At 40.0% G+C, this 144,179-nt stretch overlaps 2 protein-coding genes across 5 annotated transcripts; one reads left to right on the top strand and one right to left on the bottom strand.

Annotated features, from left to right (window-relative positions):
• Window positions 1–30,353: 30,353 nt before the first annotated feature.
• On the bottom strand, window positions 30,354–69,882 carry RBM27 (RNA binding motif protein 27). Its single transcript, XM_089531281.1, has 21 exons — window positions 69,621–69,882; window positions 61,538–61,656; window positions 59,549–59,673; window positions 55,720–55,811; window positions 55,251–55,462; window positions 54,245–54,505; window positions 52,915–53,145; window positions 48,863–48,997; window positions 47,324–47,473; window positions 45,166–45,313; window positions 43,216–43,369; window positions 42,092–42,352; window positions 41,747–41,887; window positions 40,210–40,332; window positions 39,873–39,947; window positions 39,592–39,756; window positions 37,321–37,425; window positions 37,039–37,230; window positions 35,701–35,787; window positions 34,972–35,082; window positions 30,354–33,557 (listed from the first exon to the last, which is right to left on the bottom strand). Exons 1-21 carry the CDS (start codon window positions 69,677–69,679, stop codon window positions 33,471–33,473), a joined length of 3,033 nt encoding a protein of 1,010 aa, XP_089387407.1. The 5' UTR covers window positions 69,680–69,882; the 3' UTR covers window positions 30,354–33,470.
• A 5,482-nt stretch (window positions 69,883–75,364) lies between these two features.
• Window positions 75,365–142,955, top strand: LARS1 (leucyl-tRNA synthetase 1). 4 transcript variants are annotated; one of them, XM_089531257.1, is made up of 32 exons: window positions 75,365–75,448; window positions 81,578–81,696; window positions 83,991–84,075; window positions 88,543–88,623; window positions 90,258–90,398; window positions 91,076–91,237; window positions 91,957–92,069; window positions 92,997–93,060; window positions 94,507–94,574; window positions 96,502–96,727; window positions 97,074–97,161; window positions 99,255–99,331; window positions 100,830–100,883; window positions 102,175–102,315; window positions 104,017–104,094; window positions 108,192–108,277; window positions 108,357–108,422; window positions 108,878–108,960; window positions 109,444–109,582; window positions 112,792–113,004; window positions 114,416–114,473; window positions 115,182–115,245; window positions 115,854–116,037; window positions 116,217–116,307; window positions 119,696–119,836; window positions 119,968–120,135; window positions 120,222–120,332; window positions 122,146–122,256; window positions 128,159–128,263; window positions 130,010–130,105; window positions 133,187–133,319; window positions 142,562–142,955. In XM_089531257.1, the coding sequence occupies exons 1-32, from the start codon at window positions 75,443–75,445 to the stop codon at window positions 142,765–142,767; spliced, it is 3,558 nt and encodes a 1,185-aa protein (XP_089387383.1). In that variant the 5' UTR covers window positions 75,365–75,442; the 3' UTR covers window positions 142,768–142,955. The 4 variants fall into 4 exon arrangements, with proteins under 4 accessions (XP_089387383.1, XP_089387390.1, XP_089387377.1 ...); XM_089531264.1 differs by having other exon boundaries at window positions 83,988–84,075; window positions 119,995–120,135; XM_089531251.1 differs by having other exon boundaries at window positions 83,988–84,075.
• The last annotated feature ends 1,224 nt before the right edge of the window (window positions 142,956–144,179 follow it).

Here is a 144,179-nt window from a genome sequence, read left to right as displayed (position 1 = left end):
GTCACTCTCTCTCAGCCTCAGTGGAAGGCAATGGCAAAGCTCCTCTAGCAGGAGGAAAAGGGTCAATTCAGGTCAGGTCAGAGGCAGGGCACCAATGGAGCTCCCATCAAGCACCTTCCCCCCCTTTTTTATTTTTTTTTTAAATTATTTTTGACAAAATATGTGCATGTTTTTTTCCTTGAGGCAGATTAGATAGATAGATAGATAGATAGATAGATAGATAGATAGATAGAACATGGCTGGCTGCTTGTTCACTTTCCCTTCTATTTGCTGGCAAAAAGGAAATGTTGCAAATGGGCTAGACTTTTTTTCCTTTGCAAATCAATCCTACAATTCGAATGTTACATTTATTGCTCTTGTAAATTAGGCAATTGGCAAAATGATACATGCTTTTGCTACTGTCACTTCAGGGGTAGCCCTGAATTGCTTTTAAAAGCAAAAAAGAATGCATGACAATCGCATCCTTTTCTGGCATTTCCAAGGTGAGGAAATTATTATTATTATTATTATTATTATTATTATTATTATTACATGTGTAAGAGGCATTCTGGGGTGGCAAGGAGTGGGGGATACAGGATGCATTAACTTGCATTTTGGGGGCCAAGGGCAGATCATAACCTGCACTGACCCAAATGCCCACAACACACACACACACACAGACACAGACACAGACACACACACACACACACACACACACACACGAGGTTTATTTGACAAAATGTGCACATTTTGGTGCATTTTGTGCCTGGCTCTTTAAAAAAAAGGAGGGGGAAACATGCTCCAATGAGTACTGCAAACGTCACCTATGACAATCACTTGATTGACAGCAGGCGCCTTCAAGTTAAACCCAATAAGGCATTTGGGTTAAAATACCCCTCAAATCTAGTGGGCACTTGCTAATGGAGAGATTCGGGGGAGGGGCATCCGGATCTACCCAGTTCTGCCCACGTTAAATGGGCCAGTGGGAATGGGGCCCTTGTCAAAGGCCTTACTGAAATCAAGAGAGGAAGGCAGAAAGCCCACAGGTGGCCCAAATGGCTCCCTCCCAAATGGGGCAAGTGACCCCAGCCTCTTTTGTCCCTGCGTCTCCCCCAGCCAACTCTAGGAGGTGCTTCCGAAAGGCTCTCCCTGGGGGCTTTCCTTCCCATAGGCAGGTAAGGCAAGGAGAGGTGCCCATCAATAATGGATGTGCCACAGCCAGGGAGGGCTGCCAGCCATCTGCTCAAAGCCAAGGCCCTCGTAGCCCCAGGGAGGGAGGGATGGGGGGCCAGTGCCCAGCACAGGGAAGCCAAGGGAGGCAGTGGAAAGCCCTGCCTTTGGCTGCATCCGATTCCTCCCTGCAGAGGCAACAAAACCAGGTAGCAGCTTGTGGAACAGGTTTGTGTTGTATCTACTGTAAATGCCAAGAGAAAACAACTGATTTCACTCAACCTAGTCATGGATCTCTCTGCAAAATTACTGTATTGCCCAAATTCCTAAATGGCACATTTCTGTCTTTAGGAAGGGGTCTCATCCCAAAATACAGTCAGCCTTCCTTATCCACGATTCATTATCCACAGATTCAAGCATTCACAGCTTGAATACACACACACACACACACACACATATATTCCAAATTAGCAAAGCTTGATTTTCCATTTTAGCTAAGGGCTCATACCCACTACCTAAAGCCTTGAATCCAAAATCGAGTTAAAAGGCCCAGTTCCCACTGAAAATCGATTCAGATCCTCATCTGATCGATTCCAGTGGGGGGAAAACGGGGTAAACACAAAAAAGCCGGGGTATTTTGTTAGCAGTTATTTTGCTGTCCTTTTGGTAAGAATCGATCCCAAGCCGCATCCAACATGTGGGAACGTCAGACTGGGATTGATTATTTTCAGAATGGCAGAGGGAGGTGTGTGTGTGTGATCCATCCAGAGATGTCACACCCCCCCCCCTAGTGCTGCCATTTTGGGTCCTTTTTTTGTAAATTAAAGTTAATTGCATAAGCAATAGATCAACTTAGCAGCTAATTGCAAAGGCAAGTACCTGCTAGGCCTATCTATTGCTTATGCGATGGCAGATGTTGACCATAGAGCTGCATTGGAGGGTCTAGAGATTCCTAGAGAGGTGTTCTCTCAGGTAAAAAGAATACTGTTTTTTTATTTGCAATTTTTCCACATTCATGCGGGTCCTTCACCCCTAACCCCAGCAAATGTGGAGGGACTACTGTACTATCAGCAACAATATATAGCACAAATCTATGCATCAGTGAGGTATTTCCAATAAGGTGTGTGATCCTTTTGCTAATCTAATTTCGTACATTATACCCTTGTATACCCTTGATAAACTACACCAATAAGAGCCAACATGGTTTAATGGTTGGTATGTTGAATTGAGACTTCTGAAGACCCAGATTCAAGTCCAAAGAAAGCCATGACATTCATTGGGTGGCTTTGGGCTAGTTTCTCTCAGCCTGACCTTGATAAAAGGTGGAGGGGAGACTTATGTACGTATGATACCTTGAAATGGAAAAAAAAAGTAAGAAATACATTTTGAAGCTAACAAATCAAATAGATTAATAAATATTACCACTGGGCTTCTAAAAGTAGCCGCTTTTATGCAGTTCCAGAATGCAGTAAACTACTTTGCTGGAGGTTTTGGTTTTTCAGAACCAAAGTGTCCCAGATCCATCTGGAAGGTTCTGCAGCATAATCCAGAACTCTTAAAGACTGCACTATCTGCTTAATGGGAAATTGAAGTAGGGCTGGTGGTAGCCTAAGAAGAGATGTTTGCTGCTGAAAAGACCTGGGTCAGCATTTCTGATACTTCTCTAAAATGCCTCAATAGTGTTACAAGCTTCCTGTTCCAAAATGTCTAGAGCAGTGGTTTGTACATTTGTGTCCCCAAATGTTGTTCTTGTGTTGTCTGGAGATTGTGGGAGTTGTAGTACAGCAGCATCTAGTTTTGGGATCCCACTAATCTAGAATCATGAGCAGGAGCACTTTTTGCTTTCCACGTGTCAAATTGATTCTCTTTGTCTTTCTGGCAGCAGCAACAATAGTATTTTCTTTTGCTGAGGGTGGAGGAAGACAGAAGACCCAGGTAAACTTATTTTTTAAAAATTCTAACTAACCTGAGTCTCTAGTGCAATCCATCTTTTCAACATGCCTCTTCTCCTCTCTCCTCTTCCCTCTCTTCTTCTCTTCCACTCCTTCCCTTCCTCCCTTGTTGCTGGCTCCTCTACTTCTTTCCAAATGTGCAATACCTTTGAAAGAAGGGTCACATGGGGAGACATCCAGGTAGTGGACAAATGACTTCATGATGTTACGCCGAATTTTGGATGTTATTGTACTTTGCTATCTGGTCAACACAACTAACCCTGGGTACTATTCCAGATGGTTGTGGACAAAAGTAATAAGTTACTTCTACAAGTATCCCATTATTTCCAAAATGAGATAACCACTGAGTGGTGAAAATGGAGATAGCTCTGTATGTGTGTGTGTCTTCAAGTTGCCTGCCAACTTATGGTAACCCCACAAATTTCATAGGGTTTTCTCAAGTTGATATAAAAGTTTTCCTTATCAGCCCTTTCTGTCTTAAAAAGGACCTGCAAGGTGATTGTGATGATGTCCTGGCAAAAAAAAAAAAAAACAACCCAAAACAAAAATGTCTAAATCAGTCATGAACAACTGGCCCATCCATAATTTTAGACCTACCACTTCCCCAGTGGTGAAGGTTTATGGGACTTGTAGTGGTCACAGCTGCCCATCCCTCATCTAATTCCTGACCAAAAGGACTGCTAGTCAATTCCAGGCTGTCCTCCCATGGATTAGGAGGGTGCTTGGGCATTCCTTTTGCTTTCACTTCCTGAGAGCTGCTGGCAAAATGACAAGGCAGCCTAGAGAGCAGAAGGCCTGTTGACAAGCTTGTTGCGTGCCATCATAATTTCCCATCAAGGCCAAGAGGTGGGCAAATGGAAGTGGGACACAAACTGGTCTTTGAAAGGTAGAAAAACAGAGACAGAGCGAAGCCGCTTCCTGCCATCAGGGGGGAAATCGGTGTGTAGTCGCATAGCTCCATGCTTTGATTTATGATAAAAAATTTAAAGGAAATCATTTATATTTCAAAGGGCCTAAATAGCTGCATGAAAGTTTTATCTGAAGCAGCACTGTATTTACAAATGGCCCCACCATGCTTGAGGTAATTAATAGATGGATAAATTTCAGGCTTTTGTCTTTTCTTCTCCTTCTTCTCCTCCTCCTTCTTCAAAACACCCTCCTGTCATTTTGGGACTTGTGAGTTACTGTAAATAAATAAAAGGGGAAATGTTGAATATGAATGCAAGAACCCTTTCTGGTGTATAATACTTGGCTTTGCTGCTCTAGTATTGAAAGTGACACCTGATCTGCTCAGTTTCATACACCAGAACTTAAAATATCTCTTTCACAAAGCTTCTTGGGTCAGTGATAAAACAAAGCAGGGCACATATTTCTTTGGGACATCAAAAGTAAGGCAGTGTTTTAAGGACATTTTCCAAATAAGCACTGCAAGCACAAAACATGATATATGATGGAAATATTAGGTCCATTCAGGCATCCTTTATTTTCCAGCAGAAAATTTCAACCAAGTGTCTTATCTCTTTCTCTGAATAAATTTTATTTTGTGTTTATAAAAAAAACCCAAGCTGCTTTAGTTTAACTGAATGGATTCTTCATTACACATGTAAAATATGAATGTTTCGGGCCCTGACTGTTCTGTCTACACCTTACAAGCCCAGGAGTCCAAAGGATAAACAGGAACATGTTCTGAGCGCAGATGGTTTGTCATGTAGACATGATATTCACACAAATAAAGGGGACACTGCCATTGATTTGAGAGATCCTTCACCTTCCAGTAAATTATTGATGTTATTACAGAAGAGAGAGAGAGAGAAAAATAGCACACTGATGAGGCTCCAGTAGTGGCTTGTTGTGACCAGAAAGTAGATGAAACTAGATGGATTTCTCCACTTGCCTTTTTTGAAAAAAGAATCTCTGGCCCAGTTCAGAGATTAGGAAAAGAAATGCAGCAGTGTCACAGAACATTCCTCATATGGTTACAGCCTCAGAAAAGATGGAAAGAGATCCAGGGTTTTCATGGTTTCAGAGCTCAGTGTATAAAAATTTGACACAAACATCTGAAGTTGGAAAACACTGACTATTCCATGTCTAAATCTCTCATTATATCTCGTGTTGCATTGTTCCCATGTGCTAATAGCATACATCTTTACCTGACTCTATGTGTGTTGTGTGTCTTCAAGTTGTTTCTGACTTATGGCTGCTCTAAGGCAAACCTATCATGGGACTTCCTTGGCAAGATTTGTTTAGATGAGGTTTTCCATTGCTTTCCCCTGAGGCTTTGTGAATTGCAAAACGTTGCCCAGTGGGTTTCATGGCCAAACAGAAATCAGACCCTGGTCTCCACAGTTGTAGTCCAACACTCAAACCACTATGCCACGCTGGCTCCCCCGATCCTATACCCCTAGCTTTTAGCATACTGTAGGGCTGTTGAGTCTTAAAATGGATACTTGGGCATGTTACAGACCACCCCTTTGGGGCGGCCTGTAACTGCCCCTTTCCCCGCTGTATCAGGGCCTCAGCTGCCACAACGGCAGCCTCTGAGGCCCCGATCCACCGCTTTCCAGGCCGCGGGGAAGTGGCAAAAGGCCACTTCCCCGCGGCCTGGAAAGGGGTGTCCTTGGGGCTTCATGCCCCAAGGACACCCAATGGCGGCGGGGGAGGAGGAGAAAGGGGCCGCTCGGCCTCTTTCTCCCTTGCGTCCCTGGCGCAGCCTTTAGACGGCTGCGCCAGCGAAGCAAACCGCAGAAGGAGCTCCATTTCGGAGCTCCTTCTTGCAATGCGGAAAGGGTGCTCTAGGTGCTCTCACGTGGCGTGACGACATCACAACTGCGCTGCCTCGTTTGGAGGTGGCGCGGTGGTGACGTAGTCATGGCGGCGCCCATCTGTATAGGGTGCCGCCATTTTGTATGGACTGGGTCCGTACTAGGGTTAGGGGCGTCAAGAAGTGACGCCCCTTTCTAACCCTAGTACATGCTCGTCACTTACTAGGGTGCCCGTTTGTAATGGGCCATGGACTCTTGCAGATCATCAAATGCATGCGCATACACTTATGCACCTATGCCTCTTGCCTTCAAGTTGTCTGTCGACTTATGGCAGCCCCATTAATTTCCTAGAATTTTATTTGGCAAAGAACACTGAGGCCTTGTTTGCATGGACCAAATAAAAGTCCTTCCCCGGCCTGGTCCTCTTGGCAAGGAGTCCTCATGATACATAGCCCAAATCCTGACGCTGGTGCAAAAAATCTGGATGATGTCTTTGATTTCACCATCTGGATGATGTCTTGCTCTTTCAGCACCAAACCCAAGGTATACTCCTCCTTATAACGAATTTTTAAAAACTCACCTGACTGGTATTTTAACTGTGTTTTGTGGTTTATTGTGTAAGCCACTTTGGGCACATAGTGACAGGCAGGAGAAGGAATTTTTTTGGTGAATATAGTTGTGTTTCATGTCTGGAGTCATGGACATCTTATTATCTGTTTTGATATGATATTGCATTTTATTGCCATCATTCATGCAGTAAAACCAGTAATAAATATGAATAATACTTATGGAAATTTCATCCTCTTTCTAGTTCCACTAATTACATGGGACTGTGATTTAAAAACTTATTTTCAATATTGTAGCTGTTTTTAATGTATTTTTTGGGTGCTGGGTTTAAAAAAATCCACACAATAAAAATGTCTTACCACACATAGTTCTTTCACAAAATTGATATTTTTTTAAAAATCATTTCAGTTGTTTGTTATTCAGCTGCAACACTGATGTTCCAGTGCAATTTCTTTTAGTACTTTTGAATGGATTTTTGTTTTTCATATCAGCAAATTAACGGGTTTTGAAGGTCTGTTAGAAGACTTTAAACCCTTTCTTACTCTTTGCTGGATAATTATTTCTAGGATCATTTCATTCAGTCACATATATTACAATATAGAAATATCAAAGCAAGTTGGGATAAAACTGTACATCATGGAGCAAACCTGAGGTGATTTTTGGATTTAGAATGTCAAATTCCTATAAACCAGCATACATTTTTTAAAAAAGCTTTTATGACCCTCAGTTTTGCAGGCCTGTGCTATTAACTGTCCAATATTCCATTGATTAAGTATCGTTTCTCTCAGTATAAAAAGCAGCATTAAAAACATCCTCTTGCCTCCTGCTTAAAATATGTTGCATATTTCTGTATGTACCTCTCTCTGAAAAGAAGAGAGGGCAATATTCAAAATGTAAGACAGTAGCATAAAATGAAATCACATGTTAATAGCCTTCAAATGCAACTTATATTTCCATTTCCCCACCATTTTGAATTGTGTGAGAGCTTTCTTAATCTAAAGAATTTGATCAGCTGCAGCAAATATTCTGTATCTTGGCAGGTAGATTATTTGTTTGTCATTTCTGTTTGAGAAAGGTGAGAGGAAAATCAGGATTTTCAGTGAAATTAATATTATATTTGTGGCATGGTTTCAGAATACATTTCTCTACTTGTGCAGTTTAGTACCATGCAGTTTCATCTGGAAGTTAAACTTTAGACTTAAGTAAAGCTTACCTCTAAATAACTAAAGCATAATATTGCAGCATCTTAGCCATAGAGATAAATTCTAAGAAATACAATGTGTTTCATGTTATTGCAACTTCTCTTCTACCACGTGACTTAAAAAGCAGATTTTCTTGACGTTAGAAAATGGAGAGCAGCTCTGCACAAGAGATGACAAGTCTATTGCATTGTGCAATCTGATTGAAGAAATGTCTAATGTTACCCAGAGTATCAATTATTTACCAGCTAAATAGCCAAGCATCAATTACCTGGCTTGATTCTCTTATTCATTAAGGAGATTGAACAGCCTAATTTAACAAAAGCAAAAGGAAAGTTGCTAAGTTACAGGGGCTACAGTTGCCTGCACCTGGTGAAACTTACTAGTTCTGGAGAGGGAGAAAAATTAGGCAAACAACAGGACATGGAATTCAAGGAAAATTCATGATAGCTACTAGTTCAGACAAAATATCATGTAGCCAGATTAATTTTCCTAAAATAAATAAATGAATAAAATAAGGCAGGGAAAATCAGAGGGGAAACCCCTCCTCCCAAGAATGCAGTTATTAGATATATCAAATGTTATTTGGTGCATGAAACAGATACTAAATGGATACTAAAGGGATGCCCATTAATTATTTAACAACATTGCAGGTGCTTTTTTGGGCTCTACCCTCACATGATCGGGATGATACACCATAAGTAAGAGAGTCCAATGCCGAGGCAAGATAACCCATGACTAAAGTGACCTTCTGGCAGGTGTCCATCTGGAATATGCAGGGAGGTTTCCTGGAAAGGAGATTCAGCCATCTTCACAGGTGGCTTGATCTACTTCCAAAGAACGTAGATCAAGTGGGTACCTCTTGAGGAATTGACCAAATAGCTAATTTTGATGGGAGAGTCAAATTCCAGACCAAATATCACAGCTTTGTGTCTGTGTGTGTTTTCAATAGCAAAATGCAAATGATAAAACCTGAAATTGGCAAAATATGGATTATAGAATTTGAAGCTGGCATACAACCCCTCCTTCCAATATTAACTTTTTCTTATATGGAAAGTCTTTCTGTGCCTTTCCTAGTTGTTGTTACTGTTGCTGCGTGCCTTCAAGTTGTTTCCAACTTATGATGACCCTAAGGCAAACCTATCATGGGCAAGATTTCTTCAGACGAGGTTTGACATTGCCTTCCTGTAAGGCTGAGAGCATATGACTTGCCCAAAGTTACCCAGTGGCTTTATTAGCCAAGCTGGGAATTGAACTCTGGTCTCCAGATTTATAATCCAACACTTAAACCACTACACCACATGTTACACTCTCTTTATTCCACAAGTACATCTGGGAGAGCTGGAGGTGGTAAAAGGTGGTAAAGGTTTGAATTTGGTCCAGCTGTCAGGGACGTAGCCAAGGGGGGGGGGTTCTTGGGGTCCGGATCCCCCCTTCCATTACAAAAATGAATGGTGTGTGCTGCTGCGCCGCCGCACCCAAGCCCCATTATAAAGGTGGTACTTAGTCTGGACCCCCTCCCCCCTTCCTAAAATCCTAGCTACGTCCCTGCAGCTGTGAACCTCCATGAGAACACCATCTCTTCATGTATTTACCTGTTAGGAATTACAGAGGATAAAGCTCAGGCTATGAACAAACTTTTAACACTGCTCGAAGAACTATAGACATACCTCAGTTAAAAAGGTCTCTGACAAAGAAACTCCTTTCAACAAAACATTTTATTGCTCATGCCATCCCCTTTTCTCTTAATCCTCTGTCTAGCTGGAAGATTTTTAGCAGCATTGGGACCATGGTGAAGCCTGGAGTAACACAAACTTTCAGATTCAATGCTAATTTGGGATTCTATGCTGGTTAATCCTATTCTAGCTGTGTGTGCCTGCCTACAGCAAGCGGGATAAACAGCAACTGCCTCCAGAATCCATTACTAAGTATGTGGGAACAGCAAAACAGAGGGAAAAGGAGAGGACAAACAACTTTATCAGCGACCCCCATCATGTTCACAAAGCATAGATCTGTAAGCTTGGCCACCAAAACAGGAATCAGAAGAAAAGTGGAGGCTGGTGAAAGGAGAAGCCATTCCTGATGTATTCTGGAATAAGTCTTGAACTCATCTCTAGAAGATTCAAATGGTCTTGTTTACTCATGAAACAGTTATCTGACCTGGCTCTTTCACTTCACACGTGCATATTATTAGTTTTGAATAAAAAGGAACATGTTGCCGAAAAATGTTGTCCTGTCCTCCGCCTCATACCTTGGAATGCCTAGGAACATAACTACTTCGTTAAGGGCTTTATCACACAAGGCTCTTCTGCTAAAATAGGATTGTTTGTAAAAAGTCTATGCAATTGGGATTGCATTCTTTCCTATTGTACCACTGGAACCATTTCAGGATTACAAACTTAATTTGCTCTAAAATCTTATCACACACAGTATTTGGGACTGCACACCCAGTACCACCTGGTACCTCTTTCAAGACATTATACCCAGCCCTTTTCTAAGTTTAATGTCCATGTGCATGTGCATACACACCCACACCCATCCTCAGAGAAATAGTCTTATATTTAAAAGGACTTTTTTTGGTGAGGGGGCTTCCTGATCAGGATAGATCAGACTTCTGAATGTAACAACCTAAAAGAAAACTATTATAAATTTTTCTTTAGGTGATATATAACACCTACTAAATTAGCAAAGATCCAGAAGACAAACAATAAAAATTGCTGGAAGTTTAAGAAGAAACTGGGTACACTATACCATATGTGGTAGCAGTGTAATTGAGATTTACCTGCCGATGTGATAAAGCCCTAAATGAAGTAAACACCCGTATTGGCATGTATATCTTAAGGAGGAAAGGCAGAACTGTCCAGCAATTACCCAATTTCTCAGCACAGTCAGTGTGTTCTGTCAACAGATATTCATGCGTTGTAGAACTCAGGTGTTGTTGCTGAAACAGATTAGAGATTCAAAACAGAAGCAATACTAGTCTATATTCTTTTTTATAAAATATTTTATTTATTTCAGTTGCACAAAGAGTACTAAATCAACAACAATAACAAAACATTCAAACAGGCTTAGGATACAAATTAACAGAAAAACATATATAAGGGATGCTTAATAGGCAATACCAGTAGGGTAGTTATCCCCATGGCATTGTATGATCAGGATGAACACAAATGTTGACTGAGGGAGCTTTGCATGATGGCATCGGGTTCAAGCATAAAGTGTCTCTCCATATGTCAGCAGTTCCTGACAGTGGTCTGGCCAAATGTGAGGTAGTCATAACAGTCAATAAAAACTGACCAGTCCTCTTAAAAGGAGTGTATTTTCTTTTGTATATTACAAGAGTTGATGGTGTAGATAAGTTTTTCAAGTAATCATGTATTCCAAACTCTTGCCCACATTTTTTCACTTTAATCTCCTGTTTTCCAGCAGGCAGTTATTTCAGCTCCTGCAGCAGCCAGAAGGAAAGCAATAAGGTTTCAATGGGGCAAAGCAGACAGCCCCATAGGAGTGGCCTCTGGCCGCTCTGATCGCAATTGCACCAGGACTGTGGCAGCCACATGGCCCACTTCCAAAGCGGGCTGCTGCTGCAGGTCCCAAGCCAGCATTGCCAGGAGCAGATTATTTGTGCTTCTTTTTGGGCCAGCTTTTAGCTCCCGAGTGTAGCCTCTTTCCCATACTAATTGGCAATTGGATCTTGAGGTGAACATCACTGACTAATATGGGCTCCATATTTATCCCTCTCCTCCTTCTAGGTCCAAACCAACTAATACAAGAAAAAGAATACTGCTGGGGGGATTGCAAACAGACTGTCTCCTATCTCCATATTTGGATAGAATGTTCTAAAGTTAAAACTTTTTTGGATGGTGGCCATAAACTAGATCTCATTTATCACCATATTAGCTTTATAATGAACTATCCCTTTATTCCCCTTTGCTCTACTTGATATAGCATGGACATAACTCAATTCAGTGTTTTGCTTCCAGATTAATTTGTGCAATTGATTGTCAGGACTTATTTTCAACACTGGCTTGTGTTTAAACATTTTACTCTCAATTATTTATTATTGGTAATGTTGAAAAAATTAATCTGTTCACAGTAAGTCCCACTGTATACAATAGTGAGGTACAATGGTGTTCGGGAGGAAAATTGAAATATTTTCAAGCTGTAGATGGTGGAATCTGTGAATGCAGAATCCATGGATAAGGAGGACCAACTCTATTGTCTTTTCTGAGCCATGTCATCACATGACTGGTCAAGAATACAATAGCTTCTTCTCTTACTAGCCTTTTTCTAAAACTAAAAATCATGAAATGTTTTAATCTTTCCTCTTAAGGGACTGTTGCAAGTGGTGGTGGTGGTGGTACCTACCTCCTTTTTCCACAGGTTCTGATAAAAGAAGAACATATCAAATCAAATACAAAATATATAATCAAATACAAAACCAGCACAATTACTGACCAGTCATTCAAACCCAAGAATGTGGAAAAAGTGTTTCACAAGATAACTATTTATCTGATGGTCTTTATAGTAAATAGATCAATAATATAACATTCCAAAAGCTGGTATGAAGAGGTGTAGGTATTCATGTATCTTTATTATGGTTACCATAACCAATAACTGGAAACCACTCAGTTCAGAAAATATCTCCATAGCGTTCATTTTTATAGTGTCATTTTATCAGCAAGTTTCTCCATAAGGGGAAGTGATCACATTTTCTCTTTCCAGGGATCTAATGCTAAATTATGTACATATATGTACAACAATCATAGCCTTGCTGCTAAACAAAAAAACAATATTAGTTTGTTGCCTTTTTTTGCATCAGTTTCATCCCACTAGTATCTTTTATGGGGTATGCCATCTAGAACTAAACATAGAATTCCAGGTATAGTCACACTACAGACATGTATAAAGGCTTTATAATATTGCTATTATTACTTTTGACCCTTTCCCCAATGAAACATAACACAAAATTTGCCTCCCTCCTCCAGGCCTGCCATAGGTGAACATTTTAATATAACCCTTCGATTTCTTTTCTGGTCATTCACAGCTGCCAACTCAATTCTTATCAGTGTCTATTTGAAGCCCAGATTTTTTGTGCCATGTAAAGGACTTTACACTTATTTACAGTGGAAACATTTGCCATTACAATGACTTCACATGGCAATTGTGAATATGGAACAATTACCAAGATTTAATGATCCGTCTATATGATTTATGATTATAAATCATAAAACTGTTCTGTATGATTAGTCATGATTATGACACTATTGCCACCATCATAAAACCTTCCTGCAACCTTCTGAGGATCTAAGTAGCTGACATAGAATTTGTAGTTTTGCTTCTGACTCATGGAGACCCTAAGGCAACCCTACCATGGGTTTTTCTGGGGATGAGAATGTGTGATTCACCCAAGATAACCCACTGGGTTTCCACGGCCAAGCAGGGAATCAAACCCTGATCTCCAGAGTCCAAGTTCTACACTCCAACCATTACACCATGCTGCCTCTTTGATACAGAATACTGGCCATTATCTTCCAGGGGTGGTCAGGCTGGCTGGAGACTTATGGGACCTATAATCCAGAAAAGTAACATTTCCAAGCTTCAACAAAGTTGTAGCATAATTTAGACAGCTCCTTTGCCCTCAAAGTGTGGTAAATCTGAACATTTAAAAAAATGGACACAGAACAAGTGGAGTTATGAGCTGAATCTGCCCCCCCCCCCCAGCTATTGTCCCACATGCACCAGGGACAAGACGAAACATCCCTGTGTTGGCCTCTAGCTGTTATATAAATGTGCATAACATTAACACTGGATCTGCATAAGCTTTTTACATTAATCCTCACTGAAACCTTCATTAAAATTTGAAATTAAAATGTAACAATCAAAGTGGGAGGAAAAGAAATCCTTGTCACCTGAAATTAAAATCATCCATCCCCACATTTGCATTCTTTTAATTAATTTTTTGAAAAATCAAATAGAGCATGTGGTGGTGCTGGTGCTGGAGTTTGAAGGAGAACAAGTAGCTGCTTCTCACTGACCAAACAAAGGTGTACCTTGTTTGCCGTATGCTTGCTGGAATCCCATGTATGGGGTCAGTGCTGACAATTTCAAGCTTCCTGTACCTTTTTGTTATATTTTATTTAGGGCCAGGGCCTGTGGGGCCTTGTCGCTAGCATTGTTTCCTTCTCATACACCTGCCGTTTTCTCTCACACTCTGGTTGGCTGTATTTTGCACAGTATTTTTAAAAGCTCTGTGTGCCATCTCCTATCAAACATCTCTCAGGAGTTTACACTGTTTTTCTTCTGACAAACATATCCTATTTATATTCATGGATACGTCTGCATTTGGTGGAAGGAAATAGCTAGGTCTCGGACCAGCCTTTCCCAACCTGGCATTTTCCAGATATTTTGAAATACACCTTCAAGAATCCATCACAGTTAGCTATGTTAGCTGGGTCTGATGGGAGCTGAAGTCCAAAACATCTGGAATATTCCAGACTGGGGGAGATTACCTTTAATCATTTTGCATTATTGTGTGACTATGGCAGCTAAATTATATGTTTACAAGTTCCATGTGTTGTGGGAGAAAATAACCTATCAGGAAATTTTCAGAAAATGTTCAATAGACTCAACTCTACAGGACATATGATGGGGTCATCTAAGCCTGTACAATGGACATTTCCATTGGAGGTGGCTCAGGTCCACAGACAAGGATCCAGGCTGCATCTGGACTGCAGAAATAATCCACTTTGATACCACTTTAACTGCCAGGGCTATGGAATTATGGAAACTGTGGTTTTGTGAGACACTTAGCCTTCTCTGTCAGAGAGCTATGGTGCCACAACAAATGACAATTCCCAGAATTCCATAGCACTGAGCCATGACAGTTAAAGTGGTGTCAAACTGGATTGTTTCTGCAGTGCAGGTGCAGCTTAATATTCAGTGGGAAAGGGGAAAATGAGTATAAATAATTCTTAAAGAGGACTCTTTCAGGGTAGAATTGTGGTGGTTTCCTCGTCATCCGTCACTGTTAACATGAATGGCAGAGAGATAGACAGAAATGGGATGGCATGTTTTAGGAACCCGCACTTAAAAACAGTTTGTGGCTTTGTAGTATCTAGTTTATCCTTGTTTTCTTTCAAGGTTCATGGTATGTAAAATCAAGCAGAATAATTTCTATAGCATAAATGTTCAGTTGTAATTATTTTTAAATTATTATTTGAAGATTTGTTATAATGCTTTGCTATACACATGGACAATCAAATGCATGCACACACTTATTCATTTTGCAGTCTGAAACATTTGGTAGATCTTTCAATATATGTTGACCCAGAAAAAGATCTTACATATCTTGCATTGCTTAACTTCTAAACTGTTTTAAATGTAAAGTTTAAAACACAGAATATTCTTATTCTTAAATTCAGCTGAATTGTCAGTGATTTTGATGCATTTTGAATATTCTTTTGGACAAAATACCATCTAAAATTTTAACATTTGGGGGTGTTTAGGGGCTTTAAGGAGGCCTCTTGGGGGCTTCAAGGGCCACAAATTGGAGTCCCAAGGGCCACTTGCAACCTGTGGGCTACATGTTGCCCATCCTTGGTCTACTAAGGCATGGCACCATGAAAAGGCATTGAAAAGAGGAAAGGTGATTGGATTATTTCAAGTTCCTAATAATTTCATAGAATCATAGAATCATAGAGTTGGAAGAGACCGCAAGGGCCATCCAGTCCAACCCCCTGCCATGCAGGAAATCCAAATCTGTTCCAATTTCTTGGAACAGATTAAACAGACTTTGATTCCCTGCTTGACCATGAAAGCCACTAGGTGACTTGGGGAAGTTACACTCTCTGAGTCTCAGGGAAAGGTAAAAGCAAATCCCCTCTGAAAATCCCATGCTAGGTTCACATTAGGGTCACTGTAAGTTGGAAATGTCTTGAAGGCACACAAGGAGGAGGAGGAGTTGGACATTTTAATTAAAGCTATCACCATCCCCACCAGAAGAATTGTGGATATCAGCTGCAAGTCACTGGGAATGTGGAAAAAAGAAAGCAAAATACAACCAGTCAGCATAGATTTTCCAGTAAAGCACCTGCCTCTGAAAACTGTTAAGGTTTCCCTCTGTCCTCTAAAAGGATGCCTGTTTCCTCTTCCCCTTTCAGTCATTCCAATGCCTTTGAATGTCCTCACCTCCTATTTCTGATCAATCAGTTCCTCAGGTATCAGTTGAGGTGCTTCCAGTCTAGTAGCACTCATTAGTTGGCTTTACGGACTCACCTGCATGCTTGCTTACACATTTCCTAGAAAAGTGACTCAGCCAGTATCTGCTTCAATCCAGACTACCAGCCCTGAAACAGTGAATATAAGACAGAAAGGCAAGATTGGTGTGATATTGCTAGTGCTTATTTTGAGCTCTGGTGGGGAGTTGTGGGTGGAGTGTCAGCCTTGAAATGATGCATCTAGATTCCCAGAGCATTTGGGCCTTGAAACCCATGGTGAGGCCTTGACTGCATCTGTATTGCAGAAATAATGCAGTTTGTCATCACTTTAACTGCCAAGACTCAATGCTGTGGAGTTCAGTGATTTGTAGTTGTTTGACATATGTAGCCTTTGCTGTCAGCAAGCTCTGGTGGCACAACAAACTACAAATCCTAAGATTACATAGGATGGAGCCATGGCAGCTAAAGCAGTGTTGAACTGCATTATTTCTGCAGGGCAGGTGTAGCCCTTGAAACCAGTTATTGTTTCTGGGTAAACAATGGGCAGATCACTGTGGCTGTAGAGAGCCCACAGTTCTTCCCATTCTTAGTAAGTACAGCCATTGGTGGTGTGTTATGGGTGCAGTTGTGGTGGCTGCCATCCTTGGGCTATTGGGCTGAGGAATCCACTCCGATGTTAGTCTGCATTTTAATGGCGCTATCCATGGTGATTAATCTATTTTGGGGAAAGGTTCTGGCACCTTGGATAGTTCCTTTAAAATTCAGCATAAAACACAAAGAGAGTCACTCCCACCTCCCAGTTGCCTTGAAACAATCAACAGACCTCATCTTATGGGAATTATAGTTTTACAACATCTGGTGGGTCAAAGTTGTCCACCCAGTGTAAATCTCTCTTACATAATACTGAACTTGTGTAAAATATCAGTGTTTTTCAGTGGATAATCTGTATAAATTGTCATGATTTCTTTAAGGGAAGAATGGGATTCATGCGTATACATACAGTGGACCAGCGGTATCTGCTGTGGTTGGTTCCAGGACACCTCCCCATCCCCATGGATACCAAAATCCTTTAATGCTCAAGTCCTTGTATATACAAAGGCATAGTAAAATGGTGTCCCTTATATAACATGGCAAAATCATAATTTGCTTTTTGATATCTATCTATCTATGGATAGTGGAATCCATGGATGCAGAATCCATGGATACTACCTATAAACTATACATACAGATAAGGAAATCCAGATTGGTGTAGTGCAGGGGTAGGCAACCTTTTTGAGCCAGGGGCCGGGTTGCTGTCCCTCAGACAACTGGGGGGGGGGCAAAGCCAATAAATAAATAATTAAATAATTTTTTAAAAAATTAAATATATAAATAAACCAGGACAAATGTAGGACAAAATTTTCAAATGGAAGACACTTTTTTTAAAAAAATGGAGGACACACAAAAAAAATTGCTGATTTTTAAAAAAATGTTAATATAAATGCATCTTTCTGAGGCTTCTATAGACAATTGCCCCCCAAAGGCCCCGGCGGCAATCGGCGGCAGGACCGGGCAGGGGCCGGTCCCAAGGCCTTGCCGGGCCGCATCCGGCCCGCGGGCCGCAGGTTGCCTACCCCTGGTGTAGTGGTTCGGTGTTGGACTAGCATTTAGGAAACCAGTGTTCAAATCCCTCTCATCCATAGAAACCACTAGGTAGCCTTGGACAAGTCACACTCTCTCAGCCTCCTAAGAGGAATGGCAAATCTGAATAAATTCTGTCAAGAAAACGTTTGATCAGTTTCCATAAATCAGAGCCAACTTGAAAGCCAAGGAGCTAAATAGCTAAGGAAGGAAGCAGATTAATAAATAAGGTATTTCCCTAAATGTGGAGAAAAATAGCCTGAGAGACACTATCCATAAAAGGTGTTGTAATTCTGAACACAAAAATAGCATACGTACAGAATGATGCAAAGGGTAAAAGCTAACTCTCACTTCAGATGTTCAAGGCCTGCTGTGTTAAAAGTGTTTCTTATCTCTCTCTGACCTGTACATAACCCACAGCAACTCTCTAAAATGTGAGTCCCAGAAAGTGGATGGAGTTGTCATTTGACATAGTTTTGGCCACAAGAGACCATAGAGGGAATACATTATACTGAGTTGACTCCAAATAATTTTCACATGAATTACTAAAGTGCCAGAAATGTATAATTCATTAGCATTTAAATAAATGACAGAGACTAGAAGTGCTTTTAAGGTTCTCATTATGAGGATGCACAGAATATCAAATTATAAATACTTTTCCCTTTTTTTAAAAAAAGGTCATCCAGTTTGATAGCCGTATGTATTCCATATTGCATTATCAAAAGAAGACAAATGGATTTAAACAGCAAAATGATAAAAATGTTCATTTTCCAGACTGTGTTTCCAGGGAACCCTCCAATAATCTTATCAAGAGTGCCTCCTCAATGAGAGCCATGGTAAACCATGTCCTGCAATTTGCAGCTGCCATCAAAAGTGTTTTGAGATGTCATCTACAGCAATGGTCTTCCAAACGTTTTGGACTTATTGCCTAGATTCAAACATATCTGCATCACCAGCTCCATCTATATTCACAGTGCTGACATGTGTGAGCAACAGAAGTTGCAGAGATGCAGTCTCAATAAAAAAAAATAGTGTGAATAACAAATAGGGAATGTGTGGGTGAGATTATTTGCATGGTCACATTGCAAAACAAAATGTCTAGATGTCCCCTTGTTATTCATTTCTGGTTGATATTAAAGCAGATCTCCAGAATAGTCTTGACATCCCCCTCATTTTATCAGGCCTAGCAGGATCCTAATTGTGAATTATTTGCTGGTGGCTGGTGTTTGGTTTGTTGGGTTATAGCTTTGAGAGATTTGACTTTCAGTAAGAGAAAATACAGGCGTATGACCATTACCTGTTTTTTACACAGCTAACGAGCGGAAACTAGAAGTTTTATCATATCGAGTGCCTTTGCAGGTGATGGGTTGGATTTTATAGACTATGTAGGTTGTCCTGAAAAATGCTATGCTGCTGGGTTCTAATAATGTATTACTAGACCTTGGGCAAGTCACACTGTCTCAGCCTCAGAGGATGGTAATGGCAAACCCTCTGATAAACTTGCCAAGAAAACCTCAAGATAAATTTTCCTTAGGGTCACCGTAAGTCAGAAGTGACTTGAAGACACACAACAACAAGTTCCTTTCTGGTTGTAGCAATTTGAAACTGGCCCTTTAAAAACTGTTTCAGTGTGTTGTGATTCCACCAGTGAGGCCTAGATGCAGGCATACTGTAATGTTTCAATTTATTTTATTTTATATCATTTTACATTTTTTTGCACACATGACCACAAATACAGTATATGATGCACTTTCTTAATGCCCTGTTGGTGACACATTTTTTTCCCATCAATGCTCAAGTGGCTTATGGCCAGAAGCCTTTTCCTTAAAGTATAGTATCAGAGCCTAGTTTGTTAGTTTTAATAAGGAATAAGTCACAATTACTAATTAGTCACCAAATTATTGTTTAAAAATTACATGTTGTTCTTTTGGTATTCAAAGTAATTAAAATAGTTATTTTTGGTGCTTTACAGACCGCCCAAAAGGGCAGTCTGCTGGCGCTGGTGTTTGCTGCGTGAAGGAGCTGCAGTGGACAAACCATGCGACTTCTCCGAGCAGCAAAAAGAAGCCGCAAAAAGCGGCTTCTTTTTGCGTCGCCATTATGACACCGCAAAGCGCCATTGGCGTTCGCTATGTCAAGATGATGGCGCCCATGTAGAATGGGCACTGCCATTTTGTATGTGCTCGGCGCATACTAGGGTTAGGGGCGTCCGGAAAGGACGCCCCTTCCTAACCCTAGTACGTGCCAAGCACATACTTTTGGGCAGTCTGGAATGCACCCAAGTTATCCCCCCCCCCCCCAAAAAAAAACTCTTCATAATGCTACCCAGTAGTGGGAAACAGACATAAATAGTGAGGCCAGCCTTTTTAAACTATTAAAAACTAAAACAGTTACATTATAAATAGACTGAACTATGATGTAATTTAGTTATTTCTTAGTTTTAAAAAAGGAATTAGCTACAAGTTTCCTGTTATTTATAAAATGCTACTTTCAATCCCTATAACTAGTACAGGGATGCACCTACTAGTGCTAAGAGAACACAAACATCATTAGGAAGAAAATCATTTTTATGCAGACTCTGTCAAGGTAGTGCAATTGAATTTAATACATCAGCCTTTTTTCAGCCACCCTAACATTACCAACCAAAATTGAAATCCTCAATAATTGAAATGAATGCATGAATTTTTGTTGTATAGTATGGTTAAAAGAAAAGACCAGGTGAAGAAATAACGTAAACTTGCATAGGCAATGGCTAAAAAAACTGAAAGATCATCATAATCTGTCTTGCTACTGCAAAGGTGCATTGAAGTTTATATTAAAAATGAAATAAAAACACCCAAACATTATGAGGTGCATCACATTTCATGGGTGAACATTGCCAGGGTCACAAGAAATATTGCTTTTAAATGTGTTTTATCTGCAGATTAACACAAATACTTTTCTGTATGGTTTCAAATAAAAAAGGAATTTATCTTGGGCTTCACCCACTTCCCAAGAGACTAGAGGTTAGATTCTGCTTGCAAATGAAGATGGATGAAGTTCAGCTTGACAGATGTAGATGAAGTAGTCAGTGGTCTGCTGGAAAAAACAGCCTAGGATGTGTAGGCACACTGGTTTGGAAAGAAGGATTCAAGCAAACAAGGAGATGGAGGTACTGGTGATACATTTATAGCTTTTCCCACATAGTCCTTTAGCTAAGTATCTTATTCTCTGTAACAGTGTGCTATCAGCTTAAGTTAGTATTATTGCTCCCATGTTACAGGTATACAGGCATATTATAGGCATAGAGGTGGCACAGTTAATATAGGGAAAATGGTTCAGTAGTGCACCAAACCATCTGACACTATATCTTTTCTTTTTCAGGCCTTCTTTCCAGCACATTTAGGTGTTGTGCTTGAGGGAAGAAGATTTTCAGAGACAGGCCCAGAGAGTTAGCAACCACACAGTGCCAACGAAAGATGTTTTACTGCAGTGTCCAAATGCTGCCTGTCATCACAAAGGCTATCAATTTTTTTCTTATTGTTTTATATTTTTACATTGCACAAACTCAAATATGGTAGAAAAGAAACCTAAATCTATATACAGAAAACTGCAGATTTATAAAGTATACTTTAACATAGTCATTACAATTTGACTTTATAACTTAATTTGTTTGCATCCAAATTGAATTTACTTTACATCTAATCAAAGTTCTCCAAAGGAAGCCATTCTTTTTCTACTTTGTTTGTAGATCTGTTATTAATCAAAATTGTCAGTATATCAAATTCTCTTATGTCCATGACTTTCAGTTTCCATCTTCTATTTTGGGTACTTCTTCAAGTTTCCAATTTTTTACTATAGCTAACCTCACAGCCATGACTAAATAAATCATGATTCTCCGGAGAAATCTTTCGTCTTCTTTTTTTAGTCTCGACGTCATATTTAATAAGTATAACTCTGGAGAAAATTGGTATTGAATATTTAGTTTAGTTTGTATTACTATATGAATTTTAGACCAGAATTTTTGGATGTGTGGACATGACCACCACATATAAAACAGCATACCAGCTTCTTTATGGCATTTCCAACATCTTTCCTTTCCTGTTTTATGGATTTTATTTAATCTAACCGGAGTATAATACCATTCTCTGAAGATGCCAGCCACAGATGCTGGCGAAACATCAGGAAGAAACTCTTCTAGAACATGGCCACATAGCCTGAAAAACACACAAAAAACTATAATACCATCGACTGGATATTTTGATGAAATTTTCTTTAAGGTCTTGCGAGGTGGAAAAGAGTTGTGTTTTATGCCATGCAGATCCCCACCTTTCAAGGGGGATGTTATGTCCCACATCCTTGGCCCATTTAATCACAGAATTTTTAATCAGCTCCTGCTCGGTATCTCTTTCTAAGAACAAGAAATACAATGTGGATATTTTCCCTTTGTCTCCAGTCCATAGCATTTTGTCAATTTGATTGGAGGTCATTTCAAATCCTTCTTTGGTTAGATCCTCCTTAAATCTCTTTTCCATTTGAAAATAATTAAACCAGTCCAATTTCAATCTTTCATATTTTTCTAAATCTGATCTTTGTCATAATAGAAGATTTCCTTGAGCATCTTTTGTTATCAGATCTTTGTATTTTATCCAACCTTGTCTTCTCCAGCTACCATAGAAATCCAAGTTGGTATCTTTCCATAATAATTGACTTTAATATTTTTCCATATATTAATAAGTGTATTTCTGATGTTATGGCTGTTGAAATATTTACTGACAAAGCATTTGTTATATCAAAGGTATGCATGCTAACCAAATCTCAACTGGGTTCCTTCTAGGTCTAATAATTTTTGATCATCCAATTTTAATCATTATTATTATTATTATTATTAAACTTTATTTCTAAAGCGCTGTAATTATACACAGCGCTGCACAAAGTCAGTAAAATTAAGGAATATATAAAAGCCTGCCCGAGTCGTACACTCTAAAAGTAATAACAATTGGATAGAGGAATAGATAAAATTACAATATAGGAAAGAAAAAACAAGTTAAAAAACATCAGATATAAAAGCAAATCACATCAAACATTATCAGACAGCCAGATGACAATCACAAATCATTCCTGTATACATATGAGGGATGCAGCTTGTTGATACAGTTTTAGGTTGGGAAGTGCACAACTTCTCCTAAATTCCCCATCTTGTAGGATTTTCCATTTTAGTCTAGGCCTCCCTCCTTTCCATACAATTTGTCTCAGTTCTTTGTCCCAGTCCAGAAACGTTCTATTCTTGGCGATTATTGGTAAGTTCAAAAATAAAAAAGTAGCTGAGGCAACATGTACCTCTTTATAACTGCAATTCTCTCTAAAAGGGATATTTTTTTACTCCAGCATTGGAGATCCATCTGAATGTCTTTCCAAATTTGTTTGTGGTTGTTATCATACAAATCAGCATTTTTGTTTGTTAACCATATTCCAAGATATCTTATTTTCTTTGCTATACAGCATCCAGATATTTCTTTTAATTTTTCTTTCTTTTTTTAAAAAATCTCTTTATTGACAATAAAATATGACATTTACATTCTAAATTATACAATTCCTGTTTTTCAAAATATATCTCCTAGATAACCTAGCTTAGCTCTGGAGAAACGTAAATATATAGAGCATCTCTCTCCACCTGTATGGGCTACTCTTGTTTGTTTTCTGCTATCGTGTAGATATTACGTTTTCTTGTGATCATATATATTGTTATTTTTCCCTCCCCCCCCCCCTTTATTTTTCTCTATTTTGGTTTACTCTGTCCACTTTGGTTTAATACTGCTTAATCTTACTCTACTTGTTTTTCTAGTAATTTTCTTCCCCAGTATTTCCATACAATATCCCAGTTGTCCTTTGTATTTGTACTATCTTCTTCCTTTATTTTTCTTGATACTCTATCTACTTCTCTTAATTCTAGTAATTTCTGTATCCATTCCTCTGTCGTGGGCACTATCTGTGACTTCCCTTTTGGGCATAAATTATTCTTGCCGCTGTTACCGTATAAAGAATCAACCTTAAATATTTATTTTCTATAAATCTATCTAATACTGATGTAATATTTAATAAATACATTTCTGGTTTCATTGGGAATTGTGTTGGTATTATTTCACTGATCGTTGAATGTATATCTTTCCAGAATGTCTTTGCTCTTTTACACTGCCACCATGAATGGAAATAGGTGCCATCTTTACATTCACATTTCCAGCATTTTTTGTTAACATTTTTGTATATCTTTGCCATTCTTACAGGTGTCAAGTGCCACATATAAAACTTTTTGAAGTAGTTTTCTTTCAAGTTTTGAGCTTGTGTAAATTTATTTGTATTATACCATGATTTTTCCCATTTTTCTTTTCGTTAGAATCTGGGTTTTTTTTTCTTTATTTTGAAATCAGAATATTCACCAACTGTTTGGATTTCTTGAAGGAGTTCTTCCATGTTGTTTATGGAGTCTTCCAATATTATTGCTAGGTCATCAACGAAAGCCTTTATTTTAAATTCATGCCCTTTAATTCTTGTGCCTTTAATCTTGTTATTTTCTTTAAGTCTGCTGTTTAAGATTTTCAGTGTGATGATAATTAATAATGGAGAAATAAGACATTTATTTCTCCCTGTCTTGTCCCTTCATTTTGTTTGAATTCCGTAGACAGTTTGCCATTTATTATCAACTGAGCAGACTGGTTTTGGTATATCTGTTGAAGGCCTTTGAGAAAGTTTCCATTCATTCAGGTTGACTTCAAACATTGAAACATAAAGTCCCATCTCACATTGTCAAAGGCCTTCTTGGCATCTACAAATACCATAACCACCACCATTCCCTTCTCCTTTTGTGTTGTGTCTTTTTAGATTGTAAGCCTGAGGGCAGGGAACCGTCTAATTAAAAAGATTGTATGTACAGCGCTGTGTAAATTTACAGTGCTTTATAAATAAAGGTTAATAATAATAATAATAATAATAATAATAATAATAATAATAATACTGTATTTGTCTTTTGTCGTGAACATGATAATATTCAATTAGATCCAGCAGAGTTCTTGTATTGTTCTTTGCATTGGATAATCCCAAAACTATCATTTTGAGTAGTCCTGCTCCATGCAGTTTCCACCTTCACCTGTGACACCTGTGGCACATGAAGTGAGTTGCTCCACCCTGTTGCATGGGATGGGATGGTCCAGTTGAATCAGAATCAGCATTCACCTTGCCCTTAAAAAACATTTCCTCTACAAGACCTTCACAATGCATGCCACCCTGGTGTTTTGTTTCTCTATGTCCTCCAACTGGGGCCATTTTTAACAATACATACATACATGAACATTCATGTGCAAGTGTGGATAGGGTTTGATGTCTTTTGTAAACACACTGAGAACGTCTTGAAATGGTATCTTTTGCAAGGAAAATACAAATTGGGAACTAACTTGGCATCACACTTGGCCTAAAGTTGAAATTTTCTTCTGAGGGAGGCTAGGACAATACCTTCCCTGATGTCTTTCTGCCCACAGGTAAGGACTGTTTTGTTCAAGTAGTCTTTTGGCAACAGAACAGCTGCTGCAGAAGGGGTTTGTAATTCCTTGTGTGGTGAAATTTTCTTCTTGATGTTAACATAAAATCAACTTCAACTTAATGTCAGTCCTATGAAAGAGAGACTTTCAGGAGCTCTAGTCATCAACTTTTCTGCTCATATCTTGCACACTTGGGGCTGTGGCTTCCTTGATCAAGTCAGTCTATCTGTAATGTGTTCTTTCTCTTATCCTACCTTCTATCTTACCAAGCATGATAGTATTCTCTAGTGAATCCTGTCATCTCATGATATGACCAAAGTCCTTTCAGCCTTCTTCACTGTCCAGTTTTCACAACCATACAGAAAGATAAGAAACGCTGTGATATGGATGATTTCGTCTTCAGCTACGAACCTTTCTTAGGAACACACTTTTAATTGATGCTTTTAAAGTTTTGTAGCAGACTTCATATTCTGCTGTCTTTTTTGTATTGTTTCATTTAATATTACTTTGAATTCAAACATTTAATATAATATATTCATTGTATATGAATATTTAATATAGACGTTGATTGATAACATTATGCTTTATCAAGATGTTTGTATGAAATGATGGTTGTTTTAAGATGTTTAGTTGATTTAGAATATCAGAGAGGATTCTCTCTTTAAGGTAGGAACTTTGAACTCACATTCTAATAGTGGCCTCCTGCTAGATGGATACTAGCATGGAAAACCATGCCCTCCACAGGGTAAATATGGTAACTGCAAAGCAATTTCCTTTCAGTTTTAGCAAAGTTTATCAAATAGTTTCCAGCAAAACAAACTGCAGGCTACAAACATCCAGAATTTTGAAACTAATATTCAGGTCTGTTTTCCAAACTGGTCACTAATCAGTGAAATGGCTGGATGGACAAAAATCAAAGTGAGAGTCCAGAAAACAAAACTTCACATATATGTGCTGAAAGGAACCTATGGGCATCATGTAATGGATGGTATATAGAAATATTAAAATGTCATAGAAGTCTCATATATGACTTTATTTTTCATAAAATCCAAGTATTTGAAGTCATGCAGTGCAATCCTTTGTGCTTTATTCAGATGTAAAGCTATCTGAATGCAATGAGTCTTGCATTCTAAGTGGGCATGCGTATAGTCACATACATTCTTCTATAGGGGAATTATGGAATGAACATATAAACACACACACAGTTGTAAACTGGACAGGTGACTTGAAGGCGCGCGCGCACACACACACACACACACAAACTGGTGTGAGGAATATGCAACCTCCCTCCCCCCCCCCCGATGTTTAAGTGCCACCATCCCTAGCCCATATAGTGAGAGTTGATTGGAACTGCAATCCAGTGTTGTCTGGAGGATCACACATTTCCTCATTCCTGTAACAAACAATTGTAATACATAGAAGCTGATTTAATAACCACAAAGAAATATGTTATGAGGGCCACAAGTGATCAGTAATTCAAGCTGCACACCAAAAGTGCCTACTTACCAAAATAAATGGCCAGAGTTTGATTTGTATGTAAAGTGGACTTTTGGTATCTTCTGGGATTTGGTTCCAGGATCCACCATGGATACCAAATCCACAGATGCTCAAGTCCTATTAAATACAATGGCATAGCAAAATGGTGTCTTTTATATAAAATGGCAAATCAAGGCTTGCTTTGGGGAATTTATGTATTCTTAAAATATTGTCAACCGGTGGGTACTTGAATAAAGAATCTGTGGATATTTTTTTATTTACGGTATTTATACCCCGCCCTTCAGCCCTAAAGGCTCTCACAGCAGCTTACAATTATTATTATTTTTAATAAGATGGATATGGAAGGCTGACAGTACATTTGGGAAACTGGAGGGATAAACGTTAAAATATTCTCATTCCACCCACTGGTTTGCAAGACCTGCAGCACGCAATGTTTGGACAAAGCCCAGGTAAGAGTTTACAACTGAATAAATTTTGCTTCTGCTATGAAGGACTTGATTGTCCTCTGAAAATGTGTATGTATGTTGTGGAAGTTGGGAATAGTGGCATGCCAGAAAGGTCAGGACAGAAAAATCAGAATGGAAACATGCATGGCTATGTTTTTGCCGGATGTGCCACAACAGCCTGGGTTGGCTGTCCCTTTCTAGAGTCTGCTGTAGGAAAGGGACAAGCAGGGAGCAAATCTGGGTGAAAAAAATGCCATAATTCCCTTTTCTTCCTTGCTTTAAAAATGGAAATGGGTCCGTTTATCGTCACCTGAGAACATTTTATCCAAGCCCCAATCCACCCACCTATCAATCCTCAAGTGGATGGTTGAAATAGGCAGGAATCACTCCCTGGTGTTCAGATGACTAATTGGGGTTCAAAACTGAATTCTGATCTGAAAGATTCAGGAACAGATCAGGGCAAGTATTGAGACAACTGAGAAACCATGTGTGAGTGGCTTCTTGGGGACTTTGGGAAGCAAAAATCCACTTAGGCGTTGAGTCACAACCGCCCCCGTCCTCCAGGGAGTAGCGATGGCTTATCACTGACCAGTTCTGATCTCTGCTCTACAGATTTCTCCCCAAACTGTCCTTTTAGCCAGCTGGGTTGGATGCTGCCATTGTTAATAAGTCCCTGCCCAAACTGGCTTATTTGAGTGAGTAACCTTTTTCAGTCTGAGTCTTGAATTTGATTTTGGACACATTCTTGGGGGACTGCATTCCAATAAGGGGTAGGTGAAAAGGGTGGGAGCAAACCCAACAACATACATAAAAGCTCTTCCTTCCAGTAACTAGGGGATTGGGAACTTGATTTTTTTCTGAATGGTGATAAATTGTGACAAAAGCTGGGAAACTACAAAATGATTGTATCATTGGGAAGGGGACATGGTCAACTGGGGAATCCCAGTGGGCTGGATTTGGCCCCAGGGCCTGAGGTTCCCTGCTATTAGCCTAATTTCTTGGATGTTACAAATAAAAATAAAATAGTAACAGTTCTGCCTAGAATAGTGCCCTGTGCCTTTATGCTTTCATGCTTGTACTCTTCACTCTGAATAAAAATTTGTGGCACCAATATTAAAAAAACAACCCAGCAGTTGCAATAATTAAAAAGATGTGAAATTGTAATCAGATGTGCCATGTCAAACAGAAAACTAAAGTTGTTTTTCAGTCATGGAAGTCTTTTAAAAAGAACACTTTAATGGAGAACACATAAATGTGTGCAGACGGGTAAGTACTTTCTATTGTTTGAGGATCTCAAGTGGGGATGTAATCTGTGGAACGTAAGTGGCCCACCAGACCTCAGTTAAAACAAGCAACAGTTCTCTTAAGTTTCTGCCTAGACTACAATACTAATCCATGCACGTGGGAGAAATGTCATCCTTCACATTCAAAGGAGGCATATTCAGTGGGTGGGATAATCATGAATCTTCTTCAGGAAGTATTAATTTGATGTGTATAGAAATAAAATGAATAGGTATGAAGAAACTCTCTCCTCATCCATAAACTGAAACTACAGCCAAACAACATGTACATTACGTAGTTTCTGCTTCTTCAGCTTAGCTCCAACACCATACAAAGCTGGAAGGTTCTACAGTACCTGAATCCTCAGTAGTCAAAAATATCTTCCCCTCCACCCCCATGTAAAAGTAAAAATAATACATTTAATCCTAATAGAGCATACAGGTCTGACAAGTCCAAATGGATCATTACTAGCCCAACTTCTGAAGCATTCACACTTGTGGAACACATCCTGGCAGGTTTATTCATGTATTACTATATTTTTGTATCTTACAGCCATCAGAAGGCAGGTTAACCAAGAGTTCTTGAACCTGTATTAACCTTTCATTTTTTTCACAATGCAACCATCCTAACCCAATAAGGTAAAGGGAAAGCACTGAAATATGCTTCTTCGATCTGAAGTATTGTTACAGAAACCACTGTATTACTATTTTGCATCGCCCTCCCTGCAACCATCATCCAAACAGGACCTTGACTAATTGTCTCCTGGGCGCAGAATGTACAAATCCTGCAAGAGACAATCCCAATTTTAGTTTGCATTGCTGTTAAATAAAAGGTTTGTCCTAGCATAGCACCTCACAACTGGTTACAGACTCTCTATTCGAGAATCAGCAAGCCTAAGCTGCATTTTCAGTATTGCTAAATTCTGCAGCATGCAGAGTTCTATGTACTTTCCTGACTTTCCATGAACAGTTCCATTCTAGAGGGCTGGCACTCAGAAAGCAGTTGGAATGAAGAAAGTCCCTACAATGTTCTTTAGTCTGTTTCAGAAAATATGCTGAGACATATGGTTAGAGCTGCAGATGATCCAGTCAGAAATCAGTGAGTTTCTTTTTTTCTAAAATGTTATGTCAGTTTATGAACAATATTCTTTCATTACTTTCAAGTCGTTTCTGATTTATGGCACCCCTATCATACATTTTATGGGGCTGAGGGAGTGCGACTTACCCACAGTTATCCAGTGGGCCTCCATGGCCAAGCAGGGATTTGAACCTTGGTCTCCAGTCACAGCAACACTCAAACCACTACACCACACTGGCTCTCCTTCTCAAAAGATTCAGCTTCTTATTCTCTCTCCCCTTCCCCACAGCTATTTGCTGTTTAGGAAAGGACAGTGTTAGCGTTTTCAATGTAACTGTCCTTGAGCGTATAGTATCACTAAGTAACTAGTAAGTAGCTACTACAAGCTTGGTCTCCCTTATCCAAAATCCTCCAAAATCCAAAACTGCCCACATTGGTGGCTGAGATAGTGACACCTTTGCTTTCTGATAGTTCAGTCAACACAATGTTGTTTCATGTACAATATAGTCATCCCTCCTTATCCACAGGTTTTTAATGCACAATTTCAAGCATCCATAGGTCAAAAATACTAATATATAAATTCCTATAGGCAAACCTTGATTTTGCCCTTTTATATAAGGGACACTATTTACTATGCCATTATATTTAATGGGACTTGAGCAGCCATGGATTTTGGTATCTATAGGGGCTCCTGGAACTAAGCCCCAGAGAATACAAAGGGCCCACTGTATTATTAAAAATACTGTGTATACAACTACCTTCAAGCTATGTGTATAAGACGTACACAAAACATAAATGAATTTAGACTTGGGTCTTACCACCTACATATCTTATTATGTATATACATATATTCTAAATTTTAAAAAAAACAAACCATATTTGTGGCCCCAAGGATTTTGGATAAAGGAGACTCAATCCGCAATAGCTTCTACGCATACTTTTCGGAAATTACACACATTGCAGCACCAGTATTCACAAGTACACACCCAAGAAGAAACCAAGCAATACATCTCTTTTTATGATTATAGTTTTTTTGGAATGGCTATTCTTTCCAAATTTCAGTTCAAATTGTTTTGTACTCTTTTTTTTTTTTGCTTATAATTTTAAACCATTCCATATTGTCTCTTTATTGCAAAAAGTCAACATGCATCTTAGAAATTCAGAGTGTAATCAATAAAACAAACATTACATGTATGAATTTAAATGTATAAACAGTTAGAAATCCAACAATATCTCCTAATATACTATTACACAAGTTCACAATCTTGTAAAAACTATAATACAAGTTTACTATACACTGAGAGGAATTTAATATTCCTTTTCACATGATTTTGCTAAAAACTGTTGAAGCATCTCCACTGTTACGTGGGCATACATTTTTCAAATCAGTTTTTAGATGCTGTGTGTTTTTATGCTCAAGGATTAAAAAACAAAACAAAAAAAGATTTTACACCACAGTTAAACTGACAGTTTATATACTAGTAGCATTTGCATTTGTAAAGCTTTAGGGTAGTGATTCACTGACCATTTATGTTGCAGCATTTTTCTGCATTTCAATGGGATTACACACTGCTAAGTGGTCAGTGAGGTATACTCCACATGTGGTAACATTTTATTTTAGGTCAACTTACAGTTCTGAAGTCACTTGGCATGTATATTTATGAAATATTCTGTTGGTTATGGATTATGAATGTGAAAGCGACAATTTCACAACTATTAGAAATAAAGTGTTACCAGAAATTATCTACCTAGTAACACAAATGGTGTCCTACTAACTTCTAATACACACAACACAGGAGATACACAGTCCTGTCAAAATGAAGGTCACTTTGAACTAGTTTCCCCTTCTCCTTTGTATTAAACAAGTTACCACTATGCTGCCCATTACTTATATTCTCAGTAACACAATAGTATGCTTTCATTACATGAGTTCAGGGCCACCAACTTGGTTTTGTGCTTCTGAGCTGAGAAATCACATTTAAGATGTCACTAGAGGATTTATGTAAGTCAACTTAATTTTTTAAAAAATGGGGGGAAATATTAAATAAAGCCTCTGCTTGCTGGCTCCCTTCTCTTTCCATGAAAAAAAAAATCCTAACCCTTTGAGCAAGGACATTCATCCTGTTCTGAAGAGTGTGCTAACAAAATGTTATTTAAAACCATATGAAAAGGAATCCCATCCAGTCTAACTAAGCCAAAGGCTGTGGAAATCTCTCTTACAGCTTCACTCAACCACTGTAATCTTCCAGATACAAAAATACAAGAATTCTTATGGAAATCTAGATGCTGGTAGTTTTAGTACACAAAAAAAGCAAAAATATTTACAAAATTATACAGCTTTAAGAAAAACCCTGTACAATATATATACACACATATATAAATCCTTTGTTCCCTCTATCATTTGATTAAACTGTCCAGATTCAAGCATTTTTCTGTGGATGGGTCAATATATGTGATGGCCACATAACTGAGCCATAAGCATTCCAAACATTACAGGCAATGGGAGAAGAGCAAGGCTTTGCCCTGTTAGGGTGTGCAATATTCGTGCTTCTTTTTTCTTTTATAACTGAATTCACTGAGATTCAAAATTAACAGGAATGTAGCAATCATCTAGAAAACAAAGGCCTTCATGTAATGGGCAAAAACACACTGAAAAATCACACCCCTCTCCAAGTGTGAGTGGGACCTAAACTGATAGTGGTTGGGAATTCAGACACCACAATGCCCATTATACCCAAAAGGAAAGGAGAAATAGAAAGAGCGCTTCTTTTCATGTAGCAAGTTGAGATTTAGAACCTCTGATACACAGAGTGAATCTAGTATCAGTTGTGGCAATATGTTCGGATAAAAGATGTCTTAATTTTTCTATTTGCTTGCATTAGTGTTTTTCTATCACAGGAGGTGATACAGCAATGTTTCCTTACTTATTTGATCTTAACAATCAGAATACAATAATATAATAAACCTCCTTCTATAACATGATGCTACAGTATGGGGTACATATAGAGGCACTAAGAATGAAGCAAATGATCTACAGGATAATGTGTTTAGGATTAACAGCAGGAAAAGATGAAGATCTGTTGCCATAGTAAGTTAAAACACAACAATGTAGTTTCTGCTACAATCTACACCAGTTGTTTGCTGCCTTAAGAAAAGCTGAAAAAAATCAAACCACATGCAGATCAAAGGCATCTAAGTAAACCAGTGTCTTACATGTCTCTCTTCAACTTAAACAGTCATTTTATGAAGTTATTTTGCGTAGAGTTAAGCACAATACCACTGCATGCGCTGCTTTAGTTATTATTTTAAATTGGAAATATTTTAGACTTGGGACCTTCTGGGCCAAAGAGAACATTAATTACTTGAAATACTGCACTGACCTAAGAAATTAAAAATAGTGAATTTAGTCATGGAGGACAGAGACTCCATTCTAATGACTGAACTAACAACACACATTCATCAAGGCTGGCTGTTCAAGAAGTGCTATTCTGTGTTCATTTTAAAGAAGGTATGTGCAGGAGGCCCACATATGTTTCTGTGAAATAAACATGGCGTTTACAGCAGCAGTGATTGGTCAACTGCACCAATCAAAAGATTATGACAGGACTGGTTCCCATCAATGCTGCCAGGGACTAATAGTCTTGCACTATAAATCTGTTAAGTATCACGTCTCAGATCAGATGAAGGAAAATAAAATTCTTCAATAACCATAATATGTGAAATTTTTGATAGAGACTGAGAAGTTAAAGTTACTTCAGCAAAGAAACTTATTTCTGATCACTTAATAAATGGACTTTTGAATTATCAAATTTCAGACAATGCTGATGTACAAATGAATTTCACAAATAGCTACAATCTCAGAATCCACGTTACTAAATAAAGCCTGTAAAGTAATTGTTAGATGAATAACAACCCATATTATAAAAACAGAACTGATATGAGCCTTGAAAGATTTATACATTTTATCTTTAGAGGGTAATAACCATCTTTACAACTCTGCATAAGCTCTGGGCCTTTGGCTGATCAGGGGGACTCATCTGCTTCTATATCAAACACACACTTACTCTCTTGTGTATATGAAAAGAAAAAGAAAAACAGTGTTGTTTTTTTGGCTCATTGACTTCCTTTAAATAAAATTTTAAAAGCTGTAGCTCAAACAATTCTAAAACTATATGATTCTATTTCAAGTTTCATCTTCTCCAAGAACGCGATTCATCTTCATCTTCATCATCGTCATCGTCATCTTCGGGCAAAAATAAATCTGAAGTTTCTGTCTCCTGAACAAAAGACAAAATGTATTATTGTTGTTAGAAAAGTGACACCATTACAAGGATAACTGCCAAAGAAACAGTTAGCTAAATAAATGATTCTAGTGTGGCTCAAACTGTTCTTAGATGATCCTTAAATAGACTATACACTATAGTCAAATTATACAGAGGAAACATAACCAAAAAAGGAAAGGGAACCAAAAAAGATAAGTGGGATTAGATGTAAAATGCAGGCAAAACTGAACACTGTAAAGTGACTGTGAATTCTCTTCATCACTAGATACATGTTATGAAATTACTTTAATTAATTGTAATTCTACCAAGTTTAGATCAGAAATATTTAGTCACAAAAATAAGAGAATACAAACAATCTGCAGGTTACAAAGTGATTTTGCAATACTTTTGAGACTGAAAGAAAGAAATTTGTTTTTGCGATTGTCCGCACTGACAAAATAAAGTGGCTTCAAACTGACCTGAAGCCCGCCTGTTCAGAAGACATACCAAACCGGGTGGAAACCACAACATTCCAGGGCTAAAAGCTGGAGTGAAAAGAAGCTCTGATACTCCGCTTTAATGCGGTAAAATTTGCATCATTACAACCGCATATAAACTGTGCAGTGTGAGTGTGGGAATACCCAGGCAAGCATATGGAAACAGTCTGGAGCATGCATCCTGGGACCAGTGAGACACAATTGCGGGAGCCATTGTTTATCATAAAGTTTTTTTGTTTGAGCATAAAAGTGCATGAGCGGCTAGCTGCACCACTGACTGCACCATCCACCTGTCACACACCTCATTATGCAAAATGACAAACACAGCAGGTTGCTAATAATCCAATAGATGTAATTAAAATATATACAAACCAGACAGTCCAACGGAAGTGAAAAAATGGAGTGAAAAAATGAAAAAAGGTGGCTTGAAGAGGGAGGGGCTCCATGACTGTGCTTTGCTAATATGTCACTGGGTGCATCAATGCACTGTATGGGTGGTTTATTACTTCTGCAACTGTGTGGCCAGTCACACAGGACATCTAATGGGGTGGAGCAAGACAGGGAGAGGAAAGTAATTTTGATCTCAGAATTTATTTTGGTGTGTTCGTGCAATGGTGCACATGTATGGAGGGGAGGCAAAACGAAACAAAACTCCAAGAGATGCAGCTTGACACTGCACAGTGTGGACTGCCCACAGGGGTTCAGCCTGCCTTGGGAATTGACTGGGCGGACAGCAGGGTTTCCAAACACTTTGGGGAAAACCGGATCAGATATGTTTTTGCTGTCAGTCTGCTCAGCCCCTTCGAATATGACGAACAGTTTGTTTGTCCAAAGAGGCTTTTAAAATTGCTGTCACCAACACATAATGTACAAATGAAGAGGGTGTTCCAGAAGCTTTGAAGGGCAATATACTCAAACTCTGGTATTAATACCTCTTCCTTAGTCTCCTCTTCCTCAGTTTCTGTGGACACAGAAGGTACCTTAGGTTTATGCCATGAAATCTGAAGTCGTCTGTCTTTGAACTTTAGCCCTTGGTTGGCAGCCTAAAATGGGTGAATGGGGAGAGGAACAGGAATGCTAAGATTATTCTTGGGTATATAACATCTGTTGGCAAGCCACAAAGATCTCCATTAAATCTAGCACTTGAGATTTTATAGTGTAATCACTTCTTATAGAAGAGTTGGGGAACCTATGGCCCTATAAAAAAGGCCTAAAGAAGTGAAAATGAAATACAAAAGATAATACTATGCATTTGGATACTCAAATACTATTTTTGCTTTGACTATTAAATAATACTGTTGTGCACAAACATGAAAAACCAGGTGCCCATAAAAGTGTATGCTAAGGAACACTAGCCAGATGCAGATTGCCAAATATAGGGCAAAGAACCTTTAATTTCCTACAAAGAAATTGTAGGTTGAAGGACCATGTCTGCTTGACTGGTTTATACTCTCTAATCTATTTTTTCCTGAAAATTTTAGCTTCCAATGATCAGCCTAGAAACAGCAGCAGCATTAAATAGGAAAAATGGTTTGTGTTAACTATGTAAAACCCACTATATACTGATAGTAGAGTAAATCTTTGAATTTAATGCAATATATGTTAGAGAACCAGCAAGTAGTTCACTTTAAAGTGTCAACTATTTGTATCACCTAACTTACATTTTCAGCTTCAGAGCGGGATTTAAATGTCAGAACAACACTTAAAGGAGAATCCTCTTCCTGAAGGCCTTCAATATCTCCAAATTTCTGTAAGACACACAATGTAAGAAAGGATCACTCATGCTTCTCTAACATGCTCCTTGTCACACCATAAGGCACTGAGGGACAATGTGGCATAGTTGTTCAGCCTGTCTGAATAAGTTGAGGGAGATGCATGTTTAAATTCCTGCTCAGTCAACAACACCAACAAAAAACCCTCAATAGGTGACCATGAGCCACACTGTCATAGTGTTAGTTAACTTCCTTTGAGAATGGAACTGGTTCATTGAAGTAAAAAGCAAAAGTGAATTATCATTATCTATGATATGGGTTTCAAGTTTTTTTTTAAAAAAATATTTTCTATGAAAATATATTCAAAATCTTTTATCAGAAATATCACACTCCTGTTAAGATTTGAAAACTGGCTATCACACAAGGAAACATGGCAACTATCTTTCATGCTCCATAAAATGGGATTACTGCTGAACATCAGGTCAAAGTATGAAAAAATATATAATTAATATGATTTTAGCTACTTCAATGTTTATAGCATATTTCCAGACTGTGTCTATAAATCTGATTTGCAAAAGAATTGCTCCATAAGGTATGATATGTACCAATAAATTATTATTTCTTGCAAATTAAAATAATGGTATTGACTGCACTTGTATTTTTATAATCTTTTTAAATATATATATATATTTGTCAATTTGTGTTCAACTTCCTTAATCTTACATGTACTTATCTTGAGCTTGCTCTTTTTGGTGGCAAGTTATACCCTTATCCATAAGAGAAAAGAAAGTGTTGAGTTTAATAGGAATCCTGTTAACTCTATCCAATTATCGGTAAAGAAAGCTGATACGATGGCAGTTGCTTCGTGTTGAGATCTAGCATTAAATCAGGTCTCACTTCAAAGTGTAACCTCACCACAGAGTGCATTCAAAGCAGGAAAATATACAGCATAATTGGACTCAGCATAATAAGAAAGTTTCACTGAAAAGTACTAAAATGTATCTGAGAATGCTGGATATGTCTGGGTAAGACATGTCCCGGAAATCAGAGATTTTAGAGGCATGACAAAGTGGAAATGCCACACAGATATTGACTGAGTACATTAATTTGATCCAAAAATACATTAAGTACATGGAAACATATGATACAATTCCATATCAATTAAGCAGGAAATTAGATTAACTATAAAAACAACCAATGCTGGACTTTTAAGGGAATACTTTTATATTATTCTTGACTGTACAACAGAAACTTGACGAACTTTTCTATTACAAACTGATGACTTACTGAAAAATGCTGAAGCAATTCATCTTTCTCCTCTTCCACAAATCCTCCGATTGTCAGAGCTTTGGGACGGTGGTCCACTACCATGTGATTCACTATACCTCTCCCTCTTCCTCCACGTCCTCGGCCTCGGCCTCTGCTCTGAGAAGACATTACTTTTCCACGACCAACAGGCAAGATACCTAAACGGGCAGCCTAAATACAAAAGAAGAACACTTAACCTTTCACAGGCATTGTGCTATACAACATATGCAACACTCACAATAAATAACATTCAAAACTCACCTCCACTTGTAACTGGGTCAACTTTTTCCTTAATTCTGTTGTATCCTCCCCTGAAGACAGTCTTTTATGAAAGTCTAGTTCTGCATCCAAAAGCTCCTTTTGTGCCTTTAAAAGTAAGGTGAGAGAGAGAAAGAAAGGAAATTTAGTTACATTTTATTATACTTCCCTCTATACTAACAAGGGTTGAGATGCTTCTTCTTGTTTCAGTCCTCCACCACTATAACACTTAGATGGTTTCTGGGAAAACAGTGAAAAAAATTGAAGTTTTGGAACTGCAAATATAGGAGATTCAGTGTCAAATATTATAAAAAAGGGATACAACTCTGACAGAACAATCTTACAGTGCTGATACTAGGGATAAACTAGGCAAACTGAAACTGCATGTAAAAGGAGCATCTTGTGCAATTTGGAGATTTATTAGACATCTGAAAATTCCAATCTTTTAAAAAAAAATCAGAAAAAAGTACAGAAACAAAGAGGCAATGTTTTTCTAGAACTAAATTAATCATGTCTTAACTCTTTCCTGATACTTTAGACCAGTGCTCCTCAAACTGTGCTCTTTAAGGGATTTCGGACATCAGCTTCCAGAACCCTAGACTACTGACCAACATGGCTGGGGCTTCTGGGAGCTGAAGTCCAAAATCTCTTAAAGGGCACAGTTTGGGGACGACAGCTTTAGACGAATGGCTCTTAAACAGTGGGGCACACCCCATGGTGTGTATGTGTGTGAGGATGCTCAAGGGCCTAACTTCTTCAGATGCATTTGATGGAGTGGATCTGAAAAAATAAACTTTAGTCTTCAGAAGCTCACGCTAACAACTTTTACCTTTCAGTTAGTCTCAAAGATGCTGCAATATTCCTTTGCATAGTGATTTTCCAGACTAACATGGCTATATCTATCAATTTGGGAGTGTTACTAAAAATGGGGTTAATAATAAACTGTTTATTTTTATACCGCTTTTCCTCGAGATCCATTATTGTTGCCAGTTTTATTAGCATCTGTAGCTTTCCTGTGTGAAACCTTGTCCAGGGAGATATTTGCAAACCTTGGATATCTGCTTGAATGCATTAATGCCACAGTTGCAAAATGTTGTCTATTTCCTTTATTATATTATGCTTCCACTTGTTGTAGACATACACAAAGCCTAACTTTGTATTTATCTGAGTTCCCAAATGAGTTATATTCTTTGTGGGATCCAGTTGTCTTTTCACCACGTTTACTAGAAATCTGTGCTCCTGTAAACACATCAATGTCTCCTCTAAATCCTTTTTGTCTTTATCCCTGCACCTCAGCTTCAGTAAAATGTCCTCTATGGGAAAAACTGGATACTCTTCTGTTTTACATTCATTATCAGTGCCACTAGCACTTTTTGTGAATACTCTGGGTGAAGAAGACAGTCCAAAAAGGAAGAGCTCTAAACTCATAATGCTTTTGCAGTAATGAATCTGTAGATATTTCCTGCATTCCTTTTTCATTTGAATGTGCAAGCGGGCTTCCTGAAAATTGATCAAGGCCATATATTTGTTTACTTGTTAATCCTTCAAGATAGTTTCTAAAGTTTCCATCTTGAAATGTTTGCCCTTCACAAATCCATTCAGGTACTTTAAAATCTAGCACTGGCTTGTAAGAGTCGTTGTGCTTGGGTACCGGAAAGAATATTGAATACACTCTTTTGAATCTCTGATTTACTGGTACCTTCTCTATGCCTGAGATTTGTAGGAGATGTTGCACTTCCCTGTCAACTATTTCCCCCTTCTCTCTGTTTTTTGATACTTGTGAGGGGAGTATTTGTACTTTGGGTTCTTGGAAAATATGATTTAGTATCCCATCATAACTGTTTTTAAGACTCACTGATCCATTGTTATTAAATTCCACTGAAAGTCAGAGTGTATCAACCTTCACTACTACCAAAATTTCGCTGAAGTTGGAGTTGCTGGAAGTCAACCCTCGCGACCTGAAATCCCCAATCCCCAAATAGAAGGCCTCCTCTAAATGGACTACACTCGCCCCTCCACATTTGCAGCTTTAATTATTCATGAATTTTATTAATATGTTATCTCTAGGAATATCTAGGTCCTCCAGCACAACTCTGCGGTCAACTTTAACCAAAAGTCGCACTGAAGGAACTAGAGATTCCTAGAGAGAACATTCCACTGAGCATTTGTAGCCCCTATGGTGGTCTAATAATTTACAGAGTTAATGCTCTACAGCCAGTAGACCAATAGCAGATTGGAAAGTGGGAACCCAGCTTGAGTTTCAAGACCACTTACCTCTGTTTTGGACTTTAACTTTGATGTTGCAGAAACAGCAGATGAGGTTTTTAATTCATCTTTCAACTGAGATATTTTTCCTGTTAATTCTTTCAGTGTCTTCATGAGCTCTGCTCTTTCCTCTGGTTTCATGCTTTTATTCTTTTCTAATTTTGATATTAACATCTATAAAATTAAGATAACCACATTAGACAGAAAAGACCTAAAATCTACCTAAAATGCTTACATTATGTATTTATCCCTCACATCCCAACTTAATGTTTACATTTTTAAAAACCAACCTTTTGACATTCTATTTGTTTCTCTAGCATTTCTTGCTTTTTCTTCCTCATGTCTTGTTGCAATTTCATTGCCTCCTAAACAAGGGAAGAAAAGTTTGTAGTGTTTTAAATGTCACAGCCAAATGACTATGGTCAGGAAAGCAGATTCAAATCTCATCAAGCCCAAGCCTGAAGGAAGAGCAACTTAAGAACGCCTAAAGAAAAGCATTCTCTACCTGCTGAATGTAGGTAGAGAATGTAATAAATGGGGCAGTCAACACTAGCAGGAAAACATGCTACATATTGTATTCCATTTAACAATGCTCACAGTTAACAGAGTGCAAAAATATGCAGTTACCTGCTTCTTTTTAAGAACTTCTTGGACATCGTGAGATTTGTTCCCTGTACCAGATTTTATAGAGGTCTTCATATTGGAGGAACTGTAAACCATCTTTGTGTGGCCAGCTGAAGTGGGAAATACCTGAAAATAACAATATCACTTATAACAACTCCTCTACTATGCCCTGAAGGTCTCTGTAAACAACTGAGTTCAACTGCTTTGACATAGTCCTTTCAAAACATGAATAAAATTGCAAGGATAAGAATGATGATGTTTTGAAGGAAATTTTAAAGTGATTAGGAAAAAAGTTCTAGCAAGAACTATTATGGAAGAAAAAACCTTAATCACACAAAATCTCTCTAATCATTAGATCTTTTAAATAAGAAATAAAATGTTTAACCCTTCATTTAAGTATCTGTCTCATAACTGCATCATTTAAATACTCAACAGGATATGTATGGGATAACATGAATTATGGATGCTCTTGCAGTTTTAAGGAAATGTACTTTACAGTTTCCCTGGCAATAATGGATTGCTCGTTTCATTTGAGTGACAGATTATGAGGAGTGCCTCATTATTTTTCTTGAGCTATTGAAGATCATGCTGCAGCAAATGACCCCTGTGTTCTGAGTCTGCTGGCATTTGGGAAGCAGTTCCAAATTGCAGTCTTTAAAAATGAGTGGAAAATGTGATTCTGGTTCTTCAGTTGCTGTGACTGAGCTGGACTTTCTCAAGAGTGTTGATCAACCTGCAGTCACTACAGAAATCACAAAAATCCTGCTTAAACACAGCAGTTTAAGAAAGAAAAGAATCTCCTATTCTTTATCTGGAGAGGGTACTGGGAACAGTTTAGTTGCTCCATTTCTAGAGATTTTGGGAACGTGGTGGGATGTTAGCAATTGGAAGTGAGCTAAGTGACAGCAAAGCTTCCAAATTTTTTTTTAAATGAAATGACTGAATATTGTTCTACTGTCAGTATGAACTGTTACATCCTTGTATGCACATTCACACATTAGTTTTCTCTCTCACACACCCTGGGGCAGATAATATAGTGGAACAGGAATGAAACCATGGCATGAAGAACCAGAAGGTCAAGAGCATGCTAACTACCCTGAATTAGGTAAACAGAAGGGAAAGGTAGATGGTAGTAGAAAGAGAGGACGGCATGCCAGATGTATAGATTCAATAAGGGAGACCATGGGCCTAAGCCTACAGGACACAGGTAATAGATTGGTGGGCTTGGATATGTCTCATTCACACGGTTGCCAAGAGGTGAGCTTGACTCAAAGGCAGCTAGCAACAACAAAATCGCTGCTATGACTTGTTAACCAAGTCCTCACATTAATGAGGGAACCAAGGAAACAACTACATGGTTAATGTATAAAATGTTTTAAGTATTTAGGATTCACAGATGGAAAAATGCAGTTAATAGCCTTAACAGAAAAAAACTTTGGACTTTGGATGCCTGCATTGTCAGCTGGCATGGGGAATAATCCAAGAATAGATGGATTGCTCCTCCATCCCACCCAGAGTATACATTCTTTTACACACACACCTGAGCATCCTCTGCAGATGCACCAGACTGGTTGAACAACAGATGTTGAGAGTCTGGCTGATTTCCACTACTTCCTCCTAGCCGATGTTTAACTGGAACCTTGTTAAGGACATAGGCACCCGATGCCAGCGGTTTAGTCACCTGCACAAATGCATACAAAACAGAAAAGAATGTGAATATTTGAAATATTTTCTATTTTGAAGCATCATAAACCTAGTATATTCTTTTAAAAGCTTAAGAAAAAGAAAAACACTCAGGGTCTGTTGTACGCCGTTTTGATTGTGTGGCAAAAAGTGGGATAATTTTTTTTAAAAAATATCAATTTATTTTATAAGTGCACTGTACCTTTGGCACAGTACTGTGCATGGTTATAGCTGGAGCCTGTGTTGGCATTGGCTGTTGCAGGTGAAGTTGGTGATGAAGCGGTGGGGGTGTCTGCTGCTGCTGGGATGGTTGCAATGGCTGCTGCTCGCTGTTTTCCCGGTGCCACAGTACTCGTATAAACCTATTGTTCAACACTGCCTCTGTGCTCGAAATAGCCTTCCTGGCTTCATCGTTTGTTAAGTACTGAATTAGAGCAGCTTCAGGGTCATTCCTGAAAGCAACCTAAGGAATAAGCACGTAAAATACACAAGTCAGCATTATCTAACAACATTATGTAAGAAAATTCAGGAGCTGAGACATAATCATTTACAAAGGCTTTATCTCCTAATCCAGCAGTCCACAGTGCAAACACTAAAGCTTACAAAGACATAAGTATATTGCTATTTACATACAGTGCCTGATTTTCCTAATTTTCCCAGAAGATAGCATTAACCTAGTAGGCAGTTAAAAACCATTTAACTTCCTCAACCTCCCTACCCCCCCCCTCAAAGATTGCTAAGGAGATAAACCCTTTTAATGCAGCAGAAATGTTACTGATTCATTCCAGAGGATTTTTGGATAAGTCATCACCACAGTAATCAATAAATTATTAGGGGTTGTCAGACTACACGTTCCAGCAGCCCTAGCCAGCATAGCCAATAGTGAGACATGATGAGAGTCATAGACCAATACCATCTGGAGGCTGACAGGTTACCCTGCTCTTAGCTAGATATATTTGCTCTGTAACAGAATAATTCAGCAGAAAACATAGCAGAAACTGAGTTCAGGATCTCCCTTAAAATAACAGAATCCTAAGAATGGGAGGCAATCTTGCAGGCTATCTTTTATAAACCGGCATGGTACATTAGTTGTTAAAGAGAACACAACTACAGATCCTTCAGAGACAGGAATCCAGTTTTGAGTTTATATGCCCCCTTTTTATAAGGCCACTATATGTTCCACCATTGAACAACTTGCACTGTTAGGTTAGTTATTCTTGTTTAGCCAGAATCTGCTTCTTTCCTGGTTTTGGTAATGGCCCTTGTCTTGCTCCAAAGTACAACACTGTAGCATAATCTAATAGAAGAGAGCAATATATGTTTTACCTGAATGTTGACAATTGTTCCAAATCTGCTGAAATGTTCATTAAGCTGGGTAATATTGTTTAGTTCTGGTGGTATTTTACGAACTTCCAGTTTTGTGTTTGTATATTGGTTCTTCTTCAGGAATCCAGGTTTATTCTGGCTGTTATTAGTTTGCCTACAGGAAAAGAAAGAGAAAGTTTACAATGTGCTGTTAAGGGTATTATTTGTAAAATTAGTAAGAAGAAGAGCCCTCTTTCTTTGCCATTTGACAACATTCTGCCTCAGAGGGAGAGAAAGGCCAGCCAGCTCCATCAGGCCTGGCCTAAAGTAAGAATAAGAGCCCTCCTTCCAGTCCATCTGCCAAGGTCCAGGCCTCAAAGGGAGATAAGAACTGTTGGATTTATTTCCCTTCCCTCCTCCTTTTGTGTCATGTCTTTTTTAGATTGTAAGCCTGAAGGCCTTTGTAAGCCACTCTGAGAGCCTTTCTGGCTGAAGAGTGGGGTATAAATACAGTAAATAAATAAATATAATTATATATATATATAATTATATAATTATAATTTTGATGAAGGGAGACCTCTTGTGACAAAGCAACATTTGGTTGATGTTTGCCATAATGAAACACCTAGTCTTCTCTTATGGAGAAGAAACAGGCTGTTACAATAGCCTCAGCAAAGATTTCTGGGTTTGCAATTGAATTAAGCCTCCAAAGGAGAAAGATAAAGGAAACTATTTTTCTCTAAGCAGCTGAAACCTAAAGGAAAGGGACAATTAGTTTATTAGTAAGATCTGATTGGCTGTGCAACAGAATTGTTGACTGTTAATCCTTCCCCTTTTGATTTTGGCATAGTCTCCCTTCTTCACCACCAGGTCTGCCTGGAAGAAGAAAAGACCTCCCTTCAGCCACCATCTTGAGGGAGAGAGATTGTATTGCATTTCTGTACTGTACACCGCTATGATCATTGCGGAATAGCGGTCTATAAATAAAAAGTATTATTATTATTATTATTACTGAAGATGGCATTTTATAATGAAACTTTTCACATTTTGTAAAACCTTTACATTTATAAACTTTGAAGAACTTACAAACTGATGTATGATGTATAGTTGTTACTGTTCTTTAGGAGTGTTACAGACATGAGTATTGAATAGCTTACATATAGGTTTATTCAAACGTTGCTACTCTTCAGCCACATAATGTTGTTTGATGTATTTCAATAGTGAGAAGTGAAAAAATCACAGTAACACTGCCCTTGGATCAAATATTAAACCATATCCAATTATTAATTTTCTAATTTTTTTAGCTTGTCTCCAAGAGATATGGGCAACAGTTGGGACTGAGAGGTTTAAACTTGCTCAAGAAATAAAATGGGATGACAGGGTAAATTTCAGAAGGTTGAGATTAAACTCTCTGACCCCTTAGCCCTCACTGACCCAATGCTGACATTAGTTTCTTTGCCGGTAATAACATCAGGCTCACTGGCAGGAAGAAGGCTTCAGCTACCCCTTCCCCCCAGTGATCCTAATACAGATAGCTTCTTCCTCATTGCTAATAACAATGAACCGGCAATTTATTCTCTGCTCCCTAGCTGACAAGTGATCAAGCTGGGGTGCCAGGAAAGTACATTGGGTTTTCCATGGGCCTGAGGGAAGGGCTAAGAACCATGTTTTGCCCATTTGTGATATATTGTAATCTGTCCCGAGCCTGGGGGACAGAAAAAAAGTTAAACCTTAACTACATTGACAAGATCATGACATGAATGACAATGGAAGTCATTGAAGATGTATAGGTGAATATAATGTATACGAAACCTTGATAGGCAAAAATCTTAGCCTTTCCCAAAGATTCTCTATAGCCTTATTAAAAACATAAGATAATTCTGTTAGATTCCTTTAAATGCAAATAATACTGAATAATGAAGTGAGCTATTTTCAGTTTGCCAAGTCTTTATTAGCAAATAAAGTTCTTACTTTCCAGTCCAGGGTTTCTTTGGAGATGGTCCTTCTACTGTATTTATAATTCGCTTTCTGTTGTCTGGCTCAAGCACCACCCTGGACATGTTGCTGCTGTTACTTGCAATGCCAACTGGAGGCTCAGTCTGGATGACAATATTAGCAGCTAGGAAGAAAGCAAAAGTTTATACACTTGGAATAGGCTGGAAACATTTTATATTTATAAAATATCACAATGAGAACATTTAAAACAAACTTTTAAAAAAGAAAACTTATCTATACTGTTTATTATATGTAAGTTTACCTGAGAAATATACAAATGATGAACTAATGAGTAGGATTCTGAAAATTCAAAATTTCTGAAACGGCCAAACAGAAAATTCCAGAAACAAATGGGGTGAAATTGTAGGCTCTCAGGCTGGAGGTACCTGCTCACAAGCTCTTCTTTCAGAACTGCTGTCTGTGAAAGCCCAAAATTTTCTGAAATGCCTAATAATTCTGAATGCCTGAGACACTGTATTAATATAGCTGGCCCTTCATATCCATGGATTCCTTATCCAGATTCAACCATCCACGGATTGAAAATATTTTAAAAATATATAAATTCCAGAAAGCAAGCCTTGGTTTTACCATTTTCTGAGACATCATTTTACTACACCATTGTATTTGCTAATCTCAAGGAAAATAGGCCCACTGAGTCAATGACTAATTGTCTAGTACTGGCAAACTTTGGCTCAGAAATCCAAAACTTTAGTGTAAAACAGCAAGCTTTATTCAGTTGCCCAAGCAACCACAGTGTAACAATGTTGTTAGGACTGAGACACAGTATAATAAAAAACAAAGCAATTCAAATACTTTTGCATGCTCAAATCCCATTTATCATAATAGCAAAGCACATTACCTTTTCCAGACTGCCCAGCTGTTTTCTCCTGTATCATGCACTCCCACAGAACTGACCTTGACAGTTCCCAGAGCTTATAGCCTCCCCTTCACAACTGCACATTAGCCATCCCCAGGATAGATAACCATTTCTTTCCACTCAGCACCACCAGTATAGCACATCCTAGCATCCAGTAATGTGAAATAAAATAGGCAAAGGGCAAAACCTAACTGATTAACAAGCATGGCAGGAACTTTGCAGGACTCAGGTCCTGACACTAAGCAAGTCCCCACTGATTCAATGTGTCTACCCTAACTAACTGATAATGCTTTATATCAGCAATTTTCTGGTCTATTGGCCTGGTCAATAGGCTGAACAGTTTTGACAATCTCTAGAGGGGACAGAAGTAGCAAGTATATTTCTATACCGCTTACCCATGTACTAACCGGCTTACAAAGTGTAAGCTAATTGCCCCCAACAAGCTGGGCAGGGGCAATTACTTTGATATCAAATCCAAGATATACAATTTGCTTGTCTTGCTGACAGGAAATACAGGAACCTTTGTATCCTTAATAAGAATATTGGCATCTCAAAGACCCACCTGACTTATGATTAAAGTTGGCACAACCCAAAAATTATGCAATGAGTATGCTGGATCTTAATACAAGCAACATACCAGGGTCACATGAATCCAAGCCCTGTGGAGATGCTGGATTTCTAAGAATATATAGTTCTAACTTTTTTGAGTTATTATTAGACGCAAATTTGATTTTCAATCTGCAGCTTCTCATATTGGGGAAAATGGAATTTACCCTGCCCTAAAGCAAAACAAACAGCACAGATTTAAAAAATACTAGGTTGATCTAGACTACTTGTGGGTGAAAGTCCATGTATAGGACTTTCCACTGAAGGGAGAGGGAAGAGAGAGGTGACTTCTGCTGAATGTACCCCTTCTGTAGGGAGTTATCACAGATTATTAGTAGCACCCACTGGAGCAGTGTGGAAAGAAGTGTAGTGATAAAGGAGAGCTGCAGAAATAGTCTCCTCCCCCTTTCTCCAGCAGCCTACACTGGCCCTTATCACTTCTGTTTTAGAATCTGAAAAGGTGATTTCACCTCAAATGCTCTTCACAAGCTTGATAAGAAGGAACACAAACTCTGAACAGACAACATAAAGACAAGACAGCACGTTCATTAACAATGGGTTCATTTTCTGAGAATGCATAGATCTTCACTGCCATCTTACAAAACAAATACTGAAACCCTCCAAGTCTCGGCTTAGGAAACAAAATCTTACCTCTTGGATTTGTATCCATCTCACCGGATGTTAAGCCAATAAGATTTGGACGCTGCATTGGTGTCCTTGAAAAGAACTGTCTATACTGAGATCTACCAGTACTGGTAATACTAGGGGCTTCTGGATTATAGCCATCTGGTTCATATGTATCTATTGTAAAAGTGAGAGAAGATGGGGAAACAGAATGAATTTCTGATTAATTAAAAAATTTCCTCAAGTCACCAATTCTTTACATTTAATTTAGGACTTCTTTATTATCGACTCCACAAATAGTACTCAAGATAGCACTATGAAAATACAATATTCAAAATAGCACATACAATATGCAACTTATTTAAAATTAGACTAGATCTCAGTTAAACGAGACCCACAGAAAAATAAATGCCACCACCAGTCAAAATACACTTCAGCAAGTAACTTAAAACTTGAGTCTGACAAGTTATGTTTAAGTTGTAATACACATTATGTCAAATTGCACTACATACTATTTTAAATATGTTTCAAGCACCATTTTACTAACTACTTCATCTTCACATGCTTCATGGAATGTTACAAATTAAGGTCAAAAACCAATTACTAGATGAAGTCATGAATTTGGAAAAACACAAGCTTACTAATAGATACCTTATAAAATGCAAGGGTCATTTATGAAAAGAGATCAGGTAGAGTATAATTATACGTGAATGAAAAATTCAAGTTGTTACGGAGTAAGCACTTAAGCCTAGATAGTGAGTCCATCATTTTCTTTTATATTCATACCTGAAGAAAGCAAGTTCCTAGAAATTTGCATTCCTAGCCTAACAATATTATCTTTAAGGTTTCTTTTTAAGAATGAAGGCATATCATCCAAAATATTCTAATTATGCCAACCATGGGTGTTATGGGAGACAAACATGTCTGAAATAAATGTTGGCTAAGGAAGAGAAGACTGCCAGTGCTTGGGAGACAACAAAAGAACAAAGACTCTCAAGCACAACTATCAAATGAACTGCAGCTTTGCAAGAATATACAAGATATGTCTTCTGTATTAGCAAACATTAATAATAATAATAATAAATATTTATTTATATCCCGCCTCTTCCGCTTTGAGGATCGAGGCAGGGTAACAGCAAAGTGAGTACAATATACAAAAATAAAAACAAGCCCCAAAAGACCCCGACCCAACCCTCCCTCCCAACTGTAAAATTAAACAATAAAAGATGGTTAAAATGTACATAACAATACATCAAAATTAAAAAAACAAACCACAAATAAGAAAAATAATAAAAGGAGGGAGATTCTATTGGTTCTGGACATTATCAATTAGGGAAGGCCTGCTGGAAGAGCAAGGTTTTTGTCACCTTTTTAAAAGCCTCGAGTGAGGATAATTGGCGAATCTCTTCCAGCAGGTCATTCCAAGTTTTTGGAGCAGTGACAGAGAAGGACCTCCGGGAGGTCACCACCAGTCTGGTCTTTCTAGATTGTAAGAGATTTTTCCCGGAGGTTCGGAGAAAATGAAAACTTGGTAATCACAAGAAGAAGAAAAGTGCATTTGCTTACGTTCTGATACTGAATATAGTAGGTTCTGGGGTAATGGAGGAGGTAGTCTTGCTCCTGCTGGTGCAAGGCTAGGCACTGTAGTCGTTCCTGGCTGGTCACGACTGTTGATCAAACTGGACTGTGATAAAGGAGGTCCTAGAATAAAACATTAAAAATGCTAGAGTATCAAGACAAGCAATTCCTTTTGGGGTTCCTAAGCAAAATACTGTAGTTGTATACTCATCATCTCCCACTTCTCTTGTTATTTTACCTTGGTTCCATTACTACTATCTACTATTTTGTCCATAAATTAATCCTGCTTTTTGTTTTGACTACAGATCATCATCGCCATCATAATCATATTTATATCCCCTCTCCCTCTTTCAGTCTGGGATTCAAGGCAGCTTACAGCAATTAAAACATAGTTAAAATTTTACAGTACACAAAACCTTAAATCCTATATCCAGCAGAAGTTCCTTATTTTTGGCCTTAAATAGCTCCACACCCTTGTCCACAATCTCTCTGTTCTTGTACATCAATACCGCCTTGCCCATCACATTCATGCATACAGCCCTGAATGAGTTATTTATTAATGGTCAACAGATCAGACATCAGATATCAGCCCTAACCACCTAAGATCCTGCACTCTCTCCAATGACTCCACTTGTTTTTTAATGCTTGACCCTCATCACCACATATCTGTATGATGCCACTTCTCCATTCAAATTCCACCTTTGAAGCCATCTTTTCTGTGACATCTCTAGCAGAACCAAATAGTACTGGCAAAATACTGCAACTAAGCATGGGTACCTGCGACCTCTCTTTACACTTGCCTCCATTTCTCTCCTGGCATTACAGACTGCAAAGCCCTTCAAAGCAAGCCCCTTTTCTTTTGCACTTGTAAAATCAGTTTGTCATATTTTTCTTTATTATATCCAGTACAGATAAACTAAAAGGCATTTGAATTCTTATGCCAAGGAGCTCATGCTTTATCCTAACAATAACTTTGTTAAGTACATTAGGCTGAATGGTATTGGAGGGCCTTAGATCAATGATCAAGATTTGCAGCTAGATTCTAGTTCAGACACAAAATCACCCTTTCCAGTACAGAAGCACAATTACATAATTTTATAGTATAAATTATGTCAAGTACAGAATAGAAAGGACCCATAAAGGAGATATAAAACATTTACAGTCAGCAATTCATTTTTGCTCTCCTTAAGGGCAGTCTGTACAGCCCCTTAGTTTCCCTGGTGTATTTATTTTAAAGTGTTTATACACCTAGCTGTGCAAATACACCTTCAAGGTATAGAGAGGCTGTAGCTCAGGAAAAGCTCCTGGTGGAAATGTTAGACAGCTACTATCAGTCACTGCTGACAATGCTAAATAAGATAGATCATTGTTCTCACTTTATGTATGAGTTTCCAGGGTTCTCTACTACCTTTCAGCTAAAATACTATAATGATTTTACAGAAATGGGAGCTTTTGTCATACAAGCAAAACTATAACATTCTGATCGCATGATGTTATGCTCAGTATTCTGATTGCTGTGTGCCTTCAAGTCATTTCTGACTTATGGTGACCCTACCACAGGGCTATCTTGGAAGGATTTGTTCAGAGGGGGGTTGCTTTTGCTTTTCTCTAAGGCTGAGAGAGTATCATTTGCCCAAGCTTGAGTTTCCATGGTTGAGCAGGATTCAAACCCTGGTCTCACAATATCCTAGCCCAGCACACAAACCACTATGCATGCTGTCTCTCTTCTGTTAAAATAGTTATCAGTTTTCAATAGCACTTCTAGGCTTCCTTAAATGAAATAGTGAAACTAGTTCTAAATTAAAAGAATTTAATAACACACAGAACTACAGGTTTGATGAAGTGTACAAGTTAGCTGTGTATTATCATGCAGTTACTATTATGTTAGCAGCATTCTAAACAAGACTGGTATTTGTGATAAATGCACAAATCTTAGGTTTCATTGTTCTACTGCTGCACTTTTCAAAAATAATTTGTATGACAATCCTAAATTGTAACCTAGCTTTCTGTGGAAGTTAGAAATAGCTTCAATCTATTGATGATAAAAGAAAAATATAAGAAAATCAAGTTCTATCTACCCTTTCTCCATGTCCTTTAGTTTAATACTAGTCTTGCTAGATTTCCCACCTTTTCTATGACCACTGACAAACTGATATTTTCTTTTTATGCAAATGAACTTAACCAGTATACCTGACTTCTGGCTGTCTTTTCTCTTTCCCCTTAAATCCCACAGAGGGTACGCAGAGAGCTCTGTATTTTTTACCAACAACCCATTTCTGATTTCTGCTGTTTGAACGAAACACAAATTCATTTTTGGCAAGCTGTTCTCTGTGTTACCAGCAGCATCTCAGAGCAATCTTTTTTCCTGCCTTTAGTAACCCTTATTCTTTTATCTAAATAGCATCTACCATTACCAAATACACACTTTGGAGAAGATGTACACTGAAACCCAACCTAGTCTTTCAGTGCCAAAGAGAGGAAGTGAATCAAAGCAAGTTCACTTGAAATTCCAGCTAAAATTCTCACACACAGGTTTTCCATATTAAATAGGACCTCCCTGGGCCTCTAAATACCAAATATGGCAGGACTTAGGAGAGATAAGCCAGGTTGTTGGGAAGTTTTTACCTATTTATTACAGTAAATTCCCTCCTTAATAACTGTGCACATGCACACATGAGCTTCAATTAAGACAGTTTATGCATCTATCCAGTCAAGCTGAGCTAGTACTCTTTCCCTATGAAAAGGATGGAGGGGGAGGGAAAGAGATGGGGAAGAAACAAATACCAAACAATAAATTCAGACAATTTCAAGATTAATGATGTTTCTACTAGAGTTCAATATATATATATATTTTTAAAAATTACAATACTACTTGACTTTCCACCTCTTGTTTTTTTGTTAAAGGTTAAATGGTATCTGCTCTATTTTTTTTTTTTTGGCTAGTCTATTAACCTAGGCAATTATTTCTATAGCCTCTGGCTATTTTCAAAAAGAAAGAGGAAAAGTGTTTTGATTAATGACAAGCTTTAAAACAGGCCACAATTCCAAAAAGGGCTGCCAGCTAAATGCATGCAATAAATCTGAATGCATGCAAAGAAAGCATCTGTACCTCCAGATATCCTGAACAGGCTTCAAAATTGTCACCAAAGCCCACCTGATTTACCTTCACCCACCATTAGCCATGGTGTATTTTGCAATCCTCTGTGCCTGCCTTAAGCTACTACAATGAAGCATCTTCAGCACAGATGTGGGGTTACAATGTTGTGGATTTCACATTCTTACCTATGCTATATCTCATTCCTAATCCCAGTTTTAATTTAATTAAATCTCTATCCTTCCCTTCTTACTGTGGTCTATGGCAAAGAAATACTGCCTTCATCAGCAGAACTGGGAAGGATCACTTCTCTGTGCAGCACTTGCCCTTCCCCTCAAGCTCGTGCTGGAAGACTGGGAAACTCTCTGGAGCATGTGTCTCAGCTACACAGAGAAGACATAGGGAAGCAATGAAAATCCTGTTACACTACTCAAAAGTCCCTGGTGTCAAACTGGATTTGGGATTAGGAAACCATAATTCCTTTTTTATTCTAGGTATTCTTACCTTATTCAAACATCACTCTCAACTCTATACCAATTCTACAGTTGTCTGTTAACTTTAATAAAGATCTTCTCAAATCCAAAGAGGATCGGGTACATGCCCATGAACTGGATCTCACCTATTGCATTCATTTGGAGGAATGTAAAATGTTCAACAAGCTCAAAGCTGTTTTCTCATACTTGAACTATATGAGTGTATTCATCCAACATTAATTTCTAGGAAGCTTTAAATTATCATCTGCACAGCCATGAATTACATATTAAGGCTGAAACTTTGCACAATCATGTCTGCTAGGTTTCAACCTTGGTATCAACCTTAGTATGAGTTACAGATCCAGCTTCCTATACTACTACTACATGTTATATAAAAATAAAGTGGAATTTATAATTTCCCCAGTTACTATTACTTTGGTTATGTGAACTGGAACACTTTAAAGAACTCTTACTTGGCATAGGAATTCTAACAGGTGGTGGGGGCCGAGGATGTACTTGTGGGCCTGGCATTCTCATGTTATGGGCCGGGCCCTGTGTAGGTGCCATCAGCATTCCAGGAGGAGGAAGTCCCGGTGGTGGTGGTGGAAAAGGAATCATGCTTGGCAATGATACTTCATCTACGACTAGTGGATCGTTTCCATGGTCAAATTGACAGAGGTCACCAAGTACACAAAACCCTCGCTCTGTAAACATAAAGAAAAGAAAAATTACCTATAGTAAAGATATGCAATAATTGTAGCTAACACTTGTGACTGGCTTGAGAGTCTCCAAATGATTTAAAAAACAAACCAACAAACCTCTGGCCTCATGACGCATTTACTAATTAACAGTAAGCAATTTCCTACAGGTTATAACTAATTCCAACAGGCTTCCAAGCTTCAATGACACACTGCATATTCTCAGTAATTGTCTACTGTGTTTCAGACAAAAACATGTAATTTGGTCCAAACAGAATGTCTTTTAAAGAATTTTTTTCATGAATAACTGCTGTACAAATCATTATCAAAATAATGCAGACTGCATACTTCATAACATTGCACAAAACATGTGGATTTTAACTGAGCATTATGGCCCTTCATGCTGTTTAAGTCAGAAATTAATATTTTATGTGACATGAATATTTCACAATATTTACCACATTTTTGTGTATAAATTATGATTAAGTATTGCTTTCAGATTCTGTGTTATTACATTTTAGCTCTTTTCTAATTGCTATAGAATTTCTATAGGATATTATAGTGTGTTTTACTTGTTTTGGTGTTATTATGTATTTGAAATGGCCTAAGGGCTAATCAGCAAACATTTCCACAGTTTAAGTATTGCTCACTCCTGTTGGCATTCACAGTGAATGTAAAGGGGCACACATGAGATGTATTCTGATAAAAAACTGTGCTCCTGATTCACAGACCTTCTTGGTTCAGCACCTTTCCCTTCTTACTTTTACTGCCTGTTTACCTGAACTCCCCAAGCATTAAAACAGTGACAAGACTGAAAAAATGGAGAACATCTTCCACCGACCTTGCATTCTCTTTGTAGACTGTTCTCAGAATAAGAGAGCAAATGAACAAGCAACTGTGACAGTGGAAAGGAAGTGGGATTACTGAGGACAACTTGGTAAATTATCCCTCCAAAACCTGGAGCCAGTACTGCCTGCCAGGATGAAAAATGCAAAAGACCCACCTTTTCAGCAGTTCTGACCCCAGAGAAAATGCCTCATAATAAAAGAACAGTAAACAATATTAAAAAGAGAAAAATGTAAGCTGACCAAGAAGGAACACTTACCATCATAATCTCGACAACGCCTTTTTGGTGGTGCATTCCTGCCAAAGGAATTAGGAGCAGAGTGATTGCTGTAGTAATTTGACCAGCTTTCTGTCGTGTTTTCAGGATGGTGAGCAGGTGCAATCACAGTCACAGCACTGGGAATACACTGTGCTCCAGAGGAATACTGCTCAGTAGAGTTAATGGAAGACAATGACACTGGGTTATATGAGCTCTCCATGTCACTCCTTTCACATTTGAATTTGGCTCGCTCTCTGTGCTCTGTACGGAAAAAACAATAACACATTAATTATGTTTCCATTGTCTCTCTCAATACCCTGAGTTTCCAACAGCATGTAGAAAATATAATCACCACAAGTACATGCATGCTCACTTATAAAGTCTAACTACTAACTGGTTAACAATGTGGCCATACCTGAATTAATATAAACAAATCAGTTGTTGCAAAAGAATGTGAACATTCTGTCACACATTTAAAAAGAAATACTATCCAGTACATCTTCTGTTCCAGCAAGGTGTAGTGATTGAAATGTCAGACTATGACTCTGGAGATCAGGGTCTGATTCCCTGCTCAGCCATGGAAACCTGATGGGTTACCTTGGGTGAGTCACACACTCTCAGCCCCAGATAATCCTGTGCTAAGGTTCACCTTGTGATTGTCACAAGTCAGAAGTGACTTGAAAGCACACAACAACATCTTCTCTGATGGAAAAAAAACTATGCAGTTGAAAGCAGCTGCTTCTAAGAACAGGCAAAGTATAATAGAAGGTAGTGATACAATGAGAACAATACACATGAGAACAAATTAAAGAACTCCCTTCATTAGAATACTCTACAGACCACATTGTTTAGCCTGTTTTAATGATGTCAACAATTACTCTTTTTCTAACAAATTCTGCTTCTTCAATAAATTTGCCAGAAATATAGATAAAAATGATTACACCCATAAAAAGCATAAGAAGTTGGGATGAGAAATTATTGGACTATAATCTCCTTAGCAACTCACCAGCATTTCTGTTTGCATCCCTATCTTTGTTTGCATCCTGGTCTTTACTTCTCCCTCGACTCCGGCTACGACTCCGACTTAGCCCTCTGCTTTTACTGCGACTCTTACTTCTTCCCCTTCGCCAGTCATATTTGTCTCTGTACAGGTCATTCCGTTCATAGTATCTATCATAGTCTCTCCATTTGTTATCATCTCTTTTTCTTTCTCTATTTCTGTTAAAAACACACACTCTAAATATGCTTTCAATAACAAAATTCTTGATAGCATTTACAGCATCAAAATGTGATGATCAGTTTTTAACAGCAGGCAGTGTTGTGTGCAAATTTTTGTGGCTTTTTTAAAAAGTCAACAAACAATGCTTATTCTTAGGTTAACAAAATTCATGAGGCAAGACTCTATATCAAGTAGTTTGGTTATAACTAAAAAAAAGGGGGGGGCACATATTCAAATTCTAAAGAACAATACTGACCTTTGCTCAATAGGATCTGAACGATTTTTCTGTGGGCTAGCATATTTCTTCTTTTTGCTCTCTCGCTCTTCTTCAAAAGATTCCTGAAATGTCTAAAAAGAGACCGTAAAGCATTATCTCACACCATTTATGTTCTACCCTGGCATGCAGGGGAAAGTTACAAAAGAATCTAAAATCCTAATAAATCAAAAAGAAAACAGGTTTGAAAACAGCAAACTGACCACACACACTTAAATCTGACCAAAGTAGGAGATGTAATAGTAGGCCTTTATGAAAAACCAATTTTTAAACAATTGTTTATTATGTTATATTTATTATTTATATTGATTGTCTGCTACCTTTAAAGTAGCTATGTGTCAAGATTAGACTTAGAATTATAGAAACCATAATAATTAATATGGGGCACTCATAATTTGCTGCAACATTCCTTGTGTTAAATCAGGGTGATACTACTACAACTCCAAAGACTACAAGAAAATGTAGAAGGAGCTGGCGGCCACAATGAATTAGCATATTTTATGTGATCCCATCTTTACTCTGTGGCAGAGGAACAGTTCTATGTACTCTGCTCAGACACTGGCTAGTCCCAAAGTCAGTTGGTTTCAGATAAGAAACAATTTTCAGGCAGCTTCAAATAACGGTATACACTCGTCCCTTCAGATTCACGGTGGATACATTTCGCCCCACCTGTAGATACCAAATTTCGCAAATAGTCAAGTCCCATTGTCCCCAATGGTAGCCATGGCAGACAATGGAACTTCGGTATTTGCAAAATTCCCTCCTTCCCTGCCTTCATTTTCTTCCATCCATCTTTCTCTCTTTCCTTCCCAGCATCTTCCCCCTGATGCGAGGGCCTGTAATCAGCCCCAGCTGCCATCGGGACTCGCTTCCCCAGCAGCACTCAGGGCTCAGTGTGCGCATGCCCTGCCCCCTCCACTGCAGCCAATGGGCATGCAATATGTCAATTGGCTGCAGTGGAGGGGGAGGGGTGTGCGCAAGTTGCATCCTGAGCACCCTTGGGAAAGTGAGTCCTGATGGCAGCCAATGCCAATTACACCCCCTGGTGCCAGGGGGAAGATGCCTGGAAGGGAGGGAGGGAGTGAGCCACAGCCTTGGCCTTGCGAATGATCGAAACCACGAGTGCCAAGGCTGCGAATGGGGAGGGATGAGTGTATTTCAAGGATATCATTATAATATACTTATTGTTACTGAGGACATAAGCTATTGTATTTAAATATGATAAAAGTAAACCAGCCTTGAACAATCTTGAAATATAATTAAGTTGAATTTTTTTTTAATTTACATTTTTTTTTGTCTTTTGCTTGCTATGTTTTAAGGAAGTCCATGAAACTATTTCCATCTCAGGAATTATTTGGACTGTACCTATGAGTGAGGCATAGTTTTGTGAGTATACTAAAGAGTTAGAACTGATATAACTATATCAACCCAATATTTCTTTTGCACCAATACTCCTATTCCCTGTGGTGGTCTACTTTTTGCACCAAAGCATTTTAATTTTTTTCTGATGCCTTTTAATTCTTTTCTGACATTTTTAATTCTTTTCATGTAACTGTTGACAGTCAAGGAAAAATGCCTGTATCAGATATGATAGTTCAGCTAATAAGTGTAACTTCTTACAGAAAAGAAATCAAGGGCCACTATGTATGTGTCTGGGGGGAATTAGTTTTCATAAGTAGAACAATAGCACTCCCTTAAAAGTCACTGAGAATATTCTCTACAAAATGTGTAGTGGATTAGATTCATAATTTCATAGTCATTAATGTTAGTTGCATAATGAAATTCACTCTTCCTTGTCTGTGAAAGGAATACACTAAGAGTTGAAAATAGTCATCTCTCTGTAGAAAGGCCAAACAACTAGTCTACACATGACAAAAATATTCCTCAGCATAAAGTATTCTGACAGCAAGGAAGACAACCTAAAACCATACTTTAAAAAAATCACTTCTAATATTACATGATTTACATGCATATGAGAGGGGGCAGGGTAGTACCGTGTGGTGCAAGGGTATCATCTCTCATTTGACCTTATCTAAGTATAGCAAAGTTCTTTAAGACTTTCATCACTGAAGTCTAGCCAGTATGCCATGGCCAAGGTACTCCGGTTTATTTCCCCACTAGACTTTCTCCGAAGGATATCCAGTGCACAACACATTGTACAAACAGAAAGCTAGCATTTGCCCTGGCGTTAAAACAATCAAAGCAGAATGAGAGGTAAGTGAGAACAAACAGAATTGCGTGATTCTCTGCAATACAATGTTACAAAACTAAAGTTCACAGTAGAAAACACAGTACAGTGGTTCCTCCCCTTACGCGGGGATCTGTTCCAGATCCCTCTGCGTAAGGGGAAATCCATGTGTGCTGGAGCCCCATTTGAAGTAATGGGGCTTGCGCCCGTGACACACACCCCATTACTTCTTCCAGGGAGCATGAGGGGCTTTTCCAGCGTGGCTTTCAGCGTATGCTGAAAGCCATGTATGCTGCACCCACATAATCTGCGGGCACACTGTAAATAAACTCTACAGAAAACCATTAACCTTATAGCATAAAATATGTAACAAACAGGAATAAGGTAAAACATGCTTGATGCATCTGTAATTATGATGACTGGAAAACTTATCCAAAGTCACATCAGTTTCTACTTCATATACATTATCTACATTCCTCAAAATCAGAATGCCTTCTGATAGTTATTATTTGACCTCTGCTTGTCTAAATTCAATGTCTGACTTTGTACAGAGAACAGATAAGCACCACAACTGAAGGATCCAAATGGAACACAAAGGAACAGCTTCATCAGCCACAAAGTACATGGCTTGCAACCCCATTTAAGCATCAGTTCTATACGATGATTAAAATAAACCACCACACCATCATGATTTCTAAAACATCTTATCTCTGTACTTAGACTGGCCTCATGTTGACTGATTTTTATTTGCAAAACTGTCTAAGCAAGGGGCAGCATGTCCTGGAATGTGGTAAAACCAGGTTTATGGTCCAGTAGGTCATTAATTCAACTTTTTTCATTAGAGGAACAAGTGACTCTCTGCACAGAGCACTTTCTGGCAACTGAGGGTGGGACTCTTAACTAAACTCCTTCTTGGGACACAGACACTCCAACTTCAGTTATACTTTGGTACTTTGCCCCACCATTACTGCATCATGCTGCAGATGGGACTTCTCTTGAAAACAGTCCATATAATTCACTTCAGGCAACTCAAGCCCATCTTAAAATGGCCCAAGCCCAGCTACAAAAGCAGTGGGGGGAAAAGGACTCCTTGCTGGTGGCCCATTGCAGACTGTAGAGGCGGCCAGCCTTGGGACCGCAGCATCTGGTTACTGTGGTCCCATGCCGCTGAAGGTGCGATTGCAGCTGGAGCACCAATCCGCTCTCTCCTTGCGGCACAAGTTACCTTTCTAGTGTCTTGTTATTATTTACAGGCCTCTTAAATTTTTGAAAAATTAATTCTGCTTCTTTTTTACTCCCCTCCTTTCATGTTTTAGGCTGCTTATTTTAATGTTAACTTTGCTTTATTATTATTGAATGGTTTCTAACTAGCTTACCTGCTTCCTGTGAATACTGAACAAAAACAGCAACTGTATCTCATCACGCTCCCAGGGCAAGTTCCACTGAACTCAGTGAAACATACTTTCAAGCAGATATTTAAAGAATTATATGACTACAACCCTACGTATGGCTGCCTGGGAGTGAGCCCCAACAAATATGAGGTGGGGGACTTCCTTCTGAATGAATATATATGTAAGACTGTGGTAAAACACAAGAAAGCAAAACTGAGAAATTAACTCTTACCTCCTCCTTGATTTCCTCTTTCACCTGACCTATAGGTTTTGGCTCTGGTTTTGCTGGTTCACTGGGAGCTAGGTAATTTTTGGTGTACAGGCTTTCGAAGAGTTTATCAACAAAACCCGATGTTTCTGGTAAACACATGAAAAAAAATCAATCCCTAATGCACATCAGTCTCTAGTTGAATTAAATATAGTTTTGTTTCTCTGATAGAAGCCAATTAGTTCTGTGTGCTTGAAAGAGCCCTGGACAGTAGCTCTCCCATGCCACACTGCAAACATTTTTTGAAACTGTGCAGCATTTTAAGATCAGTTTATGGGGTGACATGTTACCCGAATGGAAAAATCCACAAAGTCTTCAAAGAGCATACGCTTGCAGCATGATGCCCCATAGTATACTTAATATGGTTCTTTTGGTATGTTTTCAAAAAACATTAAGAATTTGGCTGCTCATTTTTTATGCAGAAAAAGATGGTGTAGATATTTTAGAACCAGCAGATTCTTTTCTGGCACTGACCTGGCAAAGAGATTGAGAACTTAAATCAAATTCACAGGAGCCAGTGTGAATTAGTTTGTCTGCTGTGGCTTCCATCTGGGTTAGAAAGGGGTGGTGTCTCGCCGCCCCTTTCTGCACGTCTGTATCCCCCCTTTGATACCAGTCAGAGACTCTAGGGTCAACTCAGTGATTTAGTAATTCCTATGTTTTAAGACCTCTTCAGAGAATGTTGCTTCATTGAATGAATCTTTACAAACAAGTGATTTATAGTTTTAAAATTTGCAATGTTTTACTCTGCAGTTTTGCTAAGTTCAATGGGTATTATTTACAGTTTTCTCTGCTATACAGTCTAAAAGTTCAATTAGTTATTTATTTACAATGTATCCCTACTTTCTCCCAGTACATTTTAGTGATCCCGGAACAGAATACTCTAACTGTATTACTAAAAAATCACAGGTGCTAGCCTGGTTCAGAAACAACACTAAATCAGTTCAATGTCAGCTAACCTGCCCCTATATATGCCCACCAGGAAAAAATATGAAAAATGTTGCTTCTGCTTTATAGCAACCATAATTTGCTATGTTGCCAAATCTGGACAAAAAGAATCTGGCTTTTCTTTCCCACGTACTTATTACCTATAGTTTTTAGGTTCTGATGTCATGCTAAACTATGGGCAGTTTTTTTTTAAAGACCACTGTTGTCACCAAACTGGAGGAGGAAGTTGGATAGGAGGTAGGCTCGTTTCAGTATTGTTAAATTTAATAATTAAACAACCATGGTTTAGAATTATGTCTAATTCAGCCTGTGCTCTACTTTCAATTTCCAGCACTTCATAAGACCATTTTTATTTCATAGCTATCAAAATGTGTACTGCCACTTCAAAGAAAAAAAAAAGGCTTATTTCACAATGAACAAGTTGCACTTGCACCTTCTTTTTGAAAATTTATGGCTATCCTTGGGGCAATTTAGAGATGTCTTTTACCAATGACTGTGCTTATGGTGAATGAAAATTCTGACTTTTCAGATCCTTAAAAATGTAGGTAATCCTCACAAGTACAGTGGGCCCTCTCCTTACGTGGGGGATCTGTTTCGGATCACCCCAGTTAGGGAAAATCCGCCTATGCTCGAATTCCATAGGAAATAATGGTGTGTGTGCATGTGGCGGCGTGGCGCACACACGCCACGGGCACACACACCATTGTTTTTCTCCCCGCACAGCTTCCACATAAGCTGGAAGCCACGTAAAATACATCCGTGCATGGCACGGGCGCACTGTATGAGTATACCTGTTTTGTAGCAATGGCCAAGTATTTAAACATTTGCACTGCTGTAATTCAGCTGGATGTCTAGCTTCATAATCTAAAGGAGAAGACCATGTCAGCTGGGGATGATAGGATTTGCAATAGGACATATTTGGAAGCCACCTGGCTGTGGAAGGTTATAAATAATTCTATCGTAACCATGAAATATTGTCAATAGCCAAATCCATTCCTAGAATACCTTTTTGCAGAAAGACATCTAGCTGATCAGCACAGAATGCTTTCAACTCTTTCTCTGGTTTGTCTTTCTTGACCAGTGCCACAACATAGTTAGCCAGCGCTGAAGGATCAGCATCACATCTAAAGAAAAAAAAACATTTTTTATCAGTATTAAATGTATCGTTTTACATGTTTAACACATAATGATGAATCAAAATAGCCTCATTTAGATTGGAGGCTGGAATTCTGTTAGCATATTACACTAGGATAGAAATTCTTCCCATAGCTACATGTTTAACTTTCTAATCAATTTAGAATAAATAAGCAAGGTAGAAATAGTATACAAGTTCTATGTAAACTGTCAGCCAGCTAAAACATTAGTTCTTCATATGTCTGAAACATATACACTTGTCCCTCCACATCCGCTGGGGTTAGGGGCACAGGTCCCCTGTGATTGTGGAAAAACTGCAAATAACAAAAACACTATGTTTTTACCTGAGAGAACACCTTTCTAGGAATCTTTAGGTCATCCTGTGCAATTCTATGGTCAACATCTGCCAGACAATGACCATAGAATTGCGCTGGAGGAGCTACAAATGCCTAGTGGAGTGTTCTCTCTAGGAATCTCTAGGTCATTCAGTGCAACCTTTGGTTAAAAGTTGACCATAGAGTTGCACTGGAGGATCCAGATATTTCTAGAGAGAACATATTAATAAAATCCGTGAATGATCAAATTTGCAAAAGTCAAAGCTGCAAATGTGGAAGGATGAATGCAATGTAAGAAAGAACTTGGCCAACATAGCAAATAATCTGCTTTGCATTAGGACCTCCAGAGAATCTAAAGTTACTAAGACTAGAAACCTGTAGTCCAGTTCCCTGATTATTTTGAATCAAGATATGAAGTTTCATTTCTCAACTGATACTCTTGGCTCTTGTTGTAAAGCTGCCGGGTCACAATGCTGAAGATGGTAATACAGGTAGAAGAATTAACTGTCACGGCCTGCACTCTCAGAATGATCTTATATAGAGTCCTAATCCTAGCCAAAATGAAGAAACCTGGCCATTTTCCTCCTGGGTATTGAAGCACAAATCACTTAGGCCTGGAACAGACAGGTGGGAAAGAGCAGCCTGAAACTGTTATGGCCACGAGTGGGCTGCGATGATGACTGTACAACCCACTGCCCCCAACCCGTACCTCCAGGAGCTGGATTATCCCAACTCCTTTTTCCTCTGATCCAAAGGACTGGAGTGCGGTGTTAGAGCATCTCTGGGCCATGTTGGGAGGATGATCTGGCTAAATGCCATGCCTTCAAAGCAGCCAGAAGCTGCTTCTTTTGGCCTGTCTGTTCTGGGCCTTAGTTGTCTGATAGTGATGAAGTCCATCATCACCAACCAAAATAAGCATAATTAGGCACAGATCCAACAATAGCAATGTGCTTCCCCTTTCCCTGACTACACAACACAGATTGAAAGCACCAGGGTATATCCACAGCCACTCAGGGGATGGGGACACACAGGCACCATCCAACGGAAACTGGGCAGAGGCATTTGTGACTGACCATGTGATTTCTGAAGCTATGGAAGAGAGGAAAGGCAATGGGTAAGGGCATAGTGCACATTCTTCTGCAACATGCATTAAGGTACTCTGGTCACAGCAGCATATGCAACCTACAGGATTCCAGCCATGTTATCAAACACTCAGGGGAAAAAGAAAGAAAAGATTTTGTCCCTGAGGTGAGAAGACCACAAAATATCTGGATTTGATTTTGCCCAGTTAGGTCAATTGTCTGAAGAATCTTTATAACACAATTCAAGCATTTTCAAATGGTAAGAGAAATACAGAATTTCAGCCCACAAAATATTTTTCAATAATCATAGTTTTCCAAAAGTATTTTCTGACAAACTATTTCAAATATCCTGAGCATGTGCATAAACACTGTTAAAGAACTGGATAACCAGATCTCATGGAGTCCTTCAACGATGCAATAAAGCAACTAATGATGCAGTCAGACCTACAAAACTATATTTTAAAAAAAAATAAGCAGGGAAATTCAAGGAGTTGCAAAAAGATGCAGTTTCTATGAAAACATGTTTTATTTTAAAAAACAATATTGTATATCAGAAATAGCTTTAAAACATTGAAAAAAATGTCAGCCTATTTCTCAACAAGAGATTTTTAGATGTCCCCTACAAAATTATTCTTGAAATTCCTTAAGAATAGTTAATTCAAGATACTTCAGGTTGTGAAAGGCTTTAAGGCAAACTAGAATAAATCCTGTTACTAAAGAAAATGTTAGGCCATAATTCAAAACACAATGGTAAGAGAGAAAGCAGTCTTCTGTCCAAAGGGGTGTAGCCCTATGTAAACACAGAATTGCAAAGCATACCTGTTAAACAAACTGGTAAAGACTTAATTTTTAAATCATGTTTTAAAAGCATTTGGTAGTTAAAGCAATACTAATATGCACCATACCTATGTTGCTAGAATCTTCTGAGGAGGGAGGAAGCAAGGAAAGTAGAGGAGTTGGATAGAAACATACCAGATTTTTAATAGATGGATAGAGCATAGATAAAAATAGGATTTTAATCAAAGAAAGAATATGGTCCCATTAGCAGATCCAATTAGCAAAGACTGAAAGCCACTTTTTAAAAATCATGCCAGGGCTGGGTAGGCCAATATATAGTTTGCAAAGTCTTAGGTTCAGTCCCTGATATCTTCGCTTAAGAAACCCCAGGAAGCAGGCCGAAGTACAACCTTTATAACTGAGATCCTACAAATGTACTGCAGATTCAAAAATACTATGAAATAGATCAGTGACAATTTTGCATATCCAAAGTGCATAAAATAAGAAAACTTAAGGCAGATTTTTCTATATTCATACTATTTAAAAATGTAGTTTTAAAGGCAGACTGATGACTTCAGTCCTGAAAAGATACACTTACTTACTGAGCCTTGCTTAACCTATATACAACGATCAGAATGAGGTTGCAGCAATAGTCTCCTGGTACAATCATGACTGTAACTTACACTATTATCAATGTTAGCCCAATAGGCTATTTAAGAGATTAGCCAAAAATGGTTTGTCCTGAAACAATTACATACAACTAAATACATTGTCAAGAACCTAGAAGCTGTCTGTAGCCATAGTTATCTAAACCTGTAATTAAGGAGTAAATAAAGTCATGCAGCATTTGGGATTGATGACTATTGTAATATCCATAATGGTTGCTGAGCAATATATTAGAATTGTGTGGATGCAGTAATACATAGAAAATCAATACATCAACCGACCAAAGTATCAAGTCTGGATAATTAGCACTAAATATTTTGAACTATACTATTAAATCATTAGTCTTTCATTAACTATGAAAGAATGAGACAAGATCCTAAAAAGTATATACAACTGAACGCTAAAGCTAGAATCGTCCAACCCATTGTATTCCCTGTTACTATGTATGGATGTGAGAGTTGGACAGTGAAGAAAGCAGACAGGAAGAAAATCAACTCATTGGAGTTGATGGAGAAGAGTGCTGAGGATACCGTGAACAGCCAAAAAGACAAATAAATGGGTCCTTTAGTAGGTCAGGCCCGAACCTTCCCTGGAAGCCAAGGCCTGTTACAGACAGCCAAAAAAAAAGCTGCTTCAAGTCACAGTGGAGGTATGGTGTTTCAATGATGCATACGTCCTAAGAGTCCAGACTGGAGCGAGCGTGGCTTTGGTGTGGGTTCTGGACACTGTGACTCGAAGCAGCTTTATTTTGGCTGTCTGTAACAGGCACAAGATGACCAAATTGTGGCTGCTGTACTTTGGGTACATCACGAGGAGGCACAGATTACTAGAAAAGACAATAGTGCCAAGAAAGGTAGAAGGCAGTAGAAACAGAGGAAGACCACACATGATGGATGGACTCAATCAGAGAGGCCATGGGCCTGAGCCTGCAAGAACTAAGCAGGGCAGTAGAGGACTAGGGCTCTTGGAGATGTCTCATCCATAGGGTCGCCATGAGTCACGATCTACTCTAGGGCAGCTAACAACAGCTATGCTCAGATTACAGGCAGGAGACCTTTAGATCAAACACCGGCCCTGCCATAACCCTGATGCTCAAAACTGACAAAGGTAAATGCTCTCTTTCATCTAAAGAACACTTATAAATATTTCCCTCATAGACAGTCCACACATGCCACCATTTTTGATTCTGAAAAGGATGAAGAGAGAATAGGATGGTCTCGGAGTTGCTGTTGGAGTCGCCCAGACTCTTAGTTCTGGGCAACTTCAACATCCCACTCGAGACCAGTCTAACAGGTGCGGCTCGGGAGTTCATGGAAGCCACGACAACCATGGGTCTTTCCCAATTGGTCATCGGGCCCACACACTGTGCGGGTCATATTCTTGATGCGGTCTTCAGTACAGAGCAGGAATATCCGTGGGCAGAGGTAGTTAATACCTCCGCATTGTCATGGATGGATCATTTCCTGGTCAGGGCAGAACTTAGAGCCACTGTCCGCTCCCTCGGGGGTGGAGGACCCATTAGAATGGTCTGCCCTCGAAAGCTAATGGAACCGATCGGATTCCAGAAAGTTCTAGAGGGTTTGATGGTTGATAATGCTGCTGATTCTGTTGAAGCCTTGGTGAATATGTGGAACACCGATGTTACTAAGGCTATCAACACAATCGCTCCTGAGCATGCTTTCCGACCCGCCTCAAATCGCAAGCCCTGGTACACCAGAGAGCTGAAGAATATGAAGCGGGTGGGACAACTAGAGTGCGACTGGCGGAAATCTGGACTCTTATCTGACAAGAGCTCACCATAGGAAATTCCTTTTTTCTTATGGAGAGGCAATTTAAGCAGCGAAGAGATCCTCCTCGTCTGCTCGTATTGCGTCTGCAAAGTCTCGTCCAGCAGAACTGTTTAGGGTGGTGAGGGAACTGACGGTGATGCCATCTACCCAGAACCCTCTACTTAATCCAACAACGGCCTGCTGCGATGCTTTCAACAACTACTTTGCAGACAAAATCTCTCAGATAAGAGCCCATTTGGATGCCAATGTTGAAGCAAAACCGACTACTGAGGTGTCCAGTAAACCCATTTATGAGATTAAACTGGATCAGTTTGAGCTTGTGAGTACTGATGATGTGGACAAGATCCTTGGAAAGGTAAAAAAAGACAACATGCCCTCTTGATCTCTGCCCATCATGGCTGGCTGTCCAGGAGGGTGAGGCATTGATGGCACTTGTTAGACGTATCATCAATGCTTCCCTTGGGGAGGGTCATATACCATCCACTTTGAAAGAAGCAATCGTTAGACTGCTCTTGAAAAAACCCTCCCTGGACCCCCTGGAGATGAAAAATTATAGGCCTGTTTCTCATCTGCCATTTCTGAGCAAGGTGATCGAGAGAGCAGTTGCTCTTCAGCTCCAAGTGGTCTTGGATGAAGCTGATTTTCTTGATCCATTTCAAACGGGCATCAGGACCGGGTATGGGGTGGAGACTGCCATGGTCGCTTTAACTGATGACCTTCGTCTAGCCATCGACAGAGTGAGCGTGACCCTGTTGGTGCTGCTAGACCTTTCAGCGGCATTCAATACAGTAGACCATGATAGCCTTCTGGAACGCCTGAGAGAGTTAGGAATTGGAGGCACTGCTTTGCAGTGGTTCCGCTCCTTCCTCTTGGGCAGGTTCCAGAGGGTGATGCTCGGGGACAGTCGCTCTTCAAAAACAGAGCTTAATTGTGGTGTCCCTCAAGGCGCCATCCTGTCCCCAATGCTATTTAACATCTATATGAAGCCGCTGGGAGAAATCATCTGTGGATATGGGGCCGGGTGTTATCAATATGCTGATGATACCCAAATATATTTCTCCATGTCCCAGTCATCAGCGACAACGACAGATGGCATCTCTCCCCTCAACCAGTGTCTTCAGGCAGTAATGGATTGGATGAGGGAAAACAAGCCCAAGTTGAATCCAGACAAAACGGAGGTACTTATGGTAGGGGCCCCCAAACCAGGGATTGGGTTGCAACTTCCAGTCCTAGAGGGGCTCACGCTCTCCTTGAAGGACTGTGTTCGCAGTCTGGAGGTGCTTCTTGACCCGTCACTTCAGATGAGGAATCAGGTGAATGCGACGGTCAAGGGCGCCTGCTATCAGCTTTGGCTGATACGCCAGCTGTGCCCTTTCCTGGAACAGGGTGACCTCGAAATTGTAGTACATGTGCTGGTAACCTCAAGACTTGATTTTTGCAATGCTCTCTACATGGGGCTATCCTTGTGCCTAGTTTGGAAACTCCAGTTGGTATAGAATATGGCAGCCAGGTTGATCACAGGAACAGCAAGGAGTGACCATATAACATCAATATGGAAGTCACTCCACTGGCTGCCTATCAGTTTCCGGGCACAGTACAAGGTGTTGGTTATCACCTTTAAAGCCCTACATGGTTTGGACTCAACCTATCTAAGGGATTGCCTGCTTCCATATAATCCGCCCCGTACACTTAGGTCCTCTGGGAGGAAGTTATTACAGCCCTTAAAGACCAGGTTGACGGCGACCTCCCAGAGGACATTTTCTGCAGCCACCCCCAACTTATGGAATGGCCTGCCGGACGAGATCTGTCAAATTACCAATCTAGAGAGCTTTAAAAAGGCCATTAAGACAGATCTCTTCTGGCAGGCTTTCCCGGAATAAAATACTCAGCCCATGAATAAGACTTCCCATCTAGTGAACTCTGATCATGATGATTTTTATTTAGCTTAGTCGGTTTTAATATGTAGTTTTTAATCTTACATTGTTTAATCTTGTTTTAAGAGGGGGGCATTAAGTATATATGGATGTATTTTAACCTGTTGTACGCTGCTTTGATTGCCTGGCAAAAAGCGGGATAGAAATAAAAAAATTATTTTATTATTGTATTTATTTATATTTCATTCCATTGCAGCAGCTGTGAGGACTGGCACTCCTGGTCAAACAATGCACCAAACAGTGCACCACATGTACCATTAAGCCATGGGTCATCAGACTGTTGCTGTTGCTGTGTGTGTAGACCTAGGATAAAGCCCCCAATGAGAAAGAAGGGACACAGAGAAGGAGTGAGAGCAAGGACGGGGCCTCCAACTACATAGACGTAACCAGCAGCAGGTCCTCTGTTCTCACCTGTCTCTCTGGAGCTCCTTCCTTCCTCAGCCATTACTTATCCACAGGTCATATCAAAATCCATAATTTTGGCCCCAAAACTTGCCCTCAACTTATATACAAGATTGACTTATAGTTGAGTACATAAGATATGTTTCTATTATTATTATTATTATTATTATTATTATTATGCATTTGCGCCTATTGATATTATTATCATTATTAATAATACAATGCTTCTCTTCCTGCAGTAGTTGCCACCTCCAGTCTTGCTTTTTAGAGAGGGTAGGGCTACGACTGGAGACCAGGGTTCGGACCCAGCTGGGCCATGGAAAGGCACCAGGTGACCTTAGGCGAGTCACACTCTCAGCCTCAGAGGAAGGCCAACCGCCTCTGGACAAACCTGGCCAAGAAGAAAACCCCACAACCGCTTGGGAAAGGACTTGGGAGGCCCTTGACGACTGTAGCCTGGTTGGGCAGAAGGGGGGGGTCTCCCTCTTATACAGCCACAGCCTGCCTCATGGCACCAGGGTCCCCTAAAAACCCCCAAAGTAACCTCCTCCACCCTGCCCCCCCAAACACCCTCTTAAAATACCCCAAGTCCCTCTCACACGCCCCAAGGCGCCCCAGATACCTCCAAACACCCCCCAAAATACCCCCTTCCAGCCCTCCCCCATAAAACCCTCCCCAGGAACTAAGCACCCCCTTCCCCAGGAGCCCCTCAAATGAGGAACTCGCCCCAGAGACCCCACAACCCCCTCCACAATATTACCCCCCCCACACACACACAGCCCCCCCAGTACCCCCTTCCCTCCCACTGGAGCCAACCCCCCCCACTCCTTAGGAGCCCCCTCCACCGAGGGACTCAGAGACCCCCTGATACCCAACTGCCCCGAGGGCACCCCCACAGACAGCCCACCAAGGCCCAGCCCCCGGCTGCATTCTTCCCCTCAAAGCCTGCCCCAACCAGGGCTGCTCACATTGGCTCCAGCAACTTGGCCAGCCAGGACTTGAGCGCCTCCACGTTCTCTATGATCATGGCGAGGGAGGAGGCGGAGGCGGAGGCGGAGGCGGCGTCGCGGGTGCTGCAGGAGGAGCGCCTACTCCGGGGGCAACATGGCCCCTGGCCCCAGCACTCGCTCGCTCGCCCTCTTCCGGGAGACCCTCCCCCAGCAGCGCCCAGGGCCTACGAGCAGGGAGACCAGGAACTAGATCACCCACGGCGCAACCGAACACGCTGGCGGCCCGGTCTCACCCAGCAGCCAATGGCAACCTCGGGCGCCTCGGCCCGGGCAGCCAATCAAAAGCCGCTGAGGAGAAGGCGGGTGCCCCTGCCGCCGCCGCCGCCGCCGCCGCAAGTTCGGTTGAGCCGTCATGCGTGGAACCCTTGTGGCCTTGGCGGCAGAGGAAGGAAAGGAACGTAAAGCGAGGCTTCTTTGCGCCAAGCATTAATAAGCAGAGTGCTGCTGCTGCTGCTGCCCAATATGCAAAGGGATGCCTCTGCGGCTCTTGTACCCAACTGCATCTCAGGAAGGAGGTTTAGGTCTAGGAGAGCTCATGCTGCCAATTTCTTTCAGTTAGTCTCAGAGGGGCTACAAGATCTCTCTACATTATTATTATATCCAACTGCATCTGGATGTACATTATTAAGTACTATTTTGATATCCAACTGTATCTGAGGAAGTAGATTTAAGTCTATGGCCTGTTACAGACTGCCAAAATAAACCTGCTTGCGGTCTCTTTGGAGGTATGCTGTTTAAATGATGCATGGGTCCTAAGAGTCCGGAGGTCGCGCCAAATCCACACTCCATTCCTAAGTACTGGAGTGCAGCTTTGGTGCAGCTTCCGGATTCTTCGGATGCATGCATCATTTAAATAGCATACCTCCAAAGAGACCCGAAGCAGCTTTATTTTGGCAGTCTGTAACAGGCCTAGGAGAGCTCCTGCTGCCAATCTCTTTCTTTCATTGAGTCTCAAAGGTGCTGCAAGAGCTCTCTACATACTGATTCTACAGACTCACAGTATCTTTGAATACTACAATCCCCAGTGAAGTGGGGGCAAACTGGATTATCTCTGTAGTGCGAATAATAATAATACTGCCTGTAAATTGGAAGGAATAATGATCACCGTCTTTCCAAGCATGTGCAGAGTGCATTTTCTGCAATAACATTCCCTCATGCAGCCATCATGGGCCAGGAAGTGCCTTTGGGACTGGCTGTGGCTGCGTCTGCACTGCAGAAATAGCCCAGTTTGACACCGCTTTAACTGCTATGACTCAGTGCTATTGGACTCTGGGGGTTGCAGTTTGTTGTGGCACCAGAGCTCTCTCTGACAGAGGAGGCTGAATAGTTCACAGAACTATAAATCCCAGAAATTCCATAGCATTGAGCCATGGCAGTTAAAGCGGCGTCAAACTGAGTTAACTCTGCAGTGTAGATGCATCCACTAGAATGCACAGCCATGTCATTCTGGAATATCAGTATGCAAAGGGATCTTGTAACACCTTGAGACTAAACTTGGCCCAAAAGAAGTTGTAGCACAAGCTCTGATTTATTCCATGTATCTGTGGAAGTAGTCCTAGTCTATGAAAGCTTATGCTACAACTTCTCTTGCTACAATTTATACTATACATACATCTTATACTACAACTTCAAATGTGCTATATGATCTCTGCATACATCTCTGTAACTGTTACTCATCTCTAAAGATGAGCTGACAATGTGAGCAAGTATCTATTCCAATAAGGACACAAGAAAGGCACATTGTTGTAAAAAAGTTGTGCTGTCATAATTTCTTTAGGCTTTGAATTGCCACAGAAATATTATTTAAATGAACATCAGTGAAGAAAATAATTTTATGCGATGTTTCTTTTAATAAGAAGAGAAATATAACTGAGCAGATGGAGACATATTTGCCATCTTCTCTAAATTTTACAGGTTTCATTTAGCGTGGCTTTGACCATCCAATCTGATAATGGAAAAGTAACACATTTATTAACGTATGCATTCTGCCGCACCTGGCATTCGTTGGATGGGAGACTGCCAACAAACATTGTACCAGGTGCTGTAGACTATATTTCAGAGAAGGGAACTGCTAAAACGACCTCTGAGTATCCCTTATTCAGAGTATCCCTCAGTCCTGTTTTTGCAATAACATCAAATAGCATCATCCAAACAGAGCATCATCCAAAATCCATAAAACAGGGATACCTTTATTGGGCCAACAAAATGCCCGTTATACATGTTGCAAGCAGCTTGGCAAGCTTGCAACATGTGTATCATGCGTCTTGGTTGGCCCAATGAAGGTCTCACTGTTTTGTGGATTTTGGATGACGTTGTATTTTGCTATATGGCCAACACGGCTACCCCAGGATAAAAGTGAACACCGTAATCTGAGTCCAAAATAGAAATAATCCAGTCTGAGACCGCTTTAACTGCCCTGGCTCAGTGCTAGGGAATCCTGGGAATTGCAGTTTATTGTGGCACCAGTGCTTACCACAGTTCGTAGAATTACCTAGCATTGAACCAGGGCAGTTCAAGCCGTTTCAAACTAAATGATTTCTGCAGTGGTGTATGTGTCGATAGAAATGAGTCCCATTGTGTTCAATGGGTCTTACTCCCAGGTAGGAGGGTAAACAGGATTGTGATCCCAGAGCGTGAGATTACCAAAGTCAGGCATAGGCCAGGCATCAGAATCTATGACAGGTGCTGAGTTATAGCAGGATCCACCGTTGCTGACCCCTGTTTGGCCCAGAGAGCTGGATATGTGAGCTGCTATTTGTTTCTTACAATGCCCTTGAGTGATACAGGAATGCCTCAGGTGCTCTGGGGTTTGGAGAGAAACAGACTGGCAGCTTTCAGCTAAGGTTAGAGTTAGGCCAACCATACATATCATCTTAAACAGGACAGTGCTCTTTTCATATTTCCAGTCTTTCGTCGTGTTAATATAAATGGATTCTAACAACAGGAAAAGAGATCCCACCTAAATCTCAGGAGGAACCTCCTGACAGCAACAGCTGTTTCACAGTGGAACACATTCCTTTGGAGACTGAGGGAGGCGCTTTCTTTGGAGGTCTTTAAACAGAGGCTGGATGGCCTTATGCCACAGGGGCACTTTGATTGTGAGTTACTGCATGGCAGAATGGGGTTGGACTGGATGGCTCTTGTGGCCTCTCCTTCAACTCTAGGATTCCATGATTGTCTGTCAATTTTGTCCCGTTTTCAAGAAAAACGCCCTGCTATGTCTTGAAAATGGTTTGAAGATCCCTGTTTGAAATTGTGGTTGTCCACCCACCATAAAAAAGTTGTGACATGGACTATGAGGTGTTGAAAAACTGAGATTTGCTGCATAGGATTACTTTGTCGGAGAAACATTCATGGTACAATTGTGATGAAACGCAGGCCCCCTTTGCGCCTACCTAAAGTTTTGTCTGATTTCTGTCACTGAAGAATAATTGTTAGCTCCAAATGTTCATGTATTAAAACTTTTGTTATCGTCTTACTGTTTCAGGAATATGGAATGTGACACAACCTCGTCCTGTTTTTGCCATCCCAATGTCCCATTTTTGTCTCGAGGAAATATGGCCTGTCTGCTACCAGATGAGTGATCCTTCTCAAACCTGGAGCTGCCCTGCAGGACACACCAGGTCTGTTGATATTCATGGGAGCGTTATAATGCTTTCGTTGTTGTTGTTGTGTGTCTTCACATCGTTTTCCGACTTATGGCAACCCTAGGGCAACCCTATCATGGATTTTCTTGGCAGTTTTCTTCAGAGGAGGTTTGCCTTTGCCTTCCTCTGAGGCTGAGAGTGTGTGACTTGCCCATGGTCACTCAGTGCGTTTGCATGGGTGAGCCGGGATTCGAACCCTGGTCTCCCAGTGTCCTAGGCCAACACTGAGTCCACTACACCATGCTTTCTGCTTCCCTCAAAAACAGTTGGACTTCTGTCTGTTTAATTTTGTGGCTGGATCATCATGTCTCAAAATGTTTCAAGAAGTGTCACTCCTGTTTTTACTACACAGTGTTACATGTGGTACAAACAACAAAACTCACAGGCTCATGCAGTATTAAATCCTATTGAATTACTGACTTGGTAGTCTGTTTCTCTGGAGGACGCAGAAGCCATTTTCAGTTTCCTTTTTGAAAACCAAGTTGAGGTTGAAAAGTTGCCTTCAGTGCTTATGATGGAACTGTATGGGAAAGTATCCTTATGTGGGCATACTCTTATATGTGTGTGTGTGTGTGTGTGTGTGTGTGTATATATATGTGTATATATGTATATGTATATATATAGGCAAATACTTTTTGAAAAATCTGTTTGTTCTCATGTCCAATGTTTCTTGCTGTTAGCATTTGATGTAAGTATGATGGAGTGCAAGGTGCTTGCTCAGTTATACCTTTGGCCTCATGTGCGTCCTGTGCAACCTTGAAAGAGCCCTGGGATTTGTAGTTTTCCCGAGGCACCTTGGGGTTTGTAGTTTTCCAAGGGTCCTACATTCTTGACAAGTCTCTTCTGAGGTTGAGAGCGTGTCACAAGGTCAGCCAGCGCATACGCTTTCCAAAAGGAGAAGGTTCGACATCATCTCTCACACACACTTTACTGCTTCACACAAACAACACACTGCCTTGTGATCTTTAGGACCGAAAGCAGCAGCAGCAGCAGCAGCAGCAGGTGCCTATATACTGAGCGCATGCTTTGGTTCTGGAAATGTAGGGTTAAAGAAGGCATTCAGAATGCATGCAGGTAACAAAGGGTGCGTCTACACTGTAGAAACAATGCGGTTTGACACCACTTTTAAGTGCTGGAGTGTCATTCTATGGACTTCTGGGTTCTGCAGCTTTACAAGTTGTCTTTAGCCTTCTCTGCCAATGAATGCTGGTGCCTCGGAAAACTACACATCCCAGGATTTCTGTAGGATGGGGCCACGAAAGTCAAAGTGGTGTCACAGCAATACATTATTTCTACTGCACAGCTGCACCCCCTGAAGAACCATGGGATTTGTAGTTTTCCGAAGCACCAGCATATTATAGTTCTTTGTGGGATTTTCTGGCTCTGTGCCCATGTTCTAGAAGGGTTTCTTCCTGACATTTCGCCAGCATCCGTGGCTGGCATCTTCTGAGGAAGAAACGTCAGGAAGAAACTCTGCTAGAACATGGGCACAGATGAAAGCCTTCGGCTGCACACCAGCATATTCCTGGGAAGTTTCTTCAGAGAGAGTCTGACTCGCCCAAAGGTCGACGCTCTGGGTTTAAATGGCCCAGCCGGGATTCGAACCCGCATCCCCAGCGTTTTAGGCCAACGCTCAAACCACTACGCCGCGCCGCCCTAGCGGTGACCCTCCGTGATAGCAGCCGTGGCATTCAGCTCCAGGAACAGGTAGGCGATTGGGCCTCGCGCTTTGCCTCTCGGGAGTCGTAGTTCATGTACGCACCGTCCCTGTGTGCCTGGATGGGCGTTCGAACTCGCTTTCCCATGGGCCTTTGCGACGCCGCCGGCTTTAACGCTCAAGCCACTACACCACGCCGTCCTGGCGGTGGTCGTACGTAATAGCAGTCGTGGCATTCAGCTCCCCAGCTCCAGGAACGGGCAGGCGATTGGGCCTCGCTTTGCCTGTCGGGAGTCGTAGTTCAAGGACTCGCCGTCCCTGTGTGCCTGGATGGGCACGCGAACTCTCTTTCCCACGGGCCTTTGCGACGCCGCAGGCTTCCATTTTAGCTTTTGTGGCATTGTGGGAGGACTGGCAGCGTGGAGCGGAGGGGAGTCCAGCGGGAAAGGAGGCAGCAGCTGTCGGCGGAGGGAGCCATGGCGGTGAGGGCGAATTTGGGGGGCAGAAGGGGCCGGGGCTTGGATCTGGGGCTCAAGGAGGGAGTATAGCCCGCAAGGAGACCCCCCACATTCCCAGGCCCTCTAGCAGCAGGTGACTGGATGCCATTGACCGCAAAGGAGGAGGAGGCGAAAGGAAAGCACTGACATGGAGATACATTTATTTGAAATGGTCTGTTTGCAGCTCTGTGGCATTGACTGTCTTTATTATGCGGTCAGCTGACTTCTCCTGATGGTCTTGCCTTCATTCAAAGGCCTTCTTGGCTTCCAGAGCTCTGAACAGGACAAAGGTTGATGGTAAAAAAGATTAACCAGCAAGAAAACCTCAACTGAATCTCCATCCAGGTCATTCCTTTGACTTGTCAGTTGTGCTGAAATTAAGGGGGAAACCCCTTTGAAGATTTGCGTTGCGTTTCCTAGTAACACTCAAAATGGAGGACAAGACCTGAAAAAGGAGGACTCGGTCTGGTCACCCAACATAGCAGTAGTCCAACACTCAGCCTCCTACGCTTCACTGGTGGCTCATGTACTTCTTTATTTTACCTGACGGATATGCCAGCTTTCTTTCTGGATGGGAACCAAAGCGGCTTCCAGCACAACAAACTTAAAATGTTTACAAAAAGTTTTAAAACCATTTCAAAACCCCCGCGTTAAAACATTACAAGACTGATCAATAATCATACCAAAGCTAAAACAGATACCGTCCCTGGTGAGATGGCAGGAGAAATTCTTCAAGGGCCTGACCATGTAATCCCTTGGGCATAAAAGAGTCCCCTTGTACCACAAAGGCTAACTCTCACACTATGCTTGGTGTGTGCCTTCAAGTGGTTTCCAACTTACAGTGACTCTCAGGCTCTTCATATGGAAGAAGTCGGAGTGGGGGACCTAAGCTGGATGAACTGGGACATAATTGGTTTTGTTGGGATACGTAAGAGATATTTGAAGTGAGGTTTCATAGATCCATCTTCATACTCTTGAGCACATTCGTGGGTCTAATGCAATGGGACCAGCTAGTTGACATCATGCAAAGAATACTAGGTTTAATTACATGGGGTTTTCTTGGCAAGATTTGTTCAGAGGAGGTTTGCCGTTGCCTTTCTCTAAGGCTGAGAGCGTGTGACTTGACCAAGGTCACCTGGTGGGTTTCCTGGATCACCAGGGGCTCAAACCCTGGTCTCCAGAGTCATAGTCCAACACTCATACCACTTAATCAGATGCACACAATACGTGTAAGTGGACTTGTAATTAAACTATCTTTGCATGTTGTCAACTAGTTGCTCCCATTGGATTAGACACATGAACATGCTCAAGAGAGTACAAATCTCACTTCAGATATCTCTTACTTATCCCTACATACCCAATTACTCCCCAGTTTATCCCACTTGGGTCCCCTACTCCTTCCAGGGGAATGACATTTGCCAGTTGATCCCTTATTTGAGGAGGGAGTCATGGAGAAGAGAGGAGTCTTTCGCGTTAGATACAAGAATAGCTTGCAGCAAAGAATGACCCAACACTGACTAGCAAGTACAAACTGACATGCCGGAGTAAGCTAGCATTTAGCTGCTTCTCCCACTAAAATCCTCTCCTTTGCAGCTGTTAAAAAACCTTGGATCCATGTTCTTTGAGTCTGGTCCTCCTAGGCAGGGGGAATTTGTCATAGGTTGCTCAGCCAAATGATCTATAAACCACAAATGTTCAGGGGTCAGCTTGTTTGTTTTGTGTGTGCCAGACCCTGTTACAGGGTGCTTGTAACTTTCATAGTTAATAAATAATAATAAATGGTTTATTTGTATACCGCCCTTCCATAAGATCAGGGCGGTTCACAACAGTTAAAATTACATAAAAATTCCGATATACAATGTTAAAATACAAAACAGTACAAAAAGAAAAACAACAACAAATGAAAAACAACAACAAATGCCCCCGGGTTAGCAAACCATTGCCTGTGCGGCCTTTATGGCGGGGGGGGGCCTATGAGGACTAATCGGGGAATGCGATGTTAAACAGGTGGGCCTTCAACTCCCGTTTGAATTGGGCCAGGGAGGTAACTGAGCGGAGCTCTATGGGCAGCGTGTTCCAAAGGGCCGGGGCGGCGATGGAGAAAGACCTCCTGGAAGTGGAGGATAACCTTGCCCCGGGAACCCTAAGGAGTTGCTGCCCAGATGTTCTGAGGGTGCGAGGCGGAATGTATGGGGAGAGGCGGTCCTTCAGGTAACCTGGGCCCAAGCCATTTAGGACTTTATAGGTCATTACCAGCACCTTGTATTGCGCCCGGAAGCGAATGGTTATTTTTGGCAATAGCAATAAGGGGGCTTGTGTTCCAATACAGATTATTGTATTTGTTGTGGCTTTAGCTTTTGTGAGTCAGAATTCACTAAAATGATAATAGCCTGTATATCTGAGCAGCTAGAGGACCAATAAAGCTGGGTACAGGGGTGGGATGTCCAGATTTTTTGACCTGCAACTCCTATCTGCATCATCCAACATAGCCAAAATAGTATAATATCGTGCTACTCAGAGGCCCTTGTCCTGGTCCACGAACTAACAGCTACCAATCTGGCACATTTCCAGAATAGCTAGAAACAGTTGTAGCTAATCAGGCACAAATTGTGGTCCGTGGTATATTAGGAATTTTTTTTTTGCAGACCATCACATTAGATAGTTTGAGAAATATTAATGTAAAGAATATGGAATGCCAAAGGTATAGCCGAAAAAAACTGAATTTATATATTGAAATCTGTTTTACATTTGGCCATGAAATTAAAATGACCAGAAACATAGGCTAGGGCAGTTTAAATAGCTATGTGGCTGCAGGAATAATGACGAATACAGCTTATTATACAGTAGTTTGAAAAACTATATTTGTTGAAATTGTATCTCCTGTGCCTTCCTCTAAAACTGTAAACTTGTAATTTTGTCAAAATGTGGTGCACTTATTGATATATTGAAACATAATCCATTGTCATTACATTGTCAGAGACTAGATTGGTAGGTAGCTTGCATTGAATTAATGTCTTGTAATGAGCTAGCGTGGTTTAGTGGTGTGAGCATTCAACTGCAACTCTGGAGATCAGGGTTCAGGTCCCTGCTCGGCTGTGGAGACCCACTGGGTGAGTCACACACTCTCATCCCAAGGTAACCCCTGTGATAGGTTGGTCTTAGGGTCACCATAATCTGTCAATGACTTGAAGGCACACAACAGCAACAAAACATCAATGGAGTTGGTTATAATATGTGATTGGCTGCCTACCATCTTATTAGCCTCTGTTTGCTTGAGTGTCTGGTAGAAAGCCTTTCACTTATTATTAATATAGCTCTTCCCCTGCTGAAAGTAGATATAGTAGATTCATTTCTGAGGCACTATACAGTGCAGTAGCAGTGTTGAGCCCACATCAAACAGCTCCAACAAACTAACACAGTTATCCCTATGACATATCTGTTGGTATGTTAAATGGCTTCTCCAGCATAATAGTAATGCCCATGGCCCTGGGAATGGGGGAGCTTTGTCTTCCCCTTGTCTTGATATATTACCTCTGTTCTGTTTCCACTGCAATATCTTTTTGATATATTTCCAAGCCAAGATCAAGTTTCATGTGAATTGAATTGAACTGAAAACCCTAAAAGTTTTGGGACCTGAGTATCTGAAGGACTGTCATCTCTCCCATGATCATAGGAGAGGATTTATGTATTTATTTAATTTTTTGCAATTTCCTCCACCTGGAGAGATGCAGAGTGTAGGGAGACATGCTGGGCCTTATAGCTGGTTAGTCAGGCTTTGTGAGTCACTACAGGGCAAGATCTATCTGCTTTCTGCTAATGAAGGTAGTGTGTTATTATGAGGCAGCTTTTTTGCAATATCGGCTTTGTTTCTGTCTTAAATTTCTTTCCTTTTTCATTTGCCCCATTGGTTTGGTCATAATCTGTTGTATCTTATTTAGACAGAAAAGATAAAGTAAGCATGGGATGGCCCTTGGGGTCTCTTCCAACTGTAGCATTCTATGATTCTATCTTATAAATAAAACGTTTCTGTAGGTTGGATTACCCTTCGTGAAGACTTTCATGAATTTCCATCTTATTCCAAGGCCCTGACCTTGGTCACTTTCTCCTAGGAAATTTCACATTGCTTCCAAATATAGTAACAATGGACCTCTGGGATGCAGTCTGCAGTCTCTTACCATAGAATTGCCGTTAACTACTTCAGACATGCTCAGTCTGATGTTTGGGTTATGAATGTGACACTTTTCTGTCTCCTTAGCCATAATATGACAGGCTTGGTTTGAAGCATTTACACTTCACTAATCAGGAACAACTGTCAGATTGTTTCTAAGCTTACGTAACACTAAAGACTCCAAGATTGCCCCGTTGACAAAATGTATGATGGATGAAAGTCTCTTTAGGTTAACTGTTTTGTCAGTTTGCATGGTAAAGACTGAGTCTGTGGTGACAAGTGTTTTGTAATGAAATGTTTGTTACTACATTGTAGTGTGCTTGAATCCTCTTTATGTAATGTCATCAAAAGTATCTGTATGTTTAAAGGCTCTTGCTTTCTCAGGTCCTATAGAGCCAGCAATATGTGGTACATTATTTTAAGTTTTCGGTCATATTTTTGCCAGAATAAACCTTTCCAATTAAACCTTTTTGCTTTAAAAACAACAGCAGCTTCTTAATTAAGTTTCAAAACAGAGGCAAATTAAGCAGACCATGAAAACTCTTAAAACCTTGACATGCCATACCTTTGATGGATTCTCTGTTTAGCACCTGCTGTATTGGCACCCCACTTACCTTTGCCACATAGTGAATGGTTGCATTCATTCTTCATACAAATTCAGTTGCAGTGCTAAGGACAATGCTGTTTTTCCTCTTGGAAGGTGGGTCATTCAGTCCCTCAGAAAAACATATCTCTATGTACTAAGCACATAACTCTGAAAAAAGAGGCTGTTATGATATGCCCTCCTCTCATATTGTATACCACCAATCAGACATCTCACTAGTTTTGAGAGGTTTGGTTTTGCCATATTATTTGGTACCAGTGTTTGTTGTTGATTTTTGTTTTGAAATTGTGTTTTAATGTTATTGGTCTATTTTTAGCTAATTTTATTTTGTTGTTCGTGAGCCACTTTTGGTCCCACACCGAGAAAGGGAGCATATAAATGCAATAAAGCATCTTATTTGTTGTGCACAGTGATTAGAAAAAAATGGAACCAAGTCTTCTAGTTTTTCTTTTATGAAGATTGGAAACAGAATAGCCTCAGCTCAGCGCTCTTGATGAGCAATTTTGCTAACTGAAGTTTTTTGGGAGGGTTGAGAGATAACCAAATGGTCATTGAGTTTAAGCCTCCCTAAAGATGCCTGCTGTTTGCATAATGTTGCACACAGAATTTCCAGTGCATGCAGTTCTATTACATCTACTGTCATGTTTATTGTTATATATGGTTACTTATATTAATTTGATTATTACCTTAACGCATCATAATTCATAAAAAGGAACTGTGGATATTTCAAGGTTTCTGATTATGAGTAGCATGAACATACTCTCTGAAATGAAATCGGCACCTTGCTCCATATGGAAGGGAAGCATTTTTAAAAGGGCATTTTAAAAACTCAATATAAAATTACAAATGCTCTCAACATCCACCATTAATTTATCATGGCAGAGTGAACTATATAGCCATATTGTATTTGCATAGTTTTACTTTTTTCCCTCTCTTCAGATAATTGATCCTTCATCTGTCCATCCTGTAATGCGGTCTCAAGATATAAGCATCAAGTTAATAATTAAGTGTAGTAGCAAGCTGTGTTATTTTCAGAATAACACAGCTTGATATCTTGTAGTCTTGATGACCCTAATAAAAAAAGTGAGTTTGAACTCATGAAAAGATGGATAGAAGTCCTAACTGCTTTTTCTTTATTTTCATTAATGTACTAATCTTTAACTTTGTATAAGAGGCATCTTGTTCATGAGTACTGATACATCAAATATCCAGAGTTAGATTGTGTTAAATTTCGTGTAACATGGAAAAATTCTATTACAATATTCAGGTGAGATTTTGTGTTGACATTTATAAGCTAATTAAACCAAACTCTCTAATAAGATAATGTTTTTACTCTCCTAAGGAGCGGAAGGGAACAGCTAAAGTAGATTTCTTGAAGAAGATTGAAAAAGAAATTCAACAGAAATGGGAAGATGAGAGAGCATTTGAGGTTAATGCCTCAGATGCTGCTAGCCAAAAAAGGTAAGAGTACACTTTTTAGAGGTCACAGAACACTGGAGGGGGGGGGGGGGTTGATGAGTGTGCAGAATACCAGAGTTTTTGTTAATGTTAGCTGTGTAATCATTTTAGTATTCAACATTCTGACTTAAAGATTGTTGACGTCAGTAGAAAATCAGCTTAGCTTTGGATTAGGTATGCAACTTCTGAGTTTAGTCTTCTACTTAGTACAGTAGTATACTCATTGATGGTAAATGTAAGATCCTGCAGTTAGGTAGAAAAAATAAAATGCATAGCTATAGGATGGGGAACACCTGGCTTAATGAGACTACGTGTGAAAGGGATCTAGTCCTAGTAGACTACAAGTTAAACATGAGTCAATAGTGTGATGCGGCAACTAAAAAGGCCAGTGCTATTTATGGCTGCATCAATACAAGTATAGTGTCTAGATCAAGTGAAGTAATACTGCCACTCTATTCTGCTTTGGTCAGGCCTCACCTGGAATATTGTGTCCAGTTCTGGGCATCACAATTCAAAAAGGATGTTGTCCAAAGGAGGGCCACCAAAATGGTAAACGGCCTGGAAACCATCCCTTATGAGAAAAGACATAGGGAGCTGAGTATGTTTAGCCTGGAAAAGAGACTGTTAAGAGGTGATGTGATAGCCCTGTTTAAGTATTTGAAGGGGTGTCAAATTGAGGATGGACCAAGCTTGTTTTCTGCTGCTCCAGAGACTAGAACACAGAACAATGGATGCAAGCTCCAGAAAAAGAGATGGTATGGATGGAGAGGAAGAAAAGGAAGGAAACCTCTGTTGTGCAAGTGGCATTTGCATAGCAAGGAGTGAAATCCTGTATTTGTAATCATGTGGGGTGGGAGCAGGATTGGAGTGTCTGTGCACAATGCCACAATGCTTGTTTTCTCTAACTCGGTGGGCAGTAGGTATGGCCTGTGGGCTGCATTTGGGCTCACAGGGTTGTTTTTGTTGCCCTTAGGCCTCCTTGGTCCACAGTCTTTGAAAAATATTTCACCGTCAAATAATCTTTTTTTTTCCTCCCAAAGCGCCCCCAAACATCTACATTTTACCATGTTTTGTTGCCCTACTGGGCCATTCCAGGTGCAAAAGAGAGGCCTTTTTCTTACTGGACATGACCTAGGAGTCAACATCTGGGTCATTTCTTGTTGTAAAAAACAAAAAAAATGCCCTCTTCTTGGCCTTAAAATGGCCTGGGGGAAAAACAGTGTGATGACATTGCCCCCATGTTCCCTAAGAGTCATTTGGGAATGAAACATTTAAAAAAATATTTTGTGCAGTGAAACACAGATGTGAGTTTGGCCCTCAAGATCTTATTGGGGGTCTGTGTGACCCTAAACCCCTAACAGTGGCCCACCCCCTCCTTTGCTTCCTTTAATAGGCTTTTTGAAGGGTGAGAAGATGAGGAACTGTTGAATGGGCTTGCCTTCCTGTGCAAAGATTGATATTATTGATTGTGTGCAGATTAACTGATTAAAATTCATGTTTGATTGACTTCTGAATTGGGTGACAGACCTAATTTATCACATTTGTAGTTATGTGAGTTACAGGCTGAGTCTCTTTTATCCAAAATGCTTGAGACCACAAGTGTTTTAGACTTCAGATTTTGGAATATTTGCTTATAAATACAGTGTGCCTGCATCAAAGGCAGCTGTGGTATATGCTTTCAGCTTATGCTGAAAGCCGCATGACGGAACTGCCAATGGTGCACACGGCCATGGTGTGCGTACTACGTCGCACCACATGCATGAGCCCCATTATTTTCAGTGGAGCTCAAGCATACATGGTATTTGTCTTATGCAGGGAGTCCAGAATGGATCACCCGTGTAAGTCAAGGGAGCACTGTAATGCAGTATTTTGGAAATGGGACCCAAGTCTAAACATTAAAATCATATATAATTCCATATACTCATAGCCAGAAGATAATTTTATCCATTATATTTTAAATAATTTTGTTCACAAAACAAAGTGCGTGTACACTGAACCATCAGAAAGCAAAGGTGTCACATTCTTAGCCACCCATGTGGACAATTTTGGATTTTGGAATTCTGAAGGTATACTCAACCTGTACTGCATTTGTTCAGATCCAAATACCCCAGGAATAGTATTGTTGTAATTCTTTTCAATATTTAATAATCAATATTATTTTTATAGCATTCTTTTCTATTTATGTGCCACGGCTCTGGGCAGTGACATATTTTATTGCTGGCTTTATCTTGTTTAATTTTTGCAAATTAGGTAATGTGTTTTGTTGTTGTTGTTATATTGTAATCTCTGTTCAGCAGTGGGAAATACTTTGTCACCTTTCCATACCCCTACATGAATGGCCAGCTTCACCTAGGACACACGTTTTCTTTATCTAAGTGTGAGGTAAGCATTTTTCTTTTTATTGTTAGCCACCTCAGTAAACCATTCCAAAGAAAATAAAGGTTTCTTATCTGGTCTTTGAGCCTGCTGAGTTCACACTTTCATTCTTCAGAAGTAATAGCCATATGTTATCACTTCTGTATCTTTTCTTTAACTTCCCAGAGTCAAGGAAGACATGCATGAAACTCCACACATGTAAATGTGAAGACAAACCCTTAATGACCTATGAATTTGCTTCTTCTTCTCTCTAAACCTTCCTTGTTGGTTTCCCCATGTTTTGGTTCCACTAAGTATGAGAGACCACTTGTTACCCAGTATCCATTTAAAGATTTGCTCAGGTCTCACTGAGGTGGTAGGCTTGTGCTTGGTTTTTACTACTTTAGTGTTCAGATGTCTGAATACTCCTTAGTACAAAGTGATTTTCCTCATTGAATCCTTAATGTCAAGAAGATCTAGTGTTTTCTCTGACATACAGATTACAGAGTGCAAGGCATTGTTTTGTATGAATAAGTAGCCAGTCATTCTACCCCCTGCTACTATCTAAAGTGGTACAGTCTAACATGGATTTTCAGTATTCATCTTAATTATGTACTCTTTTCAAATAAATGTCCCAATAGAGGATAGCAATTAAAACAATGGATTCAAAAGCAGAGCAACAATTTAATAATAAAATGAATGTTTAAAACATTTAGAGATTTAGAAAGCCATCTGCAATGAACTCGGCACAATTGGATGACACCCCTTCTCTTCCAAAAGCAGACAGAAGTAAAAAGGTCTGAAGGTCTATTGAGAACCAGCGTGGTGTAGTGGTTTGAGTATTGGAATAATGCTGTGGAGACCAGGGTTTGAATCCCCACCTGGCCATGGAAACCCACTGGGTGACCTTGGGCAAGTCACACTCTTAGCCCTAGAAAAAGGCAATGGCAACCCCCTCTGAACAAATCTTGCCAAGAAACCCCCATGATAGTTTTGCCTTAGTGTCATCATAAGTCAGAAGGTACACAGTGGCCATAACAAAGCCTACCTAAAAACTGACAGGGCGACAAACCTATATCTTGGTAGAGGGAATTAAAAAAATATGATAATTAGGATGATGTATAAAACTAACTTCTATATTTTCCATACACCAATACAGGTAGCTTTGATGCTTGTATGCCTTCATTTCTTGTATTACAACTGAAGTTCATATCTGTAGAGCAAGAAAGGGCAACTTGTGGCCCTTCAAATGTTGACAGACTACAACTCCCATCAGTCATAACCAGGACATCCAGTGGTGAAGACTGATTTAAATTGTAGTCAGCAACATCTGGACAGCCACAAGTTGTCCACCCCTGCTCTACAGACTTACAACTTTCAGAGAGCTAGAAATCATTTTTATTTGGGCATCTCAGTTTTGAATAATGGCCAGAGGCTTTATTGTTAAACTAAAGTTTTATCTGTTTTAATGTTACTAGCTAAAGTTTAATAAAAACATTTTATAAATGTAATAGACTGGAGGTAGATTGAATAAAAAAGACCGTATAGTTGTCCCTCCATATTTGCTAGGGTTAGGGGAACAAGACCCCCATGAATATGGAAAAACCGCAAATAACAAAAACACTGTTTTTACCTGAGAGGACACCCCTCTAGGAATCTCTAGGTCCTCCAGTGCAACTCTGTGGTCAATGTCCAACATACACTGACTGTCATACCTCCAGAGCATCTTTGATGCTCTTGAGACATATATTTAGTTAAGATTATATTAGGTTTTGTATGTATTAGTTTAGAAGGGAAAATAGAGATCTACAGCTTTAAGAAAGACCAGGATTGTGGGAAATCCCAGGGTCTCTTACTGTCTCCCTCTAGCTAAGTTTCAGTGTGTAGTAAGATTTCAGCCAAGTCAGACCTGGAGAGAGTATTTTCCTTTGACAAAAAGATAAGTCCACAAAGGAAGAAAGATAGAATCCATCAAGAAGAGAGCAAGGTATTTAGGAAGGACTATTGAAAAAGAAGAAATCAGTTTTGTGTTTTTTGTGTTATAACCAGTAAAGCTTTTGGAAACTTAAGAAATTTGTAGACAAGTCTTTTGTTCTGGCTGTGTTCCCGAGAGCCAGAGGCCTTACTACACCCAAAGTCCATAGCATTGCTCTTGGGACAAAACACTGACCATAGAATGGCACTGGAGTAGCTACAAATGGACTTTCAGTGCAACTTTTAGTTAAAGTTGACCACAGAGTTGCACTGGAGGACCTAGACAGTCCTAGAGAGAACATATTAATGAAATCCGTGAATAATCAAATCCGCAAATATCAAAGCCTCAAATATGGAGGGATGACTGTAAATCCTGGACATGTTTAGCCAGGAATTAATCTCATTGAACTATTTGGGACTTACTTTTGAATAGAAACATAAGATTGGACAGATAGCTATGGAACTAAGGGGCGAAACAGATGGGCAGACACGGTGGCTTGAAGCCACCCCTTCCAAAGACTGATTGGGGCTGCGGCAAACACGCACCACAGCCTCAATGCGCCTTTTCCCCAGCCAAAAAGGAGTGGAAAAGATCCACTCCTTTTTCAGCCTGGAAAGGAGGGCTTTTTCAGTCCTGCAGTCCAAAGCTGGCTTCCAGATGCTGTGGTGGCTTGTGGCATATAAACGTTGCACTGCTGCAGCATCTTGAACACCCACATCTGGGTGGCTGCCTAACCTCTGGGCAGCTTCAAGGTGGTGTGGGAGCGTGTGGCATGTAAATGCTGCATTCCCAAGCTGCCCGGACAGAGGCTTTTAAAGCTGGTCTGTTACGGCTCTGTTTCTCATTTCTTTGTTGTAAATAGAATTTGGAGAAATACTTCATTCCCTTTAGTTATTGTAGTGTTTGAATAATAATGCATTATCAATCACACTGCAGGTTGAGTGTCCCGTATCCAAAATGATTGGGACTAGAAATATTTTGGAATTCAGAATTTTTTGAATTTTGAAATATTTGCATATACATAATGAGATACCTTGGAGATGGACTCCAGGTCTAAACATGAAATTCATTGATGTTTCATATACTGTATTTTCCAGTGTATAAGACAACTGGGCATATAAGACGAACCCCCAACTTTTCAAGTTAAAATATAGACTTTGGTATATACTTGCCGTATAAGACTACTCCTGGAAGGTGGGAGGAGGCCGGTGGCGATTGCACCAGGCCGCGGAGCAGGCCGGGTGCACACACGCTGGGCTGTGTTGCTCTCTTCCGGCCTTTGTGGAGGCCTGGACCTCCTTAGAGGCCTGGGAAGGCAGGAGCAGGCCAGGCATGCACCAGCTTCAGTGAACCTCTGAAGGTCTTGAAGATGGGAGGAGGTTGGGTGCGCGCGCCGAGCTGCGCGGCTCTCTTGCAGCCTCTGTGGAGGCCTGTGCCTCCTTGGAGGCCTGGAAAGGCATGAGCAGGCTGGGCATGTGCTAGCTTCAGAGGGCCTCTGAAGGCCTAGAAGGCAGGAGGAGGCCGGGGGCGACCGTGCCAGGCTGCAGAGCAGGCCGGTTGCATGTGCCGGGCCGCACTGCTTTCTTCCGGCCTTTGTGGAGGCCTGGGCCTCCTTGGAGACTTGGGAAGGCAGGAGCAGGCCGGGCACGCACCAGTTTCATCAGACCTTTGGAAGGTGGGAGGAGGTCGGGTGCGTGAGCTGGGCTGCAGGGCTCTCTTGCAGCCTGAGCAGGCTGGGCTTAACCCGGCATATAAGACGACCCCCAACTTTTGAGAAGATTTAAAAGGGCTAAAAAGTCGTCTTATACGCTGGAAAATATGGTACGCCTTATACACAAAGCCTGAAAGTCATTTTATACAGTATATTTCTAATGATCTTATAAGTGAAACGAGTTTGTGTACACTGAATCATCACAAAGCATAGATGTTACTATCTTAGCCACCCACATGGGCAATTTTGGACTCTGGTGTATTTCTGATTTCAGAAATCTGAATAAGAGATACTCAACCTGTATTTGTTTTTTTATTATTATTTGGGGGAGTTAGAATGTGTAAGAAATCAGCATAAACTTTGAAATTACTGTCAAAATGCTTCTAAAATTTATTTTAAAAATAACTAGAGACATTACACATTACACCAGTACAGCAACTTGATTTTTTCTTGTTAATTTATTCTTGGCATGTGATTTTTTTTTTTTGTTTTATCCTTATTACTTTCTCCATAAACTACTCCTCTCCAACTCTCTTACATGTAGTATATTGCCTGTAAGGTATCACTTCCAATTTCTGATAAACTCATTTGAATGATTTTACTTTTTTTAAAATTTCTTTCACAGTCTGATAGTGCCTATACACCCTCTACATAAGCAAAGAGTGTGTCTTCAAAACACTGCAACCGTTTACTACTAAATGCAAACACTTCTTAAGTGTCCTAATCACTAGTCTTTAACCCTTCTTCCTAGTTCCCAGTCTGTTATATGTCTGTATAATGCTTGCTGTCGTTTTTGTGCTTCCTCTAGTTTGCAGTTGGATACCAGAAACTAAAAGGAAAAACCTGCCTATTTCCTTTTGGACTGCATTGTACTGGGATGCCCATTAAGGTAAAATTAAGACTTTATTTTCTGTATGTAGAAGAATCTATTAATTGGTTTGCCTGCCATAATTTTGCTTTGGGGATCAATTCATGTGTCATGTACAAATTCAGGTAGTATGTAGTGCTCAGATGGATGACCTAACAGTTGCTTATAGCTTGCTTGCTTAAAATGATAGGCTGAGATCAGCAGAGTAACTTTAAAGATCTGGGTATGGCGAGTGGTTTTTTTCTTTTTTTATTATCTGTAAACCCACTTTCTGCTTTTGAGGGTTCCTTCCATTTTCATAGATTAAGTATAGCTTTAAAAATGCTTATAATACTTATTTATTTAATTAATTTTTATGCTGCCTTTCTTCCAGAAGGGAGCCAAGGCAGCTCATACATAAAACCATTAAAACAAAACAAAATGAAACATTACAATAAAAATTAAAACAGTCAAAATAATCTAAAAACAGTATTAAATTACATTAAAATATGCAATCACCCTATGTAAATAAAAAGTCCTATTAAAATAGCACTAATTTAAAACAGTATGAAAGCATTTAAACATAACAGTGGGAATAACAGTGAACATACACTTTGCTGTTTAAAGACCTTTCACAATAACTAGTTAACAGTGAAAAACCTGTCTTTAAAAGAGAATTTGTGTGTCAGAGGAAGGAAATCAGAGATGGGGCAAGCCTAGCTACTTATTGTAGTGTGTGCAACAGAGCAGCCACCAAGAACACCTTCTCAAGTTTCCACCAGGCATGCCTGTGACAGTGGTAGGATTAAGGAAGGCATTCCCTATGGATCTTAAAACTGAGCCTTATGTTGGGAGTCAGTTTTTTTAATATATAGATAGGTTGCACCCAAATTGTGTAGGGCTTTATTTGTCATCACCTGGACTTTGAATTGGGCATGGAAGCAAAATGGTAGCCAGTGAAGCTATTATTTGTTCCCTGTAACCAGTCCTGATGATGATGATGATGATGATGATGATGATGATGATGATGATAATAATAATAATAATTAATAGGATTTATTTATATGTCGCCCAATCACTGGGAATCCGGGCAGCTTACAACAGAGGGGATAATAGACAGTTATAATAGACCCATGATGAATGACATGGGTCCAGACATGGACTCAGTAGGGTCCAAGTGGTGCTGGAGGAAGTGGGTAGGTGGAATTTTTTCCTTATTTCCCAATTTGCTCTCCTTAGGGAGAGCTCTTGTGTTTTAGACAGTTTGCAGTCCTCTGGAACAAATATTGCTGAGTTTTGTATGGGTTCTGGGGTGGGGGAGTTGTAAGAGAAAGGGCCCCCTCTTTCCAGCAGGAAGCCTTAAATGGATCTTGTTTCCTTTTACTTCCCAACATTGGGGGGGGGGGGGGGGGAAGGACGAGAACAAAATCTGACTCCTACCCTTTATCACCTTGGGAAATAAGAAGGAAGTGGTCCCATTTTTATGGATTTCCTAGTACTCTGTGAACCAACCAGCCAAACATCTGAGAAAACCAGCCCAAAACCTGTACACCATTACCAGCTTTGATGTTGCTATAGGAAGGCATTAAAGCAAGTTTGATATTGTCAAGAGTTGATCCTAGATCTTGTGAATATAAATTGTTGCCCATGTTATAATTACTGTTCATTTTTTATAGGCCTGTGCAGATAAATTGAAAAGAGAAATGGAGCTTTATGGTTGTCCACCAGAATTCCCTGATGAAGAAGAAGAGGAGGAGGAGGAGGAGGATTCCAAGAGGGAAGAAATAGTCATCAAAGACAAGGCTAAAGGCAAAAAGGTATCTCTCAAAGCAGGGATCTTTTTCCACTGAGAGCTTCATTCCTTGAAAGGAAGTTTGTTGACTCTATTTTGCCAGTGGGTGGGGTCAGACTGAAAAGTGGGGAGGACCACCCTCTTTTGCTCTCTCGCTGTCTTTCCCCCTCAACCCCTAACCCAGTCGATTGCAGAAAAGGGGAAACATTACTCTTAGAAGAGGCCTGAGCTGGACAGCTATAAGGAGCTTTCTGGGCAATGGGTAGATTACAGTGGAACCTCGCCATACGCGGGGGATCCGTTCTGGATCCCGCCGCGTATGGTGATTTCCGCCTATGCTCGAGCCCCATTGTAAACAATGGGGCTCGTGTGCGGCGGCGCAGGCGCGCACAGGGCACAACGGGTGCGCGCACCCATTCAATTGAATGGGACGCGCCGCCCCGCGCGTGCGCCGCGGCTTGAGCGCATATGCTCAAGGCCGCGTATGGCGAGCGCGCGTATGGCGAGGTTCCACTGTACTTCCATCTCAGACATATAGTGGAACACTTTCATATGTTCTTAAATGGGGAAAAATGCAGTGAAGCTATTCAACATGCATTTCTTATATCACCTTAGTTCCTTGTCTCAAGGTTCCTGTGAACATAACAAGGCTCTTGCCCTTACCTTGCTAGAGGTTAACTTTTTTTCCCTTCCATTTTCAAGAGTAAAGCTGCTGCCAAAACTGGCTCTTCAAAATACCAGTGGGGAATCATGAAATCTTTAGGCCTTTCTGACAAAGAGATAGCAAAGTTCTCGGAAGCTGAGCATTGGCTTGATTACTTCCCACCTTTGGCCATTCGAGATTTAAAGAATATGGGACTCAAGGTACCTGTTACATCTGAAACTTTTCTTGAAAAAGAATGTCAGAGTGATGGTCTTAGGTCTTTTTTCTCTGTATGTTTCTGTAATTTTTATGTTAAGCTGTAGACATTTTAAAAATAAAATGTTCAGTCGCATACATCTGAATGATATGTAAGAGCATTTTCTCATTATTTCTGCATATTAAAATTATTATATACTGCATTTTAAAAACTATTGTTCTTATTTAGAGAAAAACAGCTTTTAAGAATTGAAGTTAAGTTGAGGAATTAGTGTTGCCATCTGTCTGAGTGGTGTTTGGATTCATGCAAGTCATTTGGCTAGATTTTTTGAGAAGATTCATCCCCCATCTCCTTGAACAGCTGATGCTATATCACATTCTACTTTTGAAAAGGGCTTTAAAACATTGGCTTGGCCCTGCAGAAATTTTCAGATTGCAATTAGCCAGTAAAGCTAATGGTTAGGTCTGATGGATATTGTAGTCCAATTAACAATAACAGGAGGGCTACCTGTTCCCCATCCTCCTTTTAAAAGTAGTTTCCCACTTGAAATCTGGAGTTGCTGTTGAAGAAATTAAGATTTAAAGCTCTCTTGTGCACAGAGATTTACATTCACAGCAATCATGGATTCTGACCTTTAAGTGAAAGGGGAACTCCTGATTACATTCCAAAATTTCACACAAAGTTTGGGAACATGATTAGACTTTTCTTTTTATTAATTTCCAGATTGATTGGAGGCGTTCTTTTGTTACCACTGATGTCAACCCCTATTATGATTCTTTTGTACGGTGGCAGTTTCTCACCCTGAGAGAAAGAAATAAAATTAAATTTGGAAAGCGGTAAGTATATTTCATTAATATTATCATTCTATAGAAGTAGGGATAGGCTGAAGGCTGCTTACCTGCTTGCTGTGTTCCATAAAGGTTGCCTGTGGGATTATTTGATTGTATCCTGAACATATATTGTGGGTGTCATTGGAGTTTGACAGAATGTCAAGGCATTCTTCAATGTGCATGTGATATACCAGTGTTTCCAAAAGAACTCTTACCTTGTTCAAATTTACAGTTACACAGGTTGCTCCTGCAAATGCTGAAGGAGCCTGGGATGTACAGCTCTTTCTTGAATAACTAAATGTATGAGCATTCAAAACAGGAATAATTTGTGTTATATTACCCAGGGATAGTTGCTTCTTTTGCAGATTTGCTGTAGGAGTTGAAAAGAAAATGGAAAGGAGTAGTTTCTGTTATTTTCCTCCAAGCAACAGCTTTCTTGGAATGATTCTGCATAGGACCCTGCTAAGTACCAACAATTAGTTGACACCTTCTGGAACAGAAGGCTAGGCTGGCCCCCTCCCTGTTTTCCTTTCACCAGCAGGCAAAGGCATTTGTATTCAAGCACAATTTTAATATGTAATTGTGTCAGGGAGACTTACATGAGATGTGTGCTTTAGATTTTTTTTTTTGATATATTTTTTTCCTGAATTTATTTTATACTTTTTAATACATTTTATCCTTTTGTAGCTGGCTGATTTTAATTGTTTACAATGTTTATTTTAAAATCATTTAAATGATTGTATTTCAGAGCTGCCTTGGGTCCTTTTCTGGAAGAAAGATGGCATATAAATAAATAAATAAATAAATAAATAAATAAATTAGTATTAGTGCTATGTGTATTTAATTGTATGTTAGCATTGTGACCTCAAGACGCAATATGTTTTCTCAGTCTCTAGCCTGTGTTGCTAAGTAATGATTTCATTTAATTTTTAGATATACTATTTATTCACCAAAAGATGGACAGCCATGCATGGATCATGACAGGCAAACAGGGGAGGTAATAAATACTTTCAGTGTGTTTAATTGATAATGACATGCTTTCTTTGAACTGAGGAGGAAAAGCAGGTGATAGTTGAATCTAAACATGCACTAAATAGAACAGCATGGGAAATTACACTGAGACCTGCAAAAGGAAAGGAGAATGAGCGAAAATCATATCCCCCACCCCATTTCTCTATTGAATTCCATTTTTCTTCGCAGATGGTATGATTGCTTTCATTTCATGTTTTGGTTGATCTTTCAATGGCTTACATACCATCAATTATCATATCCTCCCAGGTCAAGTTCTCTGAGTTGAAAGTGATAGCAATCTGTACAGTAGTTCCAGTTTTACATGGAGGGTTGGCTGTAGAGGACAATGTTTGGGGCATATTGCTTGGCTCCACTGAAGACCCCATGGAGGCTTTGTACCTCATGCTGTTTAATATCTCAACACAAGGGCTGGGAGGGAGTCACCCACATATTTGCTTTCTCCCTTACCTTGCAAGCAGATGTGTTGGTGATTCTGCTGAGGTATTGCATGGGATTGATACCAGTGAATTAAAGTTTAATCCCGATAGGGCAGAAACACTTGGTAGTTCCTCAGTCCAAATGGTTGTAGCACAACCAGTTCTGAATAGGGTCACATTCTCTTAAAGGAATAGGTATGCAGCTTGAGTGTACTTTTGGACCCATCATTGTCATCAAGGGCACAAACAAAATTCTTGAGTTGGAGTACATTCTACAGTACCAGTTTTGGCTGGTACTATACAGTACCTTACAAAAGCATTCACCCCTTTGACTTCCCACATTTTCTTGTATTATAGCCTGGAGATGAAGTGGTTTTAATTGGGATTTTTGCCACATACGTCAAAGAGGAGTGTATTGCTTTGCAGGGCATTCCAATGATAACCTTTGTTTGAAGTGGATTGTCTAGTTTCATTGCTTTGTCCTCTCACAACCTCCAAGTTAAATTATTGCTGTATGCTTTATGTTGTCTTACCTTTGAAAATAGTTTGGGGTCACCAGCTACTAATTAAGAGAGTTTTAAAAGTAGTTGGTGGAGTCAACTATTCAGATAGGAAAGAAAGCTAATATTAAATTTTCTGGGAACATATGCTTTTGGGGAAAGCAGTTAGGATCCTGGCTTTGGTGTTCATATAAATGGTAGCATGTATTGTTTACATTAGGTTCCTTCCTACAACCACTACTCCCTTTGTTAGGTGTGCTGAAGGTTTTGTTTAGATGGATTTATTTATTGAGATAGATGCATCATTGCTTAGGTGAGCAGGGATCAGTTAGCAGGGTTAGTACTAGTTCTGCCCTTGTTGTATAGAACACATGAATTGTTTTCCCCCTAGTAAATGACATCTAGTTTAAATTAGGATGTCTGATCAGACTCTGAAACACCCATGGAAGCCAGAGGTAGACATGCTGTACTCATTGTTTGTCTATTGGCTCTTAGGGTGTAGGACCTCAAGAATACACTTTGATCAAAATGAAGGTGGTAGAACCTTACCCTGTGAAATTAAGGTAAGTTTCTGGGGTAGTTATTATACTTCAGCCCTCCAATTTCCCTCCCTTCCCCATAACTTTCCCCAAGGCTGATGGGTTGCAAAAAAAAAAAAAAAAAAAAAAAAAAAAAAAAAAAAAAGAAAGAAAGAAAGAAAGAAAAAAAAAAAGAGAGAGAGACACAGACCTCTGATTTCCCTCACTTACCCCAAGGCTATTGGCTTGCAAAAAGTGGAACACAGACCTTCAATTTCTCTCCTCTCGCCATTTTCCACAGTTTTCCCAAGGCTCATGGAGAAGTATTACTGTATTGACCCATATATGTCTACCTAGGGTTTTGGAACCCATTTTTGGGCTTAAATTTTTCATTGTATAAACGAGTATATACAGTAGCAGATAAAAAGACATATAGAAAAAATACAAAAAGTTGTTAAAATTTAATTTAACTATTTTTAGAATTAAAACTACTTTAAAACATATTCATTAGGCCTGAAATAACTTTCTTGTGGGAGTTAGTTGTGCTGAGATTTGTTGTAGTTGCATTGGACTGACACTAGGGAGATCTAGATTACATGAAACTGACTGATTGACCTCAGGCCACTGTTGTATCTCAGCTTCACCTGCCTCCTGGCATGTTTGAAGGATATACTGAAGAAGAGGAGAGCTACGTATGCCACTTTGAGATTGTTGGTAGAAAGGTGAATATAAATGTAAGAAATGGGGAAATTGAACATAAATGTTACTTCTGAGTAGATATGCCTATGAGAGCCAGTGTGGCATAGTGGCTTGAGCATTGGACTAGGACTCTGAGGTCCAGGGTTCAAATCTTGGCTCAGCCATGAAAACCCATTGGGTGACCTTGGACAAGCCACACACTCTCAGCCTCAGAAGAATGGCCATGGCAAACCACCACTGAAGAAATCTGTCCAAGAAAACCCCATGATAGGTTTAATGCCATACGTCGGGAACAACAACCAACAAGATATGCCCACGCTTGTGCTATTTAGCATAAGTCAGACCAAGAATAATGCTTGCTTATTAATGCTTCTATATATAGTGGCATAGACGTCTGTATCTATGTATGCCTCAACGTTACATTTCTTGAGGAAAGGAGTGTTTCTGATTTTTTTTTGTCCAAGGTTTACATTTGTGACTCAGAAGCTGTCTTTTTCTTCTTTTCTGTGAAGTGAATGCGATGAAATGGCTTCTTTGTTCTTTTGCTGTGTCCTATTTTCTTTCATTTCCATCCAACGTCTTAAATCCTGTGGAACTATATTTTATGCCAACGCTGCAATTGTTTTGGTGCCAAATCAGTTTTTTAAAATTCTGTTTTATTGTACAGATATACCTTATTTTAAGGCACTGGGCTTTAGAGTGCTTTGCTAATATGGTAATTTTCATCAGCGCCGTTTTGTTATCCACCATCAGTCTGTTTACAGCATTTGTGCACTTTCTTTCTTTCTTGTATTCTGGCAAATTTTTGATTATTTTTACTTTTGCATCCTTTTTCTTATGGCCTAGTGCAATTTCGCATTTAATAAATGATACTGTAAACTGTTTAAAGACTTTTATATGCACTGGCAAGTGAAAAAAAATGTGATTCCCGCCAACAGGTTTATAATCGTATGATAAATTGCAATGTAGAAAGCACAGATAAGAATCCACTGCTGTGGACAGGAGCAGCTGGATTCCTATTGTGGTGCCTTTCTTGATAGTAATCTGATTATGTGAAGTACCAACAGTTAATACGTTTTAGTTGCTTTGTTAGATTAACTCAAACAAAGTTGAGTGTGCTTATGCCATAGGTGATGGCACATATAAAGGAATATTTGCAACAGGCTTTAGAACTTATAATATGTAGGTTGGTGGATGTTCTTCTTGTGGGTCATTGTGGTTTTTTTTTTTTTCCTAAACTAGTTTTCTAGACTACCTTTCCTTTCTTTTACAGTGGCCTTAAGGCAAAGAATATTTTTTTGGTAGCTGCTACTCTCAGACCAGAGACCATGTTTGGGCAGACAAATTGTTGGGTTCGCCCTGATATGAAGTATATTGGTTTTGAGACCCTGAGTGGGGATATTCTTATTTGCACGCAGAGAGCTGCCAGGAACATGTCCTATCAAGGCTTCACAAAAACCAACGGAGTAGTACCTGTTGTGAAAGAGCTAATGGGAGAGGTGAGTATCTGTGCCAAAGTGCATGGGACGTTTTGTGGAAATCCATCTGAGAGAGAAGAGAAACATGTATCTCCCATCTGATCTGTACATGTGACATTTTGTGATTTATGCCTACCTTTATTATGCTTTAGTTACATGTATTTGTAGATCACTTACATGTAAAGTTTCAAAGAAGTATGCAGAAAATATATATTCAATGTACAGACAGCATGCATCATTAAACAATATGAAAAAATGTACAATGTTATCCAGTAATATATAGTCTAGTTTTATTTGTTATTCTTGCTTCATTTACAAGTAATATTGTAAATGTAACATGTTGCCATCCTGTTTCTCTCTTGTGTAGGACATACTTGGGGCTGCACTTTCTGCTCCTCTAACATGCTACAAAGTCATCTATGCTCTTCCTATGTTGACTATTAAAGAAGACAAAGGTGAGGTTGCTGCATCTTAATCAGTATTATTTTTGGTTGTGTACCTGTTGGGCTGCTTTTTGTTCATGTAGCGATTGTTAAAGTGGTTTGGTTTGCAAGTGCTTTCCCTTCTTCTCTGCTTGTGGCATTCTGTGATTATGACTGTATTGTTTTGCTTCTAGAAAGGAGATAGGTGTGGCTGCACTGCTGGCCCTCTTAGAACTCGTATTAATATTCCTAGACAGAGATGTGGAAATATGCCTGTTTCATTTTTGGTGGCATTCCATTATATTCTTGTTTTCTTCCAGTTCCATATCTGTCTGCACTGAAATTTCTGAGTATTGTAAAACATATTTTTTATAATGTCTGTATTTTTACATATTTTTCCATTGGCTAAAGTCATGGTGAGCAGGGGCGTACCTTCTCTCCCCACTGGACCTTGCAGGGCTGTGGCCCATCATTTTTCCAAAATGTTGTACTGAAAAAAACAGCTTTTTCTATGCTCTAGGGGGAATGAAGGTGATTTTTCTGTGTTTTTGCATCCACTGACATGTTTTAGTCCCAGGAGAGCTATGTCTTCAAAACTATAAATGAGAAGAAGTCATAGTGCTCTTTCACATGACACAGATAAAGCACTGTTATTCTATTTTATCTGTCATGGCAACTTATTGAGTATCTTATGGACTCCTGGGGTTTGGGGTTTTGGAAAGGTACTTGAAATCCTCAGGAAGGGAGCTGTTCTTGTGCCTCTGAAAAACTACAAACCCCAAGATTCTTTAAGATGCAGCCAGGGTTGTTCAGGTGGAATGAAGGCTGATCATGAAATTTCCTCCACTGTCACTTAAAGAGTGGGAAGGACCCTTTTATATCTATTTTGTTAGTATCAAGGATTTCAGAGACTATGGGCCCGAACAGACAGGGCAAAATAAAGCTGCTTCAGGTATGCTGTTTAAATGCCGCATGCATCCTAAGAGGTCGGAAGCCGCACCAAAGCCACGCTCCAGTCCTAAGGACTAGACCGCAGCTTTGGCACAGCTTCTGGCCTCTTGAAGTGTGTGTGTCATTTAATCAGCATACCTCCAAAGTGACCCGAAACAGCTTTATTTTGGCCTGTCTGTTCAATCCTAAATGTGGAGCTTTTTTTTTTTTTTACTCAGTTCCTCCCCCACACACATTGGGGAGCAATTTCACTGTTTTGGATCCTTTCTTGTTTGTTTTAGGCCTGAAAGAGGCCTTGTTGAATAAGGAAATAAACCAGGATCCTGCAGAAGACTAACATGGGCCTGTTATAGTTGGGCCTTTGCTCTGCCCCCAGTACGTACTGGGGGTTGGCCGAGGACGCAGCGTCCAATCAGGACTCACCCCAGTACGTACTGGGGGCATAAAAATGGCGGCGCCCTATACACATGGGCACCGCCATTTTGACGTGACGGACGCTTAGCGTCTGCATGCCACGGCGTGGTTGTGACGCCGCAAGTGTGCCATTGGCACCTCGCGGCGTCACAACTGCGCTACAAGAAGAACCCGCTTTTTGCACGTTCTTTTTGCTGCATGGGGGAGCTGTGTGGTTTGTCCGCTGCAGCTCCCTTGCGCAGCAAACACGGGCGCTGGCAGAGCGCCCTTTTTGGGCAATCTGTAAAGCACCATTGCCACCTCCCCCCCAACCCTGACAATTGTCTACCTTTGTTTGAAATCAGGTGGAGAGCCTCCCAGATAGGAAAGGCTCCTTGCTACATTATGTACCTCTCAATACGTGAGCCATGTAACTTCAGGGAGAGAGCTAAATGCGAAATCCTTCAGCCCCTCATATTCATTTACTCTTTCACAGGAGTGATGTTTGCATAGAAGTATATCGTTGTTTCAGTTCAGACTTAAAACAGGAACTATGTGAAGTTGCAAGAAAGTAAGATAGTGTAAGATACAATACTCCCTGCTGGCCTGTTAAAGATTGTGGTTGCTTTTATATTTCCATTTCTATTTTAAATATGTGTTAAGTGGAGGCACTTTTACTTAAAATAGTTGAAATCCTTCAGTTTAAATTGGTTTTTTGTTTGTGGATTTTGCTCCAACAATAAAAATTGGGTAACCTGTGTTTCCTCAATATTTTTTGTAAGGAACTGGTGTGGTCACAAGTGTCCCATCTGATTCTCCAGATGATATTGCTGCCCTGAGAGACTTAAAGAAGAAACAGGTGAGCCTCTTTAAACCTGAGAATGTCTTAGGGGCTGTACAGACTGCCCCTAAGGGGTGGCCTGCAGCTGCCTCTTTCTCCACCAAATCAGGAACATGGCAACTGCATGCTGTGGTCCCGATCTGGCCTTTCCATGGTGCAAAAAGGAGCTGCAAAAGCGGCTCCTTTCCGCACTGCAGAAAGGGTACCATAGCCACTGGTGCCATGGCTTTTCTGCGCTCCTTTGATACTGTGTTATCTGGACACAGCACCAGAGGAGTGCCATGGTGCCACCGGCCATGTGTTGGGGTGCGCAGCGTCATGCCGGCATGGGGAGGAGTCAGAGTTTGTGTTGTGCGAATGCCATGCCCCGACTCGTTCCCCATGCTGGCCTATACAGCCCCTTAGTTTGCAGGAAGCTGATGGGTAGTTGCACACAATTTTTACAGCTACCAGCATAAACTTTTTAAAATAAATGTTCTTTCATGTAAAAGAACAGTTACTGTATATACTCATGTATAAGTCTAGAAATTTAGGTCAAAAAATTGATGCAGAAACCTGAGTCAGCTTATCCACGGGCCAATGTAGGTAGTGTATCTTAACTCTTATTTAAAAGAAGGAACCATCCCCTGGTGAAAAGCAAAAATATAATCTGTCCTGGAAGCACTGACTCCCTCTACTCTTTCATCCATCCAACCTTAAGAGTAAGCACAAAGAGTTATGTCTGCTGGAATTTTGTAAGTCCTTTGACATTGTTTTGCTTTGCTTCATCCTTCAGATCCTTTGCTATATGCCCCTAAGTTTTACCCACACCATATCCATGGGTCATAGCAAAATCCATAATTTTGGCCCCAAAACTTGCCCTCGATTTATACATAAGGTTGATTTATAGTCAAGTATATACAGTATTTTATAGTCAGAAGGCTAACTGTATAGTCTGTCTGAGCCAACAGAATCCCTTCTCTTGGAGAGGAATACAATACAGATAAGGTTGAGCCCTCAATCTCAATATGGTATGGAGAAAAAAGATACACTTTAGCACAATGGCAGGGAATACATAGTTCTTCAGTGTTGTTGAACTTCTGTTTTCATTATCCCTAGCCAGCATAGCTAATAGTGAAGGTTGAGTGGAACTACAGTCCAGGAATGCCTGGAGAGCCATATTTTCCTTCTGTCTGTTTTAGGAGTTGGAGGAGTGAGGTATGGGACCGATCAGTTGGGTTTGGGGTAGTGATTACACGAGAAAACTTTTTGTCTTTGTGCCTTTAATCTTTGGTCCTTTTAATGTGACAGTGGTGCCATGGGTGAATCCATGCCAAAGTGATTGTTGCTGAGAAATATAAAGCAGAGGTGGGGAAATTGTGACCCTCTAAATGTATTGTAGTTGTTATACCATCAACCTTAGTAAGCATGAACTTTTTAAATTTACCTTTTATGTGAATGGTAATGTACATTATTGTTGTAAATGTTAGGTTGTTGTAAAATTGATTTTTATATTTGGTTTCTAATTTCTCCATAGGCATTTCGAGCAAAGTATGGTATTAAAGATGAAATGGTCCTCCCGTTTGAACCAGTAAGTGTAGCAAAAAATGATAGCACCGAATGCTCATTCTTGTTGCCAACATTATCTCAAGTATATAATAAATAATAATAATAATAATAATTTATTTATTTATTTGTGCTTCCCCGCCTCTCCCAATGGATGGAAGCGGGGTTACAGACTACTAAAATCAAATACATATGACACTCTTATAAAAGCACAAAAATACTACATCAATACTCCATCAATCAATACAACAATCCATCAAACATCCGCATAGTAGGTTTACATGTCTGTGCTAAATTCTTTATGCACAGAATCTTCACATTTTATGTAAATAGATCAGCATGGAATACATTTATTTCCTCCCCTACCCTAATACTCTAGGTACTAGACCTTGTTAAATGTTCTTGGAAGGGCCAGGGCCTGGGCAGGGAACTTGCAGCCTTTCAGATCTTGGTGACCTGGTACTCAAGGGCCCCTTACTGTTAGCCAGATTGGTGAGAAATGGACCCTAAAAATATCTGGAGGACTACAAATCCCCCAGTGTAAGCCTAAGAGATGGCAAACCTGTATACCGACCAAGAAGAGCTGGCTAGGAGCATTTGGAAGGGGCATCATAGGGTTAGGAAGTAGCTGCTGATATCACATGTAATTTTAGCCTGTGCCTAACATTTCACCAGTTGAATAATTCCTAAAGACTGAGCAACAAGAGCCCCAAAATTTGGTGTCCCATGAGTCCTTTCCTTGTTCTGTGCAACCTTCCACCTTATTGCGGATATACTGTTTTGAAGGACCCTCAGAGTACAGTTTTATAGTGTGGCGATTACTTCTATTTGCCATTTAGGAAGGGTTGTAGGAAAAGTGTCTTTACGAGAGGGATTTTTCCTCACTGAAATGTTGGTCCTCCTTCCAATTCTGAACAGGTTAAGGATTTAGTTCTGCCCAACCATAGCACAGCTGGGTGGCATCTAAAAGTTGTTACAGATCCCAATAGTCATATCTATTAGTCCATCAGGAGAAGTGAGGAGCAACAAACCCCAATTTTGGAATACAAATTCCCCGGCACTGAACTGGAGTAGCTAGATGAGATTGACTTCATTTATTTCCCTCTGTAGTTTACATCTTTAGGTCACCAGACTGTAGGATAATGTGATCTAGATAAACCATAGAGTACAGATCAGATAATGTGATCTAGATAAACCATATACAGATCCTTTTTTATTTGAAGGCCACAGGGGTCAGCACTGAATTCCCTGCAAGATTCCTGATTCACTTGCATGATTGGGAACAACTGCTTTACAGTACTTTTGCTTATTCCCAGGTGCCGATAATTGAGATCCCTGGCTATGGCAACCTTTCTGCTCCATTGATGTGTGACGAGCTGAAAATCCAGAGTCAAAATGACAGAGAGAAACTTGCAGAAGCCAAAGAGAAATTATACTTGAAAGGATTTTATGAAGGCGTAAGTAAGGTTTTAACAAGGGACTTCGGAGAATTCTTTTTTACCCTTCCCCCTTTGTTGCACCTTGCATTTGCCTTCCCTTTTTCCTACAGAAATTGGGAAGAAAACTGTTTATAGGGAGGATGGATTGCCTTAGTTATGCTTTTGCATGTAGGAGATGAAAAGTAATTCTTGCAAGGTTAGTTTGTCTGGTTATCCCAGAGGTCTGTCTCTTTCTTTTTTTTATTTACTGCATAGCTTGTTCTACTAAATATCAGGTTTATAATTAGATGGTCTTTCTAAGAATTATGCACCAATATCTGTTAGTCTTTATTAATTGGGAAATACACTACTCTGTAAGAGTTTTTGGAAATTTAAGATTCTAACCATTTGATCTTTATAAACTTCATCATTTTTCAGGTAGGATGCATAGAGCTAGACATAACTGATTTTTAGAAGAATAATTAACTGCCCTTTTTAGTGAGCTTAAAAAGAAAGCAAGTGACTCCTAATCATTTTCTATGCATTGCCTATCAGATAATTAAGAAGAAAGGCCTATCCTGGGCATTTGGGGCTTAAAAAAATAGGGGCTTTTTGTGGAGAGGGTTGCAGTAGGAGGTGTGGCTCTCCAAGGTTTCCTGGGAGGCTAATATGGCCACCTAGCCTTCCTCAGTTTCCCATCCCTGTTTCAGGGAAACCTGAGAACAAGCAAATGGTTAACTGAGCTATGATTAGATTATTGTTGTATTTTATTGTTTGGAACTCCACAGCATACAACTATTCTTTTTGTCTCACTCTTGTGAAATCTGTTGTGGCTATATGTAACATTCAGCAATCATCACTTTCATGTGTTCATTCTCCTTTTGCTAGATTATATATATATATATATATATATATATATATATATATAATCTCCCAATTTACATGAAAGAGAGTATACTTGGCAGCCATCAGCATCACACCCAAAGGAACCTGAGCTTTGAGAAAGAGTGACGTCTACATTTAATTGCAGAGAGATTTGATCTCCCTTTCCAGAGACAATAAAGAAGGGGACACTGGTAGGGTATTCTACAGAGAGAAGCCTCACCAACTTCTTTCTTAGGTTAAGGGAAAATATACTTATGGATAGAAACAGGGAAGCAAGCCAAGGGTAGCAAAATCTGTGTTTTGGGGAAAGGGGTTCATTCCAAGTTCTAGAAACCAGGGAGAATGGTTGGATATTTTTTGGTGTGGGGGAAGGGGTCCCAACATGAAGTAGAGAGTGAAGAAGAGTCTTGATGTGCTTGCTGTACATGGTTGGTGATTTTTTGAGGCCAGGAGATACAATGAGGAAGACTATGGCTTGATACAGACAGACCAAAATAAAGCTGCTTTGAGTCACTTTGCAAGTGTGCTGTTTAAATGATACATGCGTCCTAAGAGTCCAGAAGCCGCACCAAAGCCATGCTCAACTCCTAAGGACTGGAGTGCAGCTTTGGTGCAGCTTCCAGACTCTTAGGACGCATGCATCATTGAAACACCATACCTCCAAAATGACTCAAAGCAGCTTTATTTTGGTCTGTCTGTATAGGGCCTAAGAATATTGAACCTAAATTATTGGATTTAGGTGGGATGGATACATGCAGACATCTTCTGGGAATGAAAGGTAGGGGGATGATCTATCCCACAACGCTACTAAATCTTTTACACAATTGTAATCTCTGCAATGATCTTCTTTTTCAGGTAATGCTTGTGGATGGATTCAAAGACCAGAAGGTACAAGATGTGAAGAAGCTTATTCAGAAGAAGATGGTAGATAATGTGTGTAGTGGTTTGTATTGCCTTCTTTTTTTTTAACATTATGTAGTGCCTTCCACAGCACCATTTTGTTGGCTTGATTTTTTGGCACAGAACCACAGCCACATGAGCACAAAGTTAAGTGCTTTGGTTCTGTTGCAAAAGAGAACTTACTATGCTTGGCTTATCAAACAGAAATAATTCTGTTTTTTGAAATGTACTTTATATCCTGACTTTGCTCACTGGTTTGCTTTGTGAAATAATCCCATTATTTGCCTGCTAAAGATAAGTCCTGTGATATTGAAAACACTTTTTAAAGACCACTGGAAGAAGAGATGTAGCACTACCAAAACTAGTAGTCTGTAATGAGATTTCAGTCTTGAAAGATTTGAAAGGAAAATACTACTGTTCCTCCCAGACCTTTGTCAGTTCTGAATTCATTTTACAATATGATGATTAAATTGATTTCATTCAAAAGAGGACAGCTAAAATACAGAGAAGTATGTCTGTGTTCTGAAGGAAGCATCCAGCAATGGAATAACTTCTACCACCATCAGAAGAAAAGGCAAGAACCACGAAACTTAGATTTCGGTACTGTAGTGCTCAGTTCATTCCCTCCTTTCTCCCAGACACTGTTGATCCTGGTAATCAAGTTTTGTTCCAGCTTTTAGCTGTTTTCCAAGTGCCAATCTTATCCTTGCTCCCAAGCTCTCTTCCGGGTTTTCTTTCACGCTTTTAGTATTCCACAACAAGAAAAGTGCTCCTTTCCTCCTCCTTATTTCTCCATCTGCTTAGTTCATGGTTCTTGGGTAAAAGAACAGTCATCCTATATAGCTACAGTGAAATAACTTAATCTGGCCTACATAGCTCCAATGAAAAAAATTAATCTTAAAGCATCATTAGAAATGAAAGTGCAAAAGTACCCTGTCTCTTGCTAAGGGCATTCACAGCATGGGGGAGGGGGGGATGAATAAAAAACCATCTTGACCCTTTATAACTTGGTTGTTGCTGCTATCAGGGCACCATTGCTTAGAATGTCATAAGAAGCCCAGTGAGTGAAGTGACAGAATTCCCTGTCTCTCAGAAATAAATGAGTAAGAATGCAACCAGTCCCTCACCTTTAGGTTTATTTTTCCTTTTGGGGTCAAAATGAAGTCTCTTTTTGAGATATTCATAGTGGGTGAAGCTCTCATTGGCCATTAGAGGGCAGTGCATACTAGGAGACAAAGCTAGCACACTCTTTCTCCAGTGGATATCAGAGAGCTCTTCCATTTCTTACAGAGAAGCTTTACCCTTCCAGCCTATGAAGACAGGCATGTCCAAGCCTCCTTAGTCCTATCAGAGACAGGGCACAGCTGTTTTAAAAATTTCCTCAGAAAGGCAGCACTCACTAGCCTTCCCATGATAAGGTTTCTGACGTGGAACTTAAAGTCCTCAAGGGCCAGACTAAGCTGCCATTCAAACCTCTAAAGCAAGAGTAGACACATGTGGATGGTGTGGGAGCCAATTTTTGTGTCATCTCCCCCCACCCCAGAAAGCTGCATTGGCATACAAAAGCCCTCAAACTGCATAAAATAAGTAAAATTCTGTGCAATTTTTCACACACCCCCACACACATTTGTTCCTTGCAATTCTCACCCTAGAAACATGACACCACATCAAAAATAATTCAGCTGACAGTTGGCCAGAAATGAAATAGGAAGTGAACAATGGCTGGAAAAATCAGCTACTCCCCCTCCCCGCCCTCCCAAACAGGGTCTGGGTGCTTTAGTGATCCAGTGAATTTGCAGTGGTTTTGAGTTGGCTGTTCTGTTTGAGCTAAGGAATGGGATAAATCACCTGGAATTTTTTTTTAAAAAAAATGGGGAGTCTGGAGATTTTGGAGGGGCTGCAGGGACCATGTTTGCCCCAGAGGCCACCATCTGTCTACCTCTGCTCTCGAGTCTATTTGACTAAGAATCCTCTTAGTTGTCGTGGCTTTCCTTGTGGCTGTAACATTACCCAGAAAGATATCATAACTGAATGTAGTCTTTAAGCACAAACAAAGTGATCTTCCTCACGGATCCTTCCTTTACAGCAAAACTGAACACTTGATTTCACAGGTCCCAAGATGTTAACATGCTCTTGTTTTTCCCTCTTATTCTTATGAGTGTTTGGCCAAGTTGGTTGTAGACAAAGTGCTTGAGGTCTGTATGTGCTGCAGTCTTTCAGACAGACATATACTCTTGTTTCCTTTCACTCTGTTTTCTTAGGAGCAAAGCCTTTGGTGCAGTGCTACTGCTGGATCTTTTATCCAAGTCTTTTGCCATGGCACAAAGATTCAACGCTTGCTTATCTAGTTAATTCTACCAATCCCACATCCACAGCCTTCCCTCAGAAGCATAGGGCCACCACTTGAACCATTCCTAATATCTCCATAAAATTCTGCAGATGAGCTCCTTCTGCCTCTGTAGAAGTGGGTAATGGCAGAAGACTACTACAGCCAGTTTCAGCCAGTTTTCGATCATCCTCCCCCCCTGCCATGACATCACATATTCCATGATTAGATTTCTCCTTCTCAACTAATGGATAATGTAACAGTGAAGATTCCTTCTAGTTTAGTGTGATGGAGGCATCCAGTCCTCATTCTAATTAACAAGGTGGCTGATTAACTCGTGGTCTCATGTGAGGCTCTAGCCTAGTCTGCATCTGTCATATTGCACTTTGATCTAGTTCCAGTCAAGGGGGATTCAACTCTCTGTCTTGTTACTCTGCTTTACATATTCCTCAGGTTATACTTAATCTCATGTTTGGTCATGGGATGGTACAGGGGAAAAATACAATGTATGACGAGTCACACAATTCATTTCATTTCCCCTTAATGAAGAGGTATGCAGTTGTACTGATAGTTTAGATTACAGAGCTTTTAAGCATGAAGGTGTGGGACCTTCTCTGCCCTGCCAGTGCATCTTACATATAGCACTTAAACCATAACATTGCCTTACATCTCCCATAATTCCCCCAAGCATTGCTATTGGTAAGGTATTGTGGATGCTCCCCCCTCTGACTTAAATAATACAGCCTTGTTGTTGTGTGCCTTCAAGTTGTTTCTGACTTATGGTGACCCTAAGGTGAACCTAACATGGGGGTTTCTTGGCAAGTTTTGTTCAGAGGGCATTTGCTATGGCTTTTCCTTGAGGCTGAGAACATGTGACTTGCCCACCGTCACTTATTGAGTTTCATGGCCAAGCGGGATATTGAATCCTGATCTCCAGAGTAAGTGAGCCACACTGGCTCACTCATAGCCATAGAAGGCACAAATGCCAGTGCATCCATTTTAAAAGGCTTAGCTGCTCTCACTTCAGTAGTCTAATAGCTCTTTGGCACCCTGAAGGCTGCTAAAACATATAGTACAGAAGCTTTCATGAGCTTCCACCCACTTAATCAGATATAACACCAGCATGGGATGGGCCCAAGCTCACTGTTTCTTTTATGTTTGATCTGAGATTTAGAAATGTAATACTGTCTTATACCAATGGAATTCAAGAACACAAGTTTGGAGTCTTAGAAAGCTGTTCTCTATGGTGGTGGGGAAGGAATATTTGAAAGCGGAACAACTTATCCAAAGCCCAGTAGGTTTGCTTTAGCAATGTCCTTTTCTTTCTTGCATGGTTTGTGTCCATGCTGAAGCTGTTTCCCTCTGAGAGATGCCAATGGGATTCAAATGAACTACACCAGATGTAGTAGTGGCATAGTTCTCCCCCATGTCTGGCATGTGACAGGGGCATGGGAGGGTTGTAGATACTGTTCATCCACTGCCACTCAAAGAACTCCCCTGGCATCCTGCCTTTTCATGTTCTTTGTTTACCTCTGAGATTGGGAAACACCAGCTGAGGACCCCATGCATGGAGCTTGAGAGTTCAGGTCTTCCCTTCTGATTGCAGATGCTACTCTCTCTCTCAGAAGGGGTAATCTGAAAATTCCTCTAGTTCCTTGATTGAGATCTCAGAATGACTTCAGGGTTGCACCTGAAAGTAATTATTAGTAAAATGGAATTCATTGTACTTGCTTGGCTCAACCCACTTTTTTATTCTATAAATTGTATTTTTGTTGCCTCACCATTGTAATCCTCTTCTGTCTAGGGTGAAGCTATGATTTATATGGAGCCAGAGAAACAAGTCATATCTAGATCTGCAGATGAGTGTGTGGTGGCTCTTTGTGATCAATGGTGAGTTGGAAACAAACACACAGCTAATTTAGTTATATGTTTCATCTCTATGTTGTACTTATTTCCCCCCCTATTTTAGGTACTTGGATTATGGTGAAGAAAAATGGAAGCAACAGACTTATGAGTGCCTGAAAAACCTCGAGACGTAAGTTGTGGGGAACAGGGACAAAGAAACTGTAGACTAATACAGAGCCAGGAGACACAGTAGTAATAATAATAATAATAATAATAATAATAATAAATAATATCTTGCTCTTCAGCTAAAAGGCTATCATAACGGCTTACAAATTGTTAATTAGACATTTCCTTGCCCTCAGGCTTACAATCTAAAAAGACAAGACACAAAAGGAGAAGAGAATGGTAGTGGGGAAGGAGAAAAGCAAATCTTCTCCCCTTCTGAGGCCTGGACCATGGCAGATGGACTGGAGGCAGGGCCCTTCTTACTGTGGCTAGGCCCAGTGGAGCTGGCCTGCACTTCTCTGCCTCTGGATGATGGTGGATGGAGGGAGGGCTCTTCTTCTTTTCAAGCAAGGCCCAATGGAGCTGGCTTGTCTTTCTCTCTCTCTGGATGATGGTGGATTAATACCCTGCTCTTTTCAGTTTCTGTGAAGAGACAAGAAGAAATTTTGAAGCTACGCTAGACTGGTTACAGGAACATGCCTGTTCAAGGACCTATGGACTGGGTAGGGAAACCATACAGTGTTGTTATTCAGGAATACTACTGACTCTAAATGTCCCATTTCTCTCCCCTTTAGCCCATTCAACCCAAGTATTGCAATGTTTACATGTTTTATTTTTTCCCCTTTTGCTGTGTCTCATTTCCCTTGATTCATGATTCTCACATCCCATGTTCCAATAATATGTGGGGTTCAGCTTTGGACTTTCCTTTCACCTTTGACCACATCAACAGCTAAACATCCTTTTGGCTTGAGTCCAGTTGTATTATTAGCCACAGCACTACTAAAAGTTGTCATCTGCTGTATCCCAATAGTTCTTTGAGTGCCATCCAACATAGTAATATATAACCTCTTTTCATTGATAACTATGATATTTAATAACTGTAATCCCAATAATTACTCTCTCCATCCCCCACCCACATCCCCACCTTAGTCAGTCTGTAAACGTAAAATGCTAATTCACAATAAATATATTTTGTCATTTTTTAGGTACTCGTTTGCCTTGGGATGAGCATTGGTTGATAGAATCCCTCTCTGATTCGACTATCTACATGGCCTTCTATACAGTGGCTCATCTACTACAGGGCGGTAATCTCCGTGGACAAGGAGAGTCTCCGTTAGGGATCAGGTGAGAAGGAAAGGGAAGAATTCCTCATATAACCATTTTCTGTAGATTCATGTAGCATAGCAGATGAGGAGCCTCACATATGTTGGATCTGCATTAATGGACATTTTGCAAAATGTCTAACTAAAATGTTGTAAATCGAACCACAGTTGGGATAGCTGGTCATCAGAATTAGCCCTTACTTTTTTTGTGTGATGTCACTTCTGATTTCCCAGGAAATTTATTAAGTGACTGAAAAATGAAGCAGATGGTTAATCCTTCCTCCCCCCCTTTAAACTCTCCATCTGCCATAAATAAATCGGTAGTCAAGATCAGCTGTCTCGTTGACTGTGTGAATACAACTGTATGTTCATTAGCTATTCATGTCTATGTGTCTAAAGACTATTATGGAAACTTAGATTAAAAATCTCTTCAAACTACATTAACAAACTCTAGCAAGAGGATTCCCCCCTCCCCCCAAAGAACATAAGGCCATGTTAGAGAAAATGGAGAAACAGTTCTTCTTCAAAGTAATTATTACAGTCTGTACTTGTATAGTCTAAATAGTGTATTTATATAGCATTATAGTCTGCTGACATGTTCCTTTTTTTAAAGGAAATTCTCTTTCTTATGGCTTTAGTTTTCATTAATATTCAAAATATGGTACTAGTTCTTTTACAGTCCACTGCAGTTTACAGTTAGCTGGATGAAGGTGGGCTTTTGGCTGAAACTACAAAATTAAAGCTTTAGAAATGTTAAGAATATTCCAGCCCCTTCTTTCCCTTCTCAAGCTGAGAGAGGAAATTAAAACCAAGAGGATTGGTTCAGAATAAGATATTTTTCATGTGGTGAATTTCCTTTTAAAGGCAGCCATGATATGCCTGAGGAGTCTTTCTTCTGAACCATTAATTGAGCTGGCTAGTGACTGTCTCTCTTTCACACTCTTTTCTTTTTTAAAGACTGGAATAAAAAGAATTTAGCTTGACAGCAACCATGCTTTTTCACTCTTGCTGCTGCTTCTCTAGTCAACAGAATCTAAGAGGTCTTTATGTGAACAGTTATATTGCATTTTGATGTCTTAATTCAAAAGGGTTGATTGAATTTCTAAAAGGAAATAGAAAATGAATAAAGGTTATTTCAAGTAACATATCAAAGGCTGCTTGTGGAACTGAAGTCAAGAAAGACTTCAGAATGAATCATCCCCAGTTTAATATCTGAATCTTAATTTTGAGTTCAATGACTTAAATACTTTCTAACTTACATTATACTTGATGTTTGTGCTGCCCAAGCCATTTTCAAAGAAGGCTGAAAGAAACACAGACACACAAAAAGAATCAGTGAAAAATTGGGGTGATGACTGTAGATTTCTGTATCTGTTAGCTGTTTTCTCTTGATAGATCATGCCATTAAGAAATAGTTTAGCAATAAACCATATTAATATGCAAGGAAGGGCAGTTTATTTCTCTGTACCTTCCACACATTGTATAATATGCAGATAGTATATCTATCTAATTTATTACTAGGTGAAATATATTCAGGATGGCCAGCTTTGTTGGCCATATATCAACGTATCACTGTTTTTTGGATTTTGGATATTATTGTACTACTACTAATAATAATGAACTTTAGTTTTACCCTGCCTCTCTGTCAAAAAGACAATCGAGGCAGATTACAATCCATACAAAACCCAATATCCCAGTTATTCCCTCCCTCCCCTAAAATATCAATTAAACACTTTGACCATTAAAATAGTCCATACTTTTTAATTGAAATATTAATTACTTATATCTAATTTGAGAAATCATGGGAATAGTGTTTCTATATCACACTACAATTGTTCTCTGCAGTAACTTAGTAATGTCCAAGTTCCACGAACATTTAGAGCTAGCATTTTACGCTGAATTCATTATTTCATTAAGAATGTTATTAGAATTGATAATACTGTTTTTTATTCATGTATGGTGGCATTGTCCAAAGTTGAAAAAATATTGGAAACAAGTCCACATATTGATTGAGAAGATGTTGCAGATAAATATGAAACGAGGCCTGAAATATATTTATTGAACATGTTAAACAAACTTCCTCCCGACATTGAAAAGAAGTATTGGCGAGTCTTATTTACTGTCTATTTAATATCAGCAGCCAGAATGATAATAGCACAATATTGCAAAAGACAGGAAATGCCTGAGATAAATGAATGGTTACTAAAACTCTTGGAAAGGATAGAAATGGATAAATTAACTTCCTATTTAAATCATAAGGATGTAGACGTAACTGAGAGAGAATGGTTTCAAATTATGGAATATTGCAAAACAAGGAGGTTGTAAGAAGTGGGAACTTTTATAATGGTATATACAATATATGAGCAAATAAATTTAATTACTATTTTAAGATAGAAAATGTTCTAGGTGGACTGGATAATAAAGCATAAGTTATATTTAAAATCAGGAAAGGAGATGAGTAGATTAGGGGCACGGTAGTGGAGAAGGAAGTAATTTAATAGAAACTTCTAAGGGGGTTATATTTTGTATTTATATAATATATAATCACCTGTTATTTATGTAATGAATATGCTTTTTATATAATTGTAAAATTTTAATAAATAATTTTTTTAAAAAAGATAATACTACATTTTTAAAAAACTAGCAAACGGGTCTGGATACCAACCGGCCATAAAGGCCAGCCTGGAGACGGAGTCAGGGCATGGCATCCACACGATGCATGCTCCTACTCCACCCTCAGGCAGGCATGACACTGTGTGCTGCACCATGTTGTAAACCGCCGTGATCATAGGAACGGCGGTATATAAATAAAATTTCATTTCAATTTCATTTCATGTGGCAGGTGGTGTCACAGCGCTCCTCTGGTGCTGCATCTAGATGATGCAATGCTAAAGGAGCACTGAGAAAGTATGACACCTATGGTGCCCTATCTGCAGTGCAGAAAGGAGCCGTGGAAAGGCGAGATTGGGGTTGCGGTGTGTAGTTGCCATGGCCCTGATTTAGTGCTAAAAGGGGCAGCTGCAGGCCACCCCTTGGGTGTGGCCTGTACAGCCCCTTACTGTGTTTATGAATGAAACAATAACAGTACATATGATGCTGTGCTTAATTCAGTGACCTAGGCAAATAAAATATAGTGGCTTAACAGTGTCTGCTTAATACTGTAGCTAACAGAATTTTAAGGTAATTTTTGTTATTTCCTCTTTGTAACATTTATTTTCATAATATCTATAGGGCAAACCAGATGTCAAAAGAGGTGTGGGATTACATCTTCTTTAAAACGGCTCCATTCCCTACAACAAAAATCCCAAAGGAAACTTTGGATAAACTCAAGCAGGAATTTGAATTTTGGTATCCAGTCGATCTACGTGCTTCTGGCAAGGACCTTGTACCGAATCACTTGTCATACTATCTTTATAACCATGTTGCCATGTGGCCAGATCAAAGGTTGGTTTGAACCCAGTCAAAATATCATCAAAATATATCTCTTCCATTCCTTGAATTCTCTCAGTGACAAACCTACTTTAAGTTTAGCAGGCTCATAAATTAGCAGGATGGTGCAAAACAAAATTGTTTCTCTAGATCAGTAGTTCTCAACCTTTCTAATGCTGCAATCCTTTAATACAGTTCCTCATGTTGTGGTGACCCCCAACTGATGGTCTCAGTCCCTAAGACCATTGGAAATATGTGTTTTCTGATGGTCTTAGGCGACTCCTGTGAAAGGGTAATTTAACCCCCAAAGGGGCCGCGACCCACAGGTTGAGAACCGCTGCTCTAGATCCTCCAGGTATCACTCAGGGATTAAATTAAGGCCACCAGTTTATTAAACAGCTGAAATTTAATAGCTGAATCTTACTTGATGATTCTCTCTTGAATCCCTTAGTGTAGATTTCCTAAGACTTGGGCTGATGCTTTGGAAACTTCTGCCATTTCACCTTTGTCCTGTACTCGCAAATAATTGTGTGTCTCACACTACACATCACCCACAGCCTTAAAATTGTACAGAGGAGGGCCTCTAGTTTGTCAACATACCATTCTTGAACATTGGTTGTCTGCAAACAGCTATTATGTGCCATTGCATATTCCTCTCAACATTGAAAAGAAATATTGACGATATTTAATATCGGCAGCCAGAATGATAAGAGCACAATATTGCAAAAGACTACATTGTGGTGTATTGGTATGAATGTTGGTCTTCAGCCCTGGAGACCAGGGTTTGAATCCCCACTTTACCATGGAAACCCACAGGTGGCGTTGGGTAAGTCATACTCTCTTAGCCTTAGAGGAAGGCAAAGGCAAACAATCATCTGAACAAGTCTTGTCTAGAAAACCCTATGATAGATTTGCTTTAGGCTCACCATAAGTCAGAAATGATTTGAAGGCACATAAGAACAACATATTGTATTCTGTTATTAAGCGTTATTGTACTTATTCAGGAAGTATTAGAAGCTGAATACCCAGCCCATTGGGCAAATGTCTACTGCACAAGGGCAAGGGCTCAGTGATTGTCTAAGTATGATGCAGGTTATGTATATTGTGCTTTTAATACCTACATGTGCTTAGAGTTCTCAGTTTACGTGTCTTGCAGATGGAGGCAAAATTCTTTGAGCAATATCTGACTTTTGTGTTCTATTGGTTTTGTTAATGTTGTATTCCATTGACATGAATGTAGACTAACTGCAGTTTTTTTTTTAGCCTAAACATGTATTTGGCATTTTAGAAGAGTTGTCTTGAGGAAGGCAGTTACATTCCTTGGTTATCTTTGTGGGTAGGCCCATTAGAAAGTGCTCCTGTGAAATAATAAGATGGTTGGTTTAAAGATAATTGATAATTAACATCTTTTTGCCTTTCATTGCAGAGAAAAATGGCCTGTAGCTGTGAGAGCAAATGGGCATCTCCTTCTGAATTCAGAGAAGGTACACTGTTTTATTTGTCTATTACCTATTTGTGGTACTCAGGAGTGACAGAACAAGTACCTGTTTGAGAAATGTTGTAGTTATATACCTTCTAGTTCACATTGTTCTTAGAACATTTATTCAGCAGATACCCAACTGTTTTCCTATTTGCCTACCCATCCAAGCAGAAACTCTGCACTGTCTTGTCTAAGAATGTATGTTTCTTGGCTGTCCTCTTTAATATCTGAATTTCATGTTTTGTATTTTAAAGGGGAAAAAACACAAACTGCTTGTTTATCTCAAAGCTAGTTGAGCTTATCTTGCATGGTCAACAGAAATGTCTGCAGGACTTAGACAGGCATTATGAAATTATGAAATTTACCAGAATCCAGGAGTGCAGATTGTTTTTCTTAAACCATGAAACCTGCCTTTTAGAACCTAACATTAGAAATATTCAGCCTTGGGTCTAGACATGGCACTTTTTGCATTTTGATTTGTTCTTCATCTATACTGGGCATATTAAACATTCACAATCCATAATGTTGATATCAATATGATAAATCAGACAATAGTCTCCCCATGAATAGACTTAAATTCTCATCAGAGTATATGTGGGTAGAGGGAGTTGTGTATCTTTGTATGTATTTTTAGGAGAGTTGAATTGCTTCATGGTTCTTAAGATAAGCCATGTTTTAACTTTGTCTATCTTTGATTCTTCCTTTATTACAGATGTCTAAATCTACAGGCAATTTTCTTACTTTGAGCGAAGCCATACAGAAATTTTCTGCTGATGGTAAGAATACATCATAGGTAGGGATTTGAAAAAATCTGCCTTTTTCCTCTCTGGAAAATAGGAGCTCCTGTTGATCAATCTTTGTACATTTCATGTGGAGAGTTTATATTACATATTGTTTTGGAACAGGGTTCTTGTGTAAAAGCCTGGGAAAGAAAATGGGAGGAAGGGAACTTCCTCTCATGTTTCTCCTACCAAAACACAAATACAGAGTTCTCAGCTAATTTTTCCCATTACAGTGCGCCCAGAAAAGGCAATGGCACATGTGCCGTGCCACATGCACAAGCCCCATTGTTTTCAATGGGGCTTGAGTATTCACAGAATTATCCTTATCCAGAACATATCCCCCATGTAAGGGAAGGGCATGCTTTATTTTTCCAGGCCTTCCCATTTCTGTCTAGGGCAAGGCATGAGGGTTTCAGAATATTTTTATTTGCTCTTGCTCTAATTTGTCTTATACTCTTTTCCACAGAAGATCACTTTAATGTGCTGTGAACCAACAATTCCATCCTATAGCAAAACTTGAGATGAGAGTCAGTCTTTGCTCTCCTTATGTATGGCAGCTGATTGGCTATGGCTTTATAGACATTAAACCTGTCTTCCTTTAGGCATGCGGCTGGCGTTGGCTGATGCAGGTGATACTGTGGAAGATGCAAACTTTGTGGAAACTATGGCAGATGCTGGCATTCTCCGCCTGTACACATGGGTAGAGTGGGTGAAGGAAATGCTTGCAAACTGGGACAGTTTAAGAAGTGGGCCTGCCAATACCTTCAACGACAGAGTCTTCTCCAGGTACCATAAAAAAGCACCAACTTTTAAAATTACTGTATAAAAAAAGAAATGAACTTTGCGTCCTCTCAGTTACACGTTATGTGCTCCTGTTGTGTCACATATGTTTATATCTTAATCCTTCTCATTGATCAGGTGTAACTCTAGCTTTGTGTTCTTCTTCTCCCCATCTTCCCATCCAGTGAAATTAATGCAGGCATAATGAAGACAGATCAGAACTATGAGAAGATGATGTTTAAGGATGCTCTTAAAACTGGTTTCTTTGAATTTCAGGTAGGCTGCCTAATCTCAGAGGCTGTTGTTTTTCTTGTGTGCCTTCAAGTCATTTTTGATTTATGGCAACCCTAAAGCGAACCTATCATGGGGATTTCTTGGCACATTTCTTCAGAAGGGATTTGCTGTTTACATCCTTTGAGGCTGAGAGAGTGTAACTCACCCAAAGAATCTCAGAGCACATCATCTTAAAAATAAAATTTGGCCTTTTAGACCAGAGACTGTCAACACAGTTTACAACACACCTAAACCATGGATTAATAGCACATTAAAGGAGCTATACTTTAAAAAAAATGTTGCCAGTGTTGCTCTTTCTTTTGAACTTCATATGCTTAGGAGTTAAGATGGAGAGATAGGGATATACAGAAAAATACATCCAAAGTTGCCATTTTATTTATTTATTTATTTATTTATTTATGGAATTTATATTCCACCTTTCTCGCAAAATGGTATTCAAGGCAGCGATAGCATCTCTGAGCCAGGCTTAATATTTATTTTTTTATTTTATTTTATTTCTACTATGACTGTCATTGAATTCAAAGCGATGGATACCAGTAGTCCAAAAGAGAGGTGGGCCCAGTAGAGCCCTTGGGCCATGTGTCATCCCTTTGCTATGTTTTCCACCTTTGACTGCGTCAGATAACCTGTGAGGCTCCAACACTGGCAATTCATCTACCACGCTGTAACAGAAATTTCAGGAAACTTAAAATTCTAGGACTGACAGAGCAAAGAATTGGCAAGAGGACCTAGTAAATTTAAAATCCATAAGTTTATTTCCAATTGTCAACAAAGGAAAACATTGAACTCAGTGGAATTCAAGTTCCAAAAAGCTGAGATCCCGAACAAGACAAAATGGCTCTTTTTATATTATTGAAGACAAAGAAGCTTCTTCAGTATACCTGATTGGCTAATTACAATTTAAACATACAGAATTCTTACAATCAGAACAGAAATACATGCATATATTAAAATTGCATCATCACTTCTTACCCCCTCCTTTAGGAATTTAGTAGCTTTCCTCCTAACCTTGCTTCTGAACATCAACAATGTATCCTTATCTTAAATTGTGAATACAGTGGACCCTTGTTATACGCTGGGGTTTGGTTCCAAGATCCCCCATGTATAACAAAATCCGTGTATGCTCAAGTCCCACATCAAGGTAAATTTATACTTTTTTGGAACATTTTCAAACCGTGTATGCTTGAATCCGTGTATAAAAAATCCGTGTATAAGAAGGGCCGACTGTATTATGTCTAATTCTGTTGGTGCCAGCTTCTTACAGGTCATGATGCTCTTTTTACTCCTTTGCTCTAATTTTTTCTAAACTCCAAGCCTCTATTTTAAAAACCTATTTTTCTTTAACCAAAGCGACTCCATGTTTCTATGCTTTTTATTTCAACAAGGAATTTCCACCACACGCTATTTAAAGTTAAAAAAAAATCAATACAGGAAGTGGCTTTAGGTCCAATGACGAGCATTTGTTTTAGCATTTTGGTTTAGCATGCAATACTAAGCTGCATCAATAGGAATATAGTGTCTAGATCAGGGGTAGGCAACCTGCGGCCCGCGGGCCGGATGCGGCCCGGCGAGGCCTTGGGACCGGCCCCAGCCTGGTCCTGCTGCTGATTGCCGCCAGGGCCTTTGGGAGGCAATTGTCTATAGAAGCCTCAGAAACATGCATTTATATTAACATTTTTTAAAAAAATCAGCAAGTTTTTTCGCGTGTCCTCCATTTTTTTAAAAAAGGGGTCTTCCATTTGAAAATTTTGTCCTACATTTGTCCTGGTTTATTTATATATTTAAATTTTTTTAAAAAAAATATTTAATTATTTATTTTTTGGCTTCGGCCCCCCAGTTGTCTGAGGGACAGCAACCCGGCCCCCGGCTCAAAAAGATTGCCTACCCCTGGTCTAGATGGAGGGAAGTAATAGTACTACTCTATTCTGCTTTGATCAGACCTCATCTGGAAACCATGTCCTATGAGGAGTGGCTTAGGGAACGGGGCATGTTTAGAAGGTTGACATGATACCCATGTTTAAATATTGGAAGGGATGTCATATTGTGGCTGGAGCAAGCTTGTTTTCTGCTGCTCCAGAGAATAGGACACGGAACAATGGATTCAAACTACAGGAAAAGAGTTTCCACCACATTAGGAAGAACTTTCTAATGGCAAGAGCTGTTTGACAGTGGCGTATGCTGCCTTGGAGTGTGGTGGAGTCTCCTTTGGAGGTTTTGAAACAGAGGGTGAAAGGCCATCTATTGGGAGTGCTTTGTGTATTCCTGCATAGCAAGGGATTGGACTGGATGGCCCTTGAGGTTTCTTCCAGCTCTATGATTCTGTGATAGTGATTGCAGCTCTTGAAGATTCCTGGTGCTAAGCATTTGCCTTCTGATATGCTAGAGTTATCCATCTCTTATGGCTTTACTTTCTCTTGCTATTTAAGATTATGCCATGTCAAATGAAGAATGGTTTTACTTTCTCCTGCTATTTAAGATCTTTTAATGGGAACTGCCAGCACTTGAGCCTAGGGTCTTACCCATAATTTCTATTAAACTACAGCCCATCCTGTAATGGCTTCTCTGTTTTCTCTATATTGTGATGGCCATATTTGATGTGGTGCTAAATGGGAAGGTATGAGTGTATGGAATATGTCTGCTGTCAGTAATCTGTGCTGGGCATTTTCTTTCCATAAGACATAACTTCCATTGTTGCAGTTGGAGGCTCAGCAGTCAGCAAAGAGGAAAAGCCAAAGGATTGTTTCCTTTACCTGCTCTCTCCCCTCCCCGCTTTAACAAATCAATCTTTCCTCCAAGATGAATGGATTGGACAATATTCCTCTTGCCATTAAAGAATCAGAATACTTTGGTCAGTAGTCCATATGGTGTCAGGCGCTCTCCAAAGTACCTGCAGTAGCATATGGTTTTGCTTAAGGAATGAATTGCTCTGGCTGTGTTACCCAGCTGACTTTCAGGAGTATGGTTCCACTGGCTGAGCTGTGTGCATAATAATAGATCATATTTATTGCCTCCCCCCACCTTTCTACTTAATGGCAGCCTTTTATGTGGGTCATTCAGAATGATAGTGCCTAATATACAGTTACAGTTATCCTTGACTTTTATGTCTGTACCGATAGATGTCTCTTTTAAAAGCCATAATAATGTAAAGCTATATAATGTCCAACTGGTAGAATTTCATTTGATACAGATTCCAGCTGTGTGTTTTTAAAATAAATAGATAAATAAAATATGGCCTTTTTAATAATCTGTTACAGGATTATAAATGGTTTATGTTTTAAGATTGGATTAACACAAGGAAATTGTATTTCAGCAGTGCTTTTCCATGACAGCTCGAATGCCTTAACAGTACTTGGGTTGGCTCTCTTTTCAGGCAGCAAAAGACAAGTACCGTGAGCTGGCGATAGAAGGAATGCACAGGGACTTGGTGCTCCAGTTTATTGAATCTCAGACCCTCCTGCTAGCTCCAGTCTGCCCTCATGTGTGTGAACATGTTTGGGCATTGTTAGGCAAGGTACTGTTGTGTATTTGTGTCGCTAGTGCAATGTCTATGCATTTCTAGATGGAGGGCTGGCATATTGTAGAGATCTGGGGAGGGAATTGGTGTTTCAGAGCAGTTTTCTCCCCTACCTCTTTTAATCTCAGTGTTTTGTTGTCAACTCAAATGTAAAGACTGGCTCCATCATGAAAGCTTTGTGGCCTGTGCCTGGCCCTGTGGATGAAGTATTGATCCGCTCATCTCAGTACCTCACAGAGGCAGCCCATGATCTCCGTTTGCGACTCAAGAGCTACATGGCACCAGCTAAAGGAAAGGTTGGTGCCTATTACCCTATCCCTGTACTGCATTTTAAAAACATTGATGCATTCTGCAAAATGTATGTAAATTTAATGTTTTCTAGAAAGGCAACAAAGAAGTACCTCAGAAGCCATCCCATTGTACCATTTATGTGGCCAAGAACTACCCACCGTGGCAGCACACAACACTCTCTGTTCTGCGCAAACATTATCAGGTGATTACTCTACCTGCAATTCCTCCATTGGTTATTTGTTTCAAAATATGTATAGCTTGCCCTTCCATCAAATGATCTGTGAAGAGGTTCACATCCAAATAGGAACTATATTAAAACATCAAATCGATAAAGCAGGTAAGAAAAAGCAAAAAATATCAGTCGTCTCTCACCATCCTATTTTCTTTTATTATTCTCTCTGTAATTGCCTGCTCTCTAACACCCCTTGCTATGACCACCCCCACATCAGAAATAAAACTAACTTGGCATCAGGTTCATTGAATCCAAGTGGAGAAATATGTTTTTCCTTTTCTTTAATAAGATTGTTCAGGTATTGCATTGTGCATTATCAAGTTTCCTGCATGATTTCATTTCTAGTGACAATTTGGAAATGGAATGTGGCTGTAGTTTATTATTAATCTTTTGCTCATGCAGAGTTTAGTAAGCTGTTTACTTCAATACCAATTGTGCTGCAGGATTGCTGGCTTTTGCCAGGCTAGGGCAGCTTGCCTTATTAGGCAAGGAGCCTTAATGCTTCACTCTTGTCTTTGAGTATGATAATTCTTTGGCTTAGTAGGAAATGTACTGGTGCACAAATACATTCTTCTGTCTTACAACTAACACAATGTAAAGAAATCTGGCTTTAAAAGAAGGCGTCCCCTGAATTCTTGAGCTGCTGGAACTTATCCTTTAACTGTTGTGGCACAGGAATAATAGAGCTGCTCAACTGGAACAACTAAGTATCTAACTTGATTTGTGGACTCACTGTGTATTTTCCAACTGCAGCAGTGCAGTTAAATTAATTTCCTTTTAATTGGAAACTATCTTGTCTTTGTAACTTGGTGCTCATTGCCATCAGTTCAAATTGGAGAGAGAGAAAATATGAATTTTACTAACTGAATGAGCAGTAGCTTTCCATTTCCTTTGGGACTCCTGTCAAGGGAAGTTTTATGAAAATGTGAACATAAAGAGCAGGAAGAGCCAATAAACATTACTGGATAGTGGTAGATAAAGCCCCAGAAAGAATGTGAAACTCTTGCCAAGTTGAGTCTGTAGTACCATCCAAAATGTACTGTAGTACCATTCTTTCTTTTTCTTTGTAATGTTTAAAACCACCCTTCTTCCACATTGTGCAGGGTACCATGCATGGTCCCCCCTTTTGTATTTTTACATCTGAAGTGAGGTTGAATTCCACACACACTAGTGCTGTGGTATCTCTCCTCCCCAGTTCTATGTATCTGGCATGTAAGAAGAGAGGGGGAAATGGATCCAGTGTTGCTGAGATGGCAAGGAAATTTATGGTCTGTTTTTTGTGTTAGATAAACCTACTTCCTCCCTTCTCTTGTAGTTCCTGGCAGCCAGCAAGAGCAGGAGTCTTATTGAGTCCCTTGTGATCCAAGATATTTAGCTGTTGAGCTGTATTCAGTTTGACCGATGGCATTCTGTCTGTGAAGGCCTGAATGAACTGGTGTTTTGAAACAATTTAGGATAGGACATCTTATTTACAGGATAGTCACATACAAAAAGATGGGATTTACAAAATAAAATTTGATGCTGTGTGATTCCCCCTCTCCCTCCCAATTCATTAAGGCAAACTTTCTAAAAACAGTGTTTACAGAGAACTAGAATTCAAAGAATTCTGGAGGGAAAAATAGGATTTAATGTAAATGTATATCTTTATGTATAAGGATGGTAAATTTAAGTCCGACGATTACAAAACCAAATTGGTCATCATGTGACAAGATAAAATGTTAACTTCTTAAATTACAGTTGTCATGTAATGATAGAATTTAAATTTTTGTGTCTTCTGTTATAGACCAGTGGAGGGAATCTACCAGACAACAAAATAATTGCCAGTGAGCTCAATTCCTTGCCAGAACTGAAGAAATACATGAAAAGGGTTATGCCCTTTGTTGCTATGATTAAGGTCAGCCTTTCCATTCCTTTTTTTTTTAACTATTTCTTACTGATCTATGGGGAAACCTATATCAGTCCTAATAATAGTCTTGATTTGAATAAATTAAAAGACCCCCCCCCCTTGCCAAGAAATTATATGAATGTTTCAATTCATATAACACAGAAAATTGAAAGAGAACCTCACTGTATGAAATGTCTTCAAAGCTGGAGGGAGTTTGAAGTATGATAATTGTAGAACCCAGGAGGCCTTTGAAGGTGAGTTTTGAATGGCTACAGTTCAGATGTTTTATGATTATTTTCATAGCTGTGGGTAACTGTTCATAAGGATATTTTCATTGATTGCAAGCATGTCTGTAACTAGCCATGCAGAAAGATTTATATAATTCTTTCTGCTTTTAAAAACATAATAAATGTTTTCTGGCAGTAGGTTAGTGTCCTCAATTAAATTGTCATTATTCTCCAATTTTTTAGGCATTTCTTAGTTGACTGTCTACTCATGTATTCCTAATAGAAGTTTGCTTTAAACTCAGGTGTTAACTGGCCTGGAGTAAGTAATACTGTTTGAAGTTTGAAGTTGTCAGTGTAGAATGTGGAAAATTAGGCTATAACACCCAGAAAAGCCTGGTCAGCTCCACCAGTGGCCATAGTAGTTGGTGGAAGATCAAAAACAAGTACAGTGGTCCCTCCACATTCGCTGGGGTTAGGGGTGAAGAACCCCCATGAATGTGGAAAAACCGCAAATAAAAAAAACCCCACTATCCTCTCTAGGAATCTCCAGGTCCTCCAGTGGAGCTGTATGGTCAACATTTGACAGAGGTTTGATCATAGAATCATGCTGGAGCGTGTCCAAAGGAGGACAACTAAAATGGTGAAGGGTCTGGAAACCATGTCCTATGAGGAACGACTAAGGGAAACCATGTCCTATGAGGAATGACGGAGCTGGGGATGTTTAGCCTGGAGAAGAGAAGGTTAAGAGGTGATATGATAGCCCTGTTTAAATACTTGAAGGGATGTCATATTGAGGAGGAAGCTCACTTGTTTTCTGCTGCATCAGAGACTAGGAGCAATGGATGCAAGCTACAGGAAAAGAGATTCCACCTCAACATTAGGAAGAACTTCCCGACAGTCAGGGCTGTTCGACAGTGGAACACACTCCTTCGGAGTGCAGTGGAGTCTCCTTCCTTGGACATCTTTAAGCAGAGGCTGGATGGCCATCTGTTGGGGATGCTTTGATTTAAATTTCCTGCATGGCAGGGGGTTGGACTGGATGGCCCTTGCGGTCTCTTCCAACTCTATGATTCTATGATTCTGTGGAGGCCCTAAAAATGCCTAGCAAAGTGTTTTTTCTAGGAACTTCTAGATTCTCCATCACAGCATATTATATTCAACTTCTGGCAGAGTTGCACTGGATTCCTAGAGAGAACATATTAATCAAAACCACAAATAATCAAATCTGCAAAAGTCAACGCTGCAAATGTGGTTGGCCAACTGTAATATTTCCAATCTTTCAATCAGTCAAGCAGATTCTAAGCAAGGCCCCTCAGAAAGTCAAATCAAGACAGGAAATTACATTGATGTGATCTTGTTTTATTTAACCTGGTTACTTGGACTGAAAAACTCACTTCACTGTTATCAGTGTGAATGATCTCCCTACCCTTATTGTTATAGCATAGAGATTCTTGTTTTTGTCTATAACTTGAAATTAGAACACTGAAGCCATTTCTGTCCTGAGAGAGAGAGAGATTACATTGATGGAACAAGATGTTTTATAACTGGATGAAATGATTGTGTTACTTCTGCCTTTCTTTGGTTTTACTTTTCAAAAGCTGAGTGACAAAATATTGCTGCAATATGAATTAGCTAAAGTATATTAGGAATGTTGGAAGATTATAGTTAATATATTCAGAACTGCTTTTCTATAGTAACATTTGCATAATGTGAGTGTCACTGGGTCATGGAAGTAGATTGTAGACCCAGTGAGAAGATGCTTCACAAGATAGGTTAACTTGAATGTTAGGTTATTTTTATTTAATTAATTTATTTAAAGCATTTATGCCCCCACTTTCAGCCAAAAAGCCTCCCAGAGCAGCTTGCAAATTGTTAAATTGACAATTCCATGTCCTCAGGCTTAAAACTGGAAAAAGATGAGAAACACAAGGAAAAGGGAATGGCAGTGGGGAAGGGATTAAGTCCAGCAGTCAGAGGCCAAAGCAATGGCAGATGGAATCAGAGACAAGACCTTTTCACAGTCACTGGGATAAAGGCTCAAGGCTAGTTATAGTTAAGAAGTGCAAAATATGTAAAACTGGGATTAATCAAATCTTTCTGTAAAGTAAGGTGGGCCACACATTTTTGCAGCTCTTGAGCCACCTCCAATTGCCACTGCCTGGGAAGAAAAGTTATATAGTTTTTTGTTCAAATGAGGAGATTCTGGAGTTCTGGATCCTCCTCTAAAGTCAGAAACAAAAGAAACCTGGAAATCAATTTCCAGTGACTGTTAGATTTTCAGGAAAAACACACACACAAACATCAGGCAGGGGGCATGTCAGAGTCGCTCATCCCTGCTTAGAGAGGACTGTGCTGTGAACTTCTGAAAAGAGTAGATAGGAAAGAGCATCATTCATTATTTTGTTTTGCTTAGGGAGCAGTTAGTCCTGTCAGGCTATATACATCTCAGACATGCCATCTTTCCCTGGTTCAGCACTGAGAACTGTCCTTTTCTGCTGAAGCATAAAACCTAAGCAGAAACACAGAAGGGTAAGACAGCTGTTACTTAATCTTAACATCACTATTTGCTTTCCTTAAGCCAAAGATACTGAATTTTGAAATACTGTTACAGTTCATCTAAATTGTGGGCTGACTACCTCCACCACTCACATATCCTGCCAAACACACTGGTGATTTGTTGTTGTGTGCTTTCAAGTCATTTCCAATTTATGATGATCCCTATCATGGGGTTTTCTTGGCAAGACTTGTTCAGAGAGGGTTTCCCTTTGCCTTCCTCTGAGGCTGAGAGAGTATGACGTGCCTAAAGTTACCCTCCTCCATGGCCGAGCAGGGACTTGAATCCTGTTCTCCAGAGTTGTTGTCCAATGCTCAGACCACAACAATATTCTGGTGATAGCTGATATAACATTCTGCTCATTTGATGTGTTAGGAACTGGACTCCAGCAATTTTCAGACCCCCTATTTTGGATTACCTTTCTAGATCAGGATGGGAAAAGTGTGGTTCATCATCCATATATGGTCCCAGTCATAATTTTTTTTTTTGCCAAAAATTGGGGAGGGGAAATTTGGCGACATTTTAGTGTCCTCCAGACCATTTTAAGCACAGGAGAGAGTGGCAGCATGGTGTAATGGTTTGAGCATTGAACAATGATTCTGGAGGCCATGGTTCAAATGCCTGCTAGGCCATGGAAACCCACTGGATGAACTTGGGCAAGTCACTCACTTTCTTCCTCAGAGGTAGGCAAAGGCAAGGCAAGCCCTCTTTCCAAGAAAACCCAGTGATAGGTTCACTTTAGGGGTGCCATAAATTATAAATAACTTGAAGGCACAAGAGGCCTTTTTGAAACTTCTTGTTGATGTCCTGTTTAAAAAAGGCCTGAACTGGACTAAAAAACTGGCTCGGGGCTCCCCAAGGGATGGTGAAATTGCACCCTGTGCCTCTAGGGGTGTGGTGGACTATTCAGGGTAGAGTTCTTTGGAATAATTTTTTTAAAAAATCAGGCATGCAACCTTCTCAAGCTTCAATGGAGAGCAAATGAACCCCTCCTCCAACCCATGGCAGTTGCCCCATCCCTGCTTTAAACTGAGCACATGTAAAACTTTCCGTTTCATTTGCCTTGGGCACACTGTGTTATTCCCCGTCCTCTAGCGTAGGCACAAACAGCCCATCAGGCAGTCACTGTATATGCACCGAGAAATGGTAGAAGGAAGCAGTTGCATAACAATCCAGAGGAGTGTTCAGAACTAATTTCTTGGGCCAGTACCCAGAGCTGCAGAACACATTGCCTAGCAATTTTAATTCACCAAACTGTTCATAGTCCTTAATCCTGTTGGGTCAGAGAAAGTTAAGTAAATGGCTCAGTTTCTAAAATGTATTGCATTATGATAGAGGGAACACATAAAGCATGTGGTTTCTGCTCTTGGGTCTGAGTGAGTTTCTTGATACATAAATATTAAATAGGAAACAACCTATTCAGATTAGGAAAGATAAGCTTTGCAACTGGAGGTGCCACAAACAGATTTAATTCAGCAACACCTTAGGACTGCAGTTTCAGCTGCTGCTGAACAGGCTTTAACTGCTTGGGCACTGGATGTGTGTTTCATTAACGTGTCTTGGACTGATTGCTTTTTAAGTTCATATCTTAAGCAAGACTTTGTTCTTCAGTTGTGTTTTTCTATGGTTAACTGCCTGAAGCACCATTTTTGGCAGAGAGTTGGGTGATAAGATGAAACAATAAACAGGTTAATAAAAGAGCAGTGTGCCATTTCAGTTTGGGAATCTATGGCCCGTTCTAGACAGGCCTTTGCGCCGCCCTCGTCACATGCTATGGGTTGGCCGAGGACCTAGCATCCATACTGGCCTCACCCCTAGCACGTGACAAGGGCGTAAAAATGGCAGTGCCCTATACACACAGCCACCGCCATTTTTACGTGCTAGACGCTTAGCGTCCGCACGTCACCCTTGCCTTGTGATGTCACGAGTGCGCCATTTGTGCACTCATGTGTCGCAAGCGTGGTGCGAAAAGAAGCCGCTTTTTGTGGCTTCTTTTTCCGCCGCCGGGAAGCCTCCCCATTTGGAGGCTGAGGCTTCCTGACGACGGAAATGGAGGCGGCACCAGAGCGCCCTTCTTGGGCGATCTGTAACATGCCTATATCAGTATCTGTTCCCCCTCCTACTTGGCCTGGTCAGAAAATCCCCATGTCAGTCACTTTAAGAAAAACCATATTGATGGATTGGAGAGATCCTTCATGTCACTATTTGTTTTACAGTGTTGTTATCAAGCCTCTGGAAACTGGAATAGACAACTTGAAGGGGACCTTTTTCCAAATAAGTTGAATATTGGCCACAATATTGTGTGTGTCCTCTTTGGCTTTCTTTGGGTCTTTAGATTTTGTCCATTCCATGACTTACAGAAAAGCATTCTTAGGACAGTTTCTTGGTCAATACATATGTCTTTCTCCCTAGACAGGTTTTATGGGTGTACTGTTTGTCAGTGGCCCACAGTGTTTTTGTTGTTGCTGCTGCTGCTGCATGCCTTCAAGTCATTTCTAATTTACGGGCCCTAATATAAACTATCACAGATTTTCTTGGCATAGTTTGTTTAGAGGGCTTTTGCTATTCCCTTCCTGTGGGGCTGAGATAGAGTCATGTGCCCATGTGGGTTTCCATGGCTGGGTTAGGATTTGAACCCTGTTGTCCAGGAATCCAAGACTGACACTCAAACCAAAGTCAGGACATTAGTGGGAGAGCAGTAGTTTGTCCTTATATACTCACTCAGCTGAAAAATTGCAAGTTTTTTCCCCTAATGATCTTTTTACACAAGTAACTTCTAGTCATACACTCAGTCTTCAAAGACAATAGAACGTACCATGGATAAATGTACCGTCATGTGGCATGGCCCTCAAGCTAAGTCCTAGTGGCCATTAGGTGTAAAGGAGGAATAAAAGTATCCTTCTATATCTTTTTTTAAACAAGCTCTCTGAGATTAAAGAAATACAGCTGTTCAGATGTTTAAAGCTTATTGTCTTTCCTGTTTGGCTCTGCTAAGGACCTGGGACCTATTTGCTATCCTCAGTGAAGTCTGTCAAAACTTTTCTGCATCAGGTGTGCTCAGCTATGCTATTTGGTTTTACAGTGATGACCCAATTTAAAATACATGATTTTACTCCTTTTGGCATGACAGGAAAATCTGGAAAAGAAAGGGCCACGTGTTCTTGATTTGGAACTTGAGTTTGATGAGCGGACTGTCCTCAGGGAGAACATAGTCTACTTGACAAATTCTCTGGATGTGAGTATCTCATTAAAAATTAAGCATGTTGAAAGAGTGCTGCCTCAGTCTTTGCATTTTTTCTTGATTTAGGTTTTTCCTTACAAATATTTAAAAATTTAACTGGTACGGTCCAAAGATTACCTTCAAATAGTGTTTATGCATGGGGAGTGGCAGGTTTCTGGTTTAACCCAGGTTGGTTTAAACCAAATGTCTTTTAAAAACACACACACACACAAAACAATTCCTGTTCATATTTTTAAAGTTTTTAAAAATATTGTATATTATTTTATTATTTATATTTTTAAAAGTCTGGCTATTATTGCTATTTTCCAACCATCTTACTGGAACAACAATAACTGTTTAAATTTAAACATTTTAACTTTTAACAGTTTATTTGCAGTTGATTATTGTTAGATCAGCATGCAGTGTCAGCCACTTTTTATTAATCACTTTAGTTTATAGTGCAAGAAATGCCACTCAGAAACAAATCCTTCCGTTAATACTAATGCAACCAAACAACTTCTTTTAAAAGAGCATTTTTAAAGAACAATTATTTAAGCCAGTGGCCATAGCATTTGAACTGGTTTTTGCTACTCAGTTTTCTGATTTAGTCCTATACTGGGGTACTCTTGGACTCATATAAATAATATGTCAAAACTTGACATTGACTTATTTTCATTGATCTGTGAAAGTACTTTATTTTATTAGGCATAGTCTATATATATTCAGGTTCAGTAGGAATAAGCAGCAGTTAAAAATGGGTGTTTATTGATAGATCTAAATCATATCAAAAATTTCGAGTATTAATGTGAGAAAGCATTAAAATATGGTTGGTCAAGCTTTCTAACACATAAAATAATGCTTAGTGGTATTAACATGATAAGCATGATTCAGTTTTTTTCATTAAAACATTAATGCAAAAACCTTGATTTAAACCCCAAAACCTGGTTTAAATCCAAAAACCTTATTGCTGTGTAAACATTCCCCCCCACACCCTGGTAAAAGGAAATAGAAAGATGTCTTGGCCATCTCCTTCAATATCTGAGCCAGATGGTCCAGTCTTTTGTGAGACTCTGAATGTTGGAAGTATTCAGGACTGGACTAGTCAGTATCATTGACCAGATGGTCTGTGCTTTTTATTATTAGTTTATCCTTAGTAGTGAGTTTGACTTTTGCTACCCGGCAGATGGATTTTAGAGTCCATGTTAGCATCATGGCCAAATATTAACAACTATCCAATGGCATAGCAAAGGTTAATATGTATTCAGTAGGGTTAGGTAGATAGTTTAGCTTTAGCTTGGTAGTTCAAGGCCAATAGCTGGGAATGGATGCCAGTAGAAACCCTTCCTTTTAAGTTACCTGCTTATATTGTTCTTATAACTATTAGCACAGATCACAACTGTGTCCTTTCATTTTCTTTGTTTGTATCTGTATTATATAATCTTCAGGAATCCATCATCCATGGGCCTTGTCTTGGGGAGGGAATGCACTCTAGCTCAGAGACTCCATTTACAAGAAACGGGAGAGTGTCTGGCTGTAAGTTAGATCTACAGGCTAGGGCTTAAAACATATTTGAGTTACATGAAAAGGATTTCGGCTTGTCCTGAGCACTTTCACACTGTGGTATCTTTAATCTATGCTAAAATAAGGATGGTCACAGATTTACTCCAAACAGATGGATTGGATATACCTCTATCCAATTGTCCTGGTACTCATTCTGAACTACAAACATTATGGGAAGATTTCTTCTCTTTTTCTCCATAGCTAGAACACATAGAATTGAAGTTTGCTTCAGAAGGAGATGAAAAAATTAAAGAAGACTGTTGTCCTGGAAAACCTTTCTGCACGTTCAGAGTAGAAGTAGGTTTACATGTTTCCTCTCAGCATTGTTTTTCTTGTTTTGTCTCCACTGAAACTTGGTCCCCAAGTGCATTGCTTCATTATACCCTGAATGAGACCATGAAAGGTGTTCATTTAACAAGAGAAAGTATTTTAGGAGTATTACTGGGATTGGGAGGCTAAGCCTGCTGCAGTCTATGGTTAGAAGCATTAAATGTTGCACCTTTTGCAGCAGGTTCTCAAAATGCAGCTTCAACTTTCTCTATTTGCAGCCATTTAGAACAGAATGTGCTAGAGATACGAAGAATACTCATTAATATTCACATTTCTGATGGGAAAAAGGCAGTCTCAACAGTTGAGATAGCCTGTAAAGGAAAAGGGTGAGATTCTTTGCTTTTCAGGACTTCATTAGGATGAAATTAATGTACTTTTGAGCAGAAAAATTATATTTGGTCCCTGATTCCTAGATATTGTTTTTTGCAGAGAAGACACATGGAATAAAAATTGCATGGCTTTTCTGTGCAGGAATCTGTGCATTGTGAAGGTTTTATAATTTTTACACAGTTTGCACAGCTTTATGCAATTTGGGCAAATACACAACTTCCTGTGGTGAGAAATTATATGTAGTTTTCTTGATTGAGTTTTCTACACAAAAACCAATATGTTTGCACAGGAATCAGTGTATTGTGTCTCCAAACTCATTTTCTGAAAAGGAAAACCACGTGTGTTATACAAATGAATTTTCTCCAACAAAGTCTGAAAATATAAATAGTGATTAAAATTGCATGAAAACCTACTATTCTCATGGAGTGGAGAGAAATTTGCCCAAATTGTTGGTTCTTGCTTGTGGAAATCAAATAAACCATGATTGACATCAGTGATCTGGAAAGATCCATCCCTTGATGTGGATCATTTCCCCCTTACTCTCCTGGTCTCCCTTCCATTTCTTGATGTGACATAGGTATGATTAGCTTTTGTATTGCTTGACATGTGTATCACTTTCATGAACAGAGTGCGTGTGTAGAATATTGAGCAGACTGTGTTCAGGAGAAAGCAAAGTGTTTATCAGTTTTGGCCCTTGTTAGTAGAGATCATCTGCTTCACTTACTACTTGTTTCATTGTCCATATGTAAGTATGATCCAGCCTCAAAGGAGTAAAAGTGTCAGACTTGGAAGCCAGTGAGAGAGTCAGGAGCAGGACCAGAGACCCAGGTTCACTACTCCACTCTGCTCTAAAATGCAGCAGGGCTCACCATTCTCTATTTTTTAAATTTTTTTATTGAGTTTAAAATTTACAAACATTGAATACAAAACTAACAACACCACAGTAAAAAAAACATTGACAAAACAAACATTTGAGGGGGAGAGAGGCAGGCCAGCAACAACAGGCTTTGGCTACTAAGAAGAAAAGCCGTCCTTCCGACCACCATCTTGAAGGGGAGAGAGGCAGGCCAGCAACAACAGGCCTCGCCTGAAAGACAAAGAGCCCTCCTTCCGACCACCATCTTGAAGGGGAGAGAGGCAGGCCAGCAACAACAGGCCTCGCCTACTAAGAAGAAAAGCCCTCCTTCCGACCACCATCTTGAGGGGAGAGAGGCCTCCGAGAGAGATTAGACCATCCATTAAGAAGCCAAGTCCTCCCTCCAGGCCTCGAAGGTAGAGAAGAACTCCTGGACCTCATCCCCTTCCCCGCCACCATTCCTTCTCCTTTTGTGTCGTATCTTTTTAGATTGTAAGCCTGAGGGCAGGGAACTGTCTAACTAAAAGTTTGTATGTACAGCGCTGTGTAAATTTACAGCGCTTTATAAATAAAGGTTAATAATAATAATTAAACTAACATTGAAGAGTAAACACTCTCTATTAGCAGCTATGGGATGAAACTTCTGATTTGTGGTTTTACAGATGTTGGATCACACTCATTTAATTCCTCACCAGTGACTATGCTAGCAAGAGCTGGTGGGAGTTGCAGCCCAACATCGTCTGGAGGGCCACAAGTTTTCACATACCAGTTTGTCCTAACCTTCCTCACAACATGAATAGAGGTGAAATATGAAGGCCACCTTGAATGTCATTCTTAGAGAAAAAATGTTATTTTAAAATAAAAATTAGACACATATACTCAATAGTGAATGCATTTATTATGGTTTAAATGCATAAGCATCATCTCTGTGTCACTTGGTACAAATGGAATCAAGTCAAATTGCTACCTTTGGCATGGGACAGACTGTCTAAAAAGGATAGTCTCCTGGCGCCTAGTTTTGGTCTGTGGGGAAACCGCAGACTCCAGACTGTGGGACTTCCCCATGGACCAAATAGAACCCATGAAAAGCGGGTGGTTCTTGCGACACCATTATGTTGCAGTGTGTCAATGGCGCACTCTCTACGTCATAATGGCGCCACGACATGCGGATGCTATGCGTCCAGCACGTAACAATGGCATCCTATCCTGTCCATCTGGACCGGGCCTTTGATATCTGTGGCATATGGCCATGGTCTGAATCCAGTTTGAGGCTTATGCACAACACAGAGGCGGGATACAAACCGCCGCTTTGCGGCGCTTCCCCGCCGCCGCCGTTTGCTCCGCGCGGGAGCTGCAGCAGTCAAACCGCGCGGCTCCCGCGCGGAGCAAAAAAGAAGCTCCATTTTGGAGCTTCTTCTTGCGGCGCCTCTATGACGTCGCGAGGCGCCTGGCGCGGACTCGCGACGTCATAGGCGGCGCGACATGTCTGGACGCTATGCGTCCAGTACGTAAAGATGGCGGCGCCCATGTAGAAGGGGCGCCGCCATCTTGTACGTATAGGATACGTACTAGGGTTAGGGGGGTGCAGAAGCACCGCCCCTTCCTAACCCTAGTACGTATCCTATACGTACTATATGGCGGTTTGTATCCCGCCAGAGCTTCTTTCCTTTCCCCTCCCTCCTGCCTTTCCTTCCTTTTCCACCTAAACACAGGCTCCCAGAATTGAAATGGGAGGATGAGACACAGGATTCCGCTGTTGAACCAACTTTAGAAACAGCTACGTGAGTTCTCTGTTTGTTCAGTCATATTGGTTACTCTTTCACATTTTGCTGAATTTCTTTTGCCTTTTTATTTCCTTACAGCCTGGTGTGTCTGTCTGTCTTGTAAATCCTCAACCAGCAAATGGCCACTTCTCTACAAAAATTGAAGTCAGGCAAGGAGATGGTAAAGATGCAATAATCAGGCGCTTGATGAAAATGGACAGAGGAATCAAAGGTAAAATACTTCAGTCTAGAGGTTAGCATTTCTACAAGATGGCTTGTCTAGCTAGTATTGATAGTCAATACTAATTCCCCGATTAGTCCTCATAGGCCCCCCCGCCATAAAGGCCGCACAGGCAATGGTTGGCTAACCCGGGGGCATTTGTTGTTGTTTTTCTTTTTGTACTGTTTTGTAATTTTAATATTGTATATTGGAATTTTTATGTAATTTTAACTGTTGTGAACCGCCCTGATCCTACGGAAGGGCGGTATACAATTAAACCATTTATTATTTATTTATTAGTCAAATTTTCATGTTATTGCTTACTTAGTGCCTCCTTGTAATGATTTGGGGGCACGTTACAGACCGCTGGATTGCGGCGGTCTGGCTCCGCCTCTGCTTTCAGCATCCGGGAGCCGCAGCAGTCAAACTGCGCGGCTCCCAGACGCTCCGAGGAAGGAGCGTGGAAATCGCGCTCCTTCCTGGGCCCCAGAAGAGAAGCCGCGAAGCGCTAGTTGCGCACTCGCGGCGTCACTTCTGGAGCGCGACATGCGGACGCATAGTGTCCGTTAAGTCAAACGTCAATATGGCGGCGGCCGTCTGGAAGAGACGACCCTTTTTCAAACTGGGACGTCCTCAGGACGTCCCTAATGGCGGTCTGTAACCCGCCATAATTTATAGAAGGAGGCAGAGGAAAGCACATCTTTTGTCTGTTACATTTCTGCTGCCCAATACATTTTACAATCTGTGTCCACCTAAGGTTCATCAGAAGCTATTCAAATAAATTTCCATTATAGTGTCTCCTGCATGGGGTAATACTTCTTGTAAGTTTCTTCTTACAGCAGAGCCTAATTGTATACTTACAGCACTTGTTTTAATAGAAGCCACACTTTTACATACATGTTGGAAAAGTAACAGGCCAACCTATTTTAGAGTTCCCAGTACTATTTCACATGCCTTGTAGGGGAAGGGTTGCCTGGTCTCACACATAAGAGAGAGATCTAGGGAACAGGCAGCCTTACTGGATGTTGGCTTATATCTTGAGGCCTTAGTAGTACCCTAAGAGGTTGACATGTTTGGCAATATGCACTTAAGAAATACAAACAGTAGGTGGCAAACATAATTTTAAGAGCTTAAGTAAGACTAGCTTTACCAGTCTGCTGGGAAAAAGCTTAAATACCAGGACGACTCCAAATTGAGATTCACAGATGCAATGTCATTGGTGATGCCACTGCTTACATTTCCACCTTTTTAGACTTTAGGGGCTATTAAAAATCTGGAGCAAAAGTGAGGACTCACTTCTCAGAGAGACAACTGATAGTAATAGTTATTATTTATTTGCTTATTCATTTATGAATGTAGTTATAGTTATAGTTTTGTTTTGTTTAAATAAATAAATAAATAAAGTGATATTCTTCAGGTACTACTGGTAACTGTTGATTCAGAATGACATGAACTAATTATTTATTAATATATCGGTAAAGGAATAGTATTCTTTCTGAGCACAGTCTAATCCCAGTGACATCATTGGGGGCATACCCTGACCTTAACACTGTCCTACGACTAGAATCTTGTTTTTGTTGTTAATTGCATCAAGCTGGCTTTGATTAACAGCAGTCCTGTGATTGAGAGACGCCCAAAAGCCCTGGTCAACAATTGCCCTACTAAGAGCTTGCCAAGTTAGACTAGCCGTGGCTTCTTTGATTGAATTTGTCCACTTGTAACATGGTCTTCCTCTTTTCTAACTTTATTTTCTACTTTACTGAGCTTTATTATTTTCCAGTGAGTCATGTCATCACATAACATGTCCAAGTTTGGGCTTTTAGTGAATGTTGAGACTTGATTTCACACTAATTTATAAATTAGAATTACCTCTAATTCAAAACTGACCTCAGGATACTAGTCTTGCAGCCAGAGAGGTTTCACGATAGGGCAAGCAGGGTTGTCTGGCACTATGCTCACCATTATGTCCCAGAGCTGTGGTTTAATTCTTTAGTCTTCTAGATGTTTGCATTGCCAATGTTCAGGCATTCTGGTAATTTAAGGCAAGAGGTTGAGTACCACCAGTCTGGAGCACTGATACAGCAGTACTCCTGAATCTGTGGAGGACAGAGTTGGAGCCAGATCCAGGGCCAAGCTAGCTATCAGCTAACCCTGGACCTCAGACAGCACTGTGTTTGCCTTAGGGATCTGAATTCAATGGGGTTAATTTCTGACACACAACCCATCTAAGACTCACTGCTGCTGCTAGTTCCTCCCAGCTTATATCAAGGTTCATCCTGTGACTTAACTGTGAAAGATGCATTAATACATTACAAGTTCTCAGGAGCCTTACACTCCCACACCACCCACACCTTTTCTAATGCATGAACTGCATTATTTTTCAAGTCTTAAATTTCAGCCTTCATTCTGCTAGCAGTAGTAAGTATTATCTCTGTCTCTCTGCAAGCACTTAGGGCTCCCAGGCAGTAATGACTTGCAGCAGAAAAGCATTAAAGGAGATACACTTCCTTCTCAAGAGCCTGATTTGATATCCTCAGCTGCTGTGAAAAGTACCTTTTTCTGGCTTGCAATATGGAAGTTAAGTCAGCTTTAACAGATTACCTCCCATAAGTAAAGGCTGTAATTCAATTTGTAATTTTAGATTGTAGTAAGAACTACTTTGTGCCTTTAAAGAGGCAGATATTACCAAGCCTGTGTTAAGACAAGAATCTCAATGGTTTCTAGAGTTTGGGAATTGCTCTGTCACCATTCTTTTTTTTGCACCATAATTCTTCCCTAATTCTTACATTTAGATTGAGTGGACTTTGTGTTCAAAATGTAGATTGAAAAGGTTCATTGCAGTGTCTAAGAATCTGCTCACAGAATATTAGACCATTTCTGCTGATCCAAATGTTAAATTAAAATATTTATCCCCTGCTCATATTTCTCTCTCTCTCTTTGTGTGTGTGTGTTTATATGTGTGTGGGGCAGAGGGAGAAGAGAATTTTAATTTGGGAACTAGACAGAATCCTAAGATATAAAGATATATCAAAGAATACTAAATTAGGATTGTCTGTGCTATTGTAGTTCCATTTCTATGAAGAAAGCTGATACAAAGCAAATCAACTCATTCGAAATGTGGTGCTGAAGAAGACTTCTCCTGATCCTGGCACTGTTAAAAAGACAAACAAATGGGTCCTAGAGCAAATCAAGCTTCAACTCTCTCTAGAAGCCAAGGTTACTAAACTGAGACTGGTATACTTGGACATGTTGTTAACTGGCTTCGAGTCAATCCCAACTCATGGTGACCCTATGGCTGACACATCTCCAAGACTCCCTATCTTCCACTGCTCTGCTTAGTTCCTGCAAATCCATGCCCATAGAGCCCTGGTGGCACAGTGATTAAATGCCTGTACTGCATCCACTCACTCACAAACCACAAAGTTTTGAGTTCAGTACCAGTCAGGGGCTCAGGGTTGACTCAGCCTGGCATCCTTTCAAGATTGCTAAAATTAGTACCCAGCTTGTTGGGGGCAATTAGCTTACACATTGTAGACTGCTTATGGAGTGCTTAAGTGCACTGATAAGTGCAATAGAAATGTAATTGCTATTGCTATCTGGTGTTCAATCATCTCCTCTTTCCATTTTCCTCTACCTTTCCCAGCATTATTGTATTTTCTAATGAGTCATGCCTTCTCATGATGTGGCCAAAAGACGACAGCATCAATTTAATTATCTTGGCTTCCAAGGAGATTTCAGGCTTGATCTGGACCCATTTGTTTGTCCTTTTGGTCATCCATGGTATCTCAGCACTCTTCTCCAGCACCACATCTCAACTGAATTGATACTGTTCTTCTCTGCTTTCTTCACTGTTCAGCTTTCGCATCTATACATGGTGATGGGGAATACAATGACTTGGATGATTCTAACTTTAGAGTTCATTTTTATATCATTGCTCTTTAGGATCTTGTTTAGTTCCTTCATATCTGCCTTTCCCATTCTTAGTTTTCTGATTTCTTGACTGCAGTCCCCATTCTGATCATTGTTTGATCCTAGGTACAGGAACCCTCTTGCTATTTGACTCCCTAGAAAGATAATAAAGCTTGGTACGTTAGAAGGCTGTAGGAAAAGAGGAAGACCTTATTCCAGATGGATAGACTCAATCAAGGATGCCTTGGCCCTAAGTCTGCAAGACCTGAGCAGCAGCTGGTCTCAGTCTGCAGTGCTGTGTGCATGGTGGAAGAGATCCAGCATGGTTTGAGTGGTGGATTGTGACTCTGGAGACGAGGGTTCAGTTCTCAGCTCTTATCATGCTGTCAGCCTCAGGAGAAGGTAATGGCACATCCTTTTTGAACAAATCTTGCCATGAAAACCTCATGATAGGTTTGGCTTAGGGTCACCATGTCAGAAATGACAGCAATTGAAGGCACATAACACATGTGCATAGTAGAATGTGAGCAACTCAGGGTTAACCCAAGTGTATTGTATAGCGCAGTAGCTGGAATCTCGGGGCAAAACTTAAGTACTACTGCTACCAGCCGTAGAAATGAAAAAGAGGTATTGGTGAGCACTATCTGTGGTCCCTCGACACACTTATATGATCTCCTAGCAAAACAGATCACTAAACAGGAGTGAATTGCTCTCTAAAAGAAAACAGCTATCTTAGCTTCTGTTTCTGATTTTTAGTAAATCTCCAAATTAGAGCATCCTGAGTTCTCCACTATTAGTCAGTTGCTAATGGCCTCATTCAGCTGTCATTTTGTCTTTCTGGTTAAAGTAGGGAAGGCATCAAGCCTGAATAGTAGGTTGCTGGGCTAAACAGAGTTGACAGAATTCCCTTTAAAATGCAGAAGTAATTTCCCATTTGCTTGGTAGCTCTGCTGATTCCAGCAGTTGTGAGCCAAGTGAGGAAATTATGTCCTGGTCCAAACTTTCCAAGTGGGGAAAGATAATATATTTTTCTCATCACTTTTAACAGCTTGTGTGTTTTGATCTTAGGGAAAGAGACAATTTTTATATTACAGTGTAAAACTGTGTTTTCACAAAAGAACTGAGGAAAGAAAATATATAACTTGTCTTGCAAAGCAAAAATAGAGTATAAAACACACTTCGGATTCAGGCAGGCAATTACTAGAGATCCACAACCTGATTGTTTGAAGTGAATGAAAAGCAATTGAGAGTAAATCAGTAATTCTTTTACACTGTTGTTTCCAGAAGATGTCACTGTTAGGCAGGCACTTGAAAAGATTGTCTGATAAAAGCTAGTGGTGGGAGAGCAGCAACTTAAACAGGTTAAAATAGCTGGCTCATTATGAAAGTTCTGCTTTTCACTTCTTGCTAGACATTTGTTTGAACGGAGCTTTAAAGAACTCAGTTGTATATAAGGCAAAACTGCAAAAACTGTTATTTTGTTATTGAAAACCTTTCTAGTTTTATGTAAAGGACAGTGTAAAACTTCCTGCAGCCTCCCTTTTCATTGCAAGAGCATGGAAGCTATATAAGCTTCCCTGCTTCTCCTTTCCCCCTTTATATGTTAAATATTAGTAAGGTAAGTGAAGAACAAGAGAGAGAAATGAGAGAGAGCGGGTTGGCTGGAGAGAAGGTGGAGAGGAATTTATTGTGAATTAGTGCCTTAGGCCCCATACAGACCGGCCAAAATAAAGCTGCTTCGGGACACTTTGGAGGTATGCTGTTTAAATGTTGCATGCATCCTAAGAGTCCGGAAGCCACACCAAAGCCACGATCCAGTCCTAAGGACTGGAGCACAGCTTTGGCGCAGCTTCCGAACTCTTAAGATGCATGCAACATTTAAACAGCATACCTCCAAAGTGTCCCGAAGCAGCTTTATTTTGGCAGTCTATACGGGGCCTTAGTCCTCAAGGGAAATAATCACCATATGTTTTGAGGTACCTCCTCCCAGATCTCCTTAAAAGTGGCTGCATCCCTTTAGCTGCAGTACTTTATTTTTTCTGGAATGAATAATATTAATCTGCATGTTTGCCATACATCTGGGACATTGTATAGCACAAGAATGAGACACTTCAGTTATCAAAAAAACCTGAAAAAGCTGCATGTGGTGAAAAGGGTGTGAAATCATACTACTACTACTACTACTACTACTACTAATAATAATAATCCCACCTCTCCCCATGGATCAAGGTAGGAAACGACAATATATGGCCAGACGACGCATATAACATCTGTCAAAGTATAACATCAGTTAAAAACACATAAATCAGTTCAAACACATAATATCACTTTAAAAGAACTAGAACAGTCTAGAGGGTCTGTGTGTTGTGTTCCTTCAAGTCATTTCCGACTTATGGTGATCCTATCATAGGGTTTTCTTGGCAAAATTTATTCAGAGGGAGTTTAGCCCTGAGACTAAGAGCATATGACTTGCCCAACGTCACCCAGTGGGCTTCATGGCCGAGCTGGGAATCTAACCCTGGTCTTGAGTTGCAGTCCAACAGTGGCTGTCACAGTCACAGTCTAGGGGCATCTGAAGCAAACGTCCTCTGGATGACAGTTGTCAACCTAGTCTTGGCTTACTGGAAGAAATGTCCACCATAGGACCTGAGTGTATGGGGCAGAACACAGTATGTGGAAGAAGGCAATCCCGTAGGTAACCTGGACCCAAATGATGTAGGGCTTTAAAAGTAATAACCAACACTTTGTACCTTGCCCAAAAACTTAACTGGCAGCCAGTGGAGTGATTTTAATATTGGTGTAATGTGATAACTCCTGGATGTCCCAGTAACCAATCTGGCTGTCATATTTTGAACTAACTGAAATTTCCAAACTTGGTACAGAGGTACCAGCATGTGCACATCAGCTCTCCAGATGCTTTTGCATTTCAGCTTCCAGAAGCCCCAGCCAGCACTAACAGTGATTATGGAAGTTATATGCCAACATATCTGGAGTGTCAAAGGTTCCCTTCCCTCAGAACATACTGTAAGAAGTGGTGAGAGGGAGCACCTCATTATGCATGATACTGCTATTCTCTGTGAGGTTGAAGACACAATCCACGATTCATGGGTCTGTCTCTCATGCCAGCTGGGTCAGGCAGGATTCTTAAATCTCTAAAATGTTACAATCGTTGCCTCCAACCCCTCTCTCCTCAGTTTTAATTTCCTGCCTTGCCAGCCTCATTCAGTGTCCTGGCAAAATGTTCCGTTTATCTGGGCTTCTCTAGTATTTAGGTTTAGTAATCATGAATAAACTGTTTAAAGTATGTCTAGGTAGTAGTTTTCAGATTGCTATCCAAATATCTTTGTTTGTTTTGGTTGTATTTCCCCCGTTAATTGATCCATAGAAATATCAGTTAAAACAGGTGGACCCGGACCAATTTTGCAGTCCCAAGAAAACCCACCCAAAGAGCCTCAAAATATGTCTCCATCCCTCTAAAAACATAACACCCCTGTAAATGGATTTCCAGCCATCTTCAGTTTCATTTTGAGGGGTCCTGTGGTTTGTAATGTGTTTGGATATGGATTAGCTTCCCTCCCCATCAGGCTTTCCACCTTTTAATTCAAATTGAATGTAAAACATTATTTTTAAAATGTAACTTGTTTTAAAAAGTGGCTTATTACTGTTACATTTGGAATTTCTAAAAAAAAGTAGCTCTTCACTTGATCCAGCGTAGCATAGTGGTCTGAACATTGGACTAGAACTCTGGTTCCAATCCCTGCTTGGCCATGGAAACCCACTTGATGGCCTTGGGCAAGTCACACTCTCTCAATCTCACAGGAAGGCAAAGGCCAGCTCACCCACTCCCACAAAACAAATCCTGTGACAGGTTCACCTTGGGCTCACCACAAATCAGAAACAATTTGAAGGCACACAGCAACAGTAACAACAACAACAACTCTTCACTTGCCTGTTTTTCAAGAATAACTAAAATAGTTACTTTTTAGTTTAAAAAAAAAAACCTGAATGTTGCAAGCTTTCTGGCCTGTAGTACAAAACTTAAAGAGCCTGAAGCATCATTAAAAACAAATCCACATGGAATCGGATATTTTTAATTTACCATTGGGTTAATAAGAGAATTGCATGACATGTTGCCTGGAACTGTCACTACTGGCAGTGATACACAAGGACAGTGTGCAGAAATATTTTAAAAACTTGTAAAATCCCACTTTTAAATACAGAAGAATCTGTTGCTCAAGGAGCTTGATTGTCACCATTTAGAACAGAATACCACACACTAACTAGCATTCTAGCATTCACTTTGCTTATTAGGAGGCAAGAATTTATTAGAAGGAAAGCTTAGTTGAGGCTGAAGAAAGAAATACCTCAAACTATTTATTTTTTTGGACTCCTTTCTCCTATTGTGTCAGAATCAATGCACAGGGCACACAATTGTTAGGAAACAATATGTAATTCTAATGCTCCAAGCTACCTTGGGTCCTGTGCTGGGAGAAAGGCAGGTTACAAATTGAATGAATGAATTAGTGAATAAATGAATACTGCTTCATATGGAGGAGACTTGTTGCACTGGGGATTTTTGTGTTTCAAGTTTCTGTAAACCATGGCATGTTAAAGTAGCAACATTTATGTAGTAAGTATAAGTATCATTATGTAGTAAGTATCACTGTTATATTAAAAGGACCCTTAAGATACATTTCTCCATCTAAATGTTGGCAAAAGCATGGCAAAAATGTCCCCCCCAAGGGCATTTGAGAACAATAAATTTGATTATTTTTTATTCAATAAAAAAAAATTATGGGACAGGGTAAAGTGAATATGGCCCTCTAAACTTTCCTGGGAGGCCAGTGTAGTCCACTAGCCTCCAATAGTTGTTCACACCTAATTTAGATGGGCAAAGCTGTCAGTGCAGCTGGAGGCAGGGAAATGTTTAGGTCAAGTTCCATCTTATTTTGGGAGCAGCACTTAAATACCACAATGTGGCTGTTACGAGACAAATAAATAAATTTCCAGAACTGGAGGTCTTCATACATTACACCCTTCCCTTGTTCACTCCTCAGTCTGTGGCATATCACATTGTTGAGTACATTCATGCTGTATATCCTTGACCCCATCTTACCTTTTAATTACATCTTAGTTATTAAGGGCTTCTGTAGGCTTTGAAGCAACTGGCCTAAATACCAACTTGTAAATACCATTCAAGCCACTGCTGAAGCAATCTATACAGTCAGCATTAGCTAGTAGTGTTGTTCAGCCATCCAGCTTTCCTAAGTATCTTGCATCAGCCTTACTGTGTTAAGTATACTTGAGTACAAAAATGTCTTACAAGTGTTGACTTTTCCCTGCAGATCTTTCCAGAGTGAAACTAATGAGATTTGATGACCCCCTCCTGGGTCCTCGTCGCGTTCCCATACTTGGAAAAGAAGATGCAGAAAAGTCTCCCATTTTAGATCAAGCTGTTTTCCACATTGACCTAGCAGAAAAACGGGTCCATCTCACTGAGAATGGACGGACGACTGATATTGGGGATACACTTGTCTATATAGTTAATTAGGTTTTTCACAACATTGGTTTAATTGGTAATGAATCCTAAAACATGAGTTTTCTAACATCAGTGGCTTTCAAGATAAATATTGGACAAATTTAATTTCTGTAGATGGGGCAATGGAGGGAACATTAACTTGCATGTAGACCAAGTTCATGACATTTTCCAATGTGGTTATAATAAATCTATTTTCCATCCTTGTGGCTTTTATTTGGAAATAAGAATCTGCCTAATTCAAATCATGAGACAACTGAGAATTTTTATACACTTTTTTTTTTTTAAAAAGTAACAAAATGAGAGACTGAAATCATACCAGGCTTCTAGAGTTTACTGTGTAACAATCCTATCTGAAAGATGTTGAAGCTCCTCTACTTCAGGTTGCCATTCTCTCTTGAGAAAAGTAGTCCTAGTAAGTGAGTCCTCTCAGTAGCTGTCATGATTATGAGGATCCAAGAGGCAGAGGAACTGGAGGAGTAATGCAAAACAAGAGGTTCATCTTCATGGACTAGTATCTCTTGACACCTGATGAAGTATTGCTGTTGAAACTTGGAAAAGTTAACCTTTTTGGATGCCAGCATCTAAACTGACCATGTAGGCTGGAAGATTCTGGGAATTGTAGTCCAAGAAAGTAACTTTTCTAGGGTTGTAAATACACTGTGGTTGGGGCAAAGATTTCCTGCTGCAAAAGGATAGACAGGTTAAGTAGGAAATGAGAGCCATTTCCCAGCAGATTTCATTAGGATGTGGTGTAAAAGTTGCTTCATTTCCTAATACCTTGTGCAAGGGAGGAGGGAATGTCACCCTTACAGATGATGTTGGTCTGCAGTTCCCACCAGCCCTAGACAGTTCATGATGCAGGGTGAAGGGGCATGAAGTCCAATAAATCTGGAATGCCACAGGTTTTCCAGCCCTGGGCCATGGTTTTCTTCTTGGTTGCTACAATACTGTGTAAACTGTCAACTATCTGTTACTCTTTCTACGTGTGCAGTGGAGGACAGGAAACTGTGTCTGGACCAGCATACACATCACTGTATGGATGAAAGAACTTTGAAAGGCACAGTCTCCCTTCCTTTTCTGCCTACATTTAGTTGTAGGTGATGTTATAAGCCTATATGATGAGAAAGGAGGATAGGAGAAAGAGACCCAATGTGGCATAGTAGTTTGTTGGACTGCAACTCTGGAGACCAGGGTTTGATTCCCCACTTGCTCATGAAATCCACTGGGTGACCTTGGGCATGTCACACTCTCATCCTCAAGGGAAAGCAGTGGCAAACCACCTCAACAAATCTTGCCAAGAAAACCCCATAATAGTGTTCCATAAGCTGGAAACCACTTGAAGGCCCACAGAGCTTGAGCTTTGTTTGTTTGTTTTTTGCCCCATTAGAGAGGTCTCATAATATAAAATACTTCGTTTTTTCTGT

The sequence above is a fragment of the Sceloporus occidentalis genome, unplaced genomic scaffold, assembly GCF_023333645.1.
Source record: "Sceloporus occidentalis isolate IW3139 unplaced genomic scaffold, rSceOcc1.0.p SCAF_1, whole genome shotgun sequence".
NCBI lineage: Eukaryota > Metazoa > Chordata > Lepidosauria > Squamata > Phrynosomatidae > Sceloporus > Sceloporus occidentalis.
The sequence above is the reverse complement of the archived record's forward strand: the minus strand, read 5'-3'. Positions and strand labels throughout refer to the sequence as shown.

What these genes read in the sequence shown, in the direction of transcription:
- RBM27 (XM_089531281.1), bottom strand. Translation starts at nt 69,679, where the DNA reads ATGATCATAGAGAACGTGGAGGCGCTCAAGTCCTGGCTGGCCAAGTTG. An exon ending in AAGAGGAAATCAAGGAGGAG is followed by an intron (nt 55,812 to 59,548) that starts GTAAGAGTTAAT and finishes GTCTCTTTTTAG; the next exon opens with ACATTTCAGGAATCTTTTGA. An exon ending in GAACAATTGTCAACATTCAG is followed by an intron (nt 42,353 to 43,215) that starts GTAAAACATATA and finishes CTTATTCCTTAG; the next exon opens with GTTGCTTTCAGGAATGACCC.
- LARS1 (XM_089531251.1), top strand. An exon ending in GTACTGGGATGCCCATTAAG is followed by an intron (nt 88,624 to 90,257) that starts GTAAAATTAAGA and finishes CATTTTTTATAG; the next exon opens with GCCTGTGCAGATAAATTGAA. An exon ending in AATGGACAGAGGAATCAAAG is followed by an intron (nt 133,320 to 142,561) that starts GTAAAATACTTC and finishes TTTTCCCTGCAG; the next exon opens with ATCTTTCCAGAGTGAAACTA.